General features: G+C 40.8%; 1 long non-coding RNA gene across 1 annotated transcript; it reads right to left on the bottom strand.

Annotated features, from left to right (window-relative positions):
* Positions 1 to 36,571: 36,571 nt before the first annotated feature.
* Positions 36,572 to 101,277, bottom strand: LOC132393695 (uncharacterized). Its single transcript, XR_009512041.1, has 3 exons — positions 101,218 to 101,277; positions 39,030 to 39,097; positions 36,572 to 36,641 (listed from the first exon to the last, which is right to left on the bottom strand). It is a non-coding gene; the product is annotated as an uncharacterized LOC132393695 (long non-coding RNA).
* Between the last annotated feature and the right edge of the window lie 42,902 nt (positions 101,278 to 144,179).

Raw genomic sequence — 144,179 nt, 5'->3', positions numbered from 1 at the left:
AATCTGCCCTTGGTTACTGACTTCAATGGAACTGAACATAATAAGTGGAATCCAACGCACAGTCAAGTACATGTCATGATTCTGTCAGTCTGGGCTGTGAGGAAGGGCAAGAAACATTGACAACTTATTCGTGAAAATTGTCAGTGAAATCACCTCTAAGCTGAGCTGCTTATCTTGCTGGCCTGTTGTATCTATAAAGAGCTTTTAATATTGTTATTTTATAGACCTCTACTTAAACGTGCAGTTGATAGTGTCTACAGTCAAGTTGCACTGATAATTGATGACACATAAAATCTACTTTGTCTGTAGTCCCTTGGGATTGAGGATGATATGCAAATACTCTTTGTAGGTTCTGAGGTGGATGTGGGAGTTGCAAACTGTTCCACAGATGGGGCAGGTGTTTGCTGATGGGGTGCATAGAGAGCTTGAGAGATAGAGCTCTCCTTTTCAATCTACCCGGGGCTTCTGTATGCTCTTGATTCATGGTCTTAAAGGCTCTCAGCACCATTCAGGATGCTCCTTCTCCAATGATCCAGAGATTCCCAGAAGGCATGTTACAACGCACTCTTTAAATGGACTTTTGAAAGTATCCTGACTGAATGTATCATGGCCTGGTATGACAATTTGGGTGCACAGGAATATAAAAAGCTGTGGAGCAAAGTGGACTCAGCCCAATACATCATAGGCACTTCCTTTCCCTCCCATTAGTATAATCTGCCTTAAAAAAGCAACACCTGTCATCAAAGATCCCCATAAGGTTGGCAAGACCATATTTTCATGGCTACCATTGTACAAGGGCTGTACAAGCCTGAAGCACCACACCACAAGGTTCACGAACAGCTACTTCTCTTCAACCATTTGGTTCTTGAATTAACCTTTACACTCCTAATCAATACCTCAGAACAGCAACACTATAATCACTTTAACTATTTATTATTCCTTGTTTTTTGTACTGATTGTATTCTTTCTTGTAAAAATTGCATTTAATTTATGTTTTCCTGCCTGTGTAGATGTTGATAAGTTTTTCATTGCATCTGTGCATACAATTTCTTGTTCTAATATAAATAACTTTGATGTTTGGATCTCTTCCTCAGTCTATTTGGTAAATTCTTCCCTTTGTAGAAGACACAATGGGTATCTGTTTCCAGTGTTCCTAGTGGCGTACAAGTGAGTTAGCCTGCTCAGCAAAGCCGATTAACTGTAACTAAGTTCTCAGAATTGGAAATGTCAGTTTGTACGTGGGAAGAGACATTTATTCACTTGTCTTCCTGATGAAATTGAAGGACTGTGTGGAGAAAAAAAAAATGGTCATAATTTGACAGTGACTTGAGAAACCTGATCTCAGTGGTCCAAGTCTCTGAAGCATAAAGAGTGTAGGTGTAGCATAAATTCACTGCTGCCCAGTGAATTTGTGGCAGATTTCAGGTCTTGATCATCAGGTACTCTTCTCAATCTGCCAAAGTCCATGCAGTGCTTTGAAGGTAGTACTGAATTTCATCATCAATGTCTACCCTGAGGTCAGAAGTGGTCCATGTTTTCCAGGCAGTCACTACTAATATTTCTTGTCAGAGGTCTGTATGGTGCAGCACGGATATATTAGTGGAGGACCTGTACTTTACAAATATTTTGTGTAGGAACTATCAATTATATGGGTGAGAACATTCATATAAAGGTCAGCAGTGCTATCTTTGAACATGCTCAAATACAAGCAGTGACTCCATACAATTCAGCTCCGTGGCTGAGGCTTTGGGCATCCTTGGTTTTGTTTTGTACTTGCTGCTGGCTGAGTACCTTCCAGTTACTTTTGTAGGCTACTTCCAATCCTGTGGAAAGTTTGCTGGAGGTGAGATGCAACATTGAAACATGTTGAGAAAAGAGTTAAGACATCAATGCAACCATGTTTGAATGAGTAATAGCATAATTGGTATTGTACTGCTTTATTATTGTCACATGTACTAAGTTGCAGTATAAAAACTTGTCGAACATACTGCTCCCACAGATAAAATCATTACATAGTGCATTGAGGTAGAACTGAGTAAAACAATAGCAATGTCATGTAATGTGTGAAAGCAAAAAAGGAAAAGCAGTCCAGGTAAAGAATAAAATAAATAACAGCTTGAATGTTATGGAAGAGTTGTAAAACGGTGGAGAGAGCAGAACACCTATTAACATGCAAAGTGTGAGTATTGAAATAATATACAATGCCTTAGATGTAATGAACTTATTGCTTGTTATCTAAAAGAAAACTTGGTTATTGTTTTTTTTATGGAGGGAGGAGAATGAATCTAAGTGAACTATAAAGACAAAAGTTGAAGAATAGAGGAATTCAGAATACGGCAGAAATGGAAGAACACCAGTCCTCGTCCTGGCCACAGACAAATACAATTAGAAAGAAGGAACAGAAGTGAGTTTCCCTTTGCATGGCAGCCAAGGAACAGTGAAGAATTGACAGGCCTATCAACATCCTTGTTCATCACTGACTCAATCTTGAATGGCTTTTCCAACACCGCAGTCGTTGATTGGCTGCTGCCAGCTAAATCAACATGCTTTGCATCTGTCTTATGCCAGGAAAAGGAACGTAACACTTAACAATTTCAATTATTTGGTTTGTCTCACAGTTTCTTAAAGGATGATGAGGATGCTTCATGGGTCCATTTGGCATTCAATAATAAGCAATCATTGGAGTGAACACCCAGCACCAAGTGACTTTATTTATATTTTGGAATTCTAATAGACCAGTTGTGATTTACAACTATTTTCAGTTTCAGGTTGTTAATGAACTTCTTACAATTCCCATTTTCTTACCTGTTAGGATTTTTCTTAATGTATTTTCCATATTACTAACTTCTTCCACTTTCTACGTCATTCCCCACCACCTCAATTTTCTTGCATTTACAGGCTTCATATTCCTTTGAAGGCATTTCTTTCTTTCCTTGAGGTGAGCTCTTTTATATCAGTAGCTAATTTTCTCCTCTTTTAAGCTTCCAAGACCATTTCATTGAACACTAAATTCCTTTCTGCAAAAGGTGGTGGTGGTTCTGGCTCACTTCTTCTGCTTGCAGTACTTGTTCCTTCCTTTTAATGTTGCACAGTATTTATTAAGATACATGCATGGTTAGCTTACAGCTGTGATAAATGGTCCAAACCTGTATTTTGCTCTGTTCAGATACTGACAGATCTACTTAGTTTTGCCAGTGTTTGGAATTTATTTCTTTGCATTTAAATATATTGCCAATATAATAAATGCATTCAAGATTTTTTGACATATGAGGAACATTCATTATATTTATTAAATAATCAGGAACTACATTGTAATGCAGTAAATTATTGCAGTCATATTGCATCAATTATCTTCAACCACTTGATCCATTACTATGCAAGTTTTAAATAGCCACACAAAGAGCTACTAACCTGGGCTCAATGAGATTGTTATTTATTTATTATTTAAACATGATATTTTAATAAAGCCAAAGTATTCTTTCTGTGCAAGATCCATCCAGGTCTTACAGGTGATTGGACCTGTGCAATGCTGGTAAAAGAGCAATAAAGCAGTTAGCGACTGTTAGTGATTGTCAAACTAAAGCTCCAGCCCAACACATCAAGTTTCCTTTTATTCTATTTTCCCATTTTCATCATACAGCCTTGAAAAATGTTGTGGGAGATGTTATCATGTTGATGGCCGAGACATCTGAATCATTTTTCTTACTGACATTTTAAACAGAGGCATTAATCTAAAGCTAAATAAATGGCATTTGTACCTCTGCAGCACTTCTATAGTCTAGGTTTCACTAAGTGCATGGCATGCAAAATATATCTGCAGGTTTACTTCATTTAATTGTCATTAAGTATTATGGGGAGTACCACAGAGAGTAAAAGGTTACAGATCAGGAAGAAGATGGCTGTATTACAGTTTTGCTCATCTTCTTTTGTATTTATGGAAATAAAATCCCTGCAGAGAAATATTCTGCAAGACAATACTGTAGCAAGAGGAGGAAGTCAATAGAGAGGGAAAAATAATTCAATTCCATTTGGGGGACCACTGCACTAAAACATATATAATACAAATTACAGGCTTGGTACCATGATAGCTCTCTCACATCTGAGTAGAGAGGTATGAGCACATAATTCATTTTGACATGAAGATGACTCCTACTAGTGGCTTATTCTGCTATGCTTGTGGGAGGCAGAAGAGTAGCAATGGGACTGCTCTGAGTCAGTGCACTGGGTCATGTTAAAGCACTCATCAAAGGGTTTGACGGAATGCATCGCAGTGGTCACAGACCTTATAAAGACAGCTGCAGACAAGTGTGTCCCCACAAAACAATTCAGAGTCTTCTCCAAAGAGAAACCCTCAACGAGCCAGGAGATATGCATCTGCTAAGGGCTAGATCAGTGGTGTTCAGGTCTGGTGACTAAGTAAGATACAGGAGGGCCAGATACAATCTCTGGAAAGCCACATTAGGTATGAAGTGGCAAATCTGGACCAATCTTGAATCACTGAAGAATGCTTGACAGCTGTAGCAGGATTTTAATGCTATCCTCTTCTATGAAGTGAAACCAATGTGACAACAAGGTGAACCCAATGTCTTTTATGCTCATTTTGACCATCAAAATATGGAGGCAACATCATGAACTCTCATAGCCCCCAATGATCCTGTGGTTTCAGCTGCTGAGGCCAATGTGGGAGCATCTTTCAGAAGGTTGAACCCACAGAAAGCATTCAGCCCAGGCTGGGTACCTGACTGTGTACTGAAGACCTGTGCTATTCAACTGGCTAGTGTGTTCACTGATACCTTTAACCTCTCACTTCAGCAGTCTGAGGTACCCACTTGATCCAAGCAGGTTTCAATTATACCAGTGTCCAATGAATACCATCCAGTAGCACTTGCTTCCACTGTGACAGAGCGCTTTGAGATTTTGGTAACCAAACATGAGGAGATACGTGGATTCCATTCCAATTTGTCCACCATCACAGCAAGTCAACATCAGTGTCAGTTCATTGATTCTCCACTCAGCTCTGGAACATCTGGACAGTGAAGATGTATACACTTGGATGCTCTTCATTGACTGTAGCTCTGCATTCAATACTACCGTCCCCTCAAAAATAATCAGTAAGCTCCAATACCTTGGCCTCAGTACCTCGTTGTGCATCTGGATCCTACATTTCCTCCTTTGCTGACCCCAGTCAGTTCAAATTGGCAACCACATCTCCTCCACAATCACCATTTACACAGGTGCACCACAAGGCTGTGTGCTTGGCCCTTGCGATACTCACTTTATACTTAAGACTGTGTGACTGGGCACAGCTCCAATGCCATATTTATGTTTGCTGATGACATCAGTGATGTGGGCCGAATCAAGGGTGGTGAAGAATCAGCATATAGAAGGGAAATTGAAAATCTGGCTGCGTGATTCTACAACAACCTCTCACTCAATGTTAGAAAAACCAAATACCTGTTTATAGATTACTGGAAGAGGAAAACAAACATCTATAAGCCATCCTCATCAGAGGATAAGAGGTGAAGAGAGTCGACAAATTTAAATTCTTCTGTGTTATCATTTCAGAGGATCTGAAATCTTAGCCCAGCATATAACTGCCATTATAAAGAAGGCCTGGTGGTGCATCTACTTTCTTAGAAGTCTGCATTGATTGGGCATGTTATCTAAAATCTTGACAAACTTCCATAGATACGCGAGGGAGAGTATATTGACTGGTTGTATTGCAGCCTGGTATGGAAATACCAATGTCCTTGAATGAAAAAAGCTACAGAAAGTAGTGGATATAGCCCAGTCCATCACAGGTAAAGCCCTCCCTACCATTGAACACACTTACAAGGAGCGCTGTCACAGGAAACCAGCATCTCCAAGAACCCCCACCATCCAGGCCATGCTTTCTTTTTTCTGCTGCCATCAGGAAGGAGGCACAGGAGCCTCAGGTCCCACACCACTAGGTTCAGGAATAGTTATTACCCCTCAACCATCACTCAACCCAACACTGAACTAACTGCACAACCTATGGACTCACTTTTAACGACTCTGCAAATTGTGTTCTCAATATTTATTGCTCAGTTTGTCTATTTTTTTTCTTTTTGTACTTGCACAGTTGGCTGTCTCTCTGCTCTGTGTTTTTTTAATTGATTCAGTTGTGTTTCTTTCCATTTACTATCAATGCTTACAAGAAATTTAATCTCAAGGATGGTGACATTTCTGTACTTTGAAAATAAATTTACTTTCAACTTTCAATTTTGATATAACTGTTTTCATTGCTCCATCTGAAGTGATGTGTTAAGCTGGCACCCAGGCCTCAAAGAATACCACTAAAACCTATTATGTAATGATTTATTTCATTGCTACCTGTGACTGTTTATTGTACATTTTCTTGCAGTACAAAGATGCTATACCACTATAGTACATGGTTGGTTTTAAGGTGTTTTATGAAACCCTGAGCTTTTGAAAGGTGCTATATGAATAGAAGTCTTCTCCTTCTTTAAAGTTTTTGTACACAATAGCAAGGGTAATATTGTGCCTTCAAGTGGAAAGGCAGATGAAGCAGCTTGCTGGTCTCTAAGGATAAAATGTTTCTGGAAGGCCAAACTGAAATAAGCAATTGCCTATCAAGCTGACGTAAAGACCCTAATTTGTCACTCATTCACCCTCTCAGTGGTCATGCTGCCATTTATTTGGAAGGTTTATTCGTCATATCCTTTCAGGCAGTAGGAGTTGGGTCCTGCCCCCGTGTGCATTCTCTTTAAAGGCTGCCTGGAATCTTCTCATGTCTGAGTGAAAGATGAGGTGTGATTTTATGGCAAGCTTACATCCCACTAGGCAGGAAAGGAGTAAAGAGACTGGGAATGTGAAATCAGAGAATAAATAATAAAACATTACTGCTCAGAAAGTGGCTATTCAGCCCGTTACATCCACACTAGACAACAATATTACTTTGGGTCACATCCACTTTCCAGATCACAATCCAATATATTATCAATTAAAGCTTTCCCCAAGTGTTCTGAGGAATCATAATATGGATGGTACTGTTCAATCCAGCCTATCACCCCACTCCCCACCCGCACTTTCCCTGTTATCCTGTGGCGTTGATCCAATGGCCATACCAGAAAGGTGGTAGTCTATACAACTAACAATCAGAAAAGCATAAGACATTAAGCCAATCAGACCATTGAGTCTGCTATACCATTCAATCATGGCTGATTTATTTTCCCTCCAACCTCTTGAGTGACGAGTGGCATGCCACACAGTCTTTCGTTACGCGCCTTGTAAGGCATGAAAATGACCAATGCTGACCTCTCAGGCCTGAGTCAATGTCATCATCATCATCATCACCCCATTCTCATGCCTTCTCCCAATATCCATTGACACCCTTACTAACCAAGAACACATCAAACCCCACTTTAAAAATACCAAATGGCTTGGCCTCCACAGCTAAGGAATTCCACAAAATTTTCACTCTCTGGCTAAAGAAATAATTCCTCATCTCTGTTCTAAAGGGAAGCCTCTCTATTCTGAGGTTGTTCCCTCCGCTCCCAGATTCTCCCAATATTGGGAACATCCTTTCCACGTCCACTTCATCTAGGCTTTTCAATATTCAATAGATTTCAATGAGAAACCTTGTTCTTCTGAACTCCACCGAGTACAGGCCCAGAGCCATCAAACACTCCTTAGCTGTTAACCCTTTCGTTCCTGGGATTATTCTTGTAAACCTCCTCTGGACCCTCTCCAATGCTGGTACATCCTTACTTAGATAAGGGGTCCAGTACTGTTATCAGTACTCCATCTGTGGTCTGACCAATGTATTATATCATCAGCAAATCTGGCCAGAAATCTATCAATTCTGTCATTCAGATTATTAGCATATAACGTGAAAAGTAGCAGGCCTAATATTGACCCCTGTGGAAGACCACGAGTCACTGGCAGCCAACCAGAAAAGGCTCCCTTTATTCAAACTCTTTGCCTTCTGTCAGTCATCCAATATTCTCTCCATGCTAGTACCCTATAACACTATGAGCTCTTACCTCATGTGCAGCACCTTGTCAAAGGCCTTCTGAAAATCCAAATAAGCAACATACACTTCTGTCTATCCTGCCCGTTATTTTCTCAAAGAATTCTAACAGATTTGTCAGGCCAAATTTCCGCTTAAGGAACCCATATTGACTTCAACCAATTTATAGCATGTCCCCAAATATCCCAAAACATCATTCCTAAAATGCATCTTGCCAACCACTGCAGTCAGGCTAATTGATCTATAATTTCCTGTCTCTTGCCTCCTCTCATTCCTAAAGAGTGGAGTGACACTCATGTCTCTCGATTATGCATCCTGAGGTCCCATTCCCAGTACCACCCTAGGGGCATTCGAGAACTGGTGCTTTCAAAATCTTATTTAATAGATTTCAATAATCTCCGATATCCAGCCATTTAAGAGCAGCTTAAATGTGTTGAATTAGTGTGTTAAACTTCAATATAATAAGCATTTGAATAAGTTGATTAATATAGTTAAATCATAAATATAGCTAAATGTAGATAAATATAGTTAAATCAACACAGACAAGATCTATATTTATCCTTATTTAATGTAGTCAGAAAATACATTTAAATGAACGGGGCCAGGTTAGATGTTCCAGACAGAACGTATTAGTCAGGGTATTGGCAACAAGCCCATGTTTGATTCTTGGTGCATTCTATACCTCAGTGCTTCCATTGGTCTGGTGCAATCAAATATGGCGGTGAGGATTACACATGATGGTTGGCAATCAAAGCAGACCTTTCTAACCACTCTGGAATTTCTGTTTTCATCAGACTAGAAAATCGAACAAAACATAAAACAGTAGAGCACACTACAGGGTCTTCAGCCCAAATGTTTTAACCTAAAATCAATCTAACACTTCCTTCCTACACAGCCCATAACCTTTCATGTTTCTTTCATCCATGTGCCTATCTAAAAGTCTCTTAAATGTCCCTAATATCTCCACCTCTACCACCACCGCTGACAATGCATTTCTAGCACTTACCACTCTTTGCGTAAAAAACCTAAATCTGACAGTACCAACTCCCCCCCCCCCCATACGTTCCTCCAATAGCCTTTAAAACATTCCTTTTGTGTTAGCCATGTCCTCCCTGGGAATAAGGTGTTGGCTGTCCATTCTATCTATGCCTCTTATAATCTCTGTGGCGTTGCCTCTTGTCCTCCATCACTCCAAATTAATAGCTATAACTTGCTCAGCCTTTCCTCACTGGACATGTAATCTAATCCAGGCAACATGCTGGTAAATCTCCTCTGCATCCTCTCTAAAGCTTCCACATTCTCCCTATAATGAGGCAACCAGAACTGAACACAATACTCTGCCCAGTCTAGCCAGAGTTTTATAGAGCTGCAGCATTATACCATGGCTCTTGAACTCAAATCCCTGATAATGTAGGCCAACATACCATCTGCCTTCTTAACCACCCTATCAACTTTGAGGGATCTGCAAACTTGGAGCCCAAAATCCTCTGTTCATCCACCCTGATAAGAATGCTGCCATTAAACTTCTATTATGCTAGTAATGCTCCCCAGCACTGTCAACTGCATTGGTGCTGCTTCCTGCACCCATACTGAACTCATCAGTTTCATCAACTCAATTCAATTCAAGCAACACACACAAAGTGCTGGAAGACCAGGCAGCATCTATGGAAAAAAGTACAGCCTACATTTTGGGCTGAAACCCTTCAGCAGGACTGGAGAAAGAAAGCTGAGGAGTAGATCTAAAAGGCAGGGGAGGGGGGAGAGAAACACCAGGTGATAGGTGAAACCGGGAGGGGGTGTGATGAAGTAAAGAGCTGGGAAGTTGATTGGTGAAAGAGACAGAAGGCCATGGAAGAAAGAAAAAGGAGGGCGGAGCTCTAGAGGGAGGCGATAAGTGGGCAACAAGATAAGGTGAGAGAAAGAGAAAGGATGGGAAATGTTGAAAGGGGTGGGGAGTGTTGTGTATGTGGCCTGGCTACATAACAATGCTATTAATAAAAACACTGGAGACAGGAGCTAAGGTTCATGGTTCTTTACTAGCATAATCGGAACTTAGCACACGCGTAGATAGATAGATAGATCAATAAACGCCTAATAGCGCATGATCAATATGCGTCTAATAGCACATTCAGCGACATGTTACTAAAACATAATTATTATACCCTTATTATACTTTAGGCTATATGGTACAGGGAGCACTATGGGAAGTTTGAGAAATCGACATTCATGCCATCAGGTTGGAGGCTACCCAAATGGAATGTTCCTCCTACTTAAGTGTGGTCTTATCCCAACAGTGGAGGATGCCATGGATGGACATATCGCAGTGGGAATGAGATGTGGAGTTAAAATGGGTGGCCACTGGGAGATCCTGCTTGTTCTGGCAGACGGATGCTCAGTGAAGTGATCTCCCAATCTACATCGGGTCTCACCGATTTGTAGGAGACAACACCAGGAGCATTGAACATAGTAACTGATCCCAACATTCGGGATCTCCCAGTGGCCATGTTCAAAATGGTGTTGGGATCACAAGAAAGTGACCAAGTTGGCCACTCGTTCATTGACTGTGAGCCTCCATCAGCTCAGGCAGCAGCACATTGCACAACTCCTTCATTATCTCCACCAGCGAGCAACTCCCTGATCGTGTAGACCTACAGTCCTTTGAGTTCTTAATGTATGGTAGCATCTTGCAATCATTAGCTGTATGTTTAAGAACAATGGCACTTTTTGTTGATAGAAGCAGCTGTGGCCAGTCAGGCCAACATCTTGCTGGAAATTGGCATAGTCAATTTGTCAAAAGTTGACAACTTTGCCTTCAACTTCCACCCTGCCTTCTAATTTAGTTGGTCCATCCCTGACTACTCTTTCTCCTTTCTCTTGGAGGCAAATAATCTACTGACATCTTTACAAACCCACTGACTTCCACAGTTATCTTGACTACACTTCCTCCTACCCTGTCACGTGTAAGAAAAGATTATTCTGTCAGTTCCTTTTCCTCTGCTGCACTCTTTTCATAGTATGAGGCTTTCTGTTCCAGGTCATCTGAGATTTCCACTTTTTTTCCTTCCACTGCTATCAATAATGTACTCACCTGTCTCTCCTCCATTTCCCACACATCTGCCCTCACCCCAACCCCTATCAACATAACAGAGATAGGGTTCCCCTTGTCCACACCTACAACCCGACCATCTTCTAATGTAACATATCATGCTCCATAACTTCTGCTTTCTCCAATCTAATTTCCACCAACAGGCACATCTTTCCTTCACCCCATCAAAACAACAACCCCTCCAACCGACAAAATCCACTGCTTTCCACAGGAATCACTCTCTCCATGACTCCCTTGTCCACTCCAATCTGCCTTTGCTACCCATCACAGCAACCATACTAAACGCTACACCTACCCTTATACCTCCACTTGCACCACCATAGAGTGCCCTAAACCATCCTTCCCTGTGAGGCAGTACGAACATGTTGGGGTGATGTCTTGTATCTGGTGTTCCTGGACATCAGTGAGACTGGATGGAGATTGGGAGACTGCTTTGTTCAGCAGCTTGGCTCCATCTGCCACAACAGCCAAGTTCTCCAGATGGCCACCCATTTCAATTCCATTTCCCATTCTCACATCACTGTGTCAGTCCATGGTTTCCTCTACAGCCACAGACGTCAGGTTGGAGGAGCAGTACCTCGTATTCTGTCTCCCCTTGATTTTTTTTTTGTTTCTTCTGCACCCTTTGATTTCCATATTTCTGGTAGCCCATCCATCCCTTCTCTTCGCCACCCCCCGTTCTAACAATCAGCCCATCACCTCCCTCTGGTTCCCCATTTCCTTTCCTTCATTCTATGGTCAACTGTCATCTCCTGTCATGTCCCTTCAGCCCTTTGCCTCTTCCACCTTTTGCCTCCTAGCCTCTCACATCATTCCCTTTCATCCTGATTTCCTCACTCACCTACCTACCCCTCACCTGGACCCACCCATTTCCTACCAACTTGTCCTGCTCCCCCCACCCCACCTTTGTATTCTAGATTCTGCCCGCTTCCTTTCTTGTCCTGATGAAGGGTCTCAGCTCAGAACGACAAATGTTTATTCCGCTCCATAGATGCTGTCTGCCCTGCTGAGTTGCTCCAGTATTTTGTGTATGTTGTTCAGGATTTCCAGCATCTGTAGAAAATCGTATGTCTTATGTTGTGCTAATGCTGTAAACAAAGTAAATGCTTTTATGTGGTTCTTTAAATTATATTAACATCATAGTTGACTACCATTTAGATTTTCACAAAAAAGCAGACAGTTATATACAGTCCTCTTTACAAATTACTGAGGTATGCTTTCTCACAGAATCTGATTGTTAGGCACCTAAGCTCAAAAACTCTGCACAAGCAAACATGTCCTTAATTCTCATGAAACGTTAAGAAGACCATGATTTCAAAGTTCCCTGTTAAATGAAAAGTAGGAAATTAGATAGCAAGTTATCTTATTACCAGTGAGAAAGTAATATCATCAATAAGAAGTCATCTTATTGCCAATGAGGAGGTACATTACTGAGAAAGTAAATCCATATTGCTGCTAGTAATTCCAGAATTTTGGTGATCATATCTGAAGAAATAGTCATATTTTTCCAAATGCAATGAAGAGCAGCTGGGGGTTAAGTGGTGTGAGGGGACATGAGAGGGAACTTGCAGATGATGGCATTGCAGTCTTCCAGCTGCCCTTGATGTCACATGATCGAAGGTTCAGGTTTGTCGCATGTTTGTCGGATCACATTAGTATATTGATCATTCAGAGTGATAAGCATGAATGTTTGACTGGAACAAAAAAATTGCTAGAGGAACTCAGTAGATCAAACAGCGTCTATGGAAGCAAAGGGGGTGTTGATGTTACAGTTCAAGATCATCAGGACTGAGAATGAAAAAGGAAAGCAGCAGTTATAAAGAAGAGAGGACAGTAGTGAGATAGGCACTTGTAGGTGATGGGCAAACAGAGAGGAGTAAAATGGGGGGAGTAAAATGGGCAATTAGGGGCTGCAGAGGATATATGGGAAAAGTAACAAAATAAGAAAAGCAGAGGTAGGTTAGAGGAGAGAGAAAGGAGAACACATGGGATAAGATCGAACTGAAAGTAGAAAATTCATTATAACCATATAACAATTACAGCACGGAAACAGGCCATCTTGGACCTTCTAGTCTGTGCCGACGCTTACACTCACCTAGTCCCACTGGCCCGCACTCAGCCCATAACCCTCCATTCCTTTCCTGTCCATATACCTATCCAATTTTACTTTAAATGACAATACCGAACCTGCCTCTACCACTTCTACTGGAAGCTCATTCCACACAGCTACCACTCTCTGAGTAAAGGAATTCCCCCTCGTGTTACCCTTAAACTTTTGCCCCCTAACTCTCAACTCATGTCCTCTTGTTTGAATATTATCCATACATTTTCATTGTAGTGTAGACAGAGACTATGAGATGTCATTCTTCAAGTTGCATTTGGCTTTGTTGTGGCGGATGTGAAGTCCGAAGACTGCCAGGTCAGCATAGTAATAAGAAGGAGAGTTAAAATGGCATCCAATCAGGAGCTCTGGATGGCCACGGTGGACAGAACGTAGGTGCTTTGTAAATCAGTCACCTTATCTGTTCTTGGTCTGGCCAGTGTAGAGGAGGCCATAACTGGAGTACCAAATGCAGTAGACAAGGCTGTAGGAGGTACATGTAAATCTCTCACTTCCTATGAATTAAAGATGTTGCCTTTCTCATTTACTATGAGAAATGTACTTGTGTGGAACTCATCAATGTTGTCAGCTTTGATACTAGCTTCTATCCAGACTTCAATTTCCCTTGGATCATTCCTGTCACTTCTCACCATTTTGTGGATCTCATTGTCTCTATCAAACCTTCCACTGATATGTATTATAACCAGCAGACTCCCACAGCTACCTTAACTACACTTCCTACTACTCTGTCTTCTTGTGAGAATGCCAAACACTTTTCTCAGGTTTTACTTTTCTGCTGTATCTGCTCTCAGGTTGAGACTTTCTTTTCCAGAAATTCTAAAATGTCCTTCTTTTTCAGGAAGCAATGGAGCCCTCTCTCACATTTTTCATGGAATTCTGCTCTCACCCCTACCCCTCCCATGCAAACGGTTGAGATCCTCATCATTCATCCTATTAGCCTCCACATCCAGTACACATGTCATGATTTTTGCTAGATGCAACAGTATCACATCACTCTTCACATCTATCCCACACCACCCCTTTCCATCTGCTGCTAGGGCTACCCACTCCATGATTCCTTAGTCCACTCATTCCTCCCCGCCCATCCCTCCCTGGTCTCTCATGACATCCCCTGCAAACACAGAAAGTAAAATAGTTGTCCCACACCTTGCTATCAACACCATTCGGGGACCAAAAAGAGCCCATCAAGATGAGGAGAAGTCTACATGCACTTCCTCCAACCTTGTCTATTACACTTCCTACCTGGCTTGTCTACAAGCCAATAGCATGAACAATGAACTTTCCAAGTACTGATCACCTTTACCCCCTTCTCCCCTCTTTCTCGAATTTAATTCATCCCTGGTCCTGCCTGTTTTGCTGCCTTTCTCATTTCTAACTATAGACCCAATCACCCATTTTGTCACCGCTCCTCACACCTCCTTCTGGTCCCATCCAGTTACAATGCACACAAACACTTCACATACCAGATCTGTTCCTCATGAACTGAACTGAATTCATTACTTACATCCTTCATAACCTTTATGTTATGTCTCTGTCTAAATGTGCAATGTACAATTATAGTAATTTATAAGAAATATTATGTACAACAGGATAGTCAATATAACATAGAAATACAGTTGTGTCAGCTGGAATTAAGCAGTCTGATAGCCTGGTGGAAGAAGCGGTCCCGGAGCCAGTTGGTCCTGGTTTTTATGCTGCGGTACCATTTCCCGGATAGTAGCAGCTGGAACAGTTTGTGGTTGGGCTGACTTGGGTCTCTAATGATACAAGGCAATTTTTAGACACCTCTCTTTGGAAATGTCCTGAATACTGGGAAGTTCACATTTGCAGGTGCACCGGGCTGTCTGCACCACTCTCTGCAGAGCCCTGTGATTGAGGGACGTACAGTTTCCACACCAGGTAGTGATGCAGTCAGTCAGGATGCTCTCAATTGTGCCCCTATAGAAAGTTATTAGAATTTGGGGGGGTCATATCAAACTTCTTCAACCATCTGAGGTGAAAGAGGCGCTGTTGTGCCTTTTTCACCACACAGTCGGTGTGTACAGACCACATGAGATCCTCTGTGATTTTAATGCCAAGGAACTTAAAGCTTTTCACCTTCTCGACCCCATATCCATTGTCGCCTATAGGGGTTAGCCTGTCTCCATTCCTCCTGTAGTCCACAACCAGCTCCTTTGTTTTTGCGATGTTGAGGGAGAGGTTGTTTTCTTGACACCACTGTGTCAGGGTGATGACTTCCTCTCTGTAGGCTGACTCATTATTATTTGAGATTAGACTAATCAGTGCAGTGTTGTCAGCAAACCTAATTAGCAAATTGGAGCTATGGGTGGCGACACAGTCATGGGTGTACGATGAGTGAAAGAGGGGGCTTAATATACAACCCTTAGGGGCACCTGTGTTGAGGGTCAGAGGGGCAGAGGTGAGGGAGCTCACTCTTACCACTTGCCGGCAATCTGACAGGAAGTCCAGGATCGAGCTGCACAAGGCAGGGTGAAGGCCGCTCTGTCGAGCCTGGAGGGAATTATGGTGTTGAATGCTGAATTGTAGTCCAAGAACAGCACCGTGTGGATTTACCTGCCTGTCATGGGCTTTAATGGCTCCCATTATCAGCTTATCGGATTCCAACACTTGTAGCACCTGTATTGCCACTCCTCACCTCCACTTTGTCTCCATCTGTACGATCCCTCCACTTTTTCCCTTTGATTGTTTCCTCCATCACCCACCTGCCTCATTCTCCCAACTTCAGCTCTCCCTCTCCCCAACCTGATTTCATCTCTCCATCATTCCTTATCTCTCGTCAGTTCACCTCTCACCCCCAGCCCCTGTCTCATCATTTCTCTTCTCCTCTTTATATTCATGTCCTCCTTTTCTACTCTTATTCCTGATGCAGGGACTTATCCCAGAACATTGATATTCCTTTCCCTCCGTAATTGCTTCTTGAATCTGAGTCCCTCCAACATTTTGTTTTTTTTCTCTTTACTCCAGATTCCAGCACCTATGTCTTCATGAATATTTAACTTCTTATTCTAATAAAAAGGTTAAAGTTTGAAATAATTTCATTCTGATTTTTTTACATAATAGAAAACTATTTCACATTCTGCAAGATAAAATATCAAGGAATAAGTTCAGCAAGACAATTGTCAAGTACCTGTGAAGGAACAAAGCCTAAACTGTATTCAAAACAATGACCAATGTAATTCTAAATATAACACGGGAATAAATAGATTTATTTCACAAAAAAAACTACATCTTTCAAATTTTTCTCTCCAAAACAGAAGAAAATGCAAAATATGGGGAAATAATAGGACAGTACAAAGATGAAAATGAATAAAAGTATCGAAAGGTTATTTTTCCTTGAGTATTGTCTTTAAAATATATTCCATTGTTTTCAGCCAGCATTGGATTAAATTAAGCGGCTTGCATCATTTCCAAAGTTATTTTCTAACAATGAGGGGTTCTTTTAATGTCAAACTCAATAGTGAAGTAATAGTCTTCTGAAGAATAAGTAGGACAGAAGATTGCAGCCCAATTAAGAATCTACCACTTTTGAGATAAATTAAGCTGCTGAACAGTGTGCAAACATGGAGTCATTATAAATAAGCGTTTATCTTTATGGAACCAAGATTGTGTTGGAAATATTTTTGATTGACCTTTCTTTGCCGCTTTCAATAATATCTTCGAAAGTTTTTTTTTATCCTCACTGCTAATGATGTGATCTTTTATCAGACGGTTAGCTCTGCATTCAAAAGGTACAGTAAGTGGTGCTAGTATAATTAAGATAATAACAGCAGTAACAGTTTGCATTTATAGAACAACTTTAGAACAAAAAAAAGATCCCAAAGGTACTTAAGAGTGACATAAGAAAAATAAATGCTGAAAGAAAGGAAGAAGAGTGCACAAACTTTATCTATGAATATAATATTAGGCAAACTGAAATGAAGGCATTGACCTAGATTTCACTGACTGGATGTGCAGACAGTAGGTGACCCAAAATACACTGGAACCCAGAAGTACACAAAGCACATCTAAACATTGATTTTTAACAAAAGCAGTAATTTAACACATAAAACATCTGGCCAGCTAACATTAATGTGGGTGATGTGATTGAAATCGATGCAATTTAATTTCCGGCTTTTGAAGGGAAACTCAGAAGTTTGGAGATTGGTCTCAAGTGAATGAAATAGGAAGGAGCTTGAAGATCAGAAAGGAAAGACAGCCTCTCGGCCGAGTAAAGCATCCTGGGGACCCATGAGGATTTGAGTTATCTGTGTTTTCCAAGTTGTGCCACAGTGGTGAGGCAGTGAATACTGGTGTATGCTAACACGGGAGCTCATGTCAGATCCTATCCCCTGGTGTAATCTGTGTGGGGTCTCCACATTCTCCCTCAGACAAAAGGGTTTCATCTGGGTGATCTGGTTTCCTCTCTCATGCTAGATGTGTTAGTTGATGGATTAATAAGTTTCCTAGTGTACACAGGTGGCAGGGGAACTAGGGATGCAAGAGCAATAGTTAATGGAAATAAAGGAGGAAAAATGGGATTAGTGTAAGTGTATACTTAATGTTTAGCAGAGACACAGCCACCTTTGGGTCTGTTTCTTTGTAGAATAACTCTATTAAGAAGCTGCGTGGTAGCATCAAGATATCATTATCTTCATCCATAGCACAGGTCATTTTGAATCCTTGTTGTTCCAGCCTCTTCTGCAGCCCATCCCTTCCCTGGGGTAAGCAGCTGCAGTTGGTTGGTCCTGAGACTCCTGGAGAGGAGCCAGCTGGATTGGAAGGTGAGTGAGTTATAGCCCAGGTGAAAGCAAGCCGCTGTCTCACCATCTCTTCCAGATAACAAACCCAGGCTCTTAATCCACATCAGCATCTTCTGTATGACTTGTTAGTTGAGAAAGCTGTGGGAAACCGTTTTTAGTTCTATGTTCCAATCCACATGTGAGGGAAGAGGGTGATGGACGACGGTGCTGATATCTTGATGACACTCTCCACACAGCTTCTTGGGTAGAGTTATTCAACAAAGGAACAGACCTAAAGGTGGCTGTATCTCTAGTAAACTTTGCAGCATATAAGATAAACAAGGACGCATGCCTTAATGAGCTCAGCACATCAATGGAACCACCCTCCCCTCTATGGACTCTGTTTATATTTCTTGCTGCCTCAGTAAAACAGCCAGCACAATCAAAGACCCTACCTGCCTAAAACATCCTTTCTTCTCCCCTCTCCCATCAGGCAGAAGATACAAATGCCTGAGAGCACATATTGTACCACCAGGCTCAGTGATAGCTTTTGTCCCATTGTTATGAGATATTGAGGGAACCTCTTGTACAATAATAAACACAAAGTACACTGTAGATGCTGTGGTCAAATCAACATGTACAAACACGCTGGAGGAACTCAGCAGATCGGGCAGCATCCGTGGAAATGAGCAGTCAACATTTCGGGCCGAGACCCTTCGTCAGGACTGAAGAAGGAGGGGGCAGGGGCCCTATAAAGAAAGTGTTGGGAGGGTGTGAAGGAGAAGGCTGGTAGGTACCAGGTGGAAAGATCACGGGGTGGGGGAGGGGAAGCAGGGAGGGAATAGGCAGAAAAGGTGAAGAAGGAATGTAAGGGGAAAGCACAATGGGTAGTAGAAGAAGACAGAATCATGAGAGAGGTGATAGGCAGCTGGAAGAGGAGGCAGAGTGAAAGTGGGATGGGGGAAGGGAGAGGGAGGGAATTACTGGAAGTTGGAGAATTCGATGTTCATACCAAGGGGCTGGAGACTACCCAGATGGTATATGAGGTGTTGCTCCTCCAACCTGAGTTTGGCCTCATCATGGCAATAGAGGAGGCCATCCGAATGGGAATGTGAAGCAGAGTTGAAGTGGGTGGCAACTGGGAGATCCTGTCTGTTGTGGCGGATGGAGCGGAGGTGCTCAACGAAGCGGTCCCCCAATCTGCATTGGGTCTCACCGATGTAGAGGAGGCCACACCGGGAGCACCGGATGAAATAGATGAATAGACCTATCCCTATCCTCCCCTGTTTCCACTCCTCCTGTAGTCCACAACCAGCTCCTTTGTTTTTGCGATGTTGAGGGAGAGGTTGTTTTCTTGACACCACTGGGTCAGGGTGATGACTTCCTCTCTATAGGCTAATCTGAGATTAGACCAATCAGTGTAGTGTTGTCAGCAAATCTAATTAGCAAATTGGTGCTATGATTGAAGACACAGTCATGGGTATACAAAGAGTGAAGGAGGGAGCTTAATATACAACCCTCAGGGGCACCTGTGTTGAGGGGCAGAGGGGCAGAGGTGAGGGAGCTCACTCTTACCACCCGCCAGCAATCTGACAGGAAGTCCCTCTCCATATTCTACACTTACATTTCTGCTTTTATCCATCTGTGGGTCTACTTCCATGAGGTGTGCTCTGATATGATGCAGCAGGCTGCTGTTCACCACTTAAATTCTCTGAAGTGACACTATTAATGGGTGGACTTGATCTCTTGTTCTGCCTGTGAATGTGAGTCATCTGGTTTAACCTGAGTCCAGTGGCTACCTAGCCGGCTCAGAACACAAACACAAGTGTCATTGGTCAATGCATCATCTGTGATCCTATCAACCAGGGAGCAAACACTGTCTTTTCAGACAGCTCCCTTACCATGACTTGTTCTACTGGCTGTGAGAGGATGATCTTCTCTCTCTGATCAGCAATGTGTTGCTCGATTCCTCAGCACTTTAAGCTGGTTACAGAGGTCCTTTACATATTGGGTCATTTTATCCCTGTAAGTATTGGGATCACCCCAATCCATAATCACCCTATAAAAGAATTGCATGGTTTGCTCTGTCAGTAAGTAGTGGGGCTCAGATCCACCATGTAGAATTGAGGTTGCTCGCAATCTCATCAGTATTCCTGGCAATACACCAACCCGTGTCGTTCCCATTTCTGTGAAGGGTTTGGCTAAGGCAGTTTCAATGGTTTGGCTCAACCTTTCTACCATTCCTGAGCTCTGACAGTGATAGAATTTGTGGAACCATTGTCGAAACGCTAAGAGCTTGCCCATATCCTTCAGCACTTTCACTGTGAAATGTGCTCCCTGATCCGAGTCTACCTGGGAATGATTTCCTAATCTAAAATCCATGGCACTGTGCTGGCAGTATCATTGATTGTTGGGAAAGCCTCTACCCACTGGTTCCATGATCACCAGACAGAAGCTTTTCCTCCTGTTTTTTGGCAGGTGCTGTTGTAATGTGAGTATTATTAAAAGTAAGTTGATACTACCGAGGTTGGCGGGGACTTTACTTCCGCTCTTTTTACTCCCGGTATGCATTGTATATAGTTCCTCCACCCAGGCCGCACGAGGTACCTGGAAGCCTCTGTATTGTAAATATCATTTGCCGTCCCAGGTAAAGATGCTCTTTTGGCCATCAAGTTGTCGAGTGGTCCTTTTGTAAAGTAGAAGTTACCACAGGTGCCTCATGACGTCCATGTTTTCCCAGAGCCCCCTCAGCCATGTCTGGTTTGCCGACTGCATTTTTATGCCCTCACTAGAGTTATGCTGGGTACAAATGATAAAACAGCGACAGACTTTCTCAACATCTCTGCCCATCCCTGTCCCCGACCAGTCCTGCCAGAAGGTCATGATCATGTTCTGCCTTTCCTGATGTATCACCCTATGATGTGACTTCAGTAGCATCTGCATTACAGCCTGGTATCGGAACACCAATGCCTTTGAGTGGAAGATCCTACAAATGGTAGTGGTTCTGGCCCAGTTTAACACCAGTAAAACCCTCCCAACCATTGAGTGCATTACATCAAATGTTGCCGTGGAAAAGCAGCAATAATCATCAAAGCTCCTCACCTCCCAAGTGCCTCAGGATTTGCAGCACCAGGTTCGAGAACAGGTACCACCCCTCAACCATCAGGCTCTTGAACAAAGGGGGATAGCTACACTCATGTTATATTGTCCCTGTTATATTGTTATATTGAGGATGGAATTCTGTTATTTATGCTCGTTATTTATTACTATTTATTATATCTGCATTTGAACAGCTTGTTTGCAATTTACATTCCTGATGTTTACATTTTACAGATCCTGTTTACAGTTACTATTCTACAGATTAGCTAAGTATGCTTGCAGAAAAAGAATCTTAGGGTTGTATATGGTGATGTATGTATTCTGATAATAAATTTTACTTTGAACTTTGAATTTTGAACTTTTGAACTAATACATGTTAGAGATATCACTACTTCTGCCTCCCCATATGTCCAGCTCCCATCTGGCCCCTCTCCCCTCCGTTTCTCCTTCTTCTCTGCCCCCAGCTCTTCAAATAATTGTACTGAACTGGCTCCAGTAGCAATCTCAGCTGCCTCTCGTTCTTCTGCTGTCCTGAAGTTTGCCACTCATGTCGTTGTATGTGCAAAGCCACCAGAGAGGCTCAGCTGGTGGATATGAAGTCTTTATTTGACAATATGAGACACAGCAGGGATCATACCCTTTCGGAGGAGGAGGTCTGCATGACCCAATGCTACACGACATTTTATTAGAGATCTAAGAACAATTCAGTATTTACAATGCATCCACAATGCTTCCTTTGAACTACAGACAAACGACACATCTCCAGCTTCACGCTCACACCCCAGACACCTAAATGTATTTTAATCAGCATTGTCCGGTCTTCCAGTTAACTGTGATTTACATCTTTTAGGAACCTAATGTTCAGAGCTGCATTTTAAATTAACTCTGAAGTCTATATTCATATTTGAAGACTGGTGACTGAACGCAATCGCTGAAGTTAATTGCTGTATGTGCTATCCCCCAAAACGCCTTAACAATTAATCTGCTTTCTGCTCCTTACTTTCCCCTTTCTGGCGAGCCTTTACTTTAATAACTGCAACCTCTGCTGGCAGACTCACTACTTCCAGCAGTTCTTGTGTTTGATGCCTGTGCTGAATATTTGCCCCTGCAGAGGTTAAAAATCTTTGTCATGCCCACACAATCACGCACAAAAGCATACATGCTGCCTGTATATATATTTACTTGTCTGCCCTTACTGCAGTGCAGTTCCTGAGCTGAGCAACCCACTAGCAGTGCTTCTGCAGTTAATTCCTCACCTGTATCCTTCACCATTCACTCCATGACTGCGCGTCTATGTACCTCCAAAACCCATATAATAATTACAGCACGGAAACAGGCTATCTTGGCCCTTCTAGTCCGTGCTGAACACTTACTCTCACCTACTCCCACTGACCCGCACACAGCCCATAACCCTCCATTCTTTTCCTGTCCATATACCTATCCAATTTTACTTTAAATGACAATACCGAACCTGCCTCTACCACTTCTACTGGAAGCTCGTTCCACACAGCAATCACTCTCTGAGTAAAGAAATTCCCTCTTGTGTTGCCCCTAAACTTTTGCCCCCTAACTCTCAACTCATGTCCTGTTGTTTGAATCTCCCCTACTCTCAATGGAAAAAGCCTATCCACGTCAACTCTATCTATCCCCCTCATAATTTTAAATATCTCTATCGTCCCCCCCTCAACCTTCTACGCTCCAAAGAATAAAGACCTAACTTGTTCAATCTTTCCCTGTAACTTAGGTGCTGATCTGTAAGTATTTCCTCTACTTCCCCTTCCAGAGGTGTTTCCTTCACACCAGGATCTTCCTCCTGCTTTGTTTCCATTTGGCATTCATCTGCTTCCCCCTCGCTAAGGACGGTGCTTGTGGGGTTCATTTAGTGCCCCTTACTTTTGTCACTGACTTCTCTGTGGGGGTTATAATTGCTTCCCAAGCTGCCCATCTGCTGTTGGTGGCTGGCTGTCAGCCTCCCTGTGTTTAGGAGCTTTACAATGGTACAGGGAGTGTGTAGTATAAGTTAGACCATAAGACCATAAGCTATAGGAGCAGAATTCGGCCATTTTGGCCCATCGAGCCTCCTGCACCATTTCATCATGGCTGATTCAATTTTTCTGTCAGCCTGTAATGTAACTAGCCTCTCCAGTCAGTGGCAAGGGTAGGTCACTTATTGATACCGATGCCCCATGACCACTAACATCTCACATTGTCGGCAACCTTACAAAGCTGTTGTGTATGTCCTTGGGTCACTAGGATGTATGATGGGGTCTGACATTAGGGACCACTGCCAGTTATTTATCTGACCTCAAGGCTGTTGTTACTAGTTGTATAATCTGGTCAACAGTCAAATTGGAACAGAAGGTGGTGGTGGGCTTGGGGACATAGGTTCTGTTGTGGTCTCTGTAATGAATGGATCTATTTCTTTTAGAGCACTGACCCACTCCCCTTAGCACTAGGTATTGATCTATTGTCTGCACATGTGCTGCTGTCTATGCATGTGAATTGTTCTCTCTCTCTCTCACTGCAGTGTGAATAAACCAGTTAAAATCATCAGCCGTGTGCGTGCTTTTATTTAATTAATCTGCAGTTGTGCACAGACACAACAAGTACAAACCTGAATGTCAGAGAATATCAGCATTTGCATCTTCAATTACAGGATGAAACAGTGACCATTAGACAGTACAGAGAAGGCCGTCAGATGCTAAAGAAGGAACGCGTGAGTAACAGTGAAAGACACGCTGAACTTAAAGGGAAAATAATGTGGTGATAGCTTCAGTCGGTAAATTTGATGAATTTGGTAGTGCTAATGAAGGCTGGAGTCACATATTGAGAGGGTTAAGCTGCATTTTAACGCAATCAACCTGGAGGAGCAATAGAAAGCCCCTGCACTTCTTAGCTTAATGGGCACAAGAACATACAGTCCCTGAACAAGCCCTGCAAAACCAGCAATCAAGACAGTCGATGAAATTGTTACAAAATCACTTGAGCACGAAACTGCTGCTAATAGCTGAGAGATTTAGATTTTACAAAAGCAATCAGTCAAAAGATGAAAGCCTTTCAGAATACATTGCACACACTCTTCCTGTACTGTAACTTTAGACATGGACTTTCTGATGCATTAAGGGACAGGTTTGTATGTGACATGGATACTCAAAACACTCACAAAAGGCTCCTGTCTGGAAGAGACCTAACCTTAGAACAGGCAATGATCATCGCAATATCATCAGAGTCAGCAGCAAATGATGCAGCAGAACTACAGAAAAAGATGTTAGAATGTGAAATACACAAAATATTCCTGAATGGCGTAAAAAGCCAAAAATGTTATCAATGTGGGAAATCCTCCCATGATGCAGGTGATTGTTGGTTCCCAGAAAATATCTGCAGAGAGTGTCACAGACAAGGTCACATAGAGAGAGTGAGCAAGGCAGACAAAAAACACAACCAGTGAAAAGTCTCAAACACAAAACTAATTTTTTTAATTTGTAATTAATTTGGATCACTTTATAGAGATTTGTTTTAAGAGTCTTTTTTTTCTGTTGATCTGTGTCAAAAAAGCCAAATTAAATCCACTTGATTCAATGTTTTAAAACAATAAAACATGAGAACTTCTGGGGGGTGGGGGAGGGGTAGGGATGAATACTTTTTCTGGCGCTGTATTGACTGTATCAGCCATATCTTTTGATACTCCGTAATCCCCAGTTTGTTGACCCAAACAGATCTAAGTATAGGATCGACACTTAAAAAAGATTCATAAACTTAACTGCTGAAGTTACTGGCACTGTGGGTCACAAACCTATCCTGGATGTGCCTCCAAATGCTGTAACAGTGAAATAAATCACTGGGGAGACATTGAAGTTGGTGATATAGGAGACTGTATTCAACAAAGCAAGTAGGCATCATACTGGAGACAGCATTGGTGGACCATAAGACCTTAAGACAGAGGAGCAGAATTAGGCTATTTTGGCCCATTGAATCTGCTCTGCCATTCCATCATGACTGATTTACTATCCCTCTCAACCCCCTTCTCCTGCCTTTCCCATAATCCTCAACAGCTTGACTAATTAAGAAACTATCAACCTCTTAATGCATTCCATAACTTGCCCTTAACAGCTACCTGTGACAATGAATTCCACCAATTCACTACCCTCTGGCTAAAGAAATGCCCCCTCATCTCTTTTCTAAATGGACGTCCATCTATTCTGGGGCTGTGCCCTCCAGCCATAGTCTCCCCCAGTATTGGAATCTTCCTCTCTACATACACTCTATCTCAACCTTTAAATACTTGATACATCTTGATTAGATTCCCCCTCATTCATTTAAAGTCCAGTGAGTACAGGCTTTGAGCAATCAAACGGTCGTCATATATTAATCCTTTCATTCTTGCAATCACTCTCCTCTGGACCCTCTTCAATGCTAGCACATATTTTCTGAGACAAGAGGGCCAGAACTGCTCAGTGCTCCAAGTGTGGACTCACTAGTGTCATATAGTCCCTCAGCATTACATTGTGGCTCTTGTATTCTTGTCGTCTTGAAATGAATGCTTAACATTGCATTTGCCTTCTTGATTCAACTGCAAGTCAACCTTTAGAGAATCCTGTACATCTGATTTTTGAATTTTATTCCTGTTTAGTAAATAGTTTGTGTCTTTATTCCTTTTACCAAAATACATGACCATAGACTTCCCAGAACTATATTCCATCTGCCACTTATTTGCCCATTTTTCCTATCTTTCTATGTCTCTCCGCAGACTCTCTACTTCTTCGGTACTACTTGCCTCTCCACCTATATCTGTACTGTCTGGAAAATCTTGGCCACAAAGCCATTAATTCTGTCATCCAAATCATTCATTCACATGTAATGTGAAAAGGAGCTATCTCAACACCGACTCCTGTGGAACACACTAGTCACCAGCAGCCAACCACAAAGGGCATCTTTTATCCCACCTCTTCTTCTCCCAACAATCTTCTATTTATGCCGGTATCTTTCCTGTAATAGCATGGGCTCTTATCTTGTTAAGCAGCCTCATGAGCAACATCTTGTCAAAGGCCTTCTGAAAATCAAAGTAAGCAATATTCACTGACTCGCCTTTGTCTATTGTGCCTATAATTTTCTCAAAGGTTTCCATTAGATTTGTCAGGCAAGATTTTCCCCTTAAGTAAACCATACTGACTTTGGCCGATTTTATCATGTGCCTCCAATAGACCACAATATGTTTCTAACCACTGAAGTCAGGCTAAATGACCCATAATCTTCTTTCTACTGCCTAACTCCTTTCTTAAAGAGTGCAGTGACATTTTCAATGTTCTAGTATTTTGGAACCATTGCAGAATCTAGTGATCTTGGAAGATCATTACTAATGGCTCTACAATCTCTTCAGCTACCACTTACAGAACTTTGGGGTGTACTCTATCTAGCTCAGGAAATTTATCTGTCTTCAGATGTTTTAACCTTCCCAAGCACCTTTAGTAACAGTAACAACACTCACTTCCACCTCCTGACACTCACGAATTTCTGGCATACAGTCTTCCATAGTGAAGATTAACACAAAATTCTCCTCTACCATTTTTGCCCCCTGTTATCACATCTCCAGAGTCATTTTCCAACAACCTCGTATCCATGCTCACCATTCTTTTGCTCTTTCTATATGTACAGTATTTGAAAAAAACTTTTGCAGTCCTCTTTTATATATTGGCTAGTTTCCCTTCATATTTCATCTTTTCTCTCCTTATGGCTTTTTAAGTTGCCTTCTGTTGGTTTTTAAAAGCTTCCCAATCCTCTAATTTCCCACTAATGTTTGTTACATTATACACCCTCTCCTTTGCTTTTATGCTGCCTTTGACTTCCCTTGTCAGCCATGGTTGCCTCATCCTCCCTTTAGGATAGCTCTTCATCTTTGGGATGCATTTTCCTGCATCTTCTGAATAGTCACAGAGCTCCAGTCATTGCTATTCTGCTGTTATCTCTGCTAGTGTCTCAGTAGAGGCTCAGAACAAACCCAAAGGTACATCACATTTATATATCATTAAGATCAAAGGTAACAGCACAGCAAGTGATTCAATACAATTTCAAAAGTTACAATGGCATTGTTTACTTCAATACTTTGGGTTGACAAATGGCTCCTTTGAAATCCATAGTGGAAGCACATTATAATTGATAAGACACCTCTGAAGGTCCAAGTACCTTTGGGAGAAACTAATTAACACAGATTTTCTAAAACCTTTTGAGAACAGAGTGACAAATACCCAGAACTACTGTTGTCAGGGCTGTCCCTGAGTATACAAGAACTATTGATTGCCTATACCTGTGACCATGTTTGATGTGCTAAGTGACAACATTCATCTGGTCTGCCAGCTTGCACTCTAGTCACAATGGGGCAAGTAACTTAGCCATGTTAAACACAGCAGGTCGGGCAGCATCTGTGGAAAAGAGCAGTCAACATTTTAGGCCAAGACACTTCATCAGGACTGCTGTTCCATGGATGCTGCCCGACCTGCTGAGTTTCTCCAGCTTGTTGTACGTGTTGCTTTGACCCCAGCACCTGCAGTGTACTTCGTGTAAACTTGGCCATGTTGTCTAGTTTGACACAAACCATTGTTTTACCGGTTGGCACTTGCATATGCAATCTCTTAGTCTGTGGAGCAGCCTGTGCTTTTTACTTCAATTTACTGCTTGCAATTTAAAAAAACAAAACTGAAGCCTAATTGCAAGCTGCCTGAATTTATTTACATATACAATAAGAAATGAAGCCTGTTTCTAGTTTGAATTAATATCCGCTCTATTCATGGATCCCAGAAAACTCCCTAACAAGGGAGGTGATGGGACGGATAAGTGGGGGAGTGGGTAAAAGTGTACATGGTCAATGGCATTGACCAAAATGGGAAAAATATCTTCATTTTGGGTCTCGCTGTTGACATTAGTTACTATGTACCAATTGCATGATGCATTCCATTGTTGAACTGTTCACATTGGCCTGGTGGTTATCATGTGTACATTTCTAATAGCTGATTGTTTGGTTAGGCTGCACTTGGAGTATTGTGTGCAGTTCAAAGTTCAAAATAAATTTATTATCAAAGTACATATATATGTATGGTGAGGGTTTAAAGGAGTTTCATGAAAATGATTCCAGGATTGAATGGCTCATCATCATATTAAGGGTGTTTGATGGCTTGGGTCTACATTCATTGGAATTCCGAAGAATGAGGGGCGACCTCATTGAAACCTATCAAATGGTGATAGACCTTGATAGTGTGGATATAGAGAAGGTGTTTATTGTGCTGGTGAGTCTAAAACCAGAGGACACAGCCTCAGAATAGATGGGTGTCCTTTTAGAATGGAGATGAGGAGGGATTTCTTTAGCCAGAGAGTAGTCAATCTATGGACTTCTTTGCCACGGGCAGTGTGGAGGCCAAGTCTTTATGCACTGTATATTTAAGGCAGATATTGATAGATCCTTGATTGGTCAGGCCATGAAAGGATACAGGGAGAAGGTAAGATATTGGGGCTAAGAGAAAAATTAGATCAGCCACGATGAAATGGTGGTGCAGGCATGACAAGCCAAATGGCCTAATTCTGCTCCTATATCTTATGGTCTTATGGTCACCATATATTACCTTGAGATTCATTTTCTTGCAGGCATACACAATAGAACAGGGAACTACCACAGAATCAATGAAAAACTACACACAAAGACTGGCATATTTCTACAGATGTACTGTAGAGAGCATTCCAGCTGGTTACATCACCATCTGGTATGGAGGGACCATTGCACAGGATCTGAAAAAGCTCTGGAAGGTTACAAACTCAACCATCTCCATCATGGACAATATGCTCCCCAGTGTTAAGGAAATCTTCAAAAGGCAATGCTTCAAAAATGTGGCATCCATCATTAAGAATCCTCATCACCCAGTACATGCCCTCTTCTCATTGCTTACCATCAGGGAGGAGGTTCAGGAGGCTGAAGACACACTGTTCTAAGAACAGTTTCTTTCCCTCCACCATTGGGTTTCTGTATCAGCAATGAACCATCCCACGAACTCTACTCACTGTTTTTTGCACTACTTATTTAAGTTAATTTATAATGTAATACCCTGTACTGCTGCTGCAAAACAACACATTTCATGTGTTACCAGATATGCAGGCTCGTACTGTGAGTGTTACTTTAAGAGTGCCTGAGTGAGGTGGGACTATGACGTCAGACACAGGCTGTAGCAGCTTTCTGTGCACGCACACACACCACCCCCCCTCCCCCCCACTGGTGGAACTTCAGTTTGTTGCTGTCATCGTAAGTCTGGGAGTTCCATACTCTCCCTTGCCCAAAAGGTTGGGTTGATTATCGGCACGCAGTGCACAACGGATGTATGAATGTCACTTCGTATAATCCATTATGCGTGGACTTGTTTAGAGTATCCTGTGGTACCACTTTTGTTGGCCCCTTTCCTGGAATCGGGGTGTTGTGGTAACTATCTGAAGATGGTATTCCTGTGACTGTCACTTTGTGATCTGTCAAGTGGATTTTGGAACGACTCAACGGACAAGATCTTTGACGATTGTTATTTCATTTACCCCGTCATGAACCTGTGACTCTTCGTAATTGACTTCTCTCTATATTATACCCGAGATTACAAATCTCTCCCCTCATTCACTTATTTTGTGGATCTCTGAACTCTTCTACTTTACCATTTTAAGACTTTAAGAATTGTTCCTAAGCTTGGTAGTTTGGGAGCTGCATATACACACACATACATATGCATAACACTGTTAACATTTGTTTATCGCGCCTAAGCTACTATATTCTGAGTAGATACTAATAAAGATAGTGGTTTTAACATTAAAACCTGACTCAGTGTATAATCTATTGCTCCTGGTACGTAACACATGACGCATGCCAGTGATATTAAACTGATTTTGATTCTGACTGGCAAACAACCAATGTGTAAAAAAAGCCAAACTACAAATAAAACAATCAATAAGTTAATAAATAATACTGAACACGAGTTGTAGAGTCTTTAAAAGTGAGTTCATAAGTTGTGGAACCAGTTCAGAGTTGAGGTGAGAGAAGGTTCAAGAGCCTGAAGGTTGAAGGGTAATAACCGATCCTGAACCTGGTGGTATGGAACCTAAGGGTCCAATGCTTTCTTCCCAATGGCAGCAGCAAGAAGAGAGCATGGCCAGGATGGTGTGAACGCTTGATGATGGATGCTGCTTTCTTGTGGCAGTACTGCTTGTGGGTGTGCTCAGTTGTAGGGAGGTCTTTGCCTGTGACAGACTGGGCTGTCTCCAACACTTCTTGAAGGCTTTTTCCATTCTTGAGCATCGGTGCTTCCAAACCAGCCAGTAATTCAATCAGTCAGGATACTCATCACAAAGCATCTATAGAAGTTTGTCGGAGTTTTGGATGACATGCTGACTCTGGGCAAACTCCTGAGACAGTAGAGGTGCTGTCAAGCCGCCTTTGTTATGGCACTTATGTCCTGGTCAGATCCTCTGATATTATAATACCAAAGAATTTAAAGTTACCCACACTCTCCATCTCTGATGCCCTAATGAATTCTGGCTGCCCATTGCAATAAGATTGGGAAGGTTTTGGAGAGTTTTTGGAAGAGGATTATGAGGATGCTTCCTGACTTGAGGATTTTAACTTAAGGATAGGTTGAATAAACTAATTATTTTAGAAACTTTTCCGAGAATCAAAATGTCAAGTAGAAGAAGGTATTGGTTTAATTGAGAAGGAGAATATTTAAAGGGGATGTGCAAAGCAACCTTTTTAAAGTGAACGGTAGGTATCTGAAACAGGTTGCCAGGGATAGAAATGGAGGCAGATTTGATAGTGGCAGTCAAGAGGATTTTAGATGGCATGTGAATGTTTAAGGAATGAAGGGATATGGATTATAGGAGGTCAGAAGGGATTAGATTAATTTTGTGCAATGCTTGGCACAGACGTCATCAGCAGAAAGGCCTGTTCCTCTGCAGTACTATCAATGTTTGACATACTTTCCATTTGAATATTCATATTTCCTTATGACAAAGGAGACCATTTGGCTCATTGCGTCTATACTGGCTGCTCAGATTTGTCCATCAATCCTATTTCCCCACCTGTATCTCTACAACCTATTTCCCTGTACTCTAAGGGTAATTTAAAACAGCCACTTCACCTATTAATCAGCATACCTTTGGAAAGTGGAAGAAACAGGAACATCTGACAGAATCTAGTGGTGATGGGTTGAAGGTGAAAACTTCATGTAGACAACACAGAGGACATGACAACTAAAACTTTGACAAACTATGGATGTGTAGTAGAGATTATATTGACTGACTGCATCACAACCTGGTATAGTAACACCAATGCTATTGAATGGAAAATTGCACAAAAATTAGATATGGCGCCGTCTGTCATGGTAAAGCCCTCACACCATTCAACACCTCTACATGGAATGCTGTTGCAAGAAAACATCAGGAACGCCCACCACCCAGAACACGCTCTCTTCTCACTGCTGCCATCGGGAAGAAGGTAGAGGAGCCTTAGGACTTGCTCCACAAGGTTCAGTAACATTTACTACCCGTCAACCATCATGCTCTTGAACCAGAGATAATAACTTCACTAAACCCCACTTGGCCATCATTGAAATGTTCCCACAACCAATGGACTCAATTTATATAAACCCTTCATCTCATGATCACGATATTTATTGCTTCTCTATTTATTATTATTATTTTTCTTTTTTTGTATTTGCACAATTTGTTGTCTTTTGCACACACTGGTTGAATGCCCAAGTAGGTGCAGTCTTTCGCTGGTTCAATTGTGGTTATTAATGTATAGATTTTTTGAGTATGCTCACAAGAAAATGAAACTCGGTGGTATATTGTGACATGTATGCACTTTAAACTTTTTACTTTGTTACTGAAGTTATGAGGCAGCACCTGTTACACTACTCTACCTTTAGATTCAGTGTAAATTTGAGTGTCAGGATATGACATATATTTAGTTTCTTAGCTCCAAATGACCCGGAACTGACTTGCGATGCAGTGCAAAGTTAGGAAAACACTAGTTGCATATCCTACTGAAACTGACATGAACATTGAAAACAGGGTCTCACATGCAATACAGTCAGCCAGAATTTCATTACAAGATTTCCATTGAGCTTTCTCCCTCTCCCCCCTTCTCTCCCTCCCTCCCACCCCAATATTTTTCTCAGGATGCAGGCACCTACCTGAGATAGGTGCCCAAGAGCAAGAGAAGTATCATCTGTATCCATTGAAAATTTGTGCAGCTACTCATGACCCCAGAAAACTCTGAAGGCAAAGAATTAGGTAGGACACCTGTAATGCAGTGGTGAGATATGGATCTGAGCTTCCAAAAAAATTTGACGATTTGTTTATGGAACTCCAGTTATAAAGGCTAACCTCCTTGTAAGTCATGATAATATAGATTCATGAAGTGTTCAGTTTCCTGGTGGCACTGGAGTAAGAGCAAGTTTGTTGCATAACCTGGAAAGATTGCTTTGGGTGTCTGAATGGGAATGGAAGAGATAAAATGAGCAGGTGCTGTATTTTCTGTGGTTGTATGAGAAAATGCTGTCAGAAGAAGGGTGGTGGTGGAGATGAAAGAGAATGGCTGAAAGGAAGACGAGGACTTCATGACAGTAAAGTCAGGTGGTGATTTAATGAAACAAATCAATTGTAAAATATAATGGGAATTAATAAGATATAATCATAGTAATATTTAATAAATTCACAGCGGTTACTTTACAGCAACATTTACTGTAGGCCTATTACTGTCATCAGCAGTGAATTTCATATCTATGTACAGTTTAAAAATAAATCAAATAAGCTTACTTTGCAGGTGAAGATTATCTTCCAGTGAAAGTTGCAAAGGTTAGTCCATTGAATGTGGACCTGTTAGAGTGGAAAGTGAGAACCAGGGCAACTCTGTCTTCACGCTGTCTATGCAGGTATGTAAAAGCAAAGCTTCAGGAAATCAATGAGGTGACACCATTGGTTCGTGTCATTTCTAACGAGGGACAGTCACTGTTCAGAAGAAGGAACCGTGATTACGCTGAGCTAAGGGACAAGATAGGCGCTATGGCATGACACTATTACAGCTTAAGCATTGGAGTTCAGAGTTCAATCCCACTGTCCTCTATAAGGAGTTTAAATGTCCTCCCCGTTGAATGCTTGTGTCTTCTCCAGAGCTATAGTTTTCTACCATAGTCCAAAGACCCATTAGGTAGTAGAGTAATTCGTCATTGTATATTGCCCTGTGGTTCTGCTAGTGTTAAATCGGGGATTGCTGGAAGGGCTCATTCAACTCTGTGTCTAGAAATAAATAAAATACACTTTGAATCCAAGCCCCCCCCCCCCCCAACCTTATACCAAATGTAGCTGGCAAACTTAATGCAGAACCACTCATTTGAATTGGAATTTTTACCATGGTTCTTTTCCTCATTTTGTTACAAGTAATATAAATATATCTAATTAATTTACATATTAAGCATGCCTTTAAATCAATGTATTATTTTAATGTTTAAAGATAAGAAAACATTTTTTTAATTTTAAGTTGTTTAAATGTACTTCAACTTTATTTAAGTGTTTCAGATCATTTAGAAATAATTTAAAAAAAAGCCTTTGACAACATGTGCTATCAGAATGTCTTCAGAGCAACTGGTGGGAAGAAGGAGATGGGAAGGTTTAAAATGAGAGGGAAGGATTTAAAATAGACCTCATGGGCAACTATTTCATGCAGATGGTGGTATTATTATGGAGTAACCTGCCAGGAAAAGAGTTAGAGGCGGGTACCTTATGGCATTTAAACAGATACATGAAGTGGAAAGGTCTGGGGAGATATGGATCAAACACAGGCAAATACGGCTGACTCATTTAAGCATCCTGGTTGGCATGGATGAGTTGGTCTGAAGGGCTTGTTTTCCGTCATTTTCTATGACCAGGATCTCTGGAATGCCTCATCCAAAAGATGATTGCCTGGAAATCTGAATGATAGGCACTATTTATTAATGTGACAGGCATCTGAAGGTGAATTTCTTTTGAGCTTAAAGAAGCTTTCCATGTTGGATTGTGCCACATGAAATATGACTGGACAATTAGTGTATTTGACTCAACTTCTGCATTCAGTATCATAAAATGGTCCCTATTGAACATTTCTGTGAAATTACTGCACACCATTCCCAGAGGCTGTAATCAGACGCAATATTCAAATGTCCAGGTCATGTGGCATACAAGCTTATCAAAGTAACTTAAGCCTAATTTATTATCATAAAAATAGACAGCACAATTAATCCGCACAAAATACAACATAGCAAGTTACAAAGGTTACAGCAAGTCACAAAGATTTCTGGGTTCACAGTTCTTAGTCAGCACTTGATTGGTTTTGATTGGGGGAGTCAAATTTCCAATTTAGTTTTGAAACCACCCTTTGGACCTTTGGACCCAACACCTATTGTGATCCCAGTCCCAGTTAAAGTTCAAAGAAAACATGTCAACATATACACAAGTTTCACAAGCACAGAGTAACCACAAGATATTTGCCCATTACCACAGTCTTGCTTCTTTCATGTTATTATCACATATGACCAGTAACACTATGGTTAGCATAACCTCATAAATCAATTAGATATTTTATTGGTCACTGTTTGTTTATCAGTCTCTCAATGTCTGGGCACCCTACATTCCTTGGGCTTACAAAGTACATCAAAGTTTACCTATAAATGATAAGCCCAAATCCAGATAGATATACACAAGCTACAAGATCAGAAAGAGTTAAATGGTCATTGACCTTGCAGATACTCTTTCAATATCTTACAAAATCTAATGTGTTCGTGGAGCACAGAAGTTGGGCACTCCTAGGAAGGATAAGTTTAATGTTGCTTAGCTAGGTCTCATAAAGCCATGTTTCCTGTAAGCTCCTCGGCCCTTGAACTCTAACCACAGTTCAACTAGCCCAACTATCAATCCAACTCCCATCCCTACCTCTAATATCCTTCTTCCAATTGAATCAGGCAAACTGGGATAACCAAAAGATAAATGGACAAGGAAAAAATGTTGGTTTTCTTTTCCTATCTATTAGCAACCAGAAGGCCTGTTACCTAGTTGTGATCTTAAGTTTCTCTTTATTTGTTAATGACTGGCTATGCCAAGAATTCCTTGGGGTACTGAAGTCTTAGTCAGGAAATTATGGATCCCCTGAGAATGAATACAATGACTTCAGAAGTTGTTCCATTTCAGGGCAAAGGATCATTATGCATCTGTTCCCTGTTACTAACTCATATAATTAAAACTAGACATTGCTCTATTCCCAGCAAATTTAGGAAGGTTCTTGCTTGACAACACCAATTAATAATTTACAGTAAGTTTGTGTTTAACAGAATTCCCTCTTGATAACTCATACTTCCCAAGTAGTTTTACACAATAAAGACTGTGCTGAAAATGTACTTCAACAATTAAGAATTAAACTTAAAATCTATTTTGAGAAAATAGCTTGTGGAAGGTCATTTTACATGAATTGTAAGAATGCTTCTTTTATTTATGTTTAAATTGCTTTAAACTTATGAAATTAACTACTGGTGAAGTAACAGACCAATAACGCTAGACAACAAAGAATTTGCTTCCTGAATACTTTTGGGTGTATTTTATGGATTTTGGGCTACTGATCATGAAAATCTCCATGAAATATGCCTATTACTCACCATTTTTAAAAAAATATGCTGTATTTATTATTTCAATTCTTAATTCAAAACAAATAAAACATTGCCCACGATGTAAGCAGAAAAGTTTTCTATCTTGTCCAGGCGTGGTTGGGCATGCCTAGGTAGGGTGCATGCTGCATAGCAGAACAGGTTTTAGAATAGCTGTCATTTTCTGTGAAGGAATTTGATATTTGAGACAGATGTTCCTCAGAATAACTGGTGTCAAGATTAAAGAAGGTATCTTTGCTGGTCCACAAATCAAACAAGTTATCAATGACAAGCAAATCGAATTACTTCTAGTGGGACAGGACAAAATCACATGGAAGGTATTCAAGGATGCTGTTGAAAATTTTCTTGGCAATGACAAAGCACCAAATTACATACATCTGATTGACAGCATGATTCAAGCATACAAACCATGAAGTACAACATGTCACTGAAGATAAATTTTCTACATTCCTATTTAGACCATTTTCCTGCAAATGTTGCCAAGATCAGTGACGAGCATGGTGAATAGTTTCACCAGAGCATTGTTGTCATTCAGAAATGGTAACATGGAAACTAGACCCAATTAAAGGTGGCTGATTATTGTTGGACACTTAAGTGAGATGCCTCAGGTACTGAGTACAATTGAAAATCATCAACAAAACATTTTTAGTTTAGTTAAACTTTTGCAAAAGAGTCAGCACCATTAAGCAATTAAATGTATTATTCAATATGTTAATTTCTTGTTTCTCAAAATTCCTTCATGATACAAGTAGTCTGAAATTGTATTTGTCTTCAGCTTCAAGTGGTCTATCAAAAACAAAAAGAATTCTGAGGAAACAATACTTTCAAACAAAATTGTCCAGTGTAATAAATGCCTCTGTAAAATAACCATAAAGAAAATTTATGTGAGTTATCATATTAGTAATTTCCACATTGTTATATTTTACAATTGAACTGTTTAATTAAATTACTATTGAACTTTACTTTCATAAAGTCTCAAATTCATAACCATATTACAGTAAAATAAAGAGACCAATATTTGAGATAAAACTAAACTGACATGTAAAAATATATTAAATATATTCTCTATTTTCCCTAGCAAAAGTTATAACTACCTTTCATAGATAAATTCAGCATGTTTCAAATTTAGATTAAATGCAACAAGGTAACTTCCAACATCCTATTTTAAACTGTATCCTTAGACACATTAACAAAGTATCAAATACTTCTTAATCACTGTATCCCCAACAGAGACCATGTTGGCTGCATATTACATTCTTGAGTTTCTCCTTTAAAAAAAAACACCCACATTATCTTAAGCTAATGCATAAAGCCAAGAATTTTGTTAGATTTATTAAAAAGTAGGTTTCCACTTATAGTTACATTAACAGGTACTGCATTGAATTGCTGCTGCGAAGTTAACAAATGTCACAACACCTGCCGGTGAAAATAAACCTGTTTCTGATTCTCATTTCTGATTCTGAAGTGATTGAACAATGAAAGTGTTACTGAACTATCTTTCAAGTTCAAAGTGCAAAGTATACTTATTATCAAATTTAGTACATGTTACCATGTGCTGAGATTCTTTCCCTGCAGGCATTTAGAGGGGAAAATAATACAAAAGAATTTTACAAGAAACTTTACATAAATAGTCAAAGACTGACAAACACCAATGTACAAAAGAAAACTAACTGTGCAAGTAAAAATAATATTGAGAACGTAAATTGTAGAGTCCTTATAAGTGAATCTGTAGGGAGGAGTGTTGTGTATTTAATGTTTCAGTAATATTTGAGTAATATTTTAAATATATTGCTTGATTAAGCATTTTTGTCCATTTAAATAATTCTTTATGGTTGTCTGTAGAAGTATGTGAATGGCATGCATCATCATGTTACCCTGTCTTAAGTGCAAAGTAAGAATGAAACTAAGAATACACATTGATTGAGTGAACTTGGCCCTTTCTCCTTGGATCGATGGAGGATGAGAGGTAAGCTGATAGAGGTGTATAAGATGAAGAGAAGCATTGATCATGTGGATAGTCAGAGGGGTTCTCCCAGGGCTGAAATGGCTAACACAAGAGGACACAGTTTTAAAGGTGATTGGAAGGAGGTTCAGAGGAGATGTCACGGGTAAGTTTTTTATGCAGAGAGTGGTAAGTGTGTGGAATGGGCTGCCGGCGATGGTGGTGGAGGCCGATACAATAGGGTCTTTCGAGAGACTCCTGGATAGGTACATGGAGCTTATAAAAATAGGGCATTGTGGGACAAAGAGCCTGTATTGTGCTGTAGGCTTTCTGTGTTCTATTTGCTTGGACTCCCTTTTTTTTTCAAATTAGTTTTATATTTTGAAGGTGCAACACGTAACTGTAGGTTCCTAAAACTGGGAAATATGTAATAAAATAAATGAAAACTAAGTAAAATAGCCTTCAATTCAAATAATAGGAAACCTATTCATAAAAAAAATCTCATCACCAGAAATCCTTAAAAAGTATTTAAAACATATGATGAACAAAAAATGAATGGAGGCAGACAAAACCTACTTCATAACAATTTAAATACCATTTTGTACATGTGTGCATTCCTGTGCCTAAGGAAATAAATATACAAACTCAATGTTGCATAAAATATGCACGAATGTTCAAAGCAAAATATCTGTTAATCCAACTAAAATTATATTTGCATGGGCATCCAAGATTAGGAGATGAAATTTCAATTTGAAAAACTCTGTCCACGAGGAAGCTGATGGAATGACTTTCAGGTTTTACATTTTTTGTTCTGTTGATACCTATTTCAACTAAATGGTTAATGCTTTATAACTTCAATTATTCTTTTGTGCCATCATTGAACTTTTAAAAAGTTTCATTTGGAGACTCTTTGCAGAAACTTTTTTTAGAGCCTCAAAATTAGTACTTTGATAAAAAGGTGAAAAAAATCAACAATTAGCTGCAGTGTATACAAAATACTCTTCCTTTTGTGATATCAGCTCATAATGAAAATTAAAATAAAGAACTTTTAATGAATACTTTCCCATACACAACTCATGAAAGTAATTATTAATTTAATTTATCATTTCAAAACAGCCAGTGTACGTCAATGCATGATGAATACTGTTGTCTAACAGCAATGCTGTCTTCTCTGTAGGTGCATTATCAAAAAATACAGTCTCTGAATATATTTATGATGAACGTTTTTCTCAGTTTTAAAATAATTGCTCTGATCAACAAATAGGGTTTGCATTTTAATAAGATACAGAATAAAATTGATACCTGATGTTTCCAAGTGGAGTACTGTATGCCTTAACCTTGAATGCTTCTTCCATCAAAAACACAAAAACCTGTGGAAATAGTACGTCAATTATTATTAAAAGCTAAGAATATTGTAGCTGAAAAGTAAAGCACCCCAAATATGTTTTTAAATAATCAAAATGAAAAATGATGTACAGTGTGGATTCTGATTAAATGGGACATGTCAGAAATAGTACATTTTGGCCCAATTAATTGGATGCCCCAATTAGCCAAAGTTTCATGGAAATTGTTAAAAAGTTATAAAAAAAAAGACAACCTACTGTTTAACTGAGTAACAAATTATGCACTTAAGTGAAATACAGAACAAATGAGAACATTACCAATACTATTACAGTAGTATAAAACTGCATACTGGTATCAATAGACATATTGATCCAGCATACGCTATCGTGTTCACTTGATCAATTGAATAAAGTCAGAATAGACATACAGAGCAGATAATAGACTGCCTTTGTATAATGCTTTCAACAACTGCTTTTTCTAAATCTTCACTTTAATTGTAACATTCAAGATTATTTTTGATACCTTCAAATTCTTCATAGTTTCTAATTGGTTTAATGAGTGAAATAGTTTAATTTTCACTTCCAGCTGTTTCTGGCATCTCAGTGCCTGAATAATTGAAACGGCAGTAAGTAAAACAATTCTGAATTGTCTTACTGCTAACTTCTCATCAACTATCAGTGAAGAAAATCACTGCCACTTTGAACACAAATGTAAGCAACAAATGCTATTTAAAAAACTGTTTGCTCTAAACACGCTGTAGTGTCTAATGGCCACACAACCGCACATGAATAACTCAAGTTAGAAACTGTTTCATAACTGTTTCCTGAACCTATTAAGTGGAATAGTGTCCCAAATAAATGAAGGCTATTTTCCCAGTTAGCTTTGGTTCTTTAAGGTTTGTCCTAAATTATGGCAATCTCATAATGACTTAGTAATTTATATTCATTTTAAAGACAAAAGTAATGCTGGTCTATTCCTTTTGAAATGTATCGGCTTGGCATGGATAATCCAGATTATCAGTCTTCTATCCTTACCAATTCTATTTGCAATTAAACGCAAAACTTCATAATTACTTAAACATAAACAGAAAATACAGGAAGTACTCATCAGATCAGGCACAAATATCAATTAACATTTCAAGTTAATAATGTTTCATTAGAACTGTGAAAAAGAAGGGAAACATCACGTTTTAAGTTACAGAAGAAGAAAAAGATGGAAAAGAGGGATAATGGTCTCATAAACAAGAGAAAATCTGCAGATGCTTGAAATCCAAGGCAACACACACAAAATGCTGAAGGAACTCAGCAGGCCAGGCAGTATCTATGGAGAAGAGTAAACAGTGGATGTTTCAGATGGAGAACCTTCTTCGGGACATGGCACAGTAATGGTTTGTTTGGAGGAGATGTAAGTGGGTGGGGATGAATGAATTTGGAGCTACCAGAAAAGGAAAGAGTATGAAAAACAATGAATACTGAAAATGTGAGGTACAAGAATGAAAAGTTCATTTTTCTTTTATTCAATGTTGAGACCTAAAGACTTTACTGTCAAAATAATAGATGTCGTTTCTTAAATTTATATTGACTTTCATTTGACTAATGCAGGACAAAGGACAGAGGAGTCGGAAGGGAGTTTGATCAAGAATTAAAGTACAGGGCAATTGGAAGTTTGGGGTTATTCCCACTGCCTGAGCACAGGTGTTCCACAAATTTGACACTCAATCTGCAGTTAGTGTACAAGAGGCCACATTATGAGCAGGGTATTAAGTCAGAATTGCCTGAAAATCTCTGTAACACCTGGAAGGAGTCCGTGGAGGAGATAAAAGTGATTTCCCTATAAAAGTGTTTCATCTTTTGCCCTTGCGTGTGGGAAGAGGTGTGGATGTTAGCAGAGATATAAAAACGGACAGTCCACTGAAGAGGAAATGGTCACTTTGGAATGCTGATAGCGGGGAGGTAGGTGCATCAGTTGTCCAACAACCGAAACACTTTTGGTGCTTGATGTTGCGGTGTTCACCGAGCTCGGCAATTAACTTGCAGACATTTCATCACTAGTCAAGGAGACATCCTCAGGTGACACTCCCAGAGAGAAACACCAACAACTGCGCACTGAGGGTATCACCTCGAATGGTGATTAAACATCTGCAAGCTAATTGCCAAACTCAGAGAACACCACAACATCAAATGCCTCAACCTGATTTACCAATATTCACCACCATCCTTTTCGAACACTCTCGTTAGCTGAGGCAGTGATCTACTTGAACTTTCGTAATTTAGTATCCTGAATTCAGAGTTCATGATGTGGCCTCTGCAATGGACAATACAAATGCACGTTGCTTTGCAGAAAACCTCCGATTGGACTACAAGAGCGACTCCAAGATTTCAGTTATCTCTCATCTCCCTATCCAATTTTTGTAATAATCCTTCCATTTTTGTTCTCCTACATTATTCAAATGAAACTCAGCGTAAGTTTTGATCATTATGGGCTTCAAAACTTGACATCAAATTGAACAATTTCATATAATCAGCCATTCCAATCTTAACGCTCATATTTTATCATTCTCTCTTCTTTTGGATTTCACTCATATTTTTCTGCTTCAAAGTAAATTTCAAAGTCAATATAAATTTATTATCAAAGCGTATGTACCTTGAGATTTACAGGAAAAAATATACAATAGAATTTTATGAACAGCTATATATAAACAAAGAATAACAAGCACCAGTGTGCAAAAGAAGGTGACCTAGACAAATAAAAATAATATTGAGAACATTAGTTGTAAAGAGTCTTTGGAAGTGAGTCAGTATTTAAACCTCTTGCAGATGCCCCTTTACCACCGTGTTCCAACTTGTATGTCATCCAATCTCTTCTGTCCTCCACACTATCACAGACATTATTTTCATTCTTCCTTTTTCTCCCCCAAATTTTTCTGTAACTTAAAATATGATTTATGTCTAAACTTACAAAGGTCAGAGGCCGCAAAGATTAGTTTTTGTTTCTCTCTCCAGAAATGACACTTGGCCTGCTGAGAATAGTCAGTATTTTATACTTTATTCCAGATTCTTAACATCAGAAGGATTTTATTCTATAATTCCTTACTGATTTTACAATACAGAATACTTCCAAGTTGCAGGATATTGTTAATTAACTTTAACTGGTGTTCTTGCTCAATTTCATCAGGCTCCTAGCTCAACTATTAACCAAGCAAAGACATACTTACATCCCAAAATGTAGTGCAGGCTTTACTTGCAGCCAGTGGCACAACAGGTGATTGACCAGATTCACCTGAGAGCTGGCATATAAGGGCCAGATGGCCTCCTTTTATTTCATAAAAACCGTTTAAAAAGATGTATATAGTCACAGTTCTTGCATCTTAATGAGTGTTTTGACTAGTTGGAAGTTTTCCTGCAATTCTTATATTAAAACAAGTAAACAAAGGCAAACATTTATGGATTTGTGAAGCATCATTCGTGACCTGAAATATGGTTTGAAAGACTTTCCAGCTATTGAAGTCCTGCCAGTGTCGTAATGTGTGAAAAATGACACCAAATTTTTACTTGGCAAAATCTCTAAGGAAAAACAGGTAATGATATATTGTTTTAAAAATATGCTTGGTGATAGATAATTATTGGCTTAGAAATCTACCCTTCTTTAAAACTGTGGCCTTAATTCTTCCTGACAGAATAGACATTTCAACTGAATAAAGGAATTCCCAACAGTGTCGGACTTCCTCACTTCTGGATCCGAGAGTCCCCTCTCAGATGCAAAAGAGAGGACACAATTCAAAAGCAGATGACCTTTTACTTCCTAGGATATAGTAAATCCATAACAGAAGTTGGGGACAGTTTTTAGAACACTCTTCTTGAGCTATATTATCCTCACTTGATGAGTCATCAAGGTGTAACCACTAAATTAATAAGCTTGTGAAGTGGAACACAGAATCACATAGATGGTGACGTCTCGTCCTCCTTGCTAAGCAACAAAATAAGGTTACTGGCTTTCAGCAGGCAGATTAAATGTTATTGAATCTGATTTGTGATGATCTACAGATGTTCAAAACAGAATTCCTTGACATGATGTTGGCATATGTTGTCTCCATACTTGGATTTGATAGGACTTTAAAGGTATATATGTAAAAATGGATAAATATATTCTTTATAACTAGTTTATGATGTTGTTGCACAACGGGGTGGATAATAGATTTTCAGAAACCTAATGTCACCACAGTATATCACCATAGGATTGACTAGAGGAAGGAACCTATCAAATACCTAATGAGCATGAAAAGGAGAACTCCATATAACAGCTCCCTTGCTTCTGTACCTTAGCATTAACATAACACTGACATGCACCTTTGACTGTGCCTTTCAGTGTCCACAGATCGATAGAGTTCTGGTGCAATGTGCAGAGTACTGACTGGTTCATGAGGTTCTGGTGTCAGAAAAAGACACAAGAGTGTCAAGTCTGATCAAAGCTCCTTCACTTCATATCTGCTCTCTCAATCAGAATCCAACAAGCTGGATCATTATCTGCACCCGTCGCACTGCAGTCTTTGATTGGCTCAAATGTCCTAAACCTCACTCCATCGGCCAAGTTCCTTAGTGCTGCCAGGGGAGGTAAGGCAACAGGTTTTATTTCTGCTCTCTGTAATGGACTGCAATGTTGGGGCATAAGGAAAAAGAAGAACCCTACATCCATAGGCATCTGTACTCTTGTGTTCAATAGTGTGAAATGTTATAAATTTTCTTTCATTTAGTTACAGCACATAAATGTTAATGTTTAGCATCATTTTCCTGAATATTGAACATAAGAACAGAGGAATTATCAAAAGTAGAGGTCTCTGTAAATGACATCTGAAGTCTGCTTCACCATTAAAGTGATCATATCCAATTCGATTTTGGCCTCAATTCCACTTTTCTACCTGTTCTTCATAGATCTTGATGCCCTATAATTTAAAATTCTGTCCACTATGGCTTTGAATGTATTCAATGAATAATATCTTATCCTTGTGGCTGGTAGCAGACTAATTCTTAACTTATTGCACTGTAAATTTTTTGATTCATGTTGCCCAGTGAAGAATGTGTAAGGATGAGTGAAGGACTGCTTTGTGTCAATAGCATTGCAATATAGTGGGGTGCTGTCAGGAAGTTGCTGGGAGATGTGGGATTTCAATGATGTAACCCTAACTAAACTTTAAATGAATAAGGGCAATCCTGGCAGTAACGTGAAAAGCAAGTGGGAACATTCTTCCTCCCTTTTCCCTCTTCCTCCTGCTCCTGTTCTGAATTACCTAATGAGGATTCGAGCTCTATACTTTGCTACTGTATATTCAGCCTTCACTAATTTCACTATCTCATTGGGCACAGGCTATGAACTGAATGCTGTCTCCAGACATGCCTTGATTACTGAAATATACCTCTGAGACTTGTAGTGAACTTTCAACTTCCCAGTGACATCATTACTCCAACATCTGGTGGTGTTATACTACTCATTATGACACCTTTGAGTTTCATTTTGGCCCAGAGCTGTCACCAGTTAAGAATGATATGCCTGTTGCTCGTCTTCAAGCAGCCAAATTCTCAGGCTCATCATTTCACTGTGAGATGTACACACCTGTAGAACTACTGACAAGTTTATGCAATGTATGGCATTCTGCATTTATAGGAAGCCAGCAAGTCGTGTAAACTCGCACGTCGGCTCATTCTGACCAGTGTCATCAAAGGAAAAGTTTACTTAATTTCTGAAGCTTTCAAACATCTTATTATGATTTGTTCTGTGGATTTGTGAAAGAGCTCTAATGTTCTTCAGCTAAGATTGGGAAGAACCTGGAGATAAGGTGCAACTTAATAACCACCAATAATGTGTATCAGGCCAGCTTCTGCTCGGAAGCTGTTGCTCTCTACTGCCAGCTGAAGAGACTACCAGTGCTTCCTGAAACACTGCTACTTGAAAAAGCTACATTGGGAGCTACAACTCTTTGCGCCCTACCTCCGCTGTATTGGTACAGTAACAGGCAACAGTTACATTGGCCTCCATTTGAAATCCATTCTGCAACAGCCAACCTACAGTACTGGAGATTTTTTGTTTCTTTAATTGAGATTCAGCACAGATGTAACACCTGAAGTGCCCAGTAGACAGCACTGACACCTCCAAGAGCAAAGATGTCACCTTTCTGGGGGGAGATCCTCACCCCTGAACACCAGGAAGAAACTCAATTGGATTATGAGACACACCTGAGGCTAACTGGGAGGTGTTTAAGGCTGGTGGCTGTGTCTACCAGTGGCTCTGTCTTGATATTTGCTCTGCTGATTAGAATCAACTACGAGAGTTAGTCATTCTCCTGTGCCGGTTCTATGAAAGGACGTACCTGGGATCTAGCCTGTGGGGAAAAAACCCTTTGTTTGCAGACTGACTTGGCCGATTTTTCTCCTGAAGCCCTGAATCTCATGAGACAGCTTATCTGAAGCCTTTTTGTTATATTCTCTTTGAACTCCTGTTGCCTGTGTATTTTAGTTGGAATCATTTGACCAACATGATCGCTGTCTCTGTCTGTAATTGTGCTCAGGCTCACCTGCATTGTAACAGCAGAATCGGCCCTCCTGGCTCTTCGATCCATGCCACCTAGCAATCCCTGATTTAACCCTCGCCTAGACACAGGAAAATTTACAATGACCACCTAACCTACCAACTGGTACGTCTTTGGATTGTGGAAGGAAACCAGAGAACCCAGAGGAAACCCACGCAATCACGGGGAGAATGTACAAACTCCTTAAAGACAGCAGGGGCAGGAATTGAGCCCTGGTTGCCTATACTGTAAAGTGTTGTGCTAACCACTACGCAACCATGCTGTGAGTGTCTCTAAGGTGCAGGAAATAAACTTTCAGAGGGAGCACTGTGAACAACCCTATTAGTTGTGAACACTGAGTATTTGTACAAGTTTTAACCCACTGTCTCACTCATCATTGCCTCCTCCTCACCTTCTTTCCACGAATGAATTTCATGATGACCCGGAAACTATGGATGCAATACCACATGCAAGTCAGTGGAAGTATTTCTCCATTTAAGCAACTATTCCCTCTCACACCCAACCTAACCCATCATGGCATGCTCTAGTTCAATCTGGTTCTTGGCAAGATGGCTCTGAAATATCAGCACCAAGACATTGATAGCTGGTTCCCTAAACCTTCCCCAGAATCATCTCCAATGCAGATGCACAGGTAATTGAGTTACTGCTGCACCTTGTAAGAATATTAAGTTCAGATGGATAGAAGTTGACAATTTTAAATTGTAATTTTATTTAATGAATTCTTTCGTCTGGAGAAAACCAGTATGATATTTGTGTTATGTCAGCCAATTCTATGCCATCAGGCTGGTTATGTGTGCCGTCTAGATCCCACACTGCTTTAAACAGAGCATCAATATTCCAAGTTGCCTCAGTGCACCACGTTTCAGTCTTCCTAGGTCTCAGACTTCACCTTACATGATCTAATTTTGCAAATCTAAATCAATATCTGAATGCTCATTTATTGTCACTTCCTGCTGTGAAATAGAAATACTAGGGCATTTGAGACAGCACACAGTTTTTCTTCAGATTCTGCTAATTATAGAATGTGTTGCAGGCACACTTCCTTTTGTCATAAGTATTACGAATCAGCCATGAGCAAGCACTTCCCCCGCTGAAATATATAACTCAGATGAGTTGCTTAGAAGAGGCTGAATCATCTTTGATGACATTTTGTGAGATTATAAACATTGTGAGCTCAGCTGATACAAAAGGGGATGGAATCAAAAAGTACTGGTGTTGTCAGCAGGCATATGTGCTGCCAAAAATACACTTTAGATAAAGCAAAAGCAAAGTCAATAGAGAATTCTTTTTTGGCTATATGGGCATTTGCACTGGATGGACAGAATTTATTACACAACAAACAGTGCTATGGTTTTTGTGGATTTCTTGGGTTTACCTGGTTCTACATTCTGACACTCGAGAAAGGTGTAGCCACTGTCTATTTCCAGCAGAAATCCCTGACACAGAAATGTTGGGAAATTTCAAATAAATTTTTCATCAACTGGAGAGTATTTTCTCCCTTTTGCTCTTTCAGCACTCTTTCCCTACATAACAGCTGCAGGTTTTTGCCATGCCTGACTCTCTCTTCAATCCTTATCCGCAAACAGGATACACATAATGAAAACATAGTTTCGAAGTACTTCTGTTGTGAAAGAATGTATAAATTATACAACATTGAGACCTGTTTGCTTACAGGCAGCCATAAAGCAAGAAACCTGGACGAACACAGTTAAAGAAATAAGGACCAACAGCTGATGTGTAGAGAAAGGGGGAGGAAAGACAAACCATGCATACAATAAAATGTGTTCTTAGTTCCAAACGCCAGAGCAGCCTGGAGAAAGCCTGACACCTCCGTATCAGCTCGTTATATTAGCAGGAATGGCCAGGGAGGTCTTCTTAGCTTCAGTGCCATGGAGAGAGGAATAAACATTGCAGGAGCCTTAGGAATGTAGGCGTCAGGTGCATTTTGCCAATGAAGTTTTTCTGCTGTGGAACAACACATAAAACAGCCATTTCACTTTCAATTAAATGGGTCTTCCTGTCGCCATTTATTTAGTCACCTATATTAACACCTTTTGCTTCTGCATAACCATAAGCATCTGGGCAAAGCCTTTTTGGGGGAAACACCACATTCTCCAGCAAACCCTTCCCTCTTCCTTACTTCCCAAGTCCCCCTGCGTTCTATAAATCTCCCCAGGGCTGTGCAGAATTTTCGTTATTTAACACTAATGGTTACTAATAAAGTTGAAACTTCAGTGCACTCACTGTTTACTACAGCAAGCTGAAAAATGCACGTCTTCAGTCACTTAGCAATTCCTGATCTGTAGACTCATACTGACACATAACAGGGTTACGAGGAAGGAACAGAGAGGTCTTAAGCGTGAAAAATGTATTGAAATATATGAAATTGAGAATTTTGGGGCAAAAACATCAGAATTTCCTGGACAGGTTCATGACAAGACATCTGTTCAAGCTTGTTAGTTACGAATGCTAGAAACAGCGAAGTACAACAAGCAGAAAGGGGGAAAATAGTGTTACCTGTACATGACCAAGCTAGGAATGGGGGTGACCATTTGTAGTAGTCATAGTAAACACACTTACCCACTGTCTAAGAGGCATTTTGAGGACACTTTATTTAGCTAAAAAAGCATTGACAACAGCATTTATCCCAGTGTACTATTCTGAAGATAACAAGCAGATTAGACAAAAGAGAGACAGTAGACATTATTTTCTTGTACTTTCAAAAGGCCTTTGACAAGGTGCCACACACAAGGCTACTGAACAAGAGCTCATAGTATTAGTGCCAATGTTTATGGGATGGCGGAAAGATTAAATGGTGGAGCAGAATTGATGGGTCAAGAGGTGTAATTCTGCTCTCTTATGCTCTTGTAGTTTCTTGCAGAGAAATATAACTGAGTGAGGTGAGACTTACAAAGAAAAACTTCCCATAAAGCCTGCAGAATGTTCTGAGCAATGAGCAATATAAGTGCCATAAAGAGCTCATTCAAAGTTTTGAATGGAAAGCTTCACTGGAGGAATAACATTTATCTCTGGAGAAGCCCACCAGGGAAAAAAGACAGTTAGTGACTGGATTTGTCATTGTCATTGCAAGAGAATGGGAGGATTGGCCTCAGTACTGGTTCACAGTGACATATCAGAGCAGCACTTCTCAATATATCAGTCTTCAATAGCAACATTATTGACTTTCTTTTATCATGTCCTTCCATAAAATTAGGAGAGTTGTGTATTTAATATCAGTAATATTTGAGAAATATTCTGAATATGTTGTTTTACTAAGCATTCTTTGTTGTTTAAATAAATAATTATGGTTATATGTATGAGGTACCTGAATGGTATACATATGTCATCAGACCACTGTGTCATAATTGTATCCTCACTTAAAGTAAAAATTAAGTTAGACACCAATTATACTCAGCTCTCCTGTGTTTTTATTTTGATCAGTTGTGGAGTTAACGAAACAGAACAATGGCGACAAGGTATTTTTTAAAGGATCTTGTGATGACTACTTACCTGTTAAAGAGCAGTGAGATGTTTGGGTAAAAAAAAACGCTGAGATGTTCAGTTAAAAAAAAAAATCATTGCATGTTTTCCTTACAAGAGGAAAAGATGCCTATGTTTTAAAACATAGGCAAAAAATGGACCAGTTCCATTGGGGGGAGGTGCTTTGCGGTTCTAACATTTAACAGTCATTCATTCGTTGCAGCACTCCTGTTTTTGTGGAAGCTTGCAAAAAAAAAAAAGAATTTTAGGATGTACATTGTATACATTTCTCTGACATTAAATGTACCTATTGAACCTATTGTATTCATGTGTTCATAAATAGTGAGTAGCAGAACATTATAATCATAAATTTAAAAAAAGCAGAAATGTGTGGCTACATCAGAAAGATAGACACATTTGATTACACAATTGGTAACTAGATATTCTGCACTGAGTGAGTTGAACTGTATTTTGAAGTAAATGAAATAAACAATGAGTACAGGTTTTGCTGAGTGCTTTGGATTTAAAGGCATACAGTTTGCTTAGAAGTTTGACTGCTCCAACCAAACCAGCCAAAATGAGCTTTGCTGATATTGTAAAGTTAATGCAGGAACATTTAGTACTGAAACCATTGTGAGTTCCAGAACACTTTATGTTACATTAGTGGAATCAAAAGGAAGGAGTCCATTTTAGCATAAGTGGCTGAAATGAATGAGATTTTCTGAACATTGTCAGTTCAGTGATGGGCTGTTACAAGGGGGCATAGGGAGTGGACCCATGTTCAGGACACAGATACAGAGGTAGTATAAACAGAACAGTATTTATTGATAGTTACTAGGAAGGCCAGGGAGTGAGGACTAAATGTCAACATGGACGTAAATATTGGATAACAAACCGGTAAAATCTGGACTAGGACTTGGACTTGGAACCTGGACTTGAACTCAACCAGCCGGACCTACTCAGCTGGTAATGACTTGGCAATGAAGACACAGAATACACAACTCAGAGTAGCAGCAAACCGCCGGACCTACTCAGCTGGAAGGACTTGGACAATGAGGAGGCAAAACACAACAACAATCCATTTGTATCTTTGCTTGGAGTGGCAGCAAATGGACAGCAAGTCCCAGCCAGCCATGAAAATGACAGAATTTGTACCTTACTCGGAGCAGTGGCAAAACAGCTGGCAACTCCGCTGGACACAAAAACGACTGAATACTCTAAGCAGTCACAGGCACCGTAGCAGCTACTGTCCACGATTCACGGCAGTCCCTGGATGAGCACAGCCACAGTGCCTACGGTGAGATGACTGGCTTCCGGTGACATGCTTCTGGTGACGGTCCAGCAATAACTTTGTAACCTGGAGCCTTTTATGTTGCCGGTACGAAATGAAGATCAGGTGCCTTAATCAAGGTGCCCAACAGAACACGGGGAAAAGGAAATAACCAGAATGAGGAATCCATGGACCGGATGGTGACATGGGCTTAATGATGCACTGAAATAGACAGAGATGCAATTGAATTGCAGTCAGGGATGAACAAAATTGCAATGTCTAAACCGAAACCAGCCAGGCTGAACAAATTGTGATACCGTGCGGCAGGGGCTCACATATACCAGACCAATGCAGGTTTAAAGGTGAAATTTGTGGAAAATGCAGCAAACTATGACCCATACAAAGAGCATGTTGGGTAGACAAAATAAATGGACTGCACAGGGAAGAGATAAAAGATAAAAATTCAAGTTGCAGTTTCAAAAAGTGCACTAAGCTGCCTGCTGTTGTTGAAAACTCTGATTATAGTGAGAGTTAGACAGGACTGAGTAGGCTTGAGATTGACAATATGAAAAATAGCAAAAGACATCAATATGGCTTACACCAGAAGTAAACGATAAGTTAAGTAAAATGGAATTGAACCCTTGCTCTGCTGTTTCAGTCATTACACAAAATGAATTTGAATGGTATTTCAAAGATACTAAACTGAAGCCTTCAGATATCTAGCTCAGAACTTATACTGGAGAAAAGATAACTCCAGTGGGAATGACATTCATGTAGTGACGAACAACCAGCCAACAAGCCACATTGAGCTTGTGCATGGTGAAAACTGGAGGGCCAGCAGTGGGTAAGGCCCAATCCATCACGGGTAAAGTCCGTCCACAACTAAGCAAACCTACATGGACCACTGTCGCAGGAAGGCATCATTCATCATTGAGGACACTCACCACACAGCCCAAGCTTTCTTCTCACTACTGCCATCAGAAAGAAGGTACAAGAGCCTCAGAACCCACATCTTCAGTATCAGGAACAGTTACTATCCCCGAACCATCAGGCTCTTGAACCAGTGGAGATAACTCAACTTCACTCATCTCATGACTGAACTGTTCCCATAAACTATGGACTCACTTTCAAGGGCTCTTCATCTCATGTTCTTGATACATGCAAATGTCAACTAATTGTGCAAAGACAAACAAAGGGAAATAATAAATATAGATAAAATTGGTTTAATGTCTGTCCTTTTGGGTACCGTTTTTCATTGATTGTTGACATTCTTGGATTTACTGTACGTGCATGCAAGAAAACAAATCTCAACATTGTACATGCTGATATATATGTAGTTTGATAATAGATTTACTTTGTACTATGTAGACATATCTTTAGATAATATGATGCCTGTGGAAGAGAAGATGGGTGCAAAGCAGTTGAACCTGAAGAACAAGTATTTGAACTACAGGTTAATCCAGTTTATGAAAGGAACAGAACAATTAACATTCAGAAGAGGACATAAATATTCTGGATATGATTCTTCACTGGAGCTGGATTCTACTTTCATTTCTGATTTTGACTGAACTTGATGTTTGGGAGAAAAATTAAGCTCATTGTCGAATTGGAATGGTCAGTTACAGGCCAAATCAAGGCGGCGAGGGCCAGGCCCAAGAGCATACCAATTCAGTGTTTGGACGGAGACTTAAGCACCGTGCTGAATCAGAAAGATCTTTTACAGGCAGAATCCAGGCAGAAGGGTCCAGGCCCCAGAGCATATTGAGGGGATTAGACCTGATGTCTGTGCATCGATTTAAGTGCCTGGTGAGATTGAAAAGGTCAGGATGTCAGGCACTGAGGTGAAGTCCTGAATCAGAAGGGTCAGTTTCAGGCTAAATCGAGGTGCTGAGTTCCACGTCCCAGAGCGTGTTGAGGGAAATGAACCTAATGTTTGTATGCTGATTTAAGACCTGGGCCAGATTGAAAAGGTCCGGATATCAGGGCCCAAGGTGAGGGACGGACCAGTTCAGATTGCTGCTTCACAAGGTTTACACTGCTTTGCACTGAACTATGCTGAACCGTGGGACTCTCTTGTGGACTTCAGTTCAGAATACCACTTGCTTGCTTTTTGTCCTGCACATTGGGTGCTCGACAGTCTTTTTTATATAGGTTCTTTTATTTTTTATGGGTTTTTTTATGGGCATGGTGTGATTTTTATTCTCTTTGCGCATTGGGTGTTCGACGGTCTTTTTAATGGGTTCTTTTGGGTTTTTTGCTTCATTGCTGCCTGTAAGGAGATGAATCGTCAGGTTGTATAATGTATACATACTTTGATCATAAATGTACTTTGAACTTTGAGTACTTCCTATTTTTTTAGCCCTTACATTTGATATGAGGCGCTAAATAGTCAGCTAGCATCTGTCTTCTGTCTGAGTTCAAACAGCCAAATTTGCAGGCCAAGAACAATTTGATATGTCTTTCAAAAAATAAATGGACTTTTAGGTGATTGGCTAACAATAAGACTCTCACCATGGCAAAGATTGATTTTTACAGTGCCTTCTGACAGATGCACTCTGAGTGATCATATGAAATTAGTGCCTCCTAAAACCATAAGCGATTTCACAAAATGCTGTTGAATCGTCAAGTTTTACTTTTTAAAAAAAACATTAAATGAACCTGGCAGGTTGTTTACTGGAAGTGTAGGGCTGCATAGAATCATCCAACTCATTATTGAGATGCTTAACTAAAAATTATTGTCTGATTTACTGAAAAAATTATTTCAAAAATGTTATAAGGTTGTTTGAGCTGTACTATAAATACATTCCATAGCATGTACAGCATTTTATGAGCAAAAAGCAATGTGATACACTTCAAGGAGCCTACTGAAAGACTGGGAATAGTAAGTTCAAAGTAAATTGATTATCAAAGTACATATATGTCACCACGTACAACTCTGAGATTCATTTTCATGCGGGCAATCACAATAAATACAAGAAATGCAATGCGATAAAATGAAAGACTACACCCAACAAGATGGACAAACAACTAATGTGCAAAACAGAATAAACTGTGCAAACACAAAAAGAAAAAAATAATGAAATAAGCAATAACTATCAAGAACATGAAATGAAGAGTCCTTGAAAGTGAGTCCTGAAAGGTTGTGAGAGTAGTTCAGTGATGGGGCAGGTGAAGTTAAGAAAATTTATCCCCTCTATTTCAAGAGCACGTTGGGTGAGGGGTAATAAATGTTCCTGAATCTGTATAGTAAAGCAGCTTTATAGAAATAGTTATTTTTTTATTGTATTCACACAGATTTCACAACATGTTATTACAGAACACTAGGTATTTCATTTTTATATTTATGTCTTTTCTAATTTCAAAGTTCTCCGTGGCATTAGAAGACTGTTTTATTACTGTGGAACATTCTTTGAATATAGAATTTAAGATTGTTTTTTTAGTTTTGTCCAATGGTATGAAGGAACCTATCATGTACTGTATGATTTTATCAGTGTTCTGTATAAAGGCTCAATAAATTTCATACATCACTAAAAAGAAGTAGTTATATTTCTTGGAATTTCAATCATATCTATATGGGTTATGATAGTGACAGAGAAAAGGGAACAGTTCCCTATATATTTGAGAGTGCTTCCTTGGTTAAAGATTCTTCCTCCAGTAAGAAATGAGGAGGTGCTGGCTTTGGTTTTGAAAATGAGGTTAGCCAGGTGAAGTGAATGTCAGTAGGAGAACATTAATTGAATAGTGGTCAATGGATCAGTAGGTCCAGATTAACTACGGAAATAACAAATGAAAACTCAAGTAATAATCCCTAACTTGAAGAGAACAAACTGAGCCCTGCCTAAGTAATTGAACATACAGTATAGAAACTTTCTTCAGCACAGGAGCAGTCCTTTTAGAGCATCATGCTGTTTAGAGCTGAACATCTGCTCTGCTCACTTTACACTTATGACCATGTGGCTAAGCACAGCTCCATCACCATATTTTAGTTTGCTGATGACACCACTGACATTGGCTGAATTAAAGGCAGTGATAAATCAGCATATAGGAGGGAGATTGAAAATCTAACTGAGTGGTGAACAACAAAACCTCTTTCTTAGAGTCAACAAGACCAAAGAGCTGATTATTGACTTCAGGAGGAAAAAGAACAGAAGTCCATGAGCCAGTCTTCATTGGGGTATCAGTGTTGGAGAGGATCAGCAACTTTAAATTGCATGGTGTTATCATTTCAGAGGAACTGTCCTGGGTTTAGCACATTAGTCCAATTATAAAGAAAGCAATATAGGGCCTCTACTTCCTTAGGAGTTTATGAAGATTCAGCATGGCATCTATAACTGACTAACATCTACAGGTGTGTGGTGGAGAATATATTGACTGGCTGCTTTACAGCCTGGTGTGGAAACACCAATGCCTTTGATTCGAAAGTCCTACAAAAAGTAAGGGATACGGCCGAGTCTATCATGGGTAAAGTCCTCCCCACCATTGAGCACATCTACACAGAGCGTTGCTGCAGTAAAGTAGCATCCATCATCAGGGATCCCAACCAACCAGGTCATGCTCTATTCTTGCTGCTGCCATCAGAGAGAAGGTACAGGAGCTTCAGCACTCTGAACACCAGGTTCAAGAACAGTTAATATCCTAGGCTCATCATCAGGCTCCTGAACCAGGGAGGATAGCTTCTTCAAGTTTGTCACTTTTAACCATTTCAACTTCACATATTTCTGATATTTATCATATGACATGTGAGATTGCACATGAGTTTTACAGCAGGTGAACTCCATGTAGATCAAATGCAATTAAAGACTAATGATTGCACTTGAGGTATTAGTAACACTGTCAAAAACCCAAACCCATGCCAGCCTTGCACAGCAATGAGTATATTTCTTGCAGACTATGTTTTTGTTTTGCAATAAAAAAGTGGAGAACTTCATGAGCACATTTAAATGTTCCAACGTAATGGATTGTCTTAAAATGAGAAACCTGCAGATACCGGAAAACTGAAAATAAAACAGAAGTTGTTGGAAGCACTCAGCAGATTAAGCACTGCCTGTGGAAATGGAAATAGAATTGACTTTTCAAGTTTATGATGCATCATCTAATTCACGATTCAATATTGTTTAATGTCATTTTCAATACACAAATGTAAAGGAGAACAAAATAATTGTTACTCTAGATTCAATGCAGCATAATAAAACAATAAGATAAAATACAATAATAAAAACAATAAATATAGATATGTAAGATAGCTTACAATATATACATTAATTGGTTGTATGTTCATAAAATGATGCTAGGCTCAGGCAGTGTTTGTACTTAAGATGGCTGACAGGAAATGATAAAGTAGTGGTGATAGGGGTATGGAGGGGTGGGTTTATGGGTAATGGTGTTGATCAGTCTTACTGCTTGAGGAAAGTAACTGTTTTTGAGTCTGGTGGTCCTGGTGTGGTGCCTTCCTGATGGGAATGGGACAAAAGGTATGTATAGTGCCATGCAAAAGTTTGGGCACATCTGGTCAAAATTTATGTTACTGTGAATAGTTAAGTGAGTAGGAGATGAACTGATCTCCAAAAGTCATAAAGAAGAAACAGTATTTTCAACACTTTAAGCAAGATTAGTGTATTATTTTTGTTTTGTACAATTTCAGAGTGAAAAAAAGCATAGGAGCACCAGGCAAAAGTTTGGGCACCCCAAGAGATTTGAGCTCTCAGATAACATTTACCAAGGTCTCAGACCTTAATTAGCTTGTTAGCTCTATGGCTTGTTCACAGTCATCATTGGGAAAGGCCAGGTGATGAAAATTTCAAAGCTTTATAAATACCCTGACTCCTCAAATTTTGTTCCAACAATCAGGGCTCCTCTAAGCAGCTGCCTAGCACTCTGAAAATTAAAATAAATGATGCCCACACAGCAGGGGAAGGCTATCAGAAGATAGTAAAGTGTTTTCAGGTAGCCGTTTCCTCAGATAGTAATGTAATTAAGAAATGGCAGTTAACAGGAATGGTGGTGGTCAAGTTGAGGTCTGGAAGACCAGGAAAACTTTCTGAGAGAACTGCTCATAGGTTTGCTAGAAAGGCAAATCAAAACCCCTGTTTGACTGCAAAAGACCTTCAGGGAGATTTAGCAGACTCTGGAGTGGTGGTGCACTGTTCTACTGTGCAGCAACACCTGCACAAATATGACATTCATGGAAGAATCATCAGAAGAAAACCTTTCCTGCATCCTCATCACAAAATTCAGCATCAGAAGTATGCAAAGGAACATCTAAATAAGCCTGATGCAATTTGGAAACAATTCCTGCAGACTGATGGATTTAAAACAAAACTTTTTTGGCCACAATGACCGAAGGTATGTTTGGAGAAAAAAGGGAGCCAAATTTTATAAAAAGAACACCTCTCCAACTGTTAAGCACAGGGGGTGGATCAATCATGCTTTGGGTTTGTGTTGCAGACAGTGGCACAGGGAACACTTCACTGGTAGAGGGAAGAATGAATTCAGTAAATACCAGCTAATTCTGGAAGGGAACATTTCACCATCTGTAAAAAAAAAAGCTGAAGATGAAAAGAGGATGGCTTCTACAACAGGATAATGATCCTAAACACACCTCAGAATACACAATGGACTACCTCAAGAGACACAAGCTGAAGGTTTTGCCATGGCCCTCACAATCCCCTGACCTAAACATCATCGAAAATCTGTGGATAGACCTCAAAAGAGCAGGGTATGCAAGGTGGCCCAAGAATCTCACAGAACTAGAAACCTTTTACAAGGAAGAATGGGTGAAAATCCCCCAAACAAGAACTGAAAGACACTTAGTTGGCTACAGAAAGTGTTTACAAGCTGTGATACTTGACAAAGGGGGTGCTATTAGGTACTGACCATGCAGGATGCCCAAACTTTTGCTTTGGGCCCTTTTCATTTTTTGTTATTTTGAAACTGTAAAAGATGGAAATAAAAAAATAATCTTGCTTAAAATATTAAAGGGATGTGTCATCTTTAACTTTATGCCTTTTGGAAATCAGGTCATCTTTTACTTGCTTAGCTATTCACAGTAACAGAAATTTTGACCAGGGGTGCCCAAACTTTTCCATGCCACTGTATGTCCTTGATGATAGGTCGGCTGGTTCAGATGAAGCATTGGGTAGTTTTGTCTACCCATTATAGAGCCTTCTTGTCCGCACAGTGAAGTTTCCATATTATGCAGTGATGCAGCATGTTAGGATGATTTCTACTGCACATTTGTAGAATGAAATGAGTATAGATGTAACAAGTCCAGCTCTCTTTAGCCTCTTCAGAAAGCAGAGGCATTGGTGAACTTTCCTGATTGTGTGGAATGTGTACTCTTAGGCACCCCCCTGTGGCCGTGTAGCTACTCTGGATCTTTTCTGCTGAAGAGGCATTAACAGTCGTGGCTTTACTATGTTTCTTATCTACTGCAACCTCACCCTCTTTGAACATACTGCTCTTCATTCTCCTAGAATCAAACCCAACCTCACCATCAAACCCACGGTCAAGGGTTGCACTCTTGTAGTCTGGCGGACTAGGAAATTTGGATGTGTACATGGATGATAGGGGTATGGAGGACTGTGGTCTGGTTGCAGGTTGATGGGTTAATCAGCATTATAGTTTGGCATGGACTAGATGGGCAGAAAGTCCTGTTTCTGTGTTGTAGTGTTCTATGACTGAACTCAACCAGAGGTTAGACAGCAGCTCTTGGACACTTCCTCCTACCAGGATCCCACTGAGAAGATTTAGGCCACTCCACTGTCTCCTTCACCATCACTGACCTCATCACCCACAGAGTTCTCCCATCCATAGTCTACACTGCCTGTTTCTATCTCCTCATCAAGATTCACAATCTAAACTGTCCTGGTGGACCCATGTTTCTGCCAACTCTTATCCTACTGAATCTTCATATTTGGACTTCATCTTGGCCCCTCAGGAAGGCCCCAAGGATCTCCACATCTTTCTTGGTAACAGACCCAACCAATTCTCCTCCACCACCACCCTCCTCAGTCTCGCAGCTCCTCTCACTCTGCTCAAACCAGTGGTGCAGCCATGGGCACTCACGTGGCCCCAGTTATGCCTGCCTTTTTGATGGTTATGTGGAACAATCTATGCTTTAAACCTACACCAGTAACACTCCCCATCTCTTCTCAGCTATTATTGATAATTGCATTGGTACTTCTTCCTGAACCTCTGTGGAGCCCATCAATTTAACCAACTTTTCTACCAACTTCCAACCTGTCCTGAAATTCATTTGGTCCATCTCTGAAAGCTCTCTCCCTTTTCTTGAACTCCCTGTCTTCATCTTGGGAGACAGATTATCCACAGTTATATTCTACAAATCTACAGACTCATACAGTTACTTTGACTATAGCTCCTCCCACCCTGTCACTTGCAAGGATGCCATTCCCTCTCTCAGTTCCTCTGTGTCCACCAAATCTGTTGTCATGATGAGGTTTTCCATTCTTGGACTTCTAAATGTCTCCTTTATTTTCAGAAAAAAGGTGACTCACCACTCCACTGCTATTGACATACTCTTTTTCTGTAAATAGATTCCCTTTGTCCTAACTTATCACTCCATGAGCCTTTGCATCCAACATATTATTCTCTGAAACTTCTGCCATTTCCAGTCGATTCCACCATCAGGCACATCTTCCGCTTTCCACCTTCTGTAGGAGTCACATGACACCACTATCTGTTCATCCCTCTCCTCACCAATACCCCTCCCGGCACTTAACCTTGCAACTATGTTAAGTGTTACAGTTGCTCCTACTTCTTCCTTCATTACCTCTCAGAGCCCTAAGCAGTCATTCCAGGTGAGGCAGTCTTTCACGTGTGAATCCATTGGTGTCATTTCCGAATCAGAATCAGGTTTATTATCACCGGTCTGTAATGTGAAATTTGTTAACTTAATAGCAGCAGTTCAATGCAATATATAATGCAGCAGAGAGAAAAAAAAATAATAAATAAAATATAATAATAATAAATAAACAAGTAAATCAGTTACGTGTATTGAATAGATTTTAAAAAGTGCAAAAACAGAAATACTGTATATTTAAAAAAAGTGAGGTAGTGTCCAAAGCTTCTATGTCCGTTCAGGAATCGGATGACAGAGGGGAAGAAGCCATTCCCGAATCACTGAGTGTGTGCCTTCAGGCTTCTGTATCTCCTACCTGATGGTAACAGTGAGAAAAGGGCACGCCCTGAGTGTTGGAGGTCCTTAATAATGGATGCTGCCTTTCTCAGACAGAGCTCCCTAAAGATGTCCTGGCTACTTCATAGGCTAGTGCCCAAGATTTACAACCTTCTGCAGCTTCTTTAGGTCCTGTGCAGTAGTTCCTCCATACTACACAGTAATGCAACCTGTCAGAACTCGGCCTTTTCTCCTTGGAGCGAAGGAGGACGAGAGGTGACCTGATGAGAGGCATTGATCGTGTGGATAGACAGAGGCTTTTTCCCAGGCCTGAAATTGTTGTCACAAGAGGACACAGGTTTAAGGTGCTGGGGAGTAGGTACAGAAGAGATGTCAGGGGTAAGTTTTTTAATCAGAGTGGTGAGTGCATGGAATGGGCTGCTGGCAATGGTGGTAGAGGCGGATATGATAGGGTCTTTTAAGAGGCTTTTAGATAGGTACATGGAGCTTAGTAAAATACAGGGCTATAGGTAAGTCTAGTAATTTCTAAGGTTGGGACATGTTCGGCATGACTTTGTTGGCTGAAGGACCTGTATTGTGTTGTAGGTTTTCTATGTTTCTATCTGCTCCTCAATGTTCCTGTTACTATTGGGTGGTCTGTAAAAAACAACTAGTAGACTTATTGATCCCTTCCTGTTCCTAACTTCCACCCACAGAGACTCTGTAGACAATCCCTCCATGACTTCCTCCTTTTCTGCAGCCAGGACAGTATCTGTGATCAACAGTGCCTCACCCCCACCTCTTTTGCCTTCCTCCCTGTCCTTTCTGAAACATCCAGACCAGGAGTGGCCAACCTTTTACATTCCATGCATCAATTTTTTCACGCATGAGTTCAGATGCGCAATACAACTCTTGTACAATTCTTGTAAAAATATGTTAATACAGACGTATTTAGCATGTTTACATGATATATAAAAAACAGATAAACATTAGTTACCTTAATGAGACTTTTAATAAATATATTTTGTCTTCTTTTGATTTCTTCCTTTTTCTTTTTTTTAATGATTTAAATTTTATTGAATTCTTTTACAAATCTTCCCCAAACCTTTGAGTCAGTTTTGAAATTATGTAAATCATAGCTTACAAAACATGAAATTATCCATAAAATAAAAAGAAACATGGCAGAAATAAATATCAATATAATAAACATGTGTGTCTATTTAGGCCTCTAATAACATAAAAGACAGCCATTCAGCAATATGCTTCACCACTACCTTCACCACTATTTCCCCCCACCTCCCAGGAAACTTAAATATTTGTCCAATTTTTGTGTATAGATGTCCAATCTATCAAACTCTCTGTAAGCTGCCATTTTGGTTATTTCTGTGACCCACTCCTGAAATGAAGGTCCTCCCAAGTTCCTCCAACCTTTAAGTATATTTTCTCTTCCTACTATTATACTCATCTGGATCCAGTTTTTAGAGTGTTTGTCCCCAAGTAATCCAAGTGTGTCTCCCAACACAAAAAGTCTGGGGCATAAAGGGAGTTGAATATCTGAAACTTCACCAATATACTTATGTATCATAATCCAAAATTCTTGAATTCTGGGACAGGACCAGAGTGGCTATATTAAGTCCCCTTTATCTACCTCACAGTGCCAGCATTCAGGGGTATTTTTCATCCCTAATCTATGTAACCGATAAAATCTATGTATCCAATAAAAACACTGTAGAATCTTAAACTGAGTAAGACACACACTCAGGTCTCTTGACATTATTTTGACATTTTTGCAAATTTTGTCCCACTCCTTTGTTTCAAATGTCACACCCAGGTCTTTTTCCCATGCTCTTTTAAGACCCAACAGAAATATGTCCCTGGAGATTTGTGTTAAAGCTGAATAATATGTTGAGGCTTTGTGACCTTTACCATTTGCAGCCAGTACAGTAGATGGTATCATAGCAACTTGTAGGGGTTGTTGTGTAGAACCAAAAGTTGTATGTAGCAAATGATGCAGTTGAAGGTATCTCCAAAACTGTGACCTAGAGATATCATACTGTTGGGTTAATTGATTAAAAGATTTCAAACTATCACCATGATAAAGGTCTCCCAATTTAATTACACCTTTCCCTTGCAATTCCCTCCAGAAGAAAAGAGACTTATCAATACACAACTTTTGTTTCATCCAGATACTCGAGGCTTCATTCAAATATAGATTAAATTTAAATAATCTGACAAGGTACAAAACTGCAAATGCTCACAAAAGATGAACAAAGCACAACTCCATAGCACACAAGTGTCAATTGTAAACTGACTGGTAAAAACCTGCGATGCACCGCTGGTGCAGATGCCTGGCACCTCAGGATCAAACAAGTATCAAACGTGTATTGAACAGTTATGGAACAACTGCAGAACAAAAGTCCTTTCCTAGTTTGACTCACTGAACATTTTTTTTAATTGAAAAGAGATTAATGTGAAAGAGGATAACATTCACCAAAAGATGTGCACAAAAAAATAAAATTGCAAAAAAAAATTGCTAAGTTTTAGATATATTCTCAGTAAAACCCATTTCTAAGCTGCTTGAATTCCTGTTATAGATTTTTTTTCTACAAATCGGTTTTTGGTTAATATTTTTTGCATGAGTAGGCTTATTGTTTTATTATTATCACTGGGTTGCAATGTGCCACTTCTAATCATCCAATGCGCCATAGGCTGGCCATCCCTGATCTAAAGCCTGGCACTCAAAGCAACCATTCCTGGCACTAAGCTACCCAAGTCTCTGTAATGGCCACAACATCATGGCTCCAAGTACTGATCGATCCAAGCTCTAAACTCATCCGCTTTGTTCATTATACTCCTCGCATTAAAGTAGACACCATCGGTTGGAGTGCATACCTTCTCTATCACCTGCCTATCCTCCCTCTCACACTGTCTCCAAGCTTTCTCTATTTTTGAGCCTACCACCTCTTCCTCCACCACTTCTGTTCAGTTCCCACCCCCCCCCCCCCCAGCAATTCTAGTTTATCTTCTCCTCAATAGCCTTAGCAAACTTCCCCTCCAGGATATTGGTCCCCCTGAATTCAAGTGCAACCCGTCCTTTTTGTACGGGTCACACCTCCCCAAAAGAGGTCCCAATGGTCCAGAAATATGAATCCCTGCCCCCTGCTCCAATCCCTCAGCCACGCATTCATCCTCCACCTCATTCTATTCCTGTACTCACTGTCATGTGGCACAGGCAGTAATCCTGAGATTACTACCTTTGTGGTCCTGCTTCTCAATTTCCTTCCTAACTCCCTGTAGTCTGCTTTCACGTCCTCCTCCCTTTTCCTACCTAAGTCATTGGTACCAATATGTACCATGACCTCTGGCTGTTCTTCTTCCCATTTCAGGATATTTTGGATGCAATCAGAAATATCCCAGACCCTGGCACATGGGAGGCAAAGTGCCATCCATGTCTCTTTCCTGTGTCCACAGAATCGTCTGTCTGACCCCCTAACTATATAATACCCTATCACTGCTGCCATCCTCTTCCTTTCCCTACCCTTCTGAGCCACAGGACCAGACTCTGTGCCAGAGGTGCAGCCGCTGTTACTTCCCCCAGGTAGGCTGTCCCCCCCCCCAACAGTACTCAAGCAGGAGTACTTATTGGTAAGGTGGACAGCCACAGGGGTACCCTCTAGCCTCTGACTCCTGCACTTCCCTCTCCTGTTACCCACTTATTTGTCTCCCGAGGTCCCGTTGTGACTACCTACCTATAACTCCTCTCTATCACCTCCTCACTCTCCCTGACCAGACGAAGATCATCGAACTGCATCTCCAGTTCCCTAACCCATTCCCTAAGGAGCTCAAGTTCGACACACCTGGCGCAGTTGTGACCGTCCATTAGGCTGGGAGTCTCCTGGACTTCCCACATCTGACACCCGCCATAGAACACCGACCTCTCACACATACTTCCTGTCTGTATTCTGCACAGGCAACCTACCTCGCCTCGACTCGTCATCGCCAAAGCCCCATTTAACCAAAGCCCTCCTACTCTCTCTCCCTCTACCCCACAGTCCACTCTATAAAACTGTCTTCTTTAAAACTCTTCTTGCTGTTCAGACTGGCTGGCATCCATGCACTTGCACAGTCATGTCTCGATCAAACCACTAAAGAAATAACTGTCTCCTAGATACACGAGGAATGAGAATCTTTACATTACGTCTTTGTCTAAATGTCCAATGTGCAATTTATAGTAATTTATATTAAATAGTACTTACAACAGGACAGTTGCTATAACATAGAAATACAATTGTATCAGTATGAATTAATCAGTCTGAAGGCCTGGTGGAAGAAGCGGTCCCGGAGCCTGTTGGTCCTGGCTTTGATTTTGTTGTACTGTTTTCCGGATGGTAGCAACTGGAGCAGTTTGTGGTTGGGGTGTCTCGGGTCCCCAATGATCCTTCAGGCCCTTTTTACACACCTGTCTTTGTAAATGTCCTGAATAGTGAGACGTTCGCATCTACAGATGTCCTGGGCTATCTGCACCACTCTCTGCAGAGTCTTGCGAATGAGAGTACAGTTCCCATAGCAGGCAGTGATGCAGCCAGTCAGGATGCTCTCAATTGTGCCCCTGTAGAAAGTTCTTAGGGCCCACACCAATCTTCCTCAACGGACTGAGGTCAGCTCCCATTATCTTACACTCCCCCTTCCCTCACTGTCCCTCTTCCCTCCTTACCTGGCTCCATCTATCATCTAGCAGTTCTCGCTCCACCCCTACCCTCATTCTTTTTATTCAGGTCATATCCTCTTTTTCTTTCTAGCCATGATGAAGGATCGGGACCCAAAGCATTGTCTGTTCTTTTCCCTCCATTGATGCTGCCTGACCTGCTGAGTTCCTTCAGCATTTTGTATGTTGCTCAGATTTTCATCATCTGCATCACTTAAAATGTCTCCAATACATTATGTTCAACTTGCTGCCATTGAAACAGAGAGTGAAGTTACCGTTTTGTGGATTGTAAAAGGACTTCTGTCTGTCACAGTAATCTATTCAGATGTCTTCCAATAGATAGTCATTTACTCATTGTGAAAAAGTGTGATGTTCCTACAGCATAACTCTTGTAAAAATAAAGTGAACATACTAATGATGAACTCTTAAAACTTAAAATTTAAAACTCTGGAAGGTATTTCAAGATTGAGTATTAGATTCTATTTCATCTTAGAGACTTGGGAACTCTAAAACTACTGTCATGGAATGGTGAAATTATCAGGAGAATTCTTAATGTTCAACTTACAGATGCATTTGTGCATGATTCTTTTGCTACTTCAGCATCGGCAAACACCAACATAATTCAAAAGACCTAACTTTCTGTTTGCCAGTTACGTACAGTTCAATTTGGCTGTGCTGTTGGTGAAAAGAACCAAAATTAAAGCATGCCAATAATGAATGAATATGAGCAAAATTGGAAACCTGGTCTATTAAGTGTAGCTTATAAAATGATACCAGGGATATATGTGGAACAAACTACAGCAGAAAGCAGTTAACAGGAAAGAAAACAAGTTTCAGTAGAAGATTGATGTGCTGCAAGTTGAAGTGACAGCTTATTTAAAATCACTTAGAAGCTTTGCACTTTTCACCAAGCTCTTCTCAGAGACTCCAATCCAGGATCAAAACAGCTTTTGAAAAGATGAGAGATGTGCAATAAAAGTAAAAGCAGGGCTGTGGTCAGAAACAATCAAGGAGTGTGGTGTTTATATTTGTAGGCTATTGTAAAGAATGTGATTCATTTGTGTTTATATATGTATTGATATTTATTTTAGAGTGCCTATTTCAATGTTGTTTTCTTGGAAAGTGTACTCTCCCCAGTGTTTTGAATTGGTGATTTAAGCCTTCTGAAGGCTCCACAGAACCCTTTCACACATATGCTCCTGAATCCAAAAGCACTGTTGCAAGGTCAAACCACAGTCAATATCGACACAAAGCAAATTAAATAAGCAAGCTTTACAAATGCTGAAACACAGATCAGCTCAATCATATCGGCTTTTGAATTTTGTTTCATATTATCTCCTTCCTTTTCGAGGGATTTTGTTTGAATTTTGATGGGCTGCCCAATTAATTCAGTAATGTTTGAAATGGGAAATGTTTGCTGTTTCAGTCAAGGCACAGGTTCACTCATGAGATGGGATAAAATCCATTTGATTTTTTGAAATGAAGTGAGAAAGGTATGAAAAGTTCCTTTTCCTTTCCTTTCTTTTATGCACTATTCTCTGTCTATTGAATTTGTTGAATCAAAATTGATTTCAAGTTCTGTTTCTTTGGTGCAGACTGCTAGTTTAGAATTCCCATCATCAATCTTTTCATTCTCGACCAGCTCTCTGTGTTGGTTCATGCAGTTCTGTATTATTTTTTGTTACACCAATATAGGTAGCATTGTGGTCTTTCTGCAAGATTAAATATATAGACCTTTGTATTTCACTGATCTGATGAATCTTTGATTACATGTGGATGTTGTGAGACTTTATATTTCTGTTGCGTTATTCTATAAAAAAATGTTCAGTTGTGTATTTTTTACAGGTTTCAGAATCCACCATCATTGAAATGAGTGCATGAACCTTAGAGGTCATGTTACTTTTAATGCCCCTTCTTTTTGTGAGAGTTGTTTTAGTGAGAGAGTGAGAATAGGATGTTTTGCTAACAAGACATTGTTTACATTGTTTACCATTCAGTTTTGGTCTGTATGATACTTACGATTTCCTCTTGCCTGAATTTGCCACTTGACAGGTTAGTGCTCAAATTGGATCACTGTGGGCAGGCTAAGAAGGGTCCCTGTGGCCTTTTGCAATGCAGAAATGGTGTTTGCCATTTGGCACACAATGAAATGTTGAAGAATGACTGTGACCAAAGAGAGAACAAAGCAATTAGGATACAACACTAGATATTCCAAAGGAAGATGGCCAAAAGAGGATAGATGTACAGTATCCACCATGTTAAAGGTAATACTTTGCTTTCCTTATTTTCCTTCCAGTTCTTCCTGCAGCATTTGGCATTGCTCTGTCTGAAAATGACCTTTTCTTATACACCACACAAAAAGGACCTTTAACACAATGCTCATGCTCAAATGCATTTTTCTGTCCAGGGTGTTAAAAAAGTCAAATGGCACCACACTTACACTTTTTAGATGGTCTTCAGAGAAAATCCAGAGTAATATCTTTGAATGTTAGTAAAACCAAGATAAAGTGGCAGAGGAAAGATCTCTCATAGCCCAAGTAGCAATGAAAATGATGTGATGAGTATTCTTTATGAGGAATGCTTGAAAAGATTTTAATGTCATGTACACTCCCAAACAGCTGGTCGCCAACCACCAGTTGTGAGCTGCAGCTGGATTGCTGCCAGCTGTTGCTATTATTAAACGAGAGTTTGATGCTTTCTAAATTTGCTGAGGGCTACAGAAATTGACATGATAGGCGGTGAGGGACTTGTCATGACTTCAAAGCTCCTAAATAATCAGTCATTGCCAGACAGAGATGTGTAAATAAGGATACCTCCTGCAATATAGCAAGATGCTGTTGTTTTATAAGTATACATGGGAGCTAGCTCACATATAAACATCCCACAATTAACTAATAAGTAAGAGACCAAATGAAGAGATGCATTACCCACTGAGGTTCTTACATGCACTAAAACCTGATAAATGATTAGTTGAAATCCCAGAAGAGTTGTGTCAACAGCAATTTTTGCTGTTTATCCAAGTTTTCCATTGTGCTAGTTGTGCAAAATAATTGGGAGGATGCTTTATTATGTTTATCAACTTGTGGCAGGAATCTTTGCTTGGGCATCAGGAGTATTCAGTACCTTATTTTTAATAGCATCATGGGGATATTGCTATCCAACTAAAATATCCTCAATGCAATATATTATCCTCCACAAATTCATCCCTTTGTCATTGTTTTGAATAGTTGTCTGCTGAGGTTATCTGCCTAATTCTATTAAGCAAATTATGCTACCATCCAAGATATCAAAGAAAACATTAATGTTTCTAATGCAGATGAAGGGTCCCAACTCAGAATTTCGACTAATCCATTTCCCTCTGTGGATGCTGCCTGACCTGCTGAGTTCCTCCAGCAATTTGATTTTTACTCCAGGTTCCAAGCATCTACAGTCTCTTGTGTTTCCATTAATACTTCTTATTTGTTGTCTTTAGTGAAAAGTTACAATTTCAAGTCCTGAATTTCACTTATTGAACATAAACTACTGTAGTCAGAAATTATATTCAGTGAACCCTATAAGTACTCTTCCATATTACCTTTAATGAAAAAGTCCTAGAATAACTGACTTGTCCTCAAAGCTTTACTCTGGCATTATACTAAAAGTCATTCTACATGTTCACTTCAATACATATGCTGTATTTGTTTATTTTAAGCAAGGGAAAAGCTAATTTGAATGCTGCACATCAGATGTGGTCTTCATGAAACCAAACCAACTTCCAGAAAATATGCTTTCAACTTATTGTACCATTTCCATGCATTTCATAATTCATTTGTTTTTGCATGTAACTTGTTAATTTACAGATGACACAAAGCTAAGTGATACAATATAATTTGAAGACACAGGCCAGAAACTATCGTATCAGCTAATTAGACATGTGAATGGGGTAAGTGATGTTGGATGAAAATTAATTCAGACATGTTTTTAATATATTTTATAAAAAGACAAGATTGTTCCTGTACCATCCCTCATTAAGGTTTCAAACAATGTTTCCCATTATCAAATGAAGGCTCTGAAGGGTGTAATTACATATTTTACCCTAGCTTTTTCAAAGATATCAATGACCTTTGTTGCCTTTGAATTGTGCAGTACGTGACTTGAGTCAAATTGGAAAATGCCAATTTCTACAATGTGAAGCTCTTTTAGATCCATGGATGAAAATTGGCTAATACTAAAGCCTTATCCTTGGAAAAATAGGCACATGGGCACAGGGCTAGGCTATTTAGTTCTTCAAGTCTGTTTTGTCAGTCAATGAGATCACAGCTGATCAGTGACCTAAATCCAAATACCTGGCCTTTCCCTATATCCCTTAATATTTTTCATCAACAAAAATCTATGCCTCAGCTTTAAAATGAAGAGTTGACCCAGCGTAATTTTTGTTTGCAGAGAGAGTTCTATCACCCTCTGCTTGTAGAAGTGAATGTTATCAGTGACATCATTCAATTGATTTGAACACATATATAAATAACAGTAAGTCCAAATACCTTGTGAGCTGATCCAACGTGTATAAGCTATATGAGTAGCCATCTTTATTAGTATTAATAGTATTATCAGGAGACCTGCATACTGGGTGGTGTTATTCCAAAGAGCTGAAATACTCTGAGCTTACCATATTTCTTTCCTCCCCTTAACTTGATAAATGCTTACAGCATTCAAAATAAAAGATCAAAAAATGATTAACAATTGAATTATCATGCCAACAAGTGTAGATCCAGGAGCTGGATGGTTTGGTTTGTTAATCATCATAGCTCCATGTGAATATTTTGTCTAGCCACCAATTTTGTTCACTGACAGCTTTCCCTCTCAGTGCTGATGATACAGCTCAGCTTCTGCTGGAACACCAGAAGTAGGTGGTGGCCTCTCACTTTGATGTTTGCCCTCTGCTAAATTGAGCTTAGTCAAAGGTGAGGAAAACTCTGATTTCAGTGCTTAGACATTTACATATGCATTTGGCTCAGCATTGTGATGTGCAATATATTAGGTTGTCATGTGACCTTTTGGCATGTTACTGTCATTCAGACAAGCCACTGTGAAGCTGATCCAAAGCAATAAATGTATGTCCCAAGCACCAAATATTTCACGTAAAGTCGAGGTCACCTGCTTCATAGCGGGAGCATGAATTCTGTCGTCATATTGTTCTTTATGGTTCACTTGCCTGAAACAGATGGTCTGGTTTCACCTATTCCATATGCATTCAGACATATCTCTTCATCAGTAATTCCAACAGGTATCTCTCTCGTTATATGTGGTGTATTTCAGTGGTGCAATAGGACATGCACAACATTTGTCTCAATTTCACCTACTGGCATTTTGCTCACTCCATCTTTCTCATTGGAACTGCTGTTTGCACTGAACTAGATGATGTGGAGTTCAGGATCAGAAATTGTAACTTGAAATAGGAAGTATTAATGGAAACACAAGAAACTGTAGATGCCTGGAACCTGGATCAAATATCAAATTGCTGGAGGAACTCAGCAAGTCAGGCAGCATCCCCAGAGGGAAATGGCTAGTGACTGGATGGTGTGGAGCCACGCTCACATCTTTGATTCCAATCCTGATGAGAATCTGGCACATTGAACGGTTGCGAAGTTGTTCCCATTGTCCACCACAAATAACTCTGGAAAATCATACAGAGAAAAAAATCTTTCTCAACTCTAAAAGGGTCACACATATGCGATAGCTATACCCACAGGAAATTCTTCACTCTTCATTCTTCACAGAGTATGTGCATCTACTGCAGTTGTAACCATTTTCTCCACAAATGAAGCTACAAATTCCAGACATGTTCCTGACAGTTATTTTTTCTGCCTGGACCACTGCATGAGAGGAGATGTTTGTAGATTCTTCTGATGTTCTAGACATGCTGATATTCTTTTGCAAATTGTCTATTCAAAGACTCCAGAACAAACCCATAGTGCCTTAGCTGGTGGAAGATGTACTTCTCTGTATTCCATGAGGATAAACTATCTTCATTTTGGGATAATCTTTCCAATTGCTGAAAGAACCTTGTCATTCTGGCTGCTTAGATCGTAGCTTTTTCATATAATTGATTAACGTTTTGTCTTGTCAATGACGTACTGTTTGTGTATTCCACCAATGACAGAATCTCGCCCAGTATTGGTGTTTCACATGGCAGTGCACTAACTAGTAGCTGAGACATTGCTTTCAAATTGTATTATCCACACGTGGACTTCAGAGGATGTCATATGTTGGACAGATTTAGATAGATTGATACTTTATTGATCTCAAAAGGAATTACGGAGTCCCAGTAGCATTACAAGTGCACACAGATCTATATATATATTTGAAGTGAAGTAGAAAGAATAAAAAATAAGTTGCCACCAACAGCCTAACAGAAGGGGGTCACCACTTTCCCGACTACAGGTTGACTCATTATAGAGCTTAATGGCCGAGGGTAAGAATGAAGAATGACCTCATACATCACTCTTTGGAGCAGTGCAGTTGTCTTAGTCCATTACTAAAAATGTTCCTCTGTTCAGCCAAGGTGGCATGCAGAGGGTGAGAAACATTGTCCAGAATTGCCAGGATTTTCCATTGGGTCCTTTGTTCTACCACAGTCTCTTATGTGTCCAGTTTGACCACCATAACAGTGCCAGCCTTTCTAATCAGTTTATTCAGCCTGTTGGCATCACCCGTGTTGATGCCATTGCCCCAGCACACCATCACATTGAAAATTTTACTGACAATAACAGACTGGTAGAACCAGTGAAGGAGAGGCCTGCATGCTCCAAAGGACCTCAGTCTCTTCAGGAAGTAGAGGTGACTTGCTATACACAGCCTCTTTAATGTCTTTCTCTGCATTCTAGCTGAGTCTATTAGAGGTATTCATTTGGGTTCATCAGAAATATCCTGCAGAGGCTTGTGGTTCATAAAAATCAGTAAGTTCTGACCAGACAAGCATTTGTGGAGATTCATCACTCTATAAACACTAGTTTATTCTCTGGTTTTAAATAAAATTGACCTACCTTGATGCCAAACTAGTCACTCATCTCCATGCTCCATATGGTGCAACAAAACAATAACAGCAATGACCTTGCTGGCTCAGCAACCATGAGTACAACAGCAATTTTGATTCATAAATCTGCTTTTAGTGTTTTTATCCAGTGCAAAGAAGGGCTTGAAACTCCACAAATATTGGACAAAGGTATTGAACATACAAAGATAAAGTTCCAAAACAGGTCCAATGTATGCAATCTGAGTTACTTCATTATCATTATAATAAGAATTGAGCAGCACTTTGGACATTAGATATGCTATTTCAATTACTATAATTAATGTTTGTTCAAAAGTATAAATAAGTTCCAATGCCCTGACATGACCTCAATTCCTAATTTAGTTTCTCATCTTCTTAGTTTCAATTTAATTTTTCTTAACTCCTTAGTTTATTTCTGTTAATTAACTTTTTTTGGTTTAACCAATGCCAACTCTTGATACTGATCATTTAATACAGGTTCTAAATTCAAGATGGAATTCGAGGCATGGTATCTAAAGCAATGGTCCAATTCCGTGAGTACAAAGTGTATGTAAAAGCCAGGAATATTTTTTTAACCTGACATTGAGTCCCCCCCAAAGTGGCAGCAATGTGTCATCACCAACAGAAAGGAGTCAAAGATCATTAAGGATCAGTTCTTAACAAATAAATTGATAATTGGTTTATTATGGCCACATGTGCCAAGGTACAGTATAAAAGGATCATTAAAGAGTTTTATAACAGTAGATAGAAATTGACCAAGAGCCTGGCGATACTGTCAAAGTGTGTGCTTGTAAGACTGGACAGGCTCTTTCTGTCACAGTAGTTCTTGGCACTGACTCAACTTAGGTATGGCAGAAGGCAGCAGGCAGCCTCAGTCATAGGAAATGCTGACAATGACTCAACCCCAGGAGTGGAGGGTGGTAGATTCCTCCATGAGGAGACAGAAACATGTTAGACTTGGAGATACCAACAGAGCCTCCAACAAACGACTGAATGACACTGTGAGACAAATCATTCTCTCCAACACAGTGACTCTGCTAAGGCATTAAATGAGATTCCTATTTAAATAATCATAGAATGCAAGAAAAGACACATCAGTCCCAATTAACTTAACAAGATTAAACCAAAAGCACAAGGGTTTAATAGCTCTAGATAAGGCCATGATTAGTAAATACAGGGTTCAAGAAACCTAGAAGCTCAATGCTCTATGGAAAGCCTCAGGGCCCACAGGGCTCCAGACAGATACATGTTCTTAAGCTTTGGTATTGTCTTCCCAATGGGAGGGATTAATAAAGAAAATGACCAAGGTATACTGGTTGCTTTCCGAGACAGAAACCTCCATTCCTCTTTTCCCCGCTCTGATCTTTTACCTCTTTTCAGCTCCCTATCACTTCCATCTGGTTCCCCTCCTCCTTCCCTTTCACTTCCACCTCCCTATCACTTCCATCTGGTTCCGCTCCTCCTTCCTTTTCACCTATTGTCCACTTTCCTCTCCAGTCAGATTCCTTCTTCTCCAGCCCTTGACCTTTTTCACCCACCTGGCTTCACCTCTCACCTTCCAACTGGCTTCCTTCCTCTCTCCCACCTTTTTTATTCTGGCATCTTCCCCCTTCCTTCTCAGTCCTGAAGAAGGGTTTTGGCCTGAAACATCAACTGTTTATTCATTTCCATAGATGCCACCTGACCTTCTAAGTTCTTCCAGTATTTTGCATGAGTTACAATGGAGGGAAGGGTAGGTTTCATGATGGACCTGACAATATCCACAATACTCTGCAGTTCCTTGCAATTATACACACAACACTTGAAATAACAAGTTATGATGAATCTAGATAGGATAGTTTTCAGGGTACATACTCCGAAGTTGTGAAAATTGGTGAGGATCATCAAATGTCTGTAGAATTCTGAGGAAGTAGAGATGGTGTGCTTTCTTAGTCACTGTTGGACCAAGATAAGCTATTGATTATGTTTACATGTAGGATCTTGATGATCTCATCCATCACCACATCAGCACCAAAAGATGTGCAGGACTTTTTTGTTTTACTAGCTTGGAGCAAGAGGCTGTTGTCTTAAACCTATATCGCTAGGCTCGCTATCTCCTTCTTCTATTCCATCTCATCATTGTTTGAGATTCAGCCCACAACAGTGTTGTCCTCTGCAAATATATAAGTGGTTAGAACAGATTCTGGCCACATAGTTGTAGTGTAAAGGGAGCAGAGGACACTGATATGAAGGATAGTTGGGGAGGAGATGTAAGAGTCATAAAATCATAGAACACTACAGCACAGAAAAATGCCCTTTGGTCCATTCAGTTTATGCTGAACCATTAATCTGCATAGTCCCATTGAACTGCACTTGAACCAGAGCCTTCCACCCCACTCATCCACATACCTATCTAAATTTCTCTTAAATATTGAAATTGGCCCTGCATTCACCAGTTGCACTAGCAGCTCATTCCACACTCTGATCTCCCTATGTGTGAAGAAGTTCCCCCTCATCTGCCCCTTAAACATTTCACTTTTCACCTTTAACCCATGACCTTAAGCTGTAGCCTCACCCAACATTAGTAGGAAAACCCTGCTTGCATTTACCTTCATAGTGTTTTATATTTCTATCAAATATCTCCTCAATCTTCCATGTTCTAGTAAACAAAGTCCTAACCTATTTAATCTATCCCTATAGCTCAGGTCTACAAGTCTCAGCAACATCCTTGTAGATTTTCTCTGCAGTTTTTCCAGTCTTATTTACATCCATCTTGTAGGTAGGTGACCAAAATTGCACACAATACTCCAGATTGGCCTCACCAATGTCTTATACAATTTCAACATAACATTCAACTCCTGGACTCAATACATTGCTTAATGAAGACCAAGGTGTCAAAAGCTTTCTTTACGACCCCATCTACCTGCAATGCCACTTTTAAAGAATTATGGACCTGTATGTTAGTTCCAGATCCCTTTGTTCTACCACATTCCTTAGTGCCCTGGCTGGTCTTCCCAAAGTGCAGCAACTCACAGTTGTCTGCATTAAAATTTCATTTACCATTTTCAGCCCATTTTTTCCGGCTGGTCCAGATCCCACTGCAAGTCTTTACAGTTTTCCCTGCTATCCATTACACCCCCAATCTTGGTGTCATCTGCAAGTGTGCAGATCCAGTTTACCACATTATTATGCAAATCATTGATGTAGGTGACAAACAACAATGAGCCCAGTACTGAAGCCTGCAGCACACCATTAGTCACAGGCCTCCCGTCAGAGGCAACCACCTACAACCACTTATTCCATAAAGCCAATGTTTAATGCAATTTACTACTTCACCTTGAACGCCAAGTGACTGAACCTTCTTCACCAATCTTGTTGCTACTTATTCTTACTGATTGTGGTGAACTACATATACCTGTCTGGACACGTCCCCTGCTGACTGCTCCTGTGGCTCCTCCCACAGACCCCTGTATAAAGGCGATCGAGGCCTGAACCCGGCCTCTCAGTCTCCAGGATGTAGTATGGTGGTCACTCACTGCTTGTTCCTTCTTCCAGTCAATAAAAGCAGATATTTCGCCTTTACATCTCAGAGTGAGTTATTGATGATGCATCAATTTTATTGACTGGAAGAAGGAACAAGCAGTGAGTAACCACCATACTACATTCTGGAGACTGAGAGGCCGGGCTCAGGCCTCGATCACCTTTATACAGGGGTCTGTGGGAGGAGCCACAGGAGCAGTCAGCAGGGGGCGTGTCCAGACAAGTATATGTAGTTCACCACACTGATCACAATCTATTGGTCAGGAAATCAACAACTGAGTTACAGAGGAGAGTGCTGAATCTTAGATCTAAGATATTGGAGATGAGTTTGTTGGAATTAGAGTTTTCAGGGTGGAACTATAGTCAATAAATAGGAGTCTGGTATTGGAGACTTTGTTATCTGGATGCTCCAGAGAGGAGTGTAGAGGCAGGGAGATGGTATCTGCCTTGGACCATGTTTGGGCAAATTACAGATGGTCACGATTGTCTGAGAGGCTGAAGATGATGGATGCTATGATCATTTTCTAAGCGAACTTCATGATACCCAAAAACTACTAAAATAAGTTAAAAAGACAAAATTGTACAAAGACTTCTAATGGGATTAGAAAGTCAATAAGCACGGGATGAAAGAAAACATTAGTCAGGAAAGCCGTATGTTATACAGCCAGGAAAAACAAATTAGCTTCACCTTCTTCAGAAGAAAATTTAAAAAATATATAAATATATACCAGGTCCCAACATAATTTTGTTGGCATTTTTGTTGGAGTTGGCATTTCTTCCAATGCCTAAATTCAAACGATATGTTTGGGTAACATTACCTTGCATTGAGTATCACCTGTGACCACTCTAAAGCACTTTATTTTCCACTGATATTGAATCACCCAATGGAAGGGACAAAAGTAGACCTTTATCCATATCACAACATTAGAGGAGGCCGTGGACTGACATGAGGGCATGCTCAGGTTGGAGAAACACCATCTGGGTAGCCTCCAACCTGATGGCATGAACATTAATTTCTTGAACTTCTGCTATTGTTCCATCCCCTTCAGCGTTCCCCATTCCCTTTTCCCTCTCTCACCTTATCTACTTATAATCCATCACCTCTCTCTGGTGTTGCTTCCCCTTCTCTTTCTTCCATGGCTTTCTGTTCTCTCCTCTCAGACTCCCCCTTATCCAGCCCTGTAGCTCTTTCACCATTCAACCTCCCAGCTCTTTGCTTCACTTCTCCCCAGCTCCCAGTTTCACCAGTCACCTCCTGTTTCTTCCGCCTCCCCTCCCCACCTTTTAACTCAGAACTCATCTTTTTTCCTCTAGTCCTGCCGAAGGGTCTCGGCCCAAAATATCAACTATACTCTTTTCCTAAATGCTGCCTGACCTGCTCAGTTCCTCCAGCATTTAGAATGTTATTTCTTGCTGAATTAACAATATCATCTTGAATGAATGAAGCTTGTTAGTAGTACTCAGCTTTAAGTTCATCGTTTCTTAACTGTATCTGTTTTTGGACCCCAGGTCTGCTTGATCTTTCTCTGATCACATTCAATAAAGATGTTTCTGAGGGCAAAAATTTTCTGCTGAGATGCCTTCTGTGCACTTTGTGCCATCAAGGGTCAAAAATCTTCATCATCATGTCACTTCAGGAAATCAGGATTCCATACTCATGGATATATTTGAAGCTTTGTCATGTTTGCAGCCTGTGAATTTATGTGGGTGGAATTTTCATTTTGAATGACTTCTCCAAAGTATTCATTTTGCAGAGCTCTGTGTAACCCTAAGGTGAGGAACAGGAGTTGCTCACATAATGAAAGCTGCAGTACATCATGACTGCTTATTCCTTGAACTTCTACAAGCTGTTTTGGGAAGTTTTCACTGACAGTTATTGGTCTTTGGAATTAAGGATGATGTGTTCTTCACTGGTTTAATGCTGCTGTGTCTAATGAGCCAATGTGGGAGCCACAAGGGGGGCAGGAGAGAGCTAGGTGGTTTACAAAGTGGTGTGGCATAATTCAGACCACCATGTGCTCCCAGCGTATGGCCTCGAGTTCCTTAATACCATGTTGAATGTTCCTTCTCCACCTTAAATAGTCAACAGCCACAAGTTCCCAGGAGTCATTGAGGATTTAGTTTCTTCTGGAGGCTTCAAACACAACCTGAATCTTTTCATCGGGTTGTCTCTTAATTTCCTTTCATGCAGGGGCCTGGTGTCAGGCATGCAAATGCTTACAGCCTTGCGAGTGCACCTGGAAAGCTCTTTACATTCTCCTCACAACGCATAATCCCATCTAGATTCATATCATTGGCATACCTAGGACTGATTGTGAATAGGTTGTGAAGCGTTGAGACACAAACTGTGCTCTCGGCAGTACCCCACTAGTTACCACTTGCTACTCCTGCCACCTGTCCCCCCTTTTATTCCTAAATTGTAAATTAATTTTCAATCCATGCCAATGTAATAATTGCAGTTCAAAGCAGGTAGTCTATATATTTGTGGTTATGTCAGCAACTCAATAAATCCTTAAAGAAAGTGATTGAGTTTATCCATATTTTAACATTAAAACAAACAAATTATATCCCAAAATGAATCTTCAATGTTTGTGCGTTACAAGCCTGATCGAATTTTTTTGAGAATGTGACTAAACACTTTAATGAAGGTAGAGCAGTAGATTCAGTACATAAGGAATTCCGCAAGGCAAGTGACAAGATACACTATGCAAGGCTTATTGAGAAAGTAAGGAGGCATGGGATCCAAGGGGACCTTGTTTTGTGGATCCAGAACTGGCTTGCCCACAGAAGGCAAAGAATGGTTGGAAACAGGTCATATTCTGCATAGAGGTCGGTTAACAGTGATGTGCCACAGGGATATGTTCTGGGTCCCCTAATCTTTGTGATTTTTATAAATGACCTGGATGAGGAAGTGGACTGATGGGTTAGTAAATTTTCTGATGACACAAAGGTTGAAGGTGTTGTGGATAGTGTGGAAAGCTGTCAGAAGTTACAGTGGGACATGGATTGGATGCAAAACTGGGCTGCGAAGTGGCAGATGGAGTTCAACCCAGATAAATGTAAGGTGGTTCATTTTGGTAGTTGAAATATGATGACAGACTATAGTATTAATGGTAAGACTCTTGGCAGTGTGGAAGATCAGAGGGATCTTGAGATTCAAGTCCATAGGACACTCAAAGCAGCTGCGCAGGTTGACTCTATGGTTAAGAAGGCATATGGTGTATTGGCCTTCATCAATCATGGAATTGAATTTAGGAGCCGAGAGGTAATGTTGCAGCTATATAGGACCCTGGTCAGACCCCAGTTGGAGTACTGTGCTCAGTTCTGGTCATCTCACTACAGGAAGGATGTGGAAAGCAAACAAAGGGTGCAGAGGAGATTTACAAGGATGTTGACTAGATTGGGGAGCATGCCTTATGAGAACAGGTTGAATGAACCCAGCCTTTTTTCCTTGAAGTGCCAGAGGATGAGAGGAGACCTGATAGATGCATATAAGTTGATGAAAAGCATTGATCATGTGGGTAGTCAAAGGCTTTTTTTCCCAGGGCTGAAATGGATAGCAAAAGAGGGCACAGTTTTCAGATGCTTGGAAATAGGTACAGAGGAGATGTCAGGGGTAAGTTTTTTTAATTCAGAGAGTGGTGAGTACATGGAATGGGCTCCTGGACAGGTACATTGAGCTCAGAAAAGTAGCGGGCTATGGGCAACCCTAGGTAATTTCTAAGGTAAGGACATGTTCAGCATAGCTTTGAGGGTCGAAGGGCCTATATTGTGCTATATTTCTATATTTCAAATAGATAGACCATGATTTTCATTGACAACCCTTGTTTTACTGTTTCTCTTCTGGAGATCAAGGAGTATAAAAACAAGCAAATAATTCCTTTCAGTTTCAATGATTTTTGATTTGCAATATTACTTATTCAGACTTGCATACAAAATAGTAGTTTTGCAAATACTGGAATGCATAGCTACCCACATGCAACAGACATATGTGCTGTTAAACCAATACATCTGCTGCTACTGAAAGATCAATTAATAAGAGCATCCTCCCAGTCCTCAGCTTCTACTTGCTGCTTTGGATGCAAACACAATTGCCTCCAACCGCAGAGAGATACGTGCATGTGAGAATAGAAATCACTGTTTACAAAAAAATCATTTTAGACAAATTATTTTACCTAGGAAATAATCAAATCATTGTTTAGCAACATAAAGTACAGAAATATTGCAACTGAAACAAGGCAAGTTGCCAGTTGAACAATGGGGACTGCTAACATTATTTTGCTTTGATTAAAGGAGTTGTAAGGTAGGCACGTTCCCAAAACTTTCGTAAATCATAGAACCATATTTAGTTTTCTCATCAATCCTGATGGAACAAATGCTTACAGAACCACTTTTTAATCTGATGGTTGAATAAATTGAATACAATTCCCTGAAAATGCCCTTTTTACAATGTGACTTTTCTATTTTGGACAATAGCTGATTACATTATAGAATAGATCTCAGCAGCGGGCAATTAGCTTTGCACATGTGACATTACTTTTGAACAAGAGAAGATAATTGTACACCAAGTTGTGTTATAGATCTAAAATAGTCAACATGGTGGCTGGTTTCTTCAAAGCTTCTTATCACTATGTCTTTCAATCTGTCTGTGAGATAGTACAAACACAGAGTCATCTAACTTAATCTGCAATAACTAAAATATGTATTGCAGAACATTCAGGAAGCATCCAAAACATTTTTAGTTTTTGTTATAAGTATTTCTATTCAGTTTGTAAGTATTCAGATTTTGCTTAATTTAATTCAGCCTGTCTTTCAAAAATGAAGTCATACAAGCCAAAAAGAATCACAATGGTCTAAAAATTCAATTGCAGAGAGCTGCTCATTTCAGTGATTTACAATTGAAAGTGTACTTTTTCTAGTAGAAATCAGAATAAAAATGATTTCAGGGTCATTTTGTTTCTAATTTGATTTGGTGCTTCCTGACATTAGTGATATTATTGCCCATGCAATGCTTGACTGGAAACTAATGTGATAGCAGAATATACTATCATTGTTCCTAAAAATAAGCATCACTGGTGGCAATAAGACCATGGGAACAGAATAAAACCATTCAGCTCATAGAGTCTGCTTCACCATTCAATTATGGCTGATTTATTTTCCTCCTCAATCCCATTCTCTTGCCTTCTCCCCTCACACTTTGACATCCTTACTGATCAAGAACCTATTATCCTCCACTTTATATATACCCAATGACTTAGCCTCCAGGGCTGTTTTGGGTGTAAAAAATTCACAGATTCACCACGTAAAAACAAGCTTGATGAACTCAGCAGGTAGGGCAGCATCCATTAAAATGAGCAGTCAACGAATGCTGCCTGACCTGCTGAGTTCATCCAGCTTGTTTTTTCGTGTTGATTTGACCACAGCATCTGCAGTGTACTTAGTGTTCACAGATTCACCATCCTTTGACTGAAGAAATTCCTCCTATTTTCTGTTTTATTCTGAGGTTGTGCCCACTGGTCCTAGACACTCCCACTGTTGGAAGCATCATCTCCACATCCACACTCTCTAGGCCTTTCAATATCCAGCTGGTTTGAATGAGGTCCTCTCTCATTCTTCTAAATTCCAGCGATTACAGCCATAAAATTCTTAAGGACCCTCTACGATGCTAGCATATTCCTTCTTAGACATAGGGCCTGAAACTGTTCACTAATGTACAAATGTGCCTTATAAACTTTCAGCACTACAGCCTTGCTATTATATTCTAGTCTTCTTGAAATGAATGCCAATATTTTATTTAACTTCCTTAATACTGGCTGAACCTGCATGTTAACCTTTGGGGAATCTTGCACTAGGATCACAAAATTCTTTTGTACCTCTGGTTTCTGAATTTTCTCCCCATTTAGAAAATAGTCTGTGACTCCATTGACCATACACTTTCTGACACTGAACTTCATCTGCCACTTCTTTGTCCACTCTCCTAATCTTCTGCAGACTCCCTGCTTCCTCAACACTACTTGCTACTCTGTCTATCATTCTATCAACTGCAAACTTGGCCCCAAAGCCATCAGTTCTGTTATCCAGATCTTTGATAGGAGCAATGGCTCAAAAAGGTGGTGTCTATCACTAAAGACCCCATCTCCCAGGTCATGCCTTGTTCTCATTGTTACCGACAGGAAGGAGGTACAGAGGCCTGAAAGCACACACTCAACAATTCAGGAGCAGCTTCTTCCCCTCTGTCATCAAATTTCTGAATGGACATTGAACCCATAAACACTATCTCACTAGTTTTTACATTTTTGCTTTTTGCACTACTTATTTAATTTAACTATTTAATATACATGTATTTACTGTAATTCACAGTTTTTCTATTATTATACCACAAAGACAGCAAATTTCACAACATATGCCAGTGTTATTAAACCCGATTCTGATTCTGATGTAACGTGAAAAGTAGCAGACCCAACATCAATCTCTGTGGAACACCACCAGTCACTGTCATCCAACCAGAAAAGACACCTTTATTATTGCTCTATGTCTTTTGCTATTCAGCCAATCTACATCAAAGTTCAAAGTACTGATGTGTCAGTATCTGCAAGCCTGAGATTAATTTTCTTGCTGGCATACTGAATGCATCCATTGATGAATAATAACCATAATAAAATCAATGATAGACTGTGCCAACTTGGGCATTCAAACAGTGTGCAAAAGGCACAAACTTCTCAAATACAAAGAGAAAGAAATAATTATAGATAAATTAGCAATAAATATTGAAAAAAAATTAAATGAAGAGTTCTTGAAAGTGAGTCCATAGGTTGTGGGAACATTTCAATGATGAAGTGAAGTTGAGTGAAGTTATCTCCTTTGGTTCAAGAACCTGATGGTTGAAGGGTAATAACTATTCCTGAACCTGGTGGGGTAGTCCTGAGGTTCCTGTACCTTCATCCTGATGGAGTTAGCTTGCAGGTACAACAAGTTATTAAGAAAGCAAATGGAATGTTGGCCTTCATTGCTAGAGGGATTGATTTCAAGAGCAGCGAGATCATGCTGCGATGATACAGGGTACCTGGGAGGCTGCATCTGGAGTACTGTGTGCAGTTCTGATTTCAATACTTTAGGAAGGATATACTGGCTTTGGAGCAATGCAGAGGAGGTACACCAGGTTGATTCCAGGGATGAAGGGGTTAACCTGTGAGGAGAGATTGAGTCACCTGGGACTATACTCTCTGGGGTTCAGAAGAATGAGAAGGGATTTTATAGAAACATACAAAATTTTGAAAGGGATAGATAAGGTAAAAGTAGGAAAGTTGTTTCCACTGGTAGGTGGGACTAGAACTAGGGGACATTGCCTCAAGATTCAGGGGAGAAGATTTAGGATGAAGATAAGGAGGAACTGTTTTTCCCAGAGAGTGGTGAATCTGTGGAATTCTCTGCCCAGGGAAGCAGTTCAGGCTTCCTCATTAAAAATATTTAAGATACAACAGGTTTTTACATATTAAGAGAATTAGAAGTTATGGGGAAAAGGCAGGTAGATGGAGCTGAGTTTTCGGACAGATCAGTCATGATCTTATTGAATGGCGGGGCAGGCCTGATGGGCCAGATGGCTGACTCCTGCTCCTATTTCTTAAGTTCTTATGTATGTAGCAGTGAGAAGAGAATATGTCCTGAGTGGTGGAGCATCCTGATGATGGATGCTGCTTTCCTGACACCGTGTTTCATGTAGATGTGCTCAATGGTGGGGAGGGCTTTAGCTGTGATGGACTACTACTTTTTGCAGGCTTTTCCATTCAAGAGCATTGGTGTTTCCATACCAGGCCATGATACTGCCAGTCAATATGCTCTCCACTACACATCTATAAAAGTTTATCAAAGTTGTAGATGTCATGCCGAATCTTCACAAACTCCTAAGGAAGTAGAGGCGTTGCTGTACTTTCTTCGTAGTTGCATTTATGTGCAAGGCACAGAACAGGTTCTCTGAAATAATAAAACTGAGGAATTAAAGCTCACTAAGTCTGTCCACTTCTGATTTCCCCAAAGAGGACTGTATCATGGATCCCTGATCTCCTCTTCATGAAATCACCAATCTGCTCCTTGGTCTTGCTGACACTGAGTAAGAGGTTGTTGTTATGACACCACTCTACCAGATTTTCAATCTCCCTCCTATATGCTGATTCATCACTACCTTTGATTTTGTCAATGGCAATGGTGTCATCAGTAAACCTAAGTATAGCATTGGAGATGTGCTTAGCCATACAGTCATAAGTGTAAACCTTGTGATGCACTTGTGCTGATGTAGATCATGGAGAAGTTGTTGCCAATCTGAACTGAGTTGGATCTGCAAGTGAGGAAATCAAGGATCCAATTGCACAATGAGGTATTTGAGGCCAATGTCTTGAAGCTTATTGATTAGTTTTGAGGCGATGATATTATTGAATGTCGAGCTGTAATCAATAAAGAGAATCCTGATGTATGCACCTTTGCTGTCCAGATGTTTCATAGTGGAGTGAAGGGCCAATGAGATGGCATCTACTGTGGATCTGTTGCTTCAGAAGGCAGATTAGAGCTGATCCAAGTTGCCTCTCAGGCAGGTGTTGATACGTTTCATCACCAACCTCTAAAAACACTTCAATACTATGGATGTAAGTGCTACTGTATGGTAGTCATTGAGGCAGGTTACCATGTTCTTCTTAGGCCTGCTTAAGGCTTCAGACTGCTGGGTACCTCGGACTGCTGAACCGAGAGGTTAAAGATCTGAGTGAACACTCCAGCCAGTTGATCAGCACAGGTTTTTTAGTACTTGGCCAGGTACCCCATCTGGGCCAGTTGCTTTTTGTGGGTTCACCTTTCTGAAGGCTACTCTCAGAGACTGAAATCACCGAATCAGTGAGGACTTTGGAAGTTTGTAATGATTCTTCCATGTTTTGATGGTCAAAGTAAGCACAGAAGGCATGGCGCTCATCTGGAAGTGAAGCCCTGTTGCCTATATTGCTTGATTTTACTTCATAAGAGGATACTCTACCACAACTGTGTAGCATCCTTCTTTGATTCAAGTTTAGTCTGGAATTGCCACTTTGACTGTGAGATGGCTTTCGAAGATCATAGCTGGAGCTCTTGCAGCTTCCTTGGTCACCAGATTTGAATGCCTGGCCCTCATGGGTCAGCCAGGGGAAGACTCTGAATAATTTTGTGGGAACACAAACATTTACAACTGTTTTAATAAAGTCCATGTCAACCATGGTGTATTCTTTCAGATCCATGGATGAATATCCTGAGCAGGTCCCAATCCTCCTCCTGCTACCATCTCTTTTTGTCCTAATCTCAGGAGCTTTGCTCTTTAGTCTCAGTCTGTGTGAGGATAGGAGAAAGACAGCCAAGTGATCAGATTTACCAAAATGCAACCCGGGCATGGTATGGTAGGCATCCTTGGCTACAAGTTATATGCTGATGATTATTAGGCAGAGTTTTCTTCAAACAAGCCTGTTTGAAATCCCCGACTATGTTTTGAAATGCATCAGGATGGACTGTTTCTTGCTTGCAGATGGCATCCTGCTGTGTCTCAAGCGCTTGATTATAGTGGGCCACTACTGGTATGTAAACTGGGGCCAGGGTATGGAGGAAAACTTCATAGGTAAATAGAATGGATGGCACTCGATTGTTAGATGTTCAAGGACAAGGAAGCACGAGTTTGATAAAACTGCCTCATCGGAGCATCACCGCAAGTTTATCATGAAACACACATTTCTGCCTTTTCCAAATCAGCAGTTCAATCCTTTCTGTAAACTGAGAAGCCTGCTGGTCTGATCAGTGTATCAGGTGTCCTGGGAGAAAACCAAGTTTCTCTCAGATTAAAGAGAAATATAATGTTTAGTGAACAATGCAACAGCCACATAATGTGATTTTAATGGCCAACAGTGATTGCCAAGCCAATGCTTACAATTGTCTGAATTATATCAGTGAAGAAATATCTTTGTTAAAATACTGCAGAAGTATTTTCATTCCTGCCAACTTAATGGCTTTATAACTGAAGTCAATAGCAAGATTTCACTCCCAAATCATGCCTATAATGCCATGCACAGGCTGGCATTTTGCAGTCATAAGTAAGCCACTTCTGCTGTTCTCCAAACAATCAAACCCACTCATCTCATCATATCTCTGATTGAAAACTTGTTGAAAGAAACCAGTTTCAAAAATATTCACAAATTCTAGCTTGTGAGAGAGTGGCAGGACAAAATATTTTCATAAAGCAGCTGAACATTTCTTTGACAGGTCTAGGACACATCCTTGGATTAGCCAGTAACTAGAGTGTCAAAATGTTATGAATCTTTCCGACAGTCAGAAATATATTACAGAATTCCAATTATTAATAATCAAAATATTTAAAATTAATTAAAATAATGTGAAAATTAAAGATTAAAATAAATTCAGTTTAAAAATCCTAAAATTACTTTAATCCATTGCAGTCACTCTAGTCTGTGGATGAGAACTCTGAACCAATTTCTCTTCATAAGTGCAATGTTACCATATACTGTATTTATAGCTTGGAAGATATCCATGTTGATCCATGCTGATCCATATGAACTTCAGAAAAAAGCTACGAACATCCAGCAAGTCATGCAGTGTCTGCAGAAAGGGGAACAAGGTTATCCTTTCAACTCAAAGTCCCTTTCTCAGAAATGGGGTAATCCAATTTCCCCATTCTTTCTTTAGAGCCTGGTAACTTATGGCTCTCAAAATTGTCAATGTGGTGTGGGTTACTACCTCAGTAATCCTTTCAGAAAACTCCATGTTGCCGATTCAATGAGATACTTGTTCTCACTGTAAATTAAATATGGCTTCACAGGAGAAGACAGGGAGGGCTGGTGAATGATTGCCTTCCTGAATGGAGGCCTTTGACTAGTGGAGTGTTGCTGTTGCTGTTGTTGTTTGTTATCTATATCAATGATCTGGATAGTAAAGTGGTTAACTGTGTCAGCAAAGATGCGGAGGACACAAGATTGGAGACGCAGTACACAGCAACTAAAGCTGCCCTGGCTTACAGTGGGATCTGCACTAGCTAGAAAAATGGCAATTAAAATTCAATGCAGACAAGTGTGAGGTATTGTGCTTTGGGAGTAGGACATATACAGTTAACAGTAGGGCACTGAAGAGTGTGGTAGAACAAAAGAATCTGGGTATACAGGTCCATAATTCCTTTTGCAAGTGGTGTCACAGTTACACAGAGTCATAAGGAGAGCTTTTGTCATATAGGGTTAGGAAGAGAACTTTTTGCCACATTGGTTTTCATAAATCGGAGTATTGAGTATAGGATAAACACAAGAGAATCAGCAGATGCAGAAAATTCAGAAATTGCTGGAGGAACTCAGCAAGTCAGGCAGCCTCTATGGAAGTGAATAAGCCATCAATATTTTGGGCTGAGACCCTTCTTCAAGACTGGAATGGAAGGGGAAAACACCAGAAAACAAAGGTACGGGGAAAGGGAAGCAGGACCAGTGTGAAGTTAACAGGTGAAGCCAGGCGGAAAGGAAAAGTAAAGGGCTGGAGAAGAACACATCTGATAGGACAGGGAAGTGGACCATTGCAGAAGGGGAAGAAGGAGGAACACTAGGGGGAGGTGATATGCAGGTGAGTAGAAGAGGTAAGAGATCAGAGTGGTAAAGAGAAAGAGGGAATCCAGTAGACAACTCCAACCGATTCACAGGTAAAATGTTGCCTCACCTGGAAGGACTGTTTGGGGCTCTGAATGGAGGTGAGGAAGGAGGTACAGTAAATCGGCAGGGGTAACGTATATGCCAGGAGGGAGATTAGTGGGGACAGATGAATGAAGAAGGAAATGATGGAGTGCGTGATTTCTGTGGAAAGCAGAGAGTGGGAAGGTGGTAAAGATGGGGTTGGATAGTAGGATCCCATTGAAGATGGTAGAGGTTCCAGAAAATGATGTGTTGAATGCAGTGGCTGAAGGGCTGGTAGGTGAGGACAAAAGGAACTCTATTCCTGTTCAGGCAATGGGAAGATGGGGTGAGCACAGATGTTCAGGAAATGGAGGAGATGCGGGTGAGGGCAGCATCAATGGTGCAGAAAGGGAAACCCAGTTCTTTGAAGGAGGGGGGCATCTCTGATGTCCTGGAAAGAAAAGCCTTATTCTGGAGACAAATGCAGCGGAGTTGAAGAAACTGAGAAAAGGGAATAACACTCTTACAGGAGACAGGATGGAGAAAATGTATAGTCAACTAGCCGTGGGAATCGGTAGGTTTATAAAAGATATCGATAGTCAGTTTGTCTCCACAGTTTGTGACAGAGAGATCATGAAAGGGGAGGGTGGTGTCAGAAATGGACTAAGTGAATTTAAGGGCAGGGAGGACGTTTGGAGACAAAGTTAATGAAATGATAAGCGCAGCATGGGTGAAAAAAGCAGCAGCAATGCAGTAGGTAACGTAGCACAAGAAGAACTGTGGAGCATTACCATGGAAGGGTTGAAACATGGACTGTTCTACATAACCACCATAGCTATGTCCCATGCAGGTGCCATGAGGTCCTGAGCTATAGGAAAAGATTGAATTAGTTAAGATATTTTCTCTGGAATATAGGAGAATGTGGAGATATTTGATAAAAGTATACAAAATTATCAGTATTATATACAGGATAAATGCAAGCAGGCTTGTCCCACTAAGATTGGGTGAGACTCGTACTGGAGGTAATGCATTAGGAAGAAAGGTAAAATCTTTAAGGGAAATTTGAATGGGATCTTCTTCACTTAGAGGATGGCATAAACTACTAGCAGAAGTGGTGGATGTGGGTTCAATTGCAACTTTTAAGAGCAGTTTTGAAAACTAAGTGGATGGAATGGCTATGGAGGACTATGGTCCAAATGCAGGTCAATGCAACTAGGCAGTATAACAGTTAGGTATGGATTAGATGGGCCAAAGGTCCTGTTTCTGTGCTGCAATGCTGTATGACTCTATGCTTCTAATTAATGATCTTGCTGCTAGAAGAAATTATCTGATTTTTTTTCCTGTCTATGCCTCTCAAATTTTGCACATTTCCCAATGGCTGACAGCAAACATCCCTGCTTGAACAGTCTCTCAACATATTTAAAATACTCCATTTCTATCATTTTCTTCGGCAATCTCCTGCTTCCTATTCTCTATGACCAGAATTGTACACTGTACCTGAACTGCCTCTGAACTAAGGTCTTACACTGTTCCACCACGTCCTGCCTGCTCATTAATATATGGTTCTCACTCTAAACGAGGGAAATACTCCAAAGCCTCCCCCCCACCATGTCCCATTTTCTGACTATATGACTATATTGTTCCTTTACACAATTTACTGTTATCTCCTTGCGCCTCGTTTACACTCTTGAGATGCAATGCAGAATAGATCCTTCCAGCCTTTAGAGCCGCGCTGCCCAGCAATGCCCCTATTTAATCACAGGACATTTGCAATGGACTGTGGGAGGAAACCCAGAGCACCCGAAGGAAACCCATGCAGTCACAGGGAGGACACACAACTTCTCACAGGTGGCGGTGGGAACTGAACCCGGTCACTGGTACTGTAAAGTATTGTGCTACCAACCACACTACCATGCTGGAAATCCACAATCCTTGTTCACTTATACAAATGAGCCAGCCTCAAACATTTGCTCCTCGCCTTCAGTTGCCTTGTTGCCTCTGAGCTTAGTATTTGTTCTCTCCTGTTTTGTGGCCCCTCATGGCTAGTTACTTTGCAGTTTACTATTAAAGTTATTATTCACCGCTAGATCATCTCCGCTATCTGCTTTTGGGTCAAGCCTCCTCTACAATTCGTGACAGGATGAGTGAATCCTCCATTGACTCAGCAGAGTATGCTCACTGAAGGAAGTCGTCGATTGATATGAGCACGCAATTCAGCAGGAAACCATTGCCATCTGCTTGCCGCTCTCTTTGAGGTCTCCGTTTTGATACAGTAACCCCATGAGAGTCAACCTGCTCCCTCTGAGCCCCAGATTCCAGTGCCTGAACATTTCAACAGGTCTCCAACCCGATGCTCAGTGCCTTTTATAATTCAAGCTCCAGCTAGCTCGGTATTCTTTGGTCTGAGCCAAGATTGCCGTTGTCATCTCTCTCTTCAATGGGCAAGCTCTGACCTGGGCCACCGCTAACTGTGATAATAAAAAAACCATTTGCAGAGGAATTTGCCACTGAGAAGCTCCAGGTTTTCAGCCACCTGGAAAGTCCAATGGAGGCTGTGGAGTCGATATTGGCATGCTTCATGGCTCATCCTCATTGTTGTAATACACTGAAGAATTGAAGATCCTCACGGTGGACTACAGCTGCAATGCTGATGACCATCGTGGCTTCTGGGAGCACTTGAGAGGCAAGCTTTCTACCTGGGAGATGCCCACCAACTTGAAAAGCCTCATCACTCTGGCCCTCTGAATTGACAAGCATCTTATGGGACGACTCTTGAGATCATCTGCCAGAACCGTTTCAGGATGTAGGACCCTCATCATCAATGCCTCTTATACCCACACAGTTAGGGAGAGCTCCTTCTTCTGGAGAAGAAGGATGCTTATGTGAGAGCTCCTTTAACCCCCAAGAGCATGAACACTGGTATAGAAACAGCTTTTGCACTTACTGCTGAGTAGTCGATCACCAATTCATCAAATGCCCACTACATCTGGGAAATGGTACCACCAGGTACAGATGAGGGGCCTCTATCTGATAAGCTCCCCTCAGCCCCTTATTCCAACACCATAGGCCGACTCATTCTCTCTGTCCTCCTCCAAACCCCGATAGCTCTACACACACAGGAGGTTCTGGAGGACTCCGATGTTTCAGGAAACTTTCTGGACCAGAATCTGAGTGTGCAGCTTGGACTTCCTACCCAGCCTGTCTCTCACCCCTTCTGCATCACAGCCATTGATGGACATCTGTTGGGGTCCAGGATGGTCAGAGCACGCACAGGGGATTGTGCAAATGAGCACAGAGAATACCTCAAGTCCATCCAATTCCTTCTTTTTGACTCACCCAACACTCCTCTCATCTTGGGATATCCCTGGCTCTCCACTCACGATCCTCACTTGTGTTGGTCATCCGGTTCACTGCAGGGTTGGGGACCAAGCTGCCGTACCACCTGCCTGCATACTCAGTTGACTTCAAACTGTAAGTTTGCCTCACAGACAACTTGACTGCACGGTCGACCAACTCCCGGGCACACCCCCCCCCCCCCCGCCCCACCCCGAGGTCGTCTGTCCTTCCACCACCCTCCTGAGACCCAAGTCATGAATGATGATGTCACCAAAGCATGACTGAATATCTTCACTTAACCATCCCAGTTCCCAGCCGGTGTGGGATTCTCCTTTGTCAATGGGAAAGACTGGGTCTCTGTCTCTGCATCAACTACCATGGACTCAACTAAATCACCGTTAAGAGCTGCTACCTTCTCTCCTTGATGGATAGCGTATTTAAAACCCTTCACAGGGTCCAGATCTTTACCAATCTGGAGCTACAGAGCATGTACAACCTGACCCACATCCACTGGGGGATGTTTGGAAGGTGGTGTTCATGACACCCACTGGCCACGGCGAATACTTAGTGATGTCTTTCAGACTTTCCAACAGTGCAGCTGTTTTCCAAGCCTTCATTGATGAGGTCATCTGAGACATGCTACCCTGGTACGTATTTGCCTACCTTGATGACATCCTCATCTTCACCAGAATCATATGTCATGTCCGATCAAAGTCTCCTCAAAAGAAAAAATGTAGTGCAGTTATGAAAAATGCCAGTTTCCCCCTCTAGTCATTCCCTACCTGGGCTTCACCCGTTCACTCCAAGGCATAACCATGGGTTCAGAGAAAGTGTACATTGTCATTTAATGACTGTGACCGTGCTCTCTCCATCAGCTACAGCGCTTCTTGAGCTGGTCCAATTACTAACCACTGGTTCATCAGAAACTACAGGCAAATCACTGTCTCTCTCGCCTCCCTCACCGAGTCCTCTTGAAGAAACTGGTCTGCTACCACACACCATACTTTTGAGGAGCTCAAGAGATGCTTCACCACCACACTTGTTCTCTGCCATCTGAACCATTTTTGTGGAAGAGGTAGATACATATGACATGGGTGTTGGGGCCATCCTCTCCTAGCGTGGACTGACAGGAAGACACAATCTTGTGCCTTCTTCTCAAACTAGTTCAACTCCCTTACAGCCCCATTATGGAGTAGGAGACTGGGAGCTACTCACCATCAAATGGGCCTTGGAAGAATGGGGACATTGGCTGATGGGAAACACTGAGTCCTTCGTGACATGAAATAACCACCAGCACCTCAGATCCATTCAACAGACCCACCAACTCAACCCACGTCAGTCTTGCTGGGCCTTCTTCAAGCAATTGAACTTTACCATCTCCTATCAACCTGGCTTCAAGAACAGTGAGGTGACCCACTTCATTGTGCTTCCCAAACTTCTGTCAGCTGCTGAGAACAGTTCAACTCCACCATTTCCCTCAGGACACTGTGTTGCACTAGGGCCCACAACTGATCTCCCTCTTTTGGCAAGCCTTCGGCTCCCTATTCCAGATTTCAATTATTTAATTCTCTGGCTGTCATCTGCAGATCAATGGTCAAACAGAAAGAGCCAATCAGCAAGTGGTAAGGTTTCTGCGATGCTACTCTGCCTAATGCCCCTTTCACATGGAAGAAGTATCTTCTCTGGGCCGAGCTATACACAATGGACATGTCTCCTCTGCCATGGGTCTGTCACCCTTTGAAGAGCTTCGTGGCTACCAAGCCCCATTGTTTCCCCATGGAGGAGCCAACATTGGAGGTCCTGTCCGCCAGGATGTTAGCTCGCCATTGCCAGAATGCTGCCGGTGCCCAGCCAGAATACTTTGGCCTGAGGACCATGTCTGGCTGTCCGTCCAAGATCTGCCCCTGCACACTGACTCCTGCGAGCTCACGTCCCGGTTCATTGGTCCCATCAAGGTTACCCAGTGCATCAATCCAGTCACTTACCCACTCCAGCTGCCACCAGCCCTCACAATCACTCCAACTTTCCAGGTGTCCTGCCTCAAGCCCGTCTGTCCATAGTGAAGAGTGGGGAGAGTGGGGAGGTGGGAAACCAGAGGGAGGGGATGGGATGGTGGAAGGTGGTCCAGATAACACAGTTCACTGGCTGGTTGATGCCATTATGATGGGGTGTGCAGAACCTAGTTGACTGGGAAGGATACGGCCCGGAGAAGGGGTCTTGGGTTCCCTTCAGTTACATCTTGGATCAATCCCTCATTGAGGTGTTCCACCCAACCCATTTGGAACATCTTAGACAGTCAGGCCTGCAAATGTAGACTCCTGCTGGTCTCCGCCCAGCTAACAGGAGTCACCTGCCTCTTGTTTCCAACTCATCTCCTGCAGCCCATTTAAAACCAGCTCTCATCCACAGTCCACGTTCAGTTATACGAATCAGCCAGCCGTTCCTAGCCTTCAGTTACCTTGCTGCCTGTCAATATAGTATCTGTTCTCTCTTATTTTGTGGCCCCCCTTGGCTTGTTATTTGCCGTTGATTATTAAAGTTATCACTCACCATTAAATTGTCTCTGCTGCTCTGCTTTTAGGTCAAGCCTCCTTTACATTTTCTGACAAGTGCTTTTTACCTAACTTGCATATTACGCTGTTCAATTTTATTGAAATTGCGGATTGTAATTGTTTTTTGTTCCCATCATATAAAATGAGGCTAATGATTAGAAATAAATCTAGATATTGCACACTAGCTTTAGCATTCTCATAGTGGTAGTGAATCAATAGGGACTAACTACTAAAATGCTGCTTATTTTCATCAAATGCTTTATGTTCAGAATTAAACAGTTTCTCCTTCTGATTTTTCACAATAAATTGCTGCAGTGATGTTAGCATCATTGTGAGAACCAGAAACACTTGGAGTAATTTCGAGTCATTGCCAGAAAGGATTAAAGTTTTGTGCTACCTCTCAAGGGTATTGGCTTTAATTATGGAAGTGTTTTGCATTATTAATGTCTGACTTCAGAGCAAGGCCCACAAACTTTACTTGCATAATGTCTACAGTGGATTGTTTAGTTTTCACTCTGTTGTGGTGCAGTTACTTCGGAATTTCTTTCACAATACGTATTGTACAGAATCATTCACATTTACCAAGGACATTGAACCTACCCATTGACATTACCTCATTACTTTTTACACACACACACACACACACACCTTTTAGTAGCAATTACAGCCTTGAACTCTCAGTGTTTTCCCTCTATTATTACTTTATATATTACGTTGAACTACTACCACAAAGACAACAAATTTCCCTGCATATGCCAGTAATATTAAACTTGATTTTGCTGCTGACAATAAAAAGCATTGATAAATGTCCTACAAACTTTTGTCCATTAAGGACTGGCAGATGTTTGCTACGGCAACTCAATGTAATAACATTCGCATTTGTGTACATTGACAGGAAATTCTTCTAAAATTCCTCTCGTACGTTTGGCTGAATGTACAGTATGTATGGGGTAAATCCAGTTTTGTGATGAACTTTGCTCCAGTCAACGTTGCACGTGGGTTTTAGATGCTGGCAGAGGATATTGTTCATCATCAATTGTCTGATACAGAGTTAATTTGTAATCGTCACACAGTCTGAATGTCTCATCCATCTTGGGTACAATGACAATTGGAGCTGCCCGTTTGTTCTGGGTCGCTGTCACCACCAAGACAGTATTTCTTATAAACATGAGAAATTCTGCGGATGCTGGAAATTCTGCAGATACTGGTATTTTATATAAGTTTGTCAATAGCTTTTTCTATTGTGTTCTGGAATGGGAATACCATTGCCTTTGAGCAGGAAGTCCTACAAAAGGTAGACAATTAGGCCCAGTACATCATGGGTAAACCCTCCCCTCCTTTCAGGACATCTACATGAAACATTGCCATAGAAAAGGAGCATCCATCATCAAAGATCCTCACCACCTTTCTCACTGCAGCCATCAGGTAGAAGGTAAAAGAGCCTCAGAACTTGCACCATCAGGTTCAAGAACAGTTACTACACCTCAACCATTGGGTCCTTGAAGAAAAGAGGATAACTACACGCATTCTTCTGGAGAAGAAGGATGCTTATGTGAGAATGCTGTTCTTGGACTGCAGTTCAGCTTTCAACACCATAGTTCCATCCAGTTCGACAAGAAGCTCAGAAACCTTAGCCTTCACCCTGCCTTGTGCAGCTGGATCCTGGACTTCCTGTCAGATTGCCAGCAGGTTGTAAGAGTGGGCTCTCTCACTTCCAACGCTCTGTCTGTCAATACAGGAGACCCTCAGGGCTGTATACTGAGTCCCCTCCTTTACTCCCTGTATGCCCTTGACTGTATTGCTACCCACAGCTCCAATCTGCTAATTACATTTGTCAGCGACACTACGTTGATTGGCCTTATCTCAAACAATAATGAGGTGGCCTACAGGGAAGAAGTCATCTCTCTGGCACAGTGGTATCAAGAAAACAACCTCTCCCCCAATGTCACAAAAACAAAGGAGCTGGTTGTGGAAGTCAGAAAGAATGGTGATGGACTAACCCAGTACTGCAGCATAAAAGCCGGGACCAACAGGATCCGGGCAGCTTCTTCCACCAGGCCATCAGACAGATGAACTCACGCTGACTTAAATGTACTCTATATTACATTGACTGTTCTATTTATTATAAATTATTATAAATTACTATGATTACACATTGAACATTTAAGTGGAGATCTGATGTAAAGATGTTTACTCCTCATCTATGAGAAGGACATAAGAAATAAAGCCAATTCAGTTCAGCTGATGGTCTCGCCTTAAGGAGACTTTATCTTGTTATTAAATGCTTGTATTTTATTGCTATTATTCATATTTGCATTCGCATAGTTTGTTGTCCATTGATCTTATTTACAGTTACTGTTCTATAGATTTGCTAAGTATGCCCACAGAAAAAGAATCTCAGGGTTGTATGTGCTGAGCTGTATGTAATCGGATGATAAATTTTACATTGAAATTTAAACTTTGTTTAAGTAATAAGGCATGGGCTTGCAGGACAGTGATCTGATTCTAAGTTTGATATATATGTACACATTTACACAAACACATGTGTGTTTATACACCTTGTAATCACAATTCTTTCTGCAAAAGTGTTATCACATTTATGTAATGTTTTGCTTAAAGTGACCTTTGAATAAACATGTAGATCCTGTATACAACCATCCAAATACGTATTAGTGTTCTGAGCCAGTTCTGTGTGACAGAAAGCCATAGGAATTAAGCACCTGCTTCTTGTAAGATATCATACAAGTACTTTATACCCTGACAGGTTTTGAGACTGACTGAAGGTAGGTGACCGAACCTCTTGTCATAATGGAAAAAGATGCCCCTTGGTTATTATTAGAAAACTATAATTGATCTGCAATGTGACAAATCTAAATGTTTCAAAACAGTCACCTGTATCAGGGAAGTTTTTCATTAACCACACTCACCCATCAAGAATACATTAACAACCATTTCAACAAATGGAGCTTGATGCTCTCTAATACAATGTAACTATTTCAATGATAGAGCTCCTGGTGATGTAAAAATCAACGGATCACAAAAAATGCAAGGTTGTATATTTTATCTGGTGCCTAGTACTTAAAGAATTTGAGACAGTGCAAGAAAGGTAGGAGGGGAAAGATCTTCATTTAATGCGTGTACAGGATCGGTTTCAGGAGTGTGTCTGCAGTCCCAGGTTACCACAGCAGCTGGAAAGTCAAAGCCATTTCATGATCAAGGGCTTCATTAACATTTTGTCCTCAAGTTCCTATTCCAGGTAAGAATCCTTCTGCTGCTGACTAAGCTTACAAGAAGAAAAAAATGTACCCCTGTGTCCCATGGGTGAGGTGATAAGAAAAGGAAACACAAGTAATCAGGGGAGTCCCAAGGTGACCCATCATAGATTGATAAGAAAAAAATTAAATGCCATAATGTAAGTACAACTGTATGTATTTTATATGGTGGATAATTGCTTCCAAGCCAGCAGCAATTTTCATGGAGCTTGTGGAAGTGTATCTTGTGTTTAGCAGGTGTCACGCTCTAAAGGCTGTGTGCACCCAGCAGACCATAATGAAAACAAACTTCTCAAGGGTCAAAACTCAACCTCCACCTTTTTTGTTTGTTGAATTACAACAGATTAATTGGGGTTTATTTGATGAGCATATAGCATAATAAAGTTCAGAGTAGATGGCAGCATTGTGAAGCTTTGCTTGCTGCTTGTTGAAAGTCAATTACACATTTTTGTTTCTGGTTCACTGAAGCATTTGAGATATCTTAACGATTTAACTTCATCTCTATAAATAAGATAAGCCCGTTATCGTAATTTTGCTGTCTTTGTAATCTTGCTGTCAAAGGGACTTTTGCATCATGACATAAACTCTTTTCCAATGTATTTTGGATGGAGGATATGAGAGGCACAACCTAAACGCAAAATCTTCATTCATTCATTTTACTCTTGTTCCAGTAACCTTCAGCAGAATTCCTGTAACCATTAGACTTCCTAGGTGTTTTTCTGTTTAGTGGTGTTCTAGGCGGGATATCATTCCTTATTTTTAAAATCCTACAAGGTGTAAAGAAATATTTTATCAATTTCTGGAAGCACATTTCTCTATTTGACTAAAGAACAACGATGGAGGCTGAGATGTGATCTAAAATAAAAACAGAAAACAATCAAAGTAATCCAGTCTGTGAGAAGAGAAACAGAGTTATAGTTTTAGGTTGAGAACTCTTCATCAAAACTACGAAGGAGACAAAAGAAGTTTGAGCAACAAACACAAAATGGTGGAGGAACTCAGCAAGCTAGGTAGCATCTATAGTGGGGAATAAATAGTTGACATTTTGGGCTGAGACCTTTCACCAGGACAGGAGAGGAAGGGGCAGAATCCAAAATAAGGAGGTGAGAAGAGGGGGGAGGAGTACAAGCTGGTAGACAATAGATGAGACCAAGTGAGGTTGGGTGGGGAAGGGGAGATGACATCTGAGGCAGGGAGGAATAGTTTGAAAAGAGCTGAGGAAGAAGGTATCTCTTAGGAGAAGGCAGTGGACAACTGGAGCTTCTCAAAGTCCAACCCTACATCCCTATTGTGAGAGATGGAAACAGGTATGGCCGTCCAACAGGGATCTGGTGAAGCTCTATAGGCCAATCCCCCGTACAGTGCATGCAATGGACTGCAGCAGTGTTGATGAACTCCAACCATACAACTGACCTCAGAGGACAATGGACACATTATTTTGACATGAGAGATGGCCATGGACAGACATGTTGGTATTAGTGCTAAGTAGAATTAAAATGGGGGGGGGGTGGGCACCAGGAAATCCTGCCTGTTATGGCAGATGGAATTGAGGTGCTCGATGAAGCAAACAGCGTTGGGTGGCATCAATGATAAAAGAAACTTGTCAAGCTGTAGGTTAGGAGGGTGAGAAGGATGACTCTGACAGGATAAAAGATTCATCCTACCCAAAAACCAAGTAATCGCTTGGTTGAAACTTAGCATGACAAGAACCCTGAGTTGGTGAGCTTCTTGTTAATTTATTGAGACAGTGTTCATTTCTTGAGAAAGCCCTTCAGAAAGGCAGCCTCAATCACCAATGACCTTCTTCACCCAGAACATGCCCTCCTGTCATTACTACCATCAGGGAAAAGGTAGAGTAGCCTGGAGAACATAGTTAGTGATTTAGAAACATCTTCTTCCCCTCTGCTATCAAATGGACATACCTCACTAATCCTTTAATTTTATTTATTTTGTACTTTAGTGTAATTTTATATTTTTGGACTATACTCTTATCACAAAACAACAGAAATATATCATATTAGACTGATAATAAACTTGATTCTCATTATATTTCACTATGTTGCATACCGCCACACATTTCACATAAGCACATTTGTTAAAGTCCTTTTTATTTAACTAATAACTTATTCATAAATATATATACAGTAAAATCTGCACTTGTCTTTCTTTACATTACTTTGCCAACAGATCAATACATTTACTGTGCCATTCAACCATTGGATACATACTCTTACAAAGCACCAATGCCATTTACATTCCTCTTAAAACAGTACACCTATATAGTGTTTGAACAACTAGAAACAGGACTCAGCCCCTTTATGACAAAGTCAAGGTCAAAGTAAACTTACTGTCACAGTTTGTATAGTATACATTACCATATACAACCATGAGGTTCATTTACTTGCAGGCATTTACAGAAAAATAAAATACAAATGATGAAAATATTATTTTTTCATAAATATTTTCATTTATTTTTTCATTAAAAATTATGAAAAACTATACATAAATGAAGATTGACAATCAACCAAAGTGCAAAAGAAGAGAAATTGTACAAATAAAAAAATACAGAGAACATGAATTGTAGACTGAAGTTGTGGGGTCCTAAAAAATTAATCTGTAAGGTTATGGGATCTGTTCAGAGTTGTGATGAGTGAGGTTATCCATTCTGGTTCAGGAGTCTGATGATTGACAGGTATTAACTCTTCTTGAACCTGGCGGTGAGGGACCTAATTTCAAGTACCTCCTGCCTAATAGTAGTAGCAAGAAGAATGCATGGCCTGGGTGATGTGGGTCCTTAATAATGGATGCTGACCTCTTATGAGGGTTCTCCATGTAAATGTGCTCTATGGTGGAGATTGAAATGTCCAGTGGCAGTAGAACCTAGACTGCTGTCCTCTCTCGGAGCCTTTGTGGTATCTACACTGGGCTTCAGTACAACCCTCGGCATGCACTCCTGCTGTCACTAATTTGATCACTGGCAGCATTAACGTACAAACTTCGCATTGCTCTGGAAGACCAAAGTGTGTCATGCACCGAGTTGAGCTATACATGTTGTGCTGAATCTAAATGTAATTAGATTATGATATTCTAGCTTATAACAACCAGAAATGAAGTCAAGAGGTAGTGGGAAGCAAATGATATTATAAAGCAATCAGAATCTCAAAATCAGTGAGTATGTATGGTAAACAAGGGTAATTCAGGGGCAAAAGAGTCCTTGTCTGGGGTTCCAAGTGATAACTAGTATTTATCAGAAATAATGTCAGAAGTGTCAATGTTGCTCAACAAGAGACATATTTGAAGACACTGAAGAAAAACATAATGACAGGTCTAATCCTGATATAGTCATTGAATAAAAAATTGTAAAAGCGACTTAGATCTGCAGTGAGTTAAAGCAAAGGATCACATAGTATCTGTTTCAGAAAGCCAGTATTACATCAGCCACCCATATTCAAGATAATCAAGGAAATAACAAAAAATTCAGTTCACGGACTGACAGCAGTTATGCATATGTTATAATATACACACACTTGTTTTCAATCAGCGAATGCAGAAAGCAGCCTTTTTATATTATTAGGTTTGTAAGTCACATGACTGTGTAATAGAAGATATAATCATGCAAATAATGTGGCAATCTGTACTGAACCTGTTCTAAAGCTCTTAGTTTATTTTAGAACACCTTATAGTTCAATCTTGCAATCACTCCCAGTCTGGTCCATAGTCTGTCCCCAAATACCTTAGATTTATGGTGGATCAATAAACATTCGGTTCAAGGGCCAGTTATAGCACAGTCCAATATCACAAGTCTCACAGCATAATGAGCTGTGGAATCGTGCTTACATAGTGAAAGTTTTTTTTTCCCTCTATATCTATCTCTCTAGTCCCAGTTACCCCACGTCTGACACCACAACCCTTTTGAGACATCCCCATAATGGATATCACTCTGTCACTACAACCTCCCTGACCCACGTGTCTTTTTGAGTTCCTAAACCACCTCCATAAAAACTTAGAAAACCTACCGCACAATACAGGCCCTTTGGCCCACAAAGTTATGCTGAACATGTCCCTACCTTAGAAATTGCTAGACTTAACTATAGCCCCCTATTTTTCTAAGCTCCATTTGCCTATCCAAAAGTCTCTTAAAAGACCCTATCGTATCCGCCTCCACCATCATTGCCGGCAGCCCATTTCACACACTCACCACTCTCTGAGTAAAAAACTTACCCCTGACATCTCCTCTGTACCTACTCCCCGGCACCTTAAACCTGTGTCCTCTTGTGACAACCATTTCAGCCCTGCAACCTCCAAGATGGTAAAGCATGCAAGAGAAAGGTCAGAAGTCTTACTGCTGAATCACAGTGCAACAGCACAGGAAAACATAAGCCTGTGGATACATTGCTCCTTGGAAAGTTCCAGGTAAGATGTGACATGCCTGAAAGCTCCCCAGGAGTAGACTCTTTGTAGGTAAGCATTTCTTTTCCTCTGACCCTGGCGTTCCTCACTAACCCTGCATGACCAGCCACTGTCGACTGTAAAGGAATTCTGTCAGCAGTCCCGTTTTGAGGCACCAATTGAATGAATATATCAACTGCTAAAAGCTGGAGGAAGCACAAATGGCTTGCTTAAATACACTCCATGACGTTGGAAGGCATTTGTCAATCTGAAAGCTGTCCAGTCAGGAACCCCAATGTCACCACTGAAGCCATTTAAACAATGAACATAATAACAAATGCATGCTGTGAATCTAGTTCATTTGAGCCTGTTTCACAACAGTCATCATGTGGATCATGCCCCTCCAACAATGTTGTTCTGGGCAAAAGTAAGTGTGACATGCATAATAGCAAGAATGGTTATGTGCCTACTTAGGCACACCAGCATGAATCACACAAGAAAAGGCCAGTCCAACTTGATTCTCAGCACTCCAGGCAAGATCAAAAATTAACACCAAAAAATAGGGCTCCATGCAATTCAACTTAGAATGGAAGATTTATTTCTGGAAACCTCAGCCTTGTCCAAAACACCCACAAATTAAAATGCTTGCAACCAAGGGATCTGCATCCATTGGATACTAAAGAGGAGGCATTTTCTTATGGAGATAGATACCTGAAATTGATTAAACCATCTTTTTGTTCAAGTTTCTTCCTTCATCAACCTTGCTCAGTGGTCTAAAAACCTTGCTCTCACTATTCTCTGGAGGTTATACAATGATGACTCTTCAGAGCTGCCTAATACATTGTAGGTAACTAATCCAAACGCTATTAAATACCGTCTATTTTTCTGCGGTCATTTTCACAGTAGATTCTTGTAGCTGTTGCTTATGCCATGGGTTTGATTAATTCATGCCTATAGAAACACTGCCACTAATTCTATTTGATGTCTCAGTTTACTATTCAGAAAAAGAGAGAGAAAGAAAAGCTTTTTTGTTAAAAGCCAGATAAAAAAGGTAAGCAAGGCAAAAAGACAAATGTTTTGTTAGAGAAGATGGAATGTCAAAGGAGATTATAGTTCCAACATAAAAGACATCAAGATTTGAGCACAGAATTGTCTGCCCCAGATCAATGGGTATATTGCTTCCCATAAAAGGCTGCTGTTGTAATCATACTTACATTTTGTAGCCCGTGCCAAATTGCTTCACTCTATAATGGCATATACACTGTGAAAAGGCTTGAAACAAGTGACAAAGCTGAAGGCGATAAGGATGAAGTGACAGGAAGCAATTGAAGTGGCTTGTTAAGCCTTTATTGGTTTGGTCCAAGGTGAGAGCATGCAGATGGTGGAATAATTTTATGTATGATTTAACATTCAACAGTAAGCCAGTGCACATTTACAAGAGACTGGAAATTCTACATGTTTTCCTTTTACAAAATGGCTATTTTGTGAGTAACAAAAGGTATACAATGAAATTTTTTTTTAATATTTAATCTGTTTTGTTACTAAAAATTGGGTCATGTAATTAATTTTTTTGTCATTTCACTGTAATCACTAATCAGGCTTGTGGGCATTTAAAAACAATAAAGAAAGGGAATCAGATACATCAGTACTAAATTCTAAATACACGTTAGTGTTCATAGGAATATTATGGAAATTGTCTACCACCCCCCACCCACCCGAGAGAATCAGGAGAAAACTAGGAAGCAAGAACATGAGTAACACAAGAGAGTGGGCATTCAGCAGAGTTCAGCATATAGCAGTGTGCTCAAATCTAGAAGGATATATTAAATCACTGACCATCTCAACTCCCACATATGCTGCTGTCCCACATCAAGTTGAATTTCAAGTTAACTATCAAGGACACCTATTGTCGTTGTCATATTATACATACCCAGCCATGAATATTAGCTTTTTTGCAGTAGCAACACATTACATACAAACATGGCCAAACACTAACTATATTAGCTTAAATTAGCATAAATTATCCACAACTTACATGACAAAATAAACGTAATGATATTGTGCAAGTTGAGAGAAATGTAGTCCATGGTGCTGTTAGGATCTTTCAGGTCAGTTCAAGAGCCTGACAGCACTGGAAAAGAAGCCTTTGAACCCGGAACTGTGTGTCCACAGTCTCCTGTATATCCTATCTGATGGCAGGAATGATGGTGGAGTCCTTAATTATATCTGTCACTTTTCTCAGACACTGCTTCTTGTAGACGTTCTCCATGGTAGGGAGAGCTGTACCTTTGGCAGAACTGGCTGAGTCGATGTTCTCTGGAGCCTCTTGCCTTCTTGTGCTTTGGAGTTCATATAGCAGGCTGTGATACAGCCAGTCAGAATCTTCCCACTATATATCTATAGAAACATTGAAAGAAAAAACTTTTAAGATTTTCATATATGTGCATGAATATTTCCTAAGGGATGTTTGTAGTTGACATAATGACTGCACTCAGTCGCAGAGTCACTCTGAAGTCTAATGCAGCAGTTTAAATTTCCTACAATTTCCAGCAATCTACCAAGGAATACTCCCTCAGTGTGCTAAAGTGGGCCTGGGACAGGAAAGATCTCTAATGAAGGATACTTCTATGTATTAATTTGGTTTGATAAACTACTTTTAACCAAACCAAATGGATGGCATTTTTCTCCATCAAGGAGAAAGTACAAGAGCCTGAAGATCACATACTCAACATGCTAGGTACAGCTTCTGCCCTCCATCAGATTCCTAAACATACAATGAACCAACACATGAACACCACCTCACTACTTTCACACATTTTGCACTTCTTATTTACATTAATTTTATATATTTGTGTTTGTGTGTGTGGGTGTGTGAGAATATATATATATATATTTCTAATAGTAATCTATAGCTATTATATGGATTGCACTGTACTGATGCAAAACAACAAATTTCACAACATATGTCAGTGGTATTAAACCTGATTCTGATTTCAGCTGCTACGTTTGGAAATAGCTTTGTTGAGGAAGGTGCCATTGGGTTAAATGTCATTGTTGACATAGTGAATGGGTAGATAGCAACTGCGGGCAGCTCTGCTGGGAGAAAGCTCTAAGCCATTAATGTCCTTTTAGGCAAGGCATCTGTTTGTTATTTATAATAGATTTTAAACTATTAAAATGTTCATTTTGTTTCAGTGGCAAATAAATCTGTATGCATTTCCAAGTGGCAAAGAAATACTAATACATTCCCTATTAATATTAGTATAAACTCCAGGCTAATTTTTTTGACCTTATGAAACAAATTCCAACAGACATACTTATATTTCATGCTGTCATATTGTGATGCACAGCACTTCATTAAAGGTATTCAGAGAGATCCCTCAGAAACCAGTAGGAGTAAACTTTCAAAGCTGTGGACCCACTGGGAAGTCTGAAACCTAAGAGACAATAAAGAAGTAACAGAATAATTAGAACAGACAGGACAGGTAATCTTGAGCAATACACAGAACATGCTGGAGGAAGTCAGCAGGTAAGGCAACACCTATGGAGGAAAATGAATAGCCAATCAGGACTGTTGGAAGGTCTCTGTCCAAAATGCCAGCTGTTTATTTTGCTATATAGATGCTGCCTGACTTGTTGAGTTCCTCGGCACTTTAAAGATCAGAATCAGGTTTAATATCATCAGCATATGTCATGAAACTTGTTAACTTTACAGCAACAGTACACTGAAATACATAATAATAGAGAGAAAAGAGCTGTGAATTAGAGTTAGTGTGTATATATAATAATTAAATTAAATAAGTAGTGTAATTAATAGGAAATAAAGAAGTAATAAGGCAGAGAGGAAAATCTTGTGTCTGTTGCTCAGTACTTCCAGCATTTGAAGAATTTCTTGTGTCTATGTCAGGTGTTCTAGTGAGAACTGCCATTATTTTGGGAGTGCCGCAATAGAGTGAACAGTGAAGTACCCTGTACTGTCTTTACATTAGAATGCAGTTGCTCCAAGTCTTTGCTAGCCTCAATTAGAAGATTATGAATGAATCAGAGTCAAAAGATGCTGGCAATTTCCTGGTGGACTGCTAGCAATTGATGATAATCAGAGAATATATCCACACAAGATAGGCCTGTGCATTCTAAAGCCAGACTGACTATTTGCCATTATATTGGCACAAAGCAAAGGTAGATATCCTCCTCTAAGTTTACGTGCATTAGAGTACAACTTAGCTCACAAATACTCTTTGAAGAAGAGTACTCTTTGATCTTTGAAGAAGTTGTATCCTCTCATTTTCAAAGCTCGGGGACTCATGACTTTAGTTATTAGTATGTTCCTTTAGACCTGCCCATCGTAAATTGAAAAACTATAAAATAAAATTATGGTAATAATTAGGACCACAAAGAAAAAATGCATTTTCTGTTTGAGGGCAATATTTTACAGCAACCTCCTCCCTGCTGAAATTCATCCCTATCCAGCTTCATAAATTTTCAATAAAAGGTTAGATATTGTCATAAATTGACAGCGGCATTGAATTAAATAATTTGTAATGGAAAATCTTTCAGTGGCTGATTTTTGTTTCCCTTATTGCATTTACAAACTGCCCTTGAACAGGAACTCGTTTTTTTAAAAAAAATGCTTTCAAGGCTTATTGGGATACACTGTATAAATCTTCATAATAACATTTCTTGTGCCTGTTGTCGACATTGTAACCCTCCAGACTATCTTTCAATTTCTCAGAGGCATTGTCATTTCTGCTTCCCTGCACAGTAGAATTTAAATTTTGTTATTCATCAACTATATTATGCAAATATGTTCACTCCAGTATCAGCATTCTCCTTAATCATTCCCTCATCGATTTAAAAACATTACTGTCAGTCATATTCTATAACCTAATTTATTCATGTTTCCAACATGGTTAGGGCACAAACAGCTATTTAAATCTGAGCAGCTTCATTTTGTTCACTTATGATTCTGAATTCCAATTATAACTCTGTAGGTTCCAGCAAGGGAAAGGACCCCAAACAAAAAAATCTATAGACATCGTATTCAGTAGATATAAATTGGGATCCTTTAACTTCCAAAGGACTCTAATGGGATCTTAAGCTCATCTAGATGTTGCCTGGGTGTTAATGTGCCGAAGGTGAAAAACTAATCGCTACACTTGGTCTACCTTTCATCTACCTGAATGCTACTCTATAATGTTGACCAAGAACTACGCCTGGACCACATCTCCATCCTAAAGCAACAAAATCTACACTTTCAGGTGCCTGAATACCCTCAAAGTGGCTAACCTTTATCCCTAGACTCATAGCCACAGACCTACACTGGCCTCAAAATCCAAATGCCCATCCTGTAAAGACCTTCTGGATTGCCCATGGATATGGAAGGTACTGCACAAAACGTACATTTAAAATGCACATTACTTAATATGAGTTGCAATCAGGCTTCTGCTTAGGTTGCTCGATTAAATAACTTGTCAGTTTTCATATAGGAAATGGGAAACTGACTCTTTGGAATTAGCTGCAGAACTGTCATATAAGGGGTGGAGTGAAGAGAAAACCTGCTATGTAGGAAAGGGTCTCGGCCTGAAACGTCGACGGTGCTTCTCCCTATAGATGTTGCCTGGCCTGCTGCGTTCCACCAGCATTTTGTGTGTGTTGCAAGAAGTATTTATAACTACTCATAAGGAGTGGTAGACAAAAGCTGATTGGAGCAAATGAACAAGAATATATTGATAAAGAAGGAAGAAAAATGCCTTTTGTCAACTGGATCATCGACCTTATAAGCTTACTCAAAAGTAAGGTCTGGACTATGTTTCCTCTCAAAAGCAAAGTGAACAAGAATATAATGACAAAAAAATGAAAGAAATAGGGTTTAATGAAAGCACATAATGGCTGCTTTCTGTACCCTGCCTTGGAGCTGTGCCTCTCTTGTTGACATTCTTGCCTACTGTGTGAAGAGGTTATGTTGAAGTCGTTAGCTAGAGACCTGTGCACAAAAATTTAGATTGGCACTCCAATGCAATCAATATTGAGGAAGTGCTGCATTGCTGGAAGTGCTGTCTGTCAAAAACTCATAACATAATGAGTCAGAATAAAAAACAAGATGAAACCTTCACCCATGGTAAAAACACACAACAAATCAGGCATCTGTGGAGAAAGAAACAGAGTTAATGTTTCAGGTTGATGGAGAGAGAAACAGAGTTAATGTTTCAGGTTGATGATTTTCATGCATGAAACAGCACATCCTAACACCTTCGCCATTGTTTTGGGAGATTTTAACCTGGCCAGTCTGAAAAAAAATAACTAAACAATTACCATCAACAGATCACTTGCAATACTAGAGGAAACAGCACACTGGACAACTGTTACACCTCCATCAAGAATGTCTACCATGCTATTCCACACCCTCACTTCAGGAAGTCTGATCACTTTGCTGTATTTCTACTCCCTGAGCATAGGCAGAGACTGAAGACTGCAGCACCAGTAGTGAGGACCAAGGAGGTCTGGACAAGGGAAGCACAGGAGCACGTACAGGACTGCTTTGAATTGGTGGACTGGACTGTATTCAGGGATTCATCTTTGAACCTGGATGAGTATGCTGCAGTTGTTATCGACTTCATTAAAACTTGTGTGGGTGAGTGTGTGCCCACAAAGACTTACTGTACATTCCCAAATCAAAAGCCATGGATGAATCAGGAGGTACGTTGTCTGCTGAGGGCTAGATCTGTGGCATTCAAGTCTGGCAACCCAGGCCTGTACCAGAAAACCAGGTAAGATTTGCAGAGGGCTATTTCAAGGGTGAAGAGACAATTTTGAATGAGGTTGGAGGTGACATCGCATGCATGGCAACTCTGGCAGGGTTTGAAAGACATTACTTCCTTCAAAGCGAAACCCAATAGCATGAATGGTGGCGATGCTTCACTACCAGATGAACTCAACACTTTCTATGCCCACTTTGAAAGGGAGAATACAAATACAGCTGTGAAGATCCCTGATCTGCACCTGATGACCCTGTGATCTCTGTCTCAGAGGCTGATGTTAGACTGTCTTTAAAGAGAGTGAACCCTCGCAACGTGGAAGATCCAGATGGAGTAGCTGGTAAGGCTCTGAAAACTTGTGCTAACCAATTAGCAGGAGTATTCAAGGACATTTTCAACCTCTCACTGCTACATGCAGAAGTTCCCACATGCTTCAAAAAGGCAACAATTATACCAGTACCTAAGACTACAGCTCAGCATTTAATACCATCATACCCACAATCCTGATTGAGAAGTTGCAGAACCTGGGCCTCTGTACCTCTCTCTGCAATTGGATCCTCAACTTCCTAACCAGAAGACCACAATCTGTGTGGATTGGTGATAACATCTCCTCCTCGCTGATGATCAACACTGGTGCACCTCAGGGATGTGTGCTTAACCCACTGCTCTACTCTCTATATACACATGACTGTGGCTAGACATAGCTCAAATTCCATCTACTGATGATACAACCATTGTTGGCAGAATCTCAGGTAGTGATGAGAAGACATACAGGAGTGAGCTATTCCAACTAGTGGAGTGGTGTCACAGCAACAACCTGACACTCAATGTCGGTAAGATGCAAAAGCTGATTGTGGACTTCAGGAAGGGTAAGACGAAGGAACACATACCAATCCTCATTGGGGGATCAGAAATGGAGAGAGTGAGCAGTTTCAAGTTCCTGGGTGTCATGATCTCTGAGGATCTAACCTGGTCCCAACATACTGATGCAGTTATAAAGGAGGCAAGACATTGGTTAAACTTCATTAGGAGTTTGAAGAGTTTTGGCATGTCAACAAATGCAATCAAAAACTTCGATAGATGTACCATGGAGAGCTTTCTGACAGGTTGCATCACTGTCTGGTATGGAGGGTCTACTGCACAGGACTGAAAGAAGCTGCGAGAAGGTTGTAAATCTAGTAGCTCTGCCTTGGGCACTAGCCTACAAAGTACCCAAGACATCTTCAGGAAGCAGTATCTCAGAAAGGCAGCATCCATTATTAAGGACGTCCAGCACCCAGGGCATGTCCTTATCTCACTGTTACCATCAGGTAGGAGGTATATAAGCTTGAAGTCACACACTCAGCAATTCAGGAACAGCTTCTTCCTCTCTGCCATCTGATTCCCAAATGGACATTGAACCCTTGGACACTACCTCATTTTTTTAATATACAGTATTTCTGTTTTTGCACAATGTTTAATCCATTCAATATATGTATACTGTAATTGATTTACTTATTATTTTTATTTTTATTTTTTTTTCTATATTATGTATTGCAATGAACTGCTGCTGCTAAGTTAACAAATTTCACATCACTTGCCGGTGATAATAAACCTGATTCTGATTCTGATCCTGGTTTCACACTTCCCAAGTCTCTCATTTGTTTCTGGTGGTATGTACCATTGATATTTACAGGCCCACCTGAATTTGCAGTAAGCTGTCCTGGAGTGTTCACATAACTTGTAATATTTCACAATCTCCAGATATTCAATGGCTAGATTCAAATTGCAGTTAATCAGTGACAAACCAACACTTTTATTCAGCAGCTGAAACTCTAATGAAAGAAAAGGGAAAGAGAAAGACATGATGAGTGAAAAAGAAACAGTTGTAAGCAAATCTGATGGAAGTTTATGGCGTGAAATTTTAACTCTGTCTCTCTACAGGTTTTGACTGACCTGCATTTTTTGTTTTTATTTTAGATTTCTAGCATCAACCATACTTTGTGTTTAGATTATTATAGAGTTGTACTGCATAAAAAAAGCCCTGTTGTCCAAATGAACCTTTCCAACAATTAGCTTTCACCCATGGTTAAAACCAACAAGTAGGATTTATATGTGTAAGGAGATGGTCTTAAAATTGCTTCGGATCCATGCTGCATCATTAGAATTCCCTGATTTGTTTGAAAGGTGAAATTAATATAGACAAGTCATGTTGCTGGGTTTATCCCTGGCTCTTGTAGGAGCATCAAATCTGGTTATATTCTAGGTTTTAGATTGAGGTATTCTTTGCTTCATATGAATGATTCCTCAATGAAAACACTAGCATAATTGATAACTTTAGGGAAATCAACACATTTGAATTTCTCATTTACTAAAACAAAAGCATTGTAGTTTGAAAGCAGAAGTATATACAGACACTTTTCCATGTCAGAGCCCAAAAAAATTGAATTGGCTAATAAATTATGGTAAGAGCAAATGACCAGAAACATAATAAAGGAACTTCTACAGAGGAAGTGATTGACAAGGGTCTAATTTAAGAAGCACTTGGATACATATACAGTACGGACTCGAGGGGCCTGCTCTGACAGGGGTCGAATGCAGGAAACTGAGTCAAGTTAGGTTGGATTTGTTGGGACAAAAAGTCTGTATCTGTATTATACTATGACTCTAAGATCTTGAGATATCATTTTTATTTATATTAATGAGAAGGTATATAATTGTCTTCTATGAAATAGTAAAAATGTTATGTATTTTCCATTAGCTGGGTCGGCAGGGTAAATATGAGCATTAAATCAACAATATAAATGTGGGGGTGGCAATTAGTGCTTGTTGTGTATCTTTGCTAGGTCTTATAACAAAGCACAATAAACTCAGAGTGGGCCTATTAAAAGCAGGCTTATTACTTGCAAAGGGAAATCCACCTCCACTCCTCACAATGGATTGCAGGCGGATTCCACTTTACAGCTACAAGATGCATTTCTATATAATTCCTCCGCTGTTATCTGTTCTGGCTAACAGAGCTGCTCCACCCATCTGCTGTAGTTTTTTTTCTTTTTCCTTTTATGGTCATGCAATGTACTAATCAACCCTTAGTTACCTTCCCTCGGTTATACAATGATCACAACATTACATACTTCTTGCCATGTACAAATTTAGTATCCAGCAAACCACTCTGGGATTATATGGGTTCCATTTTTTTACATTTTAAGATTACAAATACAAAAGATATCACAAAGCTTCAACTATATTTCCACAAGCTGTTGCTTCATCATGACACTAGGTTTCAATCCTAACCTCTGATGTTCTTGGTGAGCAATTTACACATTCACCTGTGATCATGTGCATTTTCTCCCCTCCTCTGACTTTCTCCCAAAGGTGTGTAGGTGAGCAAGTTAATTGACTGCTGTAAGTGGTCCCTAGTATGTAAGTGAGTTGTAGAATGTGGGTTGGGTTGATGGAAGTGCCAGAACAATAATATTGGATTAATGTTGGTTTTTGGTAATAAATTGATGATCAGATTCAACCCAATGGGTTGAATGGCTGTTTATTTTTTGTCTTTTATAAATGACTCTATCTATCTTCTCTTCCAAATTCAAAAGCATTTATTTTTCTGTCATGATTTGGCATAACTTAGTTGTTGCTTCTCAGAGTCTCTTAGTGCCATCCCAGTGGTTGTTGCTCTGAACCCAGGGCACAAGCAGTGATTCCAAGATATTCTCTTAGCAATGCTGAAGCCCACCCATGTCTTCCACTGTCAGCCCTGATTAAATTAAAGATGAAAACTTCATGTAACTGGACTAAGAAATATTACAAACAAACTAGGGCGGGGGTCGGCAACCCGCGGCTCCGGAGCCACATGTGGCTCTTTTACGTCTGTGCTGCGGCTCCCTGTTGCTTTGGGAAATAATTGGTTGTGGCGACCCTTTTCCTGGCACATCCGAACCGACTCACTATTAGATAGCCTATGGGGGTTTGCGAGCACAGAGCTTTGGAGCCTCTGCGCCATGGGGGGCAGGTTGAGGGAGGCTTAAAAGTGAGGCTGAAGATTTCGAATAAAGTTTTTTCCTTCGACTGCAGTTACCGACTCCGTGTCGTAATTTTAGCGCTGCGTGTAGCACACCGCTACATGGTCAGTATTTAATTAAAATGTATTTTATGTTAGTTTGTTAGTTTTTGAAATGTAATTCTAAATTTGAAGATTATGGTGATCTTGTACAATCTAAATAAGACGTTGTGGCGACCCATTTCCTGACACATCCGAACCGGCTCACAATTAGCCAGCGCTCAGGCTAAGGGAGATAGCCTACGGGGGTTTGTGAGTACGTGCCTTTTGCAGCATCCGCGCCCATGGGGGGTGGGTTGAGGGAGGCTTAAAAGCAAGGCTGTTTAGTTTGAATAAAGCTATCTTTGACTGCAGTTTACTGACTGCGTGTAGCAACCGCTACAACGTGTTTTTATCGCTGGCTGTCCAGAGGGGAGGTGCTGAAACGCTTTGTCGCGTGTCTGGAAGAAGAGAAAACTTTCCTGGGCAGCAAAGGGCTCACCTTTCCTGAGCTGGAACAGCCAGAGTGGCTGGAAAAGCTACACTTCATGGTAGACATGACAGCGCACCTGAACACGCTGAACACAGCTCTTCAACGGGGTAAGGACGTACAGCCCTGCACATGTTGGAGGATGTTTTGGCATTCGAGCGCAAGTTGACGTTGCTTGCCAGAGATTTACAGAAAGGCACATTGTCTCACTTCCCCAATTTGAGAGAGTTCAAACAAGGTCACGACATGATAAATTCGGAGTATTTACATTCTGCAATCATCGCAATGCAAACATCGTTTGGGAAATGCTTCTGTGAGTTCAGAGAGGAAAAAAACACATTATCCTTCCCGGTCACTCCCCTAAGCATCGATCCATCCCTACTGAATACGACTGCATTGTCAGGTGTGAGTCAACCTGAACAAGTATGATAAATATTTTAATTGCCTATTATTTTACGTATATTCATATGTTTTCATTGTTCAGTGAAATAGTCCTTTTATTTTTCAGGTTGACAGCTGGCTGACGTTATTTTTGGTTTGCTGCTGGCGGCAAATTCAAGTTTGGCGTTTTTCATAAATACAAGAAGGACTCAAATAGACGTTGAGTATTTTACTTAAAAGTAACCTTCAACCCAACGTCTTTTTGTCGGAGTTCAAAATGTTTTTGTTGCATGCAGAAATGTAATTTCGTTTTCTCTGCAGGAGTTCATCAATTTCATAAATGCAACACATTATAGTTTGTTTATACATAGCATAAAGGCAAAACAAAACGTTGTATGCAGTGTTATTTCATTTTAAATGTCAAACGGGTTTTGCAGCTCCCAGTGTTTTCTTTTCTGTGGGAAACGGGTCCAAGTGGCTCTTTCAGTGGTAAAGGTTGCTGACCCCTGAACTAGGGGAACTCAGCATATCAGAAATATCTGTGGAGTCAAATGAATACTGATATTACAGGTAGGCATTTTGCAATCTTGACTGGTAGTGTAAAGAGGAGATAACCAGTATAAGAAGAGAGTTCAGGGGCTGTCAGGCTATTGGTGCTCCTGATTCAGCCTCCTCTACATTGCTGAGACCCATTGTAAATTGGTGGACATTTTGTCGAGGACCTCCACTCCATCTGCCATAAGCAGAACTTCTGGCAGCCAAGTATTTTAATTCCAATTCTCATTCACGTTCCAACATCTCGGTCCATGGCCTCCTCATGTGTAAAAATGAGGCCACCCTCCATCTGGGTAACCTCCAACCTAATGGCATGAATATCGATTTCTCCTTCCAGTAAAATAATATGCCCCTCCCCTTCCTTGATTTTCCAGTCTGACTTTTTAGCTCTTCTCTCTACTTCCCCCTGCATCCCTTCCCCCTTCTCTTTCTTCTATGGTCCACTCTCCTCTCCAATCACACTTCTTCCTTTCCAGCTTTTGACCTTTTCCACCCACCAAGCTTCACCTATCACCTTCCAGCGAGCCCCTTTCTCCCCTCACCCCACCTTTTTACTCTGGCATCTTCCCCCTTACTTCTCAGTCCTGAAGAAGGGTCTCAGCCTGAAACATTGACCATTTATTAATTTCCACAGATGCTGCCTGACCTGCTGGGTTCCACTAGCATTTGTGTATGTGTTGCTTTAGATTTCCAGCATCTGCAGACTTGATTTTATTATAGGTGTATCTGTTAAGAGAGTGGTTGATGGATAGATGGAGCCAAGTAGGGATAGGGAAGTGGAGATAAGACTGGAGGTTACCAATGCCTTTATATCTCTATCTCATCTTTTTGCTTTCAATCCTCCCTTGATCGAAAACACTGTCCATTCCTTTAAATCCCTTTGGATCAAGAACTGGCTTGCCCACAGAAGGCAAAGAATGGCTGTAGACAGGTCATATTCTGCATGGAGGTCGGTCACCAGTGGGGTGCCTCAGGGATCTGTTCTGGGACCCTTACTCCTTGTGATTTTTATAAATGACCTGGATGAGGAACTGGAGGGATGGGTTAGTAAATTTGCTGATGACACAGAGGTTGGAGGTGTTGTGGATAGTGTGGAGGGCTGTCAGGGGTCACAGCAGGACATTGATAGGATGCAAAACTAGGCTGAGAAGTGGCAGATGGAGTTCCACCCAGATAAGTGTTAAGTGGTTCATTTTGGTAGGTCAAATATGATGGCAGATATAGTATTAATTGTAAGACTCTTGGCAGTATGGAGGATCAGAGGCACCTTGAGGTCTGAGTCCATAGGATGCTCCAAGCAGCTGTTCAGATTGACTCTGTGGTTATGAAAGCATACAGTGTATTGGCCTTCATCAATCGTGGAATTGAATTTAGGAGCCAAGAGGTAATGTTGCAGCTATATAGGACCCTGGTCAGACCCCACTTGGTGTACTGTACTCAGTTGGGGTCGTCTCACTACAGGAAGGATGTGGAAGCCATAGAAAGGCTGCAGAGGAGATTTACAAGGATGTTGCATGGATTGTGGAGCATGTCTTATGAGAATACGTTGAGTGAACTCGACCTTTTCTCCTTGGAGTGATAGAGAATGAGAGATGACCTAATAGAGGTGTACAAGATGATGAGAGGCATTATTCGTGTGGATAGTCAGAGGCTTTTTCCCAGGGCTGAAATGGTTGCTACAAGAGGACACAGGTTTAAGGTGCTGGGGAGTAGGTACAGAGGAGATGTCAGGGGTAAGCTTTTTATGCAGAAAGTGGTTGAGTGCATGGAATGGGCTGCTGGCAACAGTAGTGGAGGCGGATATGATAGGGTCATTTAAGAGATTTTTAGATAGGTACCTGGAGCTTAGTAAAATAAAGGCCTATAGGTAAGCCTAGTAATTTCTAAGGCAGGGACATGTTCGGCACAACTTTGTGGGCCGAAGGGCTTGTATTGTGCTGTAGGTTTTCTGTGTTTTCTGTGTTCTAAATTGGATGCTGACTGACCCACTGAATTCATCAGCAGCTTGTTTTTTGGTCCAGAACCCAGAACCTGCAGTCTCTCGTGTCTCTATTGATCTAACTGGGCCTCATACTGTGGAAGGTGAAAGAATGGACAGGATATCCAGCTCATTGAAAAAGCTTAGCAAGATATGTGTACTTATTGAGTTTTCAACCTAATAAAACAATCAATTGCATTATATACGGACAGACATACATGAGGCTTGTGGAGCTCGAACAATGTGAATATATTTATTCAAGCATTCTTTACTGATTAACTCTGGCAACTTCTACAAAACACTGCTGCAACCCTGAAACCGATTAATCATTAAACACCATTCTTACACAAGCGACTGCCTTAATATAGGGAGAATAAAATCATTGTTTGCAGCCAATGTGATGTCTATTCTTTTCAAAATTAATTCCAGCAACTATTTAAATGAAGAGCCTGTTTCTCCTCTACAAAAGGATTTGTGGCAAGAATATATGATTCAAAAGCATCTTTAAATCTTTCAGCAAACAAAAACTGAATTTTGACATGGCAGATCAAGTGACATTTGATGCCTTTGGGATTGAAGGTTACTTTTGTAATCCATTGAGATTTTAAAGCAGAAAAACACAATGTCTAATATTCAAGAGAACCTGACATCAAATAAAACTATATCATGCCTCAGAAAATTTACAGCATTTCCTAAGGTAAAGAAATTCTTAAAAACATGTGTCACCCTAATTTTCCTTTTAACTGTTTATATCTTGACTGGAGCCATATACCAAATACTTCGAATGCCTTATACCTGTTTCAGAAGTGAACTTCTGACAGTGCTCCAGAAGTTTAAATCTACCAATGATTATGTGAGACCAAAAACATTGTTCTAGTTTAAATCTGGCAAGTTATGCAAAAATCCAAGTTCATAACATAAACTAGATATGGGATGCGCATTCATTGCCCATAACACATGAAGCCATGAATGGTTATGTAGGGATGAGTGAAAATGAATTTTAAAATTCCCACCGTATCTGCTCCTACTAGATAAGCAAACACCCAGTTATGAGACAAACAAGAAATGCACACGTGGCAGTTTTGGATGCGTTTTTGTCTACAATGTTTTGAAGAATCCTTTGGCATATACTTGGTCATTAAGAACCATTGAAAGGGGAAAGATGAAACTGGCTTTGTAAGGTGCAGCTCTGAGTATCCTTTGAATATAATGTTTGAATGCAGATTGTTACGGGTGTCATTGTGCCTCGTTCTGAAAGCACATTCGCTAAATCAGGAAAGTGTACGACTAAATATTGATCATAGTGAAGTGTGTTCATAGTGTTATATGGTCTACAAAATCTAAGCATTTATGCAAATCCTCCACTAAACTCAATTTTTTCCCCTTAATTTTTCATTATCTCTGTCCAAATTGTTCTACTTACCTTGATGCCAGGGTCAATTTACAGTGGTTAATTAACCTATCAAATCTCATCTCTTTGGAATGTGCAAGGAAATCAAAGCACTTGAGGAAACATGCATGGTTACAGGGACAGCATGTAAACTCCATACAGACAGTATTTGAGGTCACAATTCAATCTGGTCACTGGAGCTATGAGGCAGCTAAGCTGTCTAATGGTAGCCAGAAGAAAATATGCAAGGAAAGAGTTATATGTGTCTTGAAGAAGTGTCAATTTTGACGTCAATCTACTCCCATGGGTTGGAGTAAGGTAGGTAGTTGAAGTCTTTCACTCTTCCATTTACTGAAAAGCTCAAGGTATTCTTTGGTGTAATAGTTGTTGCTGTTTCTTTTCATACCTTGTGGCACATCAGATAGCATTTTTGCCATTTCTGTAGCACTTGTCAGTTTTTCTTCCTAAGGCTGAGTTACTAGCTTGACGCTCAACCCAGTATACATGGAAAGCGTGGAAAGAGTCGGTCGGATTTGAACTCAGGTCCTTGAAGTCCGGTGCTGATGCCACTACACCACCAGTTGCCCACTGGTATAACAGTGAATTACAGTTATTCCAACATTCTGAACACCTAATCTATCTATTTTTCAGGCAATCTACCTCATTGATGCCTCTTATAATTTTGAATGCCTGGTTAGGCTTAATCTCAGCCTCCTCCACTACAAGAAAAAGATAAACCTAATACCCAAACCTTAATCCATATGAAGACTCTCAACCTGAAATGCATTCTGTCTACTTCCTTCCATAGGTTCTGCCAGATCTACTGAAGTCAAATTGCTTTCGTTTATGACTTGAATGAAGGGATGGACTGTAGTATAGCTAAATTTACTGCTATTGGAAAGCCAGTGGGAAATTGTGCTGTATGGGCACAAATACTCTACAAAGGGATATGGTGCATTCAGTAAGCGGGCAAAAAGTTGTGGGAATAATGATGCTATCCACTGTGGAAGAAAGAATGTAAAAGTAAATTATTAGTTAAGTGGAAGATGACTACAAATTGTTGCGGTGCAGAAGGATCTGGGTTTTATTGTGCATGAAACAGAAAGTGCTGCCATGCGTGTGCAGCAAATAATTAAGAAGGCTTATGGATGTGATCTCATTGATTTTCAACAACTGTGAAAATGGAGTCACTGAATATATTCAAGGCTTAAATTTATAGATGTTTAAACTTTGAAGAAGTCAGAGGGTATGAGGAGCAAGCAGAAAGTGGTATTGGGGTCAAGGTAAGGTCAGACATGACCTTACTGAATGGTGGAATAGGCCCTAGGGACTGGTTGGCATACACCTGACCCTGTTTCTAAATACTTCTGAAAAAAATCATCGATTCTTTTACTGTATATAGAACAAATAAGAAAAATCCAGGGTATCAGACTGAGTGAATGAATGTGCCGACACATCAAATGGAGTTTATCCTTAACATCAAACGTAGAACCATAAATACATCCAATAGAACATAATTTTGTTCCTTAATCGCAATAAATCTAAATCGCAATAAAATCTAATAAATCACAATTTATTAGATTTAAATTTAAAATGGAAACACTACTTTTTCTCTAGCAATTAATAGTTTTTCTAAATTTCTACTTAGCCACCATTCATATACATTAAGATAACATTCTTGAATATGTTATGCTAATTCAAGAACTATATTTGAAGAAGCTCTTAAATTTTAAGTTAACACTTTTAGTTATTGCTGATCTCTGTAAAAGTAATACAATTCAGCTTTGATAATAATCCCAGCTGTATTCTCAGGAAATCATAAGGAGTTTTATTCTGAGGAACCCTTTCATGTTGCGAGGAATTTTCACATCCTAAGAAACAGGAGTGTGTTATGCTTTCCAACTATATGTGTTATGCTTTCCAACTATAACGCATTAAGATAATTTAAATGAAGACTTGGCAGTCTAAAAAGGGCTAGTTCTGAGTTTACTTTCAGCAAAGTATGCACATAGCACCTAGTAACATGATGACGTATGCAATGAGTGTATTTTTACATATAACCCATAATTAATTATTTAACCGAACCAGAATACTTAATCAAATAATATATGTAGAAGACTCAAATATTATTGAAATATTAAACACAACTGACTGGGATAGCTGAACAGAAGCAGGCTCAATCCTATGTTCACAAAATGCTGGTGGAACACAGTAGGCCAGGCAGCATCTATAGGAGGAAGCACTGTCTATTGTCTATTCACTGTCTATAACGGGGGAGAAAGAAAGCCTCCAACCTGATGGTATGAACATTGACTTCTCTAACTTCCGTTAATGCCCCTCCTCCCCTTCTTACCCCATCCCTGACATATTTAGTTGTTTGTTTTTTTTTCTCTCTTTCTGCCCATCACTCTGCCTGTTCTCCATCTCCCTCTGGTGCTCCCTCCCTCCCCCTTTCTTTCTCCTGAGGCCTCTTGTCCCATGATCCTTTCCATTCTCCAGCTCTGTATCACTTTCACCAATCACCTTTCCAGCTCTTAGCTTCATCCCACCCCCTCCGGTCTTCTCCTATCATTTCGCATTTCCCCCTCCCCCCACTACTTTCAAATCTCTTAGTATCTCTCCTTTCAGTTAGTCCTGACGAAGGGTCTCGGCCTGAAACGTCGACAGCGCTTCTCCCTATAGATGTTGTCTGGCGTGCTGCGTTCCACCAGCATTTTGTGTGTGATGTTTGAATTTCCAGCATCTGCAGATTTCCTCGTGTTTGCTCAATCCTATGTTGGCAAGATTGTTGGGGGTGATGTATTAGCATGGATAGAGGATTGGTTAACTAATAGAAAGCATAGAGTTTGGATACATAGGTGTTACTCTGGTTGGCAATCAGTGATGAGTGGTGTGCCGCAGGGGTCGGTGCTGGGCCTGCAACTGTTCATGATATACGGTATATTAACAATCTGAAAGAGGGGCTGAGTGTAGTGTATCAAAGCTTGCCGGTGATACTAAATTGAGTGGAAAAGCAAATAGTGTGGAGAATATGAAGAGTCTGCAGAGAGAGCTAAATGGGGTAAGTGAGTGGGCAAGGGTCTGGCAGATGGAGTACAATGTTGGTAAATGCGAGGTCATCCACTTTGGAAGGAAAAATTAAAGAGCAGATTATTATTTAAATGGTAGAAATGCAGCTTGCTGCTGTGCAGAGGGGCTGGAGAGTGCTTGTGCATGAATCACAAAAGGTGGGTTTGCAGGTGCAGCAGGCATTCAAGAAGGGAAATGGAACATTGGCCTTGATTGCTAGAGGGATTGAATTCAAGAGCAGGGAGGCTATGCTGCAACTATACAGGGTATTGGTGAGGCCAAACCTGGAGTACTGCATGCAGTTCTTGTCTCCTTACTTGAGGAAAGATATACTGGCTTTGGAGATGGTGCAAAGGAGGTTCACCGGGTTGATTCCAGAGATTAGGGGGTTAGACTGAGGAGAGATTGAGTCACCTGGGGCTGTACTCGCTGGGATTCAGAATAACAAGTGGTGATCTTATAGAAACATAAAATTATGAAAGAGATAGATAAGATAGAGGCAGGAAAGTTGTTTCCACTGGTAGATGAGACTAGAATGAGGGAACATAGCCTCAAGATTTGGGTGAGGAGATTTAGAAAGGAGATGAGGAGGAACTGCTTTTCTCAGAGAGTTGGTGAATCTGTGGAATTCTCTGCCCAATGAAGCAGTGGAGGCTGCCTCAGTAAATATATTTAAGACAAGGTTGGGTAGATTTTTGCATAGTAGGGGAGTTAGGGGTTGTGGGGAGAAGGCAGGTAAATGAAGATGAGTCCATGGCCAGATCAGCCATGATCGTATTGAATGGTGGAGCAGGCTTAACGGGCCAAATGGTCGACTCCTGCTCCTGTTTCTTATGATATGTCATTAATTAATAAGACTGTTATAGGTTATGGGGAGAAGACACAAAAATAGGTTGAGGTGGAAAATGAATCAGTCATGATCAAATGGTGGAGAAGACCCAATGGCCTAATTCTACTCTGAGTCTTATAGAAATACCTTTCCAATTACCCTACGTTCTTGTGCAGAGAACTTCAGCAAACTCTGCAGCACCAGTGCCTTGCATTGACTGTACGTAACTTGCACAGGCTTGATGGAGCAAAATACATCACACCAATTGCTGTTCTTTGCACCATTTCCTGACTAGTCAGATCTTTTTGCAATTCATTGTGATCTGCTTCACTATCAATGGGATCCCTAATTTATAGTAGGAGAAAAGGAAAATGGAGAAAATGTGGAAATTGAGGTTCAATGGGGATGAGTTCAGGATTTCCTGTGGGTTAACTTGCAAATGAGATGAAAGGAGGCAAATGTAATGTTTGCATTTATTTCAAGGGTATCCAAGCCAGAATGTATTGTGGCTTTGTATGGGGCTGGTCAGAATGCATTTAGATTATTGTGAGCAATATTATTATGTAAGGAAAGATGTGATGGCCCTGGAGAGTGACCAGAGATTTCAAGAGTGAAAAGGTTTATATTTCAGCATTTGATACCTCCGCTTCTGTACTCAAAGTAATCACATGAGTGGGGGAGGGTTATCATTGAAATCCGCTGGTTATTTGTATAACACAACATGGTCAGCACAACATCGTGGGCCGAAGGTCCTGTAATGTGCTGTAGATTTCTATGTCCTATGTACTATGTAATTGTCATAAAGAAAAGTTAAACAAACTTGGCTTATAATTTGTTTAGTTTAGAAGAAGAGTTCATTTCATTGAAACGTAAAATTCTCTTGGGCAAATGAAAACACACTCAGAATACCAGAGAAACTCAGTGGGACTTGCAGCACCTATGACAACTAACAGTCGATGTTTCGGGCCAGAACCCTTCATCAGGACAAATTCTACCTGACATGCTAATTTCTGCCAGCATTTTGTGTATTATGCTCCATTCTTCCAAAATCTGCTGGCTCCTGTGTCTCAAAATTCTCATGGGTTTGCCACGATAGGTAGATGGATAGATAATATTTTCCTTCACTGATGTGTCATGAATGAGTGGTCACAGTCACAGAATAAAGGGTTGACCATTGAGGACGGAGATGAGAAGATTTTTCTCAACCGTGAATCTTTCCAATTCTCTATTCGAGGCAACTGTGGAGATTTAGTGGCTGAGAATCAATCAATAGACTGAGATCTTAAGGGAGTCAAGGAAATGGGGTTGGTGCAAGAAAGTGTCACTAACATAAAGCTGTGATGTTATTAAATGGCATCTAAACATTAGGGACTTGAGGCCTGCTTTATTTTCTTCTGTTGATATGTCTGTAAAATATGAAGAAATGACATCTTGTTCACTCGTGTATCCCAGACTTAACAGGTACTGTCAAACGGTTAGACACTGTTTCATAGACATTCCTGATCATTAATGGCATTAAAGAATTATTAAAAATAACATTTTGGAAAGACCGAAAGGAGAAATTTTAAATTGACAGTTTGCCCGTAAGTCTTTTTCACAGTATATTCCCCACAATTTATCTGAGATGCTTGCAGTCACTCCTTCAGTTCAAATTAAGAAGATATTACCCCATTTACTACTTTGGTCTAGTGGAGAGTTCTCTGTCAAGATTTTAATGGAAGTGCAGGGTGCATAATTAGACTTCACTCTTGATATTGTCATTACTGAAGAATCCAACATCACTGTCTCATCTCTTCAGCAAATCAGAGACATGTGAGGAAATTTCTTCACTCAGATGCTGGCATATCATTACAATTCTCTACTCAAGAGAGCTGTGGAGTCTCAGTTATTGAGTGCATTCTACAGAGAGATGTGGATTTGTTGATATTAAGGTAATCAAGGGATGTGGGGTATTGTAGGAAAATGGCACAAAGGATCAGATGTGGTCTTACTGGAGGGCAGAACAGCCATGAATACTGAATAGACTACTCCTGTTCCTTTCTCTTAAGTTCTTCTGAATTTCTGTATTCATAGTGTTGGTGCAATTCAGCAGAGAAACGAGTGCCTCACCCAACTGGTCCCTCCCTAACAAGATGTTCATCTTAGCTGGTCCAACAAACCATGTTTGGCCCATATCCCTCTAAACCCTTCCTTTTCATCTACCTGTCCAAATGTTTTTTTTTAAATGTTAACGTACATGCGCCAATCACTTCCGCTGGCAGCTCATTCTCTATACGGACATATGCTGGATAAAAATGTTGCCACTCAGATTCCTATTAAATCTCTTTGCTCTCACCTTAGGATGGTGGGATGGAGATACCTCGCTACCAAAGGAGGTGTAAAGAGCTCCTTCTCACCACTGGCCTGCAGGTCACCCTTGGGCAAGGTGTAGCATCTGCTTAGCCTCCCAGTCAGGGCCATGTGAAGCCATGGGGGCAGGTGGTGGATGGTCACATAAGCAGCTGGGGAATATCCGAAATCCTGGTTATGCCACCACTGATGCCAGGCAGACAGTCTCAGAAGAGGATTGATCATGGATGAGGTCACCTGTCTTGTAAAGACACTGCTCAGAAGCAGGCAATATTAAACCACTTCTGTAGAAAATGTTCCCATGGTCAAGGCCATGATCGCCCGTGTCGTATGACACAGTAGATATTGATGATGATGACTCTCATTTTAAACCTATGTCCTCTAGTTCTTGATTCCCCAACTCTGGGGGAAAAGAAAGATTGTGTGTATTCACCCTAGTTAAACTCTTCCTGACTTTAAACACTTCTATGAAATTACCCTCATTATCCACAGATTCAATGACCAATGAGTGCTGGCAACACTTCATAACGTGCATATGTGCCTAGAAATCCAGAAAGGCATAAAGGTATGACTTTAGGCCTTATGCTTTAAAAATACACTCAGTGGCCAGTTTAATAGTTCACCTATACACCTGCTTGGTAATACAACAATCTAATCAGCCAATCACGTGGCAGCAACTCAATGCATGAAAGCATGCAGTCATGGTCAAGAGGTTCAGTTGTTGTTCAGACCAAACATCAAAATCAGGAAGAAATATGATCAAAGTGACTTTAAATGTGGAATGACTGGGTGCCAGATGGGGTGGTCTGAGAATCTCAGAAACTGCAGATCTCCTAGGATTTTCATGTACAGCAGTTTCTAGAATTTACAGAGAATAGTGCCAAAAAAAACCCCAAAAACCATCTAGTGACCAGCAGTTCTGTGGGCAAAAACATTTAGTTATTAAGAGATCAGAGGAGAATGGTCTTTCTGGGTCAAGCTGACAATAGCTCAAATAACCACACACTACAACAGTGGTGTGCAGAAGAGCATCTCTGAATGCACAACATGTCAAATCTTGATGTGGATGAGCTACAGCAGCAGATGGCCATGAGTATACCTAATAAAGTGGCCAGTGAGTATATTTTCTAAGAAACAAGAAATGCAAAACAAATCTCGGGGCCCTTTTTAATCATAATTAAAATATCAATAAAATTGCTTTATTCCATCTAACAGTTGAAAAAGTGATCAGCACTTTGAGAGAGCCTGGTCAAATTAATTGGAGAATGTGCATGCTGAGAGTTAAGTGTTTGACTACTTCTGGGACTAAGGTGTGTTAGGTGGAAGGTTTTAAGGGATGAATTTGAAATCTTACGTGTTTTATTATAAAATAAACTTCCAGATGCAATTGCTTAAACAAAATTAGTTTAAGAATAAAGAAAAAAAGAGAAAGTCATGTTAACGTGCAGAAGCCAAAATTCCTCAGGTTCTTTGGATTGAAGGAATCACTGAAATAGTGATTACAATAGAGATAGCTGAGTTTAAGAAAAGACAATAACATAAAATCGAGCATATGCAATGGAGTGAAAAAATCAACTAAATCCTAAAAAGTGAGATAGCAAATACTGTTTTGCTGTTCCTTTCTGCATCTTGTGGCTCATCAGGCAATAATTTTGCCATTTGTCTAACATTTTTATCCATCTTTTATGAAGCTGAGTTGTTAGCTCAATGCTTGGTTGCAAATATGATCTTTTAAAAATCCATATTTATATTGTGGATGATAAAAATAAGTTCAATGTGTACCTTGGATGAAGAAGATGAACAAAATTGCAACAAGTGAAGTGGACAGTAAGGTAAGCAAATGTCAATGAAACAAATTAAATGTTTGGGATAAAACAACATGTTCGGTCCACTGAACTATCAAGATTACTAATTAATGTGATTAGACAACAGAGATAAACAAAACTAATCCGTTGGACAGCATTGACTAACTAACTCAATCAGAACCACAAATAGTAGAAATTAGTGCAGGCGAGCCGATTCAAAGAGGAATGTAGTCAGCAAAGTCATGTTAAGCCAATTGAGTGGCAAAGCTAAAGATTACAATGGAGGAGACAATGAACCAAAGAGAACAGATTTGGCAGTATTGGGGACCGTCTCCAGCATCAGGTCCACCGCTGAAAGATATCACGTCAATAAAATAAACGGTTTAATGTATCTCGCAATGAACTGAACCTTGAAGCTTCACAATATGATCACCATGGAATTATCTCATTCATACTAGGAGCCTAATACCAATTTTGGTAAAGAAGTTAAAGATCACAGTCCTGATATTGGGTGATTCTGACTGGGCTGCTTTAAAAATGACTACCAAAGTCCTCCGACGGTGCTTTAACTAATAACGAATGTTGTCCACAGCTTTGAGCTGGATACTGACTCAACCTGGAATTGGGCATCCTATGCTTAATTATTCCTTATACCTTGTTGGAAAAGATCACTCTGAGGTGTGTAAGTTTTGTCATCATGATGAAACAGCTGAACACATTATTTTACAATGTGAACCATACAAGGTTGAAAGAAAACAAATGTAGGCTGCACTACTAACTTTGGGGGTTAATAGCATTCATTTAAAACTTTTACTAAGTTATTGCAGTGACTTTAATTTAATTCACAATATTGCCTTTTATTATTTACTATCTATAGGGCTTTGGGGAGTAATTTAGTTTTCATCTGATAAAGGACTGGTAAGGGTTTTTATTTCTCAACTCTCTACACCACACTCCAGCTGAGTTGGTAGTGGTAATATTGGACTGCCAACCACCATTAAAAGTCAGAAGAAGAAGAAGATGATGCTTTGAGCAGTTGAGGGATTTATTCAATGATGCCACAGGCAGCTCATCATTGATTTACTGGTGGTTAACTTGGAAATCTCACACAAGCGGTAAAAAATGTCCATCTCGAAAAAACGACTCCCACAGAGTCTTAAAGTAATCATATCCTACATGATCTCTCTGATATTCAGTGGATTTTCAGGCTGCTCTCTCCACAGAGGTCAATTTCACATTGACTTCCAATTTCCTTAGCACAGAATCCATTGCATATCTCTGTTATTTGTCTCAAAATGCTGCTAAACATCAGATCAGGCATGCCGCCTACAAATGTATTCACAGAAAGGTGATTTTATCTAGATGGGTATCAGTGAGGTCACAAAAGCATCCTGGAGATGATTTGCCAGATTTCCTGGCTTCCCATGAGTGCAGGACTCTACTGATTGTATTCGTATGACCATTAAGGTTTCACTAACAATCCAGATGCTTTCAAGAACTGGGATGTGTTTCAGTCCCATAACGTGCCTACAGTTGTGCTTTGCTCGAAGAATTAGCAGGTATCATATGCAACTCCCTCCACCTGAGGGAATCAACACTGCAGGCTACATTTAGTGGTTGGCACATCCCAAGGCAGGTAATTTGGGAAGACAAGAACTATCTTTAACATCTTTGATTCCTTATATCTGCACAATCTCCCTGTATTCTACATTCTGTTTTTTTCATCCTTTTGCACTTCCTTAATGTACATCCAAATTTCAAAAGTAAATTTATTACTAAAGAATGGATATGTTCACCTTGAAATTCATATTCTTGCAGGCATTTACAGTAGAACAAAAAAGCATACAATCGAATTAATGAAAGATTGCTTGCAAACAAAGGCTGACAAACAACCAAAGTGCAGAAGAAGACAAACTATACAAATACATTAATGATATAGATCATAATGCCATAAGAGGAAAACTTTCAACAGAACTTACTTCAAGATTTAAGAAAATCTGCCCTTCCCCCAGAGCTTAATAATAAAAATATAACAAAGGCGAAAAACACTTTTGCTATACCCATATTAAAGTATTCTTTTTGCATAATATATTGATCTGAAACTGATCTGGAAAATTTACAAAGTAAAATGGGAACTGAAATGACGAATTTTAGAAAACACTATGTACACTTGTACGCACTTAGATTAACACTACCTAGGACAGAAGGAGGAAGAGGAATAACAGACATGATAAAAGTTACACAGAAATCAGATAAAACTTCTATGGATGTATTTTCATCAAGGGAAACAGGAATCAGCACGCCACACAAGCATATGCAATTCTGATAAGAATGAAGAGATTATCACTATGGAACTAAAGGTTAACCAAAAGAAGAGCATGATGCTTCATGGAAGATATCCTGAAGACCTGAGCAGACTAGATGCCGACAAGGAAACACCAAACACCTAGCTCAGATTTGTAGACCTCATCCCAAGAACAGATGTGTTCCTTGTGGCAATACAGGGCCAGGTGGTTAAAAAAAAATGCACAATAAAAGCCCAACAAATTCAGGACGATAAATGTAGAAAATGTCAAGAAAACCAGAAACAATCTAATACATTACAGGATCCTGTAGCAGTTTAACTCAACATGATGACTTACACAGGAACAATCAAGTGGTGAACATCATTCATCAAAAATTTTCCTTTAAAATACAAACTTATAAAGACACCATACATGATTATAAATGCAGACCTGATCCAGTTGTAGAGTCAGAGTACTGCAAATTATATTACAGCTGATTCATTACTTCAGATGGGACAGCCTATAATAGCCATCAGGATATAATAATGCAGGATAAGCAAACAAGAACAATTTACTTAATGGATATAGCTGTTCCAAACACTCATAGCATACAGAAATGAATAAGTGAAAAATACCAGAAATACGCTGAATTAAAAGAGGAAATTGCAAGACTATTGAACACAAACAGAGTATACATTGTCCCAATAGTAATATCTACAACTGATATCATCCCGAAGTCACTACACAATAGCATTAAACATTTGGACCTATACAACAATATTTTTTTGTAAATCTCCAGAAAGCCACAACAGTACCACTAGAATAGTCCAAAAGTTGATAGTAATTGGGAAATGACTGTGCTTGACTATGCCCACACCTCAGGTTTTACCAGCTTGAGCTAAGAAAAAATAAAAATGATAACAATAAATAAATAATTCCGAGAACATGAGTTGTAGAGTTCTTGAAAGTTTGTCCATGGGTTGTGGAATCAGTTCAGAGTTGAAATAAGTAAAGTTATCCATGCTGGTTCCACAGCTTGATGATGATGGTAATATTTGCTCCTCATCCTCATGATGTGGGACCTAAGGCTCCGATGCTTCCTTCACAATGGCGGCAACGAGAAAAGAGTATGGCTTGAATGGTGGGATCTTTGAAGATGGATGCTCATTTATTGTGGCTATGTTCCTTGTAGAAGTGTTTAATGCCTGAGGTGAACTGGGCATTAGTATGGAATATGAGAAATTCAGCATATGCTGGATATCCAAATGAATGTAGAAAAATGCTGGAGGAGCTCAGCCAGTCAAGCAGCATCCATTAGAATGAACAAACAGTCCATGTTTTGAGGAGAGATCCCTCTTCAGGACCTGAAGATCTTTCTGTACATTGGTATGGAATGTTCGGTCTAGGTGGCATGCAAATAAAAGTCTTTCACTGCGTCTCAGTTCGTGTGATAACAATAAACCATTTGCCAACTACCAACTACCAGTGCAGCAGAATGCAAATACAATGAAGGCAAGGCAAGTATCAAGAGAGTGATCATGTTTCTACACCAGCCTGGGAACACCTCACCACCTCATATTGTGCCTTTGTCAGGACAGTGTGTTGATTGCTACACATTGAACAACCTTGTCAGTTAAATTGAGTTGGTGCTGCAAGCCCCGGAACCTGGGAATCATGAGATGGAGTGCAGGCAGCAGTAAGGTGAAGGTGGAGAGTTCAGAGGGATTTTTCTGTTTGAATTGTGTTAGATATGGCAACATGCTATTCCCTCAATAAGGATAGCATTTTCATAAAGAAACCTGCAAAATTCACAGACATGGAATCAAATAATCACCATCACAATACAGTTTTAAAGACCAATGAGCAATGAGGAGAGATTTAGTGACCTAAATCACCCTCATATCCTGCTATACAACTCCTTCTGCATTGACTGTAGCACTTCAAATAGATGGTGATCAAATGATGGTCTTGCATCATGTTTGCTCCACATGTCTCCACAGATTACATCATGTTGTAATCTGGAGCAAACACAAATTGCTGAAGGAACTCAGCAGGTTACGTAGCTCAAATGCTATCTGACCTGCTGAGTTTCTCCAGCAGTTTGTTTTGTAGGATTTCCTTCTGCAAGTCTACTCAGAGTCTACTCATCAGACAATCCCTCAGGGAGTTAGGTTACTGGTGCCATAGTCAGTTGGCAATCCTTTCCACAACCAGCCCCAGAGCTGATGGACCACCAAATCAGGAGTCTGGTCTTCGCTATACTCATTCCTCCCTTCAAGGTCAACTGTGCAGTCTGAGCAGGATTCTGTCATGGTGAAGAAGGTGTAAGTAGGGATGAGCAAAGGGGTGGCTGTGTTGTTGCAGAAGAGATATTATCCTGTGTCTTTTGTCCTCACAAGTGGCTTCTCCTGGATCCATTCAGGAGGGAAATCTGCATGGATCAGAATTTGGAGACATAGAGACTGAAATCAGTTGGAGAAACTCAGTGGGTAGAACAACATCTGAGGGGGCAAATGGATTGTCGATATTTCTGGTCAACAATTTCTTCCCCTGCACAGACGCTGCTTAACCCATTGAGTTCCATCAGCAGACTTTTGTTGGATTAGATTCTCTATGTTTATAATGGAGAATCACAAACAACAGGTCCAGCAACTCTTTGCTCCTGTCAAACCACAGCTGTGATGGGTGGTATCACTGTGTCCAATGAGAGGAATCATTGGCTCACAAGAGGTCTCTCTCTTTTCAGCAAGGGGATCCCCCTACATCCTGATTTCAGATTACCTTTCCTTTAGAACATTAGGATACTGCTGTGTGATAGAGATTAGATCTTCGGATCAGGGTGAGACTGCACAGGCACAGCAGGAATTCGAGAACCTCAGTCTGTACCTAGAGAGCAACTGAGAGCTGCATCAGCAAACGCCAGCAAAAGGAATTGTCACTGAGTTTAGGAGCTCAGGAGGATGATGGCGCCTAATGGTGACTCCTTTGCTTGCATCTTCAGAAACAACTTTATTTCTGTCTTTGTTATCTCTTTTATTTCAAGGTTCTTTGGAAGGTCCTGACCTGGAGTTACACATTGACTTTGGTTCTTTGCAGGATTGGGACCTGCTCTCAGGCCCTCACAACCGGCCGCTTTTGGATATGGTCTGGAAAACTAGAGCGCCTTCTGGGTGCTGGACCTTCGTGGCTCTGGAGACGGTCAGATTCGAGGCCGGTACCGCCGCCTGATGGGTCATGGGAGTACACGGAAGATCGAGAGCAGCGATCTAGCTGCTGGGTGTGTGCCCAGAAACCCGAGTTCTTTGGGCACAGAGCTCGGAATAAGCAATGCAACAGAGTTTTAACTCCATAAATCAGCGAGTTGTTTTGTTATGTCTCCCCTTTCGCTGTGAAACGGGGACATCTCTTTTCCCCTTATTAGGAAGAGAGAGCCTGTGGTATGTTGAATGCTGGGTGAACGAATAGTCTTTGGAGTACTGCAAATCTGTGTCTTTATTGATGCTTTGCTGCACGCTTGCATGCTCGGAGGGGGGGTGCCGATGCTTTTTCTGCTGGTGGAGGGCCATTGCTTTACTGTTGCTTATGCATGGTAGGGGGGAGTTGGGGGGATGGTCTTTGGGGTTCTAACATTTAACTGCCATCCATTCTTTGGGGGCACGCCTGTTTTTGTGGACACTTGCAAAGAAAAAGCATTTCAGGATGTATATTGTATACATTTCTCTGACATTAAACATACCTGTTGAAACCTTTCACAAAAGTGTGTGCAATGTACTGTGTATGTTAATCAAAATGGCTTCTTTGTTCTGTTAAAAGTAGGAATGCTTCTTTGTATGATAAGTGCTTTCTCTCACAGTTGTTTAGCTTTGGACTTGCTGATATCGGGATTGTATTCATTTATTGACCAATGGGGAATGTTATTTTGTCTTGTGAGGCTGGGAGCTTGGGGGCTTTTGCAGTCTTTTCAGAGGAGTTGGAAAGAAGACGCCGAGGAAAGTGGACGTGCGCCACACTGCTCGGTCGACCACCTGGGTGGTCCCAGGTGCAAGGATGAGGAGGTCGGAGGAAATTTATGAGAGGTCACATGGTTCGATGGTTGAGCTCCAACGATGTGCTCTAAACTGACTGAACTTTGATAAGTTGGCGCCTTTTACTTTATTTTCTTTTCCTTCATATATATTGTATTGCATAGTACTATTTTAGTTTTAGTAAAATCTTTAAAGTGTTTTCCATAACGGTATCCGGTGTGAGTTTGATATGGTGTGTATGCGCGCGGCATAAACTTGGTTTTCACAGCACCTGCGTGTACGGGAGGTGGGTTGGTGAGTGGCTGGATCTCCTTTTCCCCTAGACATGTTGGGTAAGGGTTACATCTGTGGGGTGTTCGTCCCGAGATTGGATTGTCAGGGGCTGTGGAATCGTGCAGGCAGCAGAGCGGAGATGGACAGAGATAAGATTGTTAGCTGGTGTGAGTTGGAAAATGTACCAGTGCAGTATGCCTGTGTAGTGAGCTGAGTGGATTTTTGAGTTTTGGGAGACGCGCTAGTACAGGGGTTGAGTTTGGTAAAGGGTATGGGTCAGTTAGAACTAGTAGTTAGACAGTGTGGCAAAGAGGTAGAGTCTAGCTGGGTGTTGGTTCGTACGAGTGCTGACGTCAGGACGTTGGAACTGCCGGCGACGGTCAGTGTTCCGGGGGAGGCGGGGCCGTGGGGGCTCCACACCCTCTCCGAGGATGAGGATGAGGAGACACCGGAGGAGGAGCTGAAGCTAGAGGTGGCCCCCGGGGAGGTGCCCGTCACTAGTGAAGGGGGGTCGGAGGGGGAAGGCGTGAATGGGCCCCGCCCCCCAGGTAGGGTGGAAGCCTCGGAGCTGGCAGCCGCACTTAACTCCCTGGTGGGAGTGGCGGAGAGGCCACGGCTGAAGCTGGGGGTGTTCTCCAGAGCCAAGCCTACTCTGGACGGGGAGGTGGACTATGAGACCTAGATCAAGCATGCGTCTTTGATGTTAGAGGAGTGGCCAGGCTCAGATGAGGAGAAGAGGCAGCGATTGGTGGGAAGTTTGAGGGGTTCGGCAGCCAAAGCAGTCTGGGAGTTGAAAGCTGAAAAGCCTGGGGCTTCAGTGGAGGAGTGTATAGAAGTTTTGGAGGGAGCATTTGTGTTGTCAGGGGAACCCTGGTTGCTTTTAGCAGAGTTTCAACGCCTGGAACAACGGAGAGGGGAAAAGCTCTCCGAGTACATATTTAGGATGGAGGGGATGTTTACGGGGTTGCGGCACCGGGGGGTAGTGAAGGCGACTGACGTGGCTAGCGTGAGGATGAGTCAGATATTCAGTGGCTCTCTGGAGGAGGACAAGGTGGCGTGGACTATCCAGCAGGCTTATAGAAAGGGCCCCGTGCCATCATTCGGGCAACTGATTAGAGAGGTGCAGGAGGAAGAGAGAGCGTTGGGGCGGAAAAGGGGCTCGGGCCACCGGGAGCGATCCTCAGCGATACAGGGTGGTGGCTGGGCGGAGGACTGAAAGCCCTAGGAGAGTAGGGACCCCCTCTGGAGGGGAAGGACAGGGAAGGTACCCACTCCCGGGGCGGCCCGTGCAGTGGGTTGGTAGTGGGGGCCGTCCTGGGAGAGGAGGGGTGGTGGGCAGTGGTGCTTTAACTGTGGGAAAGAGGGGCATGGCTGGCGGGACTGTGGGCGGCCGAGGGTGTGTTATAGCTGTGGAGAGGAGGGACACTTTCGGTGGGATTGTGAGAGATAAGGAGTCCCGCGGAGGGCAAGCCCCCCTGCGACTAAGAAGGAAGAGGTGTCGGGAAACTTAGGAGAGGCTCAGTGAGGGAACGGACTGGAGCCTCTGGAGGAACATGTTCCCAGAGATCAGCTAGGGGACCAGCAGGTGCCCACGCCTTTATTCTGGATGGGTTGGTAGGACCCCGTGCTAGTGTGTGTCTACGAATAGAGGGAGTTTACGCAAAAAACGTTCTTGATAGGGGATCACAGGTGACCTTATTGTACTGGTTGTTCTACAACCAGTATCTAAAGCATTTGCCCATAACCCCATTTGATGCCCTGCAGATATGGGGTGTGAGCGAGGGTGATTACCCGTACGATGGGTACATATCGGTGAGATTGGAGTTCTCAGAGGGCGATGTGGGAGTGTCTGAAGCTATTGAGACATTGGTGTTGGTGTGTCCTGACCCGGTGGAAACCGGTGGTACTGCCCTCCTAGTGGAGACTAACTCCCCTGTTGTGCGACGGCTCCTGGGAGCTTGTAAGGAGAAAGGGGGGGAACACTTTCTGGAGATCCTCTCGGTGCATCCAGTGTTTCGAGTGGTATTCGAAGAAGGGGTTGCCCCCCAAGGGCTGGACCCAGAGTGTAAACGAGGGACGGTGTGGTGTACGCGGGCGAGACCCAAGGTGATCCAACCAGGGGAGGTAGCACTCGTGATGGGGACCCTCAGATTCCCCAGGGTGCTGACAGGTGAAGCCCTGTTGGTAGATGCCCCAGACGATCTTGAAGGGGAAACACGATTTCCGGTGGGGGCACTGGTGAGGCCCGAAGTGCAGAGACCAGGGGTGGTACATGCGAGGCGTATAGCTATAAGTGTCAGGAACACCACGGCAACAGAAATCACCTTTAAGAGGGGAATGCCACTGGCACATCTGTTCCCAGTGACGGTAATGTCTAACACACCACTGAGGACCCCTAACGGGGAGGGATTGGAGCATCGAAGGGAGCTGACCGCTGAAGAATTTAACTTCGGGGATTCTCCGTGTTGCCGGAGTGGAAACGCAGGCTAGTGGAGAAGATGCTGAAGATGGAAGCTGTTATTTCTCGGGGCGAGTTTGATGTGGGCTGCTCCAAAAGCACTCGCCACACCATCCGGGTGACGGAGGACACCCTGTTCCGAGAGAGATCCCGGCGGCTGGCTCCGGCAGATGTTGAGGATGTGCGGCAGCACTTGTGCAAGTTGAAGGAGGCCGGAATCATAGCGGAGTCTCGAAGTCCTTATGCATCCCCAATAGTGGTGGCATGGAAGAAGAATGGGAGAGTGCGCATGTGTGTTGACTACAGGACTTTGAATCGGCGAACTGTCCCTGATCAATATACTGTCCCCAGGATCGAGGACACATTGGCCTGTCTGAGTGGAGTGAAGTGGTTCAGTGTGCTGGACTTATGAAGTGGGTATTACCAGATCCCGATGAGTGAGGGCCATAAAGAGAAGACAGCCTTTATCTACCAACTGGGGTTCTTTCAGTTTGAACGAATGCCCCAAGGCATATCGGGGGCCCCTTCCAGAGGCTCATGGAGAGAACTGTGGGGACATGAATCTGCTGGAGGTGCTGGTGTACCTGGACGATTTGATAGTGTTTGGATCGACTTTGGAGGAACATGAGGAGAGGCTGTTAAAGGTATTAAGCCGGCTTAATGAAGAAGGGCTGAAGCTTTCCCTGGACAAATGCCAGTTCTTCAAGTCGTCAGTTAGCTATGTTGGCCACATCATTTCGTGAGAGGGAGTGGCTACTGATCCAACCAAGATAGAGGCCGTGACTACCTGGCCGAGACCCCAGAAAGTGAGCACTCTGCGCTCATTTTTGGGGTTCTGTGGGTATTATAACCGATTCATGAAAGGATACACTAAAATGTGTCACCCGTTGACTCAGCTGTTGTGTGGCTATCCCCCGGTGGGGAAGAAGAGGACGGGGAACCAGAGGCAGGATGCTGGAGGATACTGGAACCTGATGGAACCTTTCAGCTCAAGATGGGATGATCAATGTGAAGAGGCATTCCGATATTTGAAAAGGGCACTGACCCAATCCCCGGTGTAGGATTTTGCCGATCCCCAAAAGCCATATGTGCTGCACACGGATGCCAGCCAAGAGGGTCTCGGGGCTGTACTGTACCAGGAGCATGGCAAAGCATTAAGACCAGTTCTACTGGCCCCGGAAGAGGGGGGAGGTCAAAGAATACTGTAGCGGATGTAGTCATTGCATCCGGAGGAAGACCTTGCCAGCATTGGCGGCTCCACTGTCACACTTGCAGAGTGTGGGACCTCTGGACCTGGTGTGTATGGATTTCCTGTCAATTGAGCCTGACACCAACAACACCATGAATGTCTTGGTCATCACGGATCATTATTTTTTCAGGCATTTCCCACTAAGGAACAGAAGGCGACGATGGTGGTGAAGGTATTATGGGAGAAGTATTTTGTTTATTATGGCCTCCCCAGGCAAATCCATAGTGATCAGGGGCGGGGCTTTGAGAGCCGGCTTATCCATGAATTACTGACTATGCTTGGGATTGAGAAATCCAGGACTAACCCTTAGCACCCACAGGGTGATCCTCAACCTGAGAGGTTTAACAGAACCCTGTTGGATGTGCTCGGGACGCTGGAGATTGGGCAGAAAAATAAGTGGTGTCGTCATATTGGACAATTGGTTCACTGTTACAATTGTACGCAAAATGATGCTACAGGGTACTCGCCCTATTATCTGATATTCGGGCAGGAAGCGAGGTTGCCCATTGACTTGTGTTTTGGGGCTGAAGTGGGTGAATTACCCGGGAAGCCCTATCTAAAGTATGTGTCCGACATGAAGAGGAAGTTGTAGAGGATGTACGAGTTGGCCGAGGCAGCGGCTACCAAACAAAATCAGAGGAATAAGATGAGATATGATTAAAAAGTGAAATTTGCCCAATTATTCCTGGGCGACCGAGTCCTTTTACGGAATTTGGAACTCCCTGGTAAGCACAAGTTGGCAGATCGATGGGCAGCCAGCCCCTACGTGATAGAGAGCCAGATGCCGAACCTGCCAGTTTACCGGGTGAAACCTGAGGATGGGAATGGGCCTATCAAGGTAGTCCATCAGAATCACCTGCTGCCACTGGGTCAAGCGGAGCAGGTGGATAAGGAGCCAGAGTGGGAGGTTACGCCTAGTACAAGGACTCTGCGAGGGCGCGGAACGAGGAAAGAGGCCACTGCAGAAGAGTCGGGATGGGTCCTTAACCCGGGAATGGATACCGATTCAGAAGATGATGACTCAGATGAGTGGCCCCTGTTCCCATTCATTGGCGCTCCAGTACCAGAAGAGGAGGCTCCTGGCCCTTCCCCTACTGAGTTGGGCGAGAGGAGGGAAGGTGTTGAGGGTCAGATGGAGAGGCAGCCAGCATTGGGGGGAGAGAGGGTGGAACCAGACGTGAGCCAGAGGGTTCTCAGATGAGGGGGGAACCCCGTGAGGGAGGGGGTGAGCGTCTGACAGGTAGACCTGGATTTTCTGAGGCAGAGGGTTCGCAGGTGAAGAGGGAGTCCAGTGAGGGGGAGGGGGAGGGTCCGACAGGAGTGTCCCTCATGGGGTCTGATGCGGAAGGGTTGGCAGAAGGGTACAGAGATCTCAGAGAAGTAGATGCCCCCGGAGTGGTTGACGTATGTGGTGTCAGGAGAACCGAGTGTGATTTCTACTGCTCTGGGTAGTTATGTCACTGCTTTCTGCACCTGGGTTGGGTTTTGGGTGTTGCAAGAAGCCTTGGGGAACTGTGGTAATGTCATGAGGGCATGACATTTGCTGGTGGGGGGAGAATGTACAATGTCCTGTGTATGTTAATCAAAATGGCTTCTTTGTTCTGTTAAGAGTAGGAATGCTTCTTTGTATGATACGTGTTTTCTCCCACAGTTGTTTAGCTTTGGACTTGCTGATATCGGGATTGTATTCATTTATTGACCAATGGGGAATGTTATTTTGTCTTGTGAGGTTGGGAGCTTGGGGGTTTTTGCAGTCTTTTCAGGGGAGTCGGGAAGAAGACGCCGAGGAAGGTGGATGTGTGCCACACTGCTCGGTCGACCACCCGGGTGGTCCCAGGTGCAAGGATGAGGAGGTCGGAGGAAAGTGACGAAGGGTCGAATGGTTCGATGGTTGAGCTCCAACGATGTGCACTAAACTGACTGAACTTTGATAAATTGGTGCCTTTTACTTTATTCTCTTTTTCTTCATTTATATTGTATTGCATAGTACTCTTTTAGTTTTAGTAAAATCTTTAAAGTGTATTCCATAACGATATCTGGTGTGAGTTTGATATGGTATGTGTGCGCGCGGCATAAACTTGATTCTCACAGCACCTGCATGTACGGGAGGTGGGTTGGTGAGTGGCTGGATCTCCTTTTCCCCTAGACATATACCAGCCTGTTGGGTAAGTATTACAAGTGTAATGATCTCTAGAACATCATTCATACTTTCCTTTCTCCACACAATCTCCTCCATATTCTAGGGCATAAGCTCCTCCACGTTTCTTGTTTTCTCCAGCATTGGATGAGGCAGGCTTCTCAATGTACAATAAGTCAATGTCAGCCTGATCCTGAAAGGGAACCAATAATAGTACTCACCAAAGTCCTCTGGATCAATACAATCACAATGACCTTCCTTCCACAAGCTATTGCACCAAATTCAGTATGTCTAGGTCGAGCGAATGCCAAGTGTACCTGTCTGTGACACATCTCCCCCTAACCTAATTTGTTCATTCTACTCAGTACTAATCTCTGAGATAACACAGAGGGGTTTTGTATCATCATCTGTATCCTCTTGCTCTCCCTCTGTCTTACATTCTGTTCTTCCTGCTCAGCCCGCTTTCTATTCTGGTGTAGGAGTGACAAGAGATAGTAGATCTCTCCCCTCCTTTCAAAACAACAGGGCAGAATCAATAGACTACCCTACCCCTTCCTGTTGGTGCAAGAATACAGATGGTAAGGGGTGTGCTTACTGAAGATCAAATCAAGGAGGATGTAGTTATCATATCAAACCTTGTTGGTAAATGTGCCTGGTGGATTTCAGAGAGCCTCTGCTCATGAAATTGTTTAGATGTTTGTGGCCCCTCCGCTCATAAGGAGGACGATGGTCTCCTGCAATTTGTGAAGGACGTTTTCCTCCTAATCCTTGGTGCCTTGGCCCAAATAGAGGAGGTAAACGATACTGAATAACTTTTTTTGTAATATATCCTAAGGTAGATTTTGGAAACCACTGATGTTCTGGTAAGTTTACTTTTTAAAAAAATGGTTACAAGAAGCATAATCATTTAGCACACCTTTATATACCTCAACCACTAACTCTCTATATGTAGTGTTTATGTAACATATACATATAATAATGATTAAATCACACAATTGCTTATAAAGGTGTCACTTTGCATTGAAAGGATTGACCTCAGAGTGAGGGTTGCTGTTGTTTCTTTCTCTGCCTCGTGGCGCCTCAGGCAGTGCTTTTGCCGTTTCCTTAGCATTTGTCTCTTTCTTTAACGATTCCGAGTTGCTAACTTGACTCTCAACCCAGCACGATGGAAAGCATGCAAGACGCTGGCCGGTTTTGAACTCAGGACCACTTGCCTTGAAGTCCATTGCTGAGGCCACTACTCCACTGACTGGCAAGATGGGAAGGTTGGATTTAGACTGCTGGGGGAGGGGGAGTTGAGACAACACCTTCTGCAGAGGTGTGTAGACTAACTGTGTGTGTGTGTGTGTGTGTGTGTGTGTGAGAGAGAGAGAGAGAGAGAGAGAGAAGTGCATCTTTAGCGATGGACATTTCTTTGTGATGTGGATGTTATCACTCTTGGAAGGACAACTCCAACTACTTGCCACCGGGATCTTTGATCAGAGGCTCTGGCTGGTGTCCTCCTGAACACCCCTCAGGCATGAATCAGATTTCTAATTTGTGTTCTGAAAAAAGTTACTGAGAGCTCACTCACTCATTCTGCTCTCTCCTCCATTGAAGCCGTGAGTGTGTGTTGTTGCTTGCCGACAGCCTCGGGGAGTGTGCTTTTAACTGCTGATGATTTTGTTGTGATTGCTGCACAAGAAAGTATCAGAGTTGTGTTCAACAGAGCTGGGTCTGCTGGGAACTGTGCAGATCCTACTCTGACATTGTATCATTTTAATGGTGCTTCGAGCATCTTTCTGATCAGCTTTGCAGTTTTACTGCACTATATCCAATGATATTTTAGCCCATCAAAAATAAGTAAAATCTAACTCCAGAGAGGGAAGCCATCGATATGTCGGGGTAAATGTAAATCAGTTAACTTGACTGGACACGAAAGGTAATCAAATTCCAATGTAAGTATATGTGGTGCCAAATTCATTTAACAATTATGCTCATTCCTATTGGATGGATTCATCTATTAGGAGGCTACAGAAGCATAACATTTACTAAATTTTATCTTCAAATCTAATTAAGCTAACTAGCCTGAAAAGCTAAGGTGCTTCTTGGATCTTGAGTTCTAGGATCAAACAGAACTCATCAATGTCCACTATTATAGATAAAAGAAGACTTCTACACAATCAGTGAATAAAACTAACATAAATAAATATTACAAAGTCAACTCAGTAGTTGAAGGAACTAACAACAGGTTCTCTGGAGCCAATTAGATGAAACATAAATCAGTACCATAGATTTAATGATATTAAAAATGGCCTGTGGATATATTCATACATTGCAGATAAACAAAATCCCAAAACTATGAGGACAATCAAATCCATCACAGGGTTTTCAAATATTTTCTATCTCCTCATAAAGTCATAAAAACAAATGTTTTTTTTTTAAAGGGACATGCATTCAATAATCATTAGTCCTTTCTCTTATCCTTTAGGAAATTAAGAGAATGTATCCTTGAATCCAGGCAGCTAGGTGGTCTGTCCTGCATTCGAGTCATTGGTGTTGGTGATGAACCAAACGTATAGGTCTGAGATTCAGTGATATTTATGTACAGTAGTGTGGACTGCACATGTTGGCTCTTTCTATCAGTAATATTGGAATTCATGCGGCAAGATTACAAAATATAATTCACTTCATTTGAATAAAAGTAGTTGTTATTTATACTGAATTCATTTCATTGATTATCGATAGATTGAAAGACTGTTCATGCTATAATTACTAAACTTTGCTTGAGAAACTTTAATATTAATCATTAAATGCATCAGAGAATGAACTTCTTTAAATGAGCAGTCGGGAAATTTTGTAACATTTTGATGATTTCTCTCACTCTACCATCAGGACCTAATGACTGCAGCAGTATGTTAGTGGACAGATTTTCAATATTAGAGTAAACGCACATGGTTGAACATGTTTCATTTCAATCTACCATTTTAATTTTCAACTTTAATTATTGTAATATTTGGAATATTTATATAATTTGAGTTGTTTTTATGTTGGGTATTACAATTATACATATATTTTAACTGCTGCTATTTTGATCACACATAAGGTCGGTCTTGCTTAATTAGTAGAGTTTTATTCTTGGAGTCTCAGGTTCAAGAACCCCTCAAGAAACTCCCTTCTTAAGGCCAGCAATGGCATGACTTCAAAAATGGGTTATTATCTAAGAAAAGCTTTAGGGCACACATAAATAGGGAATGCATTTGCTAGAATCTTCTATAGAGCTGCTTAAGTAATTTATCTGATATCTGGAGGAACTCAGCAGGTCAGGCAGCATCTATAGAGGGAAATAAACAAATGATGTTTTGGGAATGGTCTCAGCCCTAAACATTGACTGTTTGTTCCTCTCTGTAGATGCCACCTGACCCTGCAGAGTTCATCCAGCATTTTGTGTGTTTTGTTCTGGTTTTTCAGCATCCGTAGAATATGTTGTGCTTCCTCTGAAACCTGGTCTTATTCCATTTCCTCCTCCAGGTCTTGCTTCTTTTGAAATTATAGCCAACTTGCACTAAGGATTTGCATCCAATTATTTAAGGACTGAATTATCAGGAACTGTGCATAATACAGTTTCATTTCTGAGTATGGACATATCCCACTGAGTTATTTTCTCTAATATAATGAAGGCATTGAATGATTACATTCTTTAAGCTTTTGTTTTCCTTCCCAGTGGTTATCCTGATTCCTCATGTTTAATCTAATGCTTTTTCATGGGATAGATTGTCAATTTTTGTTGGAAAAATTATGCTAAAAGGATGCACTTGAAGTGTCACTCCCTGAAATAAATCAGAGTTAATTCATATGATTATCTCTTTGGAATATAGGCTAATAATAATTGGTTTACTATGATGTAGGATTAATAAGGTTTTCGGCCCTTATATCTATTTTGTCATTCTTTGACTATTTCCAATAGATAGTGTTTTCCCGCTGTTGATTGATTCTTCACAATAGAGTAGATTTTGAATGGAAAATTGAACCAAGAATAATGTGGAGTAGACAGCATCTCATTATCACCCTACTTACATAGTTGGACAAAGACAACATTAGCTCATGACTGTTAAATATTTCATTGTTTCAAAACTGACTTATAAATTGAGGCATCTCCATTGGTTTGTAATAAATGAGCAATTATTTAAAATAATGGATCTTGGTGTTAACATGCCTACAGGTTACTCTGTATCCCAACAATAGTCAATGGCCATCGTAAGCTAATGCCATTGATTCTACAGGAGAAATGATAACCCTTAACAACTTTTGATTTATCTCTTGCAACAAACAATCCAGATTGGCTCAGAAGAATCTATAACTTGCTACTTATGTTATGGATTCCCCAGTGATAACGTTAGCTTTGCAGGAAGAGCTACTTTTGCTCCAGGCTGCTGCTTACTCTATATAAGGTGATCCATCTCTGTGCTGAGACCAAGGCTAATCCATGATTAGTCCATACAGTTGGAAGCCTCTCTATCTTCAGATCCTGATGTACTGAATGCTGATCTGAATCCAGATTTGACTGGTCAGCTGTCATTCTGCCTGCTTTTGTAATCCTCTTAGAAGAATTTCTTCCACAGCTAAATTGTCCTACACATTAGAACCCACAATAGAATATAGAGCTATATTATTTTGCACAAAACAGTTTAAAAGCAAGCTACAAACATAACATCTGAAAGAAAGCTTTGGTAGGACAAATAAGAAATGATGCACAGTCTAAAAGTATAATAATTAATCAGTATGACACATGTAATTAACAGAGCAAAATTAGGATTTGTATCAGGAAATAAAATTGTGATTTCCACTCTATGGATGGAATATAAAAGTAAGCCAGCCAATAATAGTAAAAATGATACCAAAAGCTTCTTCAGATACATAACATTTAAAAGAGAGGCATGAGTGGATATAGGACCACTGGAAAATAATGCTGGAGAGGTAGGAGCAGCAGACAAGGAAATGGGGGAATGAATTACATCTGTTGTCATTGTTGTCATTGCTGGAAGACACCAACAGTATGCTGAAAGTTTGCAAGTGTCAGAGAGTAGAAATGTGTAAAGTTGCTATTACTAGGGAGAAAATTTTTGGGAAACTGAGAGATCTGAAGGTAGGTAAGTTGGCTAGACCAGATGATGTACACCCCAAGTTTCTGAAAGAGGTGGCTGAAGAGATTGCAGAGCATTAGTAATGATCTTTCAAGAACCACAAGATTCTGGAATGGTTCTGGAAGACTGGAAATTGCAAATATCAAACCACCCTTCAAAAAGGGAGAGAGGCAGAGGAAAGAAAATTATAGACCAGTTAGTCTGACTTCAGTAGTTGGGAAGATGCTGGAGATGATTGTTAAGGGTGTGCTTTTAGGCTACTTGGAGGCACATTATAAAATAGGCTGTAGTCAGCATGGTTTCCTCAAAGGAAAATCTTGCCTGGCAAATCTGTTGGAATTCCTTGAATATATAAAAAGAAGGATAGGCAAAGGCGAATTTGTGGATGTTGTGTATTTGGATTTTCAGAAGGCCTTTGACAAAGTGCCACACATGAGGCTGCTTAACAAGTTAAGAGCCCACAGTATTACAGGAAAGACACTAGCATGGATAAAACAGTGGCTGATTGGCAGCAAGCAAAGACAGGGAATAAAGAGAGCCTTTTCTGGTGGACCGCTGGAGACTAGTGGTGTTCCACAGGGGTCTGTGTTGCGACCAATTCTTCTTACATTATATGTCAATAACTTGGATGACAGAACTAATTACTTCGTGCCAAAGTTTGAGGATGATATGAAGATAAGTCAGGGACAGGTAAGTTTAAGGAAGTATAGAGACTACAAAAATACTCAGACAGATTAGAAGAAAAGGCAAACATGTGGCAAATGGAATTACAGTGTCAGAAATTGCATGGTCATGTACTTTAGTAGAGAAATAAAAGGATAGATTATTTTCTAAATGGAGAGAAAATACAAAGATCTGAGTTGCAAAGGGAATCGGGAATCCGTGTGAAGTCTTCCCAAAAGGTTAATTTGTAGGTTGAGTTAGTGATGAGAAAGGCAATTGTGATGTTAGCATTAATTTCAAGAGGACTAGAATATAAAAGCAAGGGTTTGCTGTTGAGATTTTATAAAGCACTGGCAAGGCTTCACTTGGAGTATTGTGAGAGGCTTTGGGCCCCATACCAAAGAAAGGATGTGCTGACACTGGAGGGGTTTCAAAGGAGCTTCACAAAAATTATTCTACGCTCTGGGTCTGTACTCACTGGAATTCAGAAAAATGAGGGATGAACTCCTTGAAACCCATCGAATAATGTAAGGACTTGATAGAGTGGGATTCGAGAGGATGTTTTGTATGGTGGGAGAGTCTAAGATCAGAGGTCACAGTATAGAAGGTCATCCTTTTAGAATGGAGATGTGGAGGAATTTGTTTAGTCAGAGAGTTGTGAGTCTGTGGAATCCATTGCTACAAGTGGCTATGGAGGCCAAGTATTTAGGTATATTTAAGGCAGAGGTTGATAGATTCTTGATTAGTAAAGGGTGAATGAATGCAGGAAGAAGGCAGGAGATTGGGGCTGAGAGAGAAAGTGGATCAGAAATGATGAAATGGTGAGAGGTTATGCTCCTATACCTTCTGGTCTTATGATCTATGGAATAAACCAGCTCCCAGGATTTTTGTGCACTTGGATTACAATGACAAGATCCGAATGATCCATCATCTGAAGATGGGAGGTCCATTCTGAGATTTGGCTTAAATAATATGACTTCAGCATTTATGTGCCAATTAATTTGTTAAAAATAATTGATTCAGAGTCATGATCTGCAACCAGACATCCACGCCTGGGCCAATGAGGCTCTGCAGCTTGTTTCAGTGCAGAAATATATAACTTAGGTCCTGTCATAAAAAAGCCATGTCAATATTGTTTTAACCAATGAAGTAAAACAATCTAGTCTTGCAAGCAATCACAATGTTGTACACCATGTCATATAATTGCAAACTATCAATTAGGAAATATTAATGAAGGTTATACTTCTTTCAATAGATCACACATTAATCACACTACATCGGCACAGTTTGATTCAATGAGAGCCTTCTCCAGGTGCTCCAGGGTTTGTTTCTGCAGGTTCCTCTACATTTACTCCGCTAAGTGCCTAACTGGGGCTGAGACTGTAGGCTCCACTGGCTTCTCTGGGGTTCATGTCACAGGACTCACGTTTGTTCTAAAAACTATTTGCTTACTTTTATTGCTGGCATAATTTGGTTTTTTTTTCTCTCTCTATGCATTGGATGTTTTTTGGTCATTTTTTATTTTTTAGATTCTTTGTTTTGTGGCTGCCTGTAAGGAGATGAATCTCAAGGTTTCATAAAGTATACACACTTTGATAATAGTTGTACTTTGAAAACATATCCACTATTAGAAGCTTTGTGAGGTCACAGCCCTATTAAGGAATGTATCAGTATTGTTGTTCATATCAGTTACAATGGTTAAAATAACTCTATGTAGCAGTACCAGTCTAAAGAAAACCGATACCATTCACTTCCTTACTTTGGTTAGTCTGTTGAAAAATTGCCATAAAGTCTAATGTTAAGTGATAAAAGTAAATGGTTCAGTGGTGGCCAAGCATGCACACCAGAAGTGCCCACTCATTATTTAATGGATCAAGGATTTAAATGTTTTGGTAATATGATCAGATTAATATTAGCTCCTTGGCAAATGCAGCCTTCAGAGGGACTGAATAAAAAAAGCTTTATTTTAAATGTCCTCTCTGTTGCATTCAACCTCTGCACCTGAATAAGTAAGCAAGCAACACATTGCAAGCCATAAAGCATTGTTCGTCATTTTCTTCATCGTTCTTTCACCTCCAGGGAATTGCAAAGCTTCCCACATTTTCAACTAATGAAATTTATCGTTCCTTCATACTGAATAACTTCCCGAAGCTCAGTACAATTTCTGCATTCTGCCACCCGAGTGCTGAATGTGGGGCTGAGAGCAATCAACCATAGTCCAGCTGCTTCGACCTGCTGCTTGTGTGGTAACATGAAGCAGGTCTTATTTGGCTGTATCCATCTCAGCTTATTGGAAACTTCTTAATTGACGAATGAGGACTTTATCAGCCATGGCAGGAGT

This window comes from Hypanus sabinus, chromosome 5 (genome assembly GCF_030144855.1).
Source record: "Hypanus sabinus isolate sHypSab1 chromosome 5, sHypSab1.hap1, whole genome shotgun sequence".
Classification (NCBI taxonomy): Eukaryota; Metazoa; Chordata; class Chondrichthyes; order Myliobatiformes; family Dasyatidae; genus Hypanus; species Hypanus sabinus.
The sequence above is the reverse complement of the archived record's forward strand: the minus strand, read 5'-3'. Positions and strand labels throughout refer to the sequence as shown.